The sequence below is a fragment of the Cynocephalus volans genome, chromosome 1 (genome assembly GCF_027409185.1).
Source record: "Cynocephalus volans isolate mCynVol1 chromosome 1, mCynVol1.pri, whole genome shotgun sequence".
NCBI lineage: Eukaryota > Metazoa > Chordata > Mammalia > Dermoptera > Cynocephalidae > Cynocephalus > Cynocephalus volans.
The window spans coordinates 273,092,062-273,236,240 of record NC_084460.1 but is presented as its reverse complement, the minus strand read 5'-3'; the positions used below and the strand labels follow the sequence as shown (position 1 = coordinate 273,236,240).

The window sequence follows — 144,179 nt, the reverse complement described above, 5'->3', positions numbered from 1 at the left end:
CTTGAATTGCAATTCCATGTCTCACTATACTTATTTCCTCTCTTTAGTTTTCATTTGGATGCTTTTTTAAAAAGAGAAATTTTTTCATTTCCATAGCCATGTTAGCTACTTTTCTCAAGAGAACTGTGGTTTTTAAAAGGGTTGCCATGGTTACACATGGGTCAGTAGCCAGTTTTTGTTAAACTTGCTCTACACTAAATAATCATAGCACTGAAATTTACAAAATGGATGGATCCTTACATCTCAGGATTTTCAGGCAATAAATGTTTCTCTACAAAACAGATGCAACTGCTTGCTGTTTTGTTAACTTTAGCAGAAGTTTCCTATTTGACAATGCCTGTCCTAAATCCTACTTCTTTCAGAACTTCCTTCCCAACTACCAGAAACCTAACATATCTCTCCCTGGTCCCTTCTTTGGAATATTTTCTGCTTATTAGTTTTCAAGTGTGAGCCACTGAACTATCTTTACAAGAAGCACCTGGAATGGTTGTTAAGCATGCCAATTCCTAGGCTTTGCCCCAGGACTAATTGATCAGAATCTGTGCTGTGGAATATGGTAATCTAAATATTTAACAAACACCCAGGATAATTAATTTGTACAGTAAGTTAAAAAAAAAAACGTTTAAGAATCAATTTTACAATTATTTTATGAATAAATCTTCAAAAGCACAGGTAATAAAAGCAAAAACAAACAAATGGGATTATAGCAAACTAAAAACCTTCTTCACAGCAAAGGAAACAATCAACAGAATGAAGAGACAACCTGCAGAATGGGAAAAGATACTTGCAAACTATGTGTCTGACAAGAGATTAATATGCAGAATATACAGAGAACTCAACTAAATAGTAAAAAGAAGCAAATAACCTGGTTAAAAAATGGGCAAAGGCACTGGATAGACATTTCTCAAAAGAAAACATACAAATGGCCAACAGGCATATGAAAAAAATGCTCAATATCTATCACTAATCATCAGAGAAATGCAAATCAAAACCACATTGAGATATCATCTCACCCCAGTTAGACTGGCTATTATCAAAAAGACAAAGAATAACAAATGCTAGTAAGGATTCAGAGAAAGAGAAACCCTTCTGCACTGCTGGTGGGACTGTAAAATAGTACAGCCATTATGGAGAACAGCATGGAGGTTTCTCAAACAACTACAGATAGAACTGCCATATAATCCATCAATCCCATTTCTGGGTATAGATGCAAAGGAATAGCCAAGATATGGAACCAACCTAAATGCCCATTTAAAGATGACTGGATTAGGAAAATGTGGCATATATACACAATGAAATACTACTCAGCCATAAAAAAAGAATGACATTCTGCCATTCATGGCAGCATGGATGAGCTTGGAATAAATTATGTTAAGTGAAATAAGCCAGGCACAGAAAGAGAAATACCACATGTTCTCACTCATAGGTGGGGGATAATAATAATAATTATTATTATTTGAACTTTTAGAAGTAGAGAATAGAACTGTGGTTACCAGAGGCAGGAAAGGGGAAGTGAGAGGAAGGTAGTGAGAGGTTGGTTAATGAACACAAAATTACAGCTAGCTAGGAAAAGTAAGTTCTATTGGTGTACAGTAGTGCTAGGCATCTATAATCAACAATCATTTATGTTGTCAAATGGCTAAAAGAGAGGAGCTTAAATGTTCTCATCACAAAGAAACAATAAGCTTTTCTATGATGAATTTGCTAACTACCCTGATTTGATCATTACACATTGTATACATGTATTGAAATATATCTCTGTACCCCATAAATATTAAGTTTTTTAAAAAAAGAAATTTATAACTTTAAGTGCTTATTTTAGAAAAGGAAAAAGTTCTAAAATCAATGATCTAAGTTTCTACTTTATGAAGCTACAAAAAGAGGAGCAAAGTAAGACCAACCAAAAGGTCAGCAGGCATTTTTGCAGAAATTGGAAGCTGATTTTAAAACTTATATGGAAATAAAAAGGATCTAGAATAGCCAAAACAATTTTGAAAAAGAACAAAGTTGGAAGACTAATATTGCCTGATTTAAAAGATTTATTATAAAGCTCATAATAAAACTTATTGGCATAAAGGTAGCTTTACAGATTCACAGAACTGAATAAAAAGGTCCAGAAATAGATCCCCACCAACACGGTTGACTGATTTTAAACAACGATCTCCAGGTAATTTCAATGGGGAAAGGATAGTACTTTTCAATAAATGGTGCTGTAACAACTGGATGTCTGTATGGGAAAAAAATAAACCCTGAACATTTCATCACACCATTCACAAAAATGAACTCAAAAGGAATCATTATTCTAAACATAACGCTAACACTCCTAGAAGAAAAAAAATCCTTGTGACCTTAGGGTAGTAAAAAATTTCTCAGGCCATAAAAACAATGAATCATAAAAAAAAACTGACAAATTGCACTTCATCAAAATTTTGAACTTCTACTCTTCAAAACAGACATCATTTAGAAAATAAAAAGGCAAGTACAGACAGAAAATATCCACAATACCACAAAACTTAGAGCTGAAATGAGTTTCATACAGAATATATTAAGAACTGTTCATTGCAGCTCTGTTTATAATAGCCAAGACATGGAACCAACGATTGGATAAGGAAACTGTGGTACTGTGGTATATATATACCATGGAATACTACTCTGCCATAAAAGAGAATGAAATTCTCCCATTTGCAACAACATGGATGAGCCTGGAGAAACTTATGCTCAGTGAAATAAGCAAAGCACAGAGAGATAAATACCACATGTACTCTCTCATAAGTGGGAGCTAAGAGAGAACGAAGGAAGGAAAGAAAGACCACAGTGGTGTGTTGGACTTGTAGAGGGAGAGAGCACACCTAGGGATACAAAGTGGAGTGGGGAAAGGGGGAGGGAGAGGGAAATTGGGGATAATTGGGTGGGGGACACAGGGTACAAACACAATTTGTGGTAATGGGCATGCTGCAGTTTGAATCTGGCCTTCACATCTTGGGCACGAGGGGTGACAATCAGCTTTGTATCTCATGAATTTTCATAACCAATAAATTTTTTTTTAAAAAGAACTCTTACAATTCAACATTTAAAGATAACCTAATAAAAATGGGAAAAAATATAATAGATATTTCATAAAAGAAGATATATGAATGACCAATATGTACAAGAAAAAGGATTCACCATCACTAGTTATCACGGAAATTCTAATTAAAACCATATTGATATACCACTGCATATTTATTAGAATGGCTAAAATTAAAATCAAGTATTAATTGAATAGATAACTGTTGTCAAATATAGGGAGCAAATGAAATTTCATGTATTGCTGGTGTGAGTTTGTAAAATAAAGTAATTAACACAGTTAAGTAGTTTTTTATAAAGTTAAACATACACTTAACATACTTCCTAGCATTTCCACTTTTAGGTATTTACCCAAGAGAAATAAAAACACATGTTTACAGGGCCCCGTGGCTCATTCAGGAGAGTGCGGCACTGGTAGCACCGAGGCCACAGGTTGGGATCCTATATAGGGATGGCCAGTGTGCTCACTGGCTCACTGGCTGCGCCTGGTGCAGACCACACTGTGCCGAGGGTTGCGATCCCCTTACCGGTCAAAAAAAAAAAAAAGCACCTTTACTTATAATGGCCCCAAACTGGAAACAACTCATGTCCATCAACAGATGAATTAATTTTTAAAAATTATTGTACATCCACACAATGGAAAACCACACAGCAGTACATGGGGCAAACTACAGATATCTCAGCAACTTGCATGAATATCAAAAACAAAATACTGAACAAAATCAGCCATATGATCACATTTATACGAAATTCACTGATTGCCTAGTTCCAAGGGGGAGAGAGTGTTGACTGGGAAGGACCACAAATAAATTTTGGGCGGTGATAAAAATGTTCATGATTGTGGCTGTGGTACACAGGTGTATGCTTTAATCAAAATTGACAGTACTGTATATTTAAAGTAGATACATTTTACTATGCTAGCACAATAAAGTATTTCTTAAGAAAGTGGAGTCACTAGGAAAGTTAGCATAAACAATGTGAATTTTCAAGTTTTGTCTGTAATAGCATTTGCTTTTATTTATAGTAATAGGGAGAAAAACCATTGTAAACAAAATGTTAGAATCACAATGGAATCATTTGGGGAGAGTAACAAGTTTATCACAAAAATAAATTGCATTGGCTCAGCAGTAACTTAGGAGGGGGTTTCATATCACCAAATTGTTTCCCCTGCTGTTAGCATATCTCCCCACCCCAACCAACTCACATGTGACTGTAGAGGCAAAGTCCATATGTCTCAAGTGGTACTGGTAGGTCATGCTATGACATGGCACACATAGTTTGGTTGTTCTTTTTATCTTAACACACATTTTGGATATTTACACAAGTTCAGTACACATCAAACTTTAGCTAACGTTTCAAAACTTACATGGCTGAATTCATATGCCATATTTCGTGCTTAATTGCCTTTTGGAGTAACATCCTATTTGTTTCAGTTTTGTATTGTGATATGACTGCTCCTGATGTGTCCCTCATTTTCTCATCTACTCTGTTAGAATAAAGAATAAAGGAGGTGGTATTTAAATAAAAGATCTATTTAATAAATCTAAATACATATATCTATATACACATAAAATTCATAGTTAGGTCTATATTCATATTTCTACATGAAAATATTTTCTTAGAAACCTAAGGAATAATAAATGAGGAAAAGTAAGGTGAAGTTAATTAAATCAATTAAATTAATTTATATTCATTTTCCCATTTGGACAATGGTTAAGGTTGCTGTGAAATACTTGTTCCAACGTTCTGAATGACTGAATAAAATGAACTTTGTTTTATCTAAGCTTTCAAATTTTTCGATATTAGGAACGATCTCATGATTTTGCATCATTTTAACTTCAAACATTATTTTCATAATTACAAAATTATGTTCATTGAATAGTCCAGTGCCAATCTTGCTTCAGTGCTTTGAATAAAATAACTGTTGATAAATATTTGCCAATGGAGGAACAAAAATCATCTTCTTTATTTGTACCATTGACTTTCTGGTATTCTCTCTTCTATTAATATACGAAGCATCTTCTAACAGATTGGTAAAAATTTAAGGCTACTTCTCCTGGGTCTCCTAATTTAGATGACAGATTTATGTGCATGTGCAAATTTCTCCAGTTATTTTTCATCATCTGTCTGCCAGTCTGGCTTTAAGTTTCTTAAGAAGATTTATAGAAAACCTTGAACATATAATCTTCATTAACATCATTAGAATAGTCTTCAGATTCTATACAGAGTCTCTGAATTTATTACTACAAACTTAAGGCAACCTTGAAAAGATAAACATACAAAAAGTTATACTGACAAGCATTCACGTGCTAAGACCACCAGCAACTATGACAATGAATGATGTATCAAAGTTGGTGACATTTGTGCTATTTGATAGCAAATAAAGGTTTGCATTAGAAAACTGCTAACAACACAGAAAGTGGGGAGCTCAATCATAAAGAAAAAGGTTTAGGTCACATGAAAGATGTAATGGGATATGCATTAGGGATGCTAGCCCTTGATTGAACTGGTGATGGAACGTGAGATGATGGACTTCAAGCTCAGAGCACTGAGAAGTCACCACAGAACTGGAGACGTTCGTGAGATTCTAGGAGCTGTCGGTAAAAATTCTCAGAGTAAGAGATGTTCCAGAATAGGGAATCTGAGTTATTCATCCCTTTATTTGCTGTGTCTATCACAGAGTCTGGCACGTAAAACATGTACATGTGAGTTGAATGAATAATGTGTGAACGAAGTAAGAATCCATCTGGGTTAAAACAGGAGGTAGGATTTGTTCATAGCATAGGTACAACAAGCTTATTTTCCCAGGTACATCTTCACTTTCTCTTTCTTGCTTATTATCTCCAAATAATATTGATTTTCATTATGTTTTTAGAATACCCAAAGCCCCTTCATTCTGAAGAATTTTGCCCTTATTGTGCCATCAGCCTCAAACATATTTCCATAGCTGGCTTTTTTCCCATATTTGCATCTTGACTCAGAAGCCACATCCTCAGGAAGAGGCTTTCCCTGAATTATGGTATCTTAAGCATCACTCCCAGCACAATCCTCTATCATTAATATTACCCTATTAATTGTCATCCTATCAATTTTCTTCATCGCAGCTAACTCAATCTGAAGTTATCTCATCTATGCAAGACTTCATTTCTTTACCGTCTGCACTGTCTTTTCCCAAAGAATGCCACCATCCTGAGAATAAAGTCCCGTCTATCTCGTTCACTGCTTTAATCTCAGCTCCTTGAACACAGCCTGGCACCTATTACATGTTTGTTGAATGAGTAAAATAAACATCTAAAAAAAAGGGTGATTTATTTTTATATCAAGAACCTTTTGGTTGAAAATGACAGAAAAATTTCAACTGGCAAAAAAAGAGATTATTGGTTTCATCATTAAAAAGTTTATACATGAGGTAGAGGGATTCATACCTCAAACAATGTCACTAGGATGCACATGTCAGCTTTGCCTCTTTGGGGTTGTTTCCATTGTCAAGCTCTGTAGGTTGACAGCTTCAGGCACACATCGTAACCATCAGTCCAGTAGGGGAGAAAGTCTCCTTCCCAGAAGCCCGACCTATTTCTCCTCGGCTGTGCTTTCATCACCAATCCAATAACTGGCCAGAGGGAAGGGATAAGCTGTTTGACTAAAGCCTAACAGGTCCCACCTGGGACTTACGAGAGGCACCAATCCCATCCAAAAGTAAATTTGGAGTATTACCACCAGGAGAAGGGGCAGACACTGGGCACCAACACAAGATGTCCTCTACAGTGTCTTTCTTTTAATCCCTTTATTGCCACCAATTATAGCATGATTCAAACCTATTTTTTATTTGAATGTTGTACAGCTTTACACAGTTCTGCTGTTTCTGACCAGAATAAGGAAAACATAAAGGAATGCAGAGGCTCCTCTCCATATTTTGTTCGCAACATTAATAGTTCTTTATAGAACAAGGAAAACATTCACCTCCAAGAAGATTATTGGTGTGAATATTTCTACAGGTCTTAACAGCTGGTTGCTACTGAATGCCTCCAAAGGGAGAGCACCACCATCCTCCAGGCTCATTTCATCCTTTAAAAGCCTTAAATTATTAAACTGTGACTCTTCTCTTTGAACTGAAACCTGATAGATAATACTTAAGAAAGTCTCAGTGGTATGGCCAGCAGAGCCCTGCAGAAATGGTTGCTAGGCAGGCAGGAGAGTCCACTGCTCGCCAGTGATGAGAAGTCTCTCCTCAGAGTTAGTGCCCTCTATCTCTCCTTCAGCTCTTGTCCTTAGCTACCTTAACTTAAAGAGCTCTAATAGCCAACTTTTCATAAGTGATGGAGAGTTTTGCTTGATCGATTAGGGAAATCTTTCTCTTTCTTTGCCTTACTTTCCTCATCTGTAAAATGGGGATGATAGTATTAACTCATAAAGTTGTTGTCATAAAAACTAAGTGTGTGTGTATGCATGCATATGTGTGTATATACTCAAATAATATATATATATATAATTAGAATATCTCCTGTATGTGCTAAATAATATTACAAACTGTCACATGTATTTTGTGAAAAAATAAGAATTGTTTTGCAGGGGGTTGTTTTAAAAGTAAGAAATATTCCCAGATAGATCACAAATGGTGAGTACTAGTAATTCAAAGAGTTGCTTTAGTAGAATTATTTCTCCTAAAATGAATAAGTACGTTGACTTTCTGAATCACAGTTTTTTACTGAGTCTATTATCCGATAATAACAGATACCAGAACCTCAACTGGAAAATTTGTCTGATGAGAGATAATCAGGATGAGGCTGGGAATTTAGTCCTCGATGGTATCATACCAATTTTGACTAAATTCTAAAAAAAACAAATGTGGAGGTGAGCAGAGCCTAGTAAAGTCACAATCTTTGCTAGTGTTGCAGCTGTCCCCTCATCTTCACTTTTTTCTGGTCAACTGGCTACAAGCATGAAAGTAGCTTGGCCACAATTACACGTACCATGTGTATGGACCTCATATTATACTTATGATAATGTAGTAACTAAGCAAGTAAAACTCCATGTATGCTTATTGTCAAATAAGCCAAAAGGAAAATTCAATAATTTTAGTCCTACTCTCAGCTCTACTCACTGTTGTGACTTTTGAACAGTTATTCTCATGGCTATAACTTTATAACACAAAGTTATAGGGAGGTAGGGAAATATTACATCTAAAGAAAATAAAAGTTTTTGGAGCAATCATAGTTGTAGAACACACAGGCCAAATATTCCTTCCTACTAAATTGTGAGAGCTCCTCTCCATATTTTGTTCGCAACATTAATAGTTCTTTTTAGAACAAGGAAAAAATTCACCTCCAAGAAGATTAATTATAACAAAGAATACCACATAATCTCTGCTGTTGATCATTAAGAGTCAAGTGCTTTTGCCACTTCTGATTTCTGAAGAAATTCTCTATATAGGTAAAGCCATGCTTCCAATGGAGCTTGAACCAAAATCCTGGCAGCACCCACCTCTCTCCATGCTCCAGAATATCCAGTTGCCTATTAGATCAAACCATCAAAAGTTTCTGCAGGTATCTCAAACTAAACATGCCCAAAGCCAAAATTACCAGCTCCTCAGTCCTTCTGCCTTCCTTCTACCTCTTAAATGCCTTCTCTTCTCTGCTTCGACTGCCCTCGTCATATTTTAGGCTCTCACCGCATCTCACCTGTATCATTACAGTGGCCTCCTCACAACTGTCCTTGCTTCTATTTGAACTTTTCTAGCTCATTCTAATTTAGCTTGAGAGTTATTTCAAAAGTACATACAAACTTCCAGTTTCCAGTTTCACATGTAAGGAACTTGGAAGTCACCACTCCATCTTAACAAGTAAAAGTCCTAACAGACTGAAAAATCAACAATTTTTCTTAGATTTGTAAAAGAAGTGGGGTCAGAGGACAAACCATTACCCTCAAAATTGAAGAGACAGACAGGCAGATACAGAGAATCAACATACCAGAGCAGAAATGTCCATGAAAACCAATGCCAGGGTCGAAAAACTTGAACTGTAATTGATGAGCTTTTAGAGACTCAGTCTGGATAAATGTGGGAGTTACAAACTCCAGGGGAACACAGTCATATGGTGGACCTCAGGCTTTTGTGAGTTTTATCTCCAAGAGCTCAACCAGGTTCTCACAGTAAATACCTGAGAAAAATCTTCTCATGCTTCTCACATGGGGGATGTGCGGTAGGATGGGGGACTATTTTGAGATACTATAGAGCACTGGATCTTCTAACAAGGCCTGCTCTCAGGAGAAGCTAGTCAACCAGAGCCTAATTCCTGGGGTTTTATCAGAGCCTAACTGACCTGGGGGAAAGGAAATACTCAACTCCAGCCAGCTCTATCCTTTTACATGAGAAAAGTGAAATAGCCAACGCTCCAGCTCACCCTGGCCATTCTGTTTCACATAAAAGGGAAGAAAAAAAACTGAGAAACACTTGTGAAGTTCACAGTCTAGAGGCATGGGCTCACTAACGGACTGAAACCTAACCATAGGACTACAGAACACTTCCCCTTCCCCACACCTTACCACCACATCACTAAAGGCCTATTTACTGTAGTTCCTTTTGCCCAATACATCATGTCTGGCTATCAAAAAAAAAAAAAATGATAAGTTATACCAAAAGGCAAAAAACAGTTTGAAGAGACAGAGTAAGCCTCAGAACTGAATATGGGTAGTATGTTGGAATTATCAAACAAGGAATGTAAAACAAAAATCATTAATATGCTAAGGGCTTTTTACATCACTTATAGCACAATACTTGGAACTGGGTAATTTGTAAAGAAAATGAAATTTATTGTTTACAGTTTCTGAGGCTGGGAAGTCCATTTGGTGGTGGCGACAGTGACTCAGGGGTCTCACATTACACAATGATGGAAGCAGAGAGAGCAGAGTGAGAGAAAGACAGACTCTCCTCTTCTTTTAAAGCCCTCAGAACCACAACCTAGACCACCATCTTTAATCCATTCACTACTGCACAGCCCTACAATCCAATCACTTCTTCAAGCCTCCACCTTTCAATTACCGTAATAGAATTTCCCACCCTCTTAACAGTCACAGTGGGGGCTAAGTTTCTAATACATGAAACCTGGGGGACACAAAGCTTCAATGAGTTTTGGTGGGACATAATTCAATCCACTACAGTGCTCTAATGGCTAAAGTAGACAGCATGCAACAAAAGATGGGCAATATAAGCAGAGAGATGAAAATGCTAAGAAAGAACCAAATGAAATGCTAGAGATCAAAAACACTGAAATAGAAATGAAGAATGCTTTTTATAGGCTTATTTTTACACTGGATATAGCTGAGGAAGTAACTTCTGAGCTTAAGATATATCAGTAGAAAACTCCAGAACTGAAAAGAAAAGAGAACAAAGACTGAAACAAACAAATGAACAAAAAACAGAACACAATATCTAAGAACAGTGGGACAATTACGAACGGTGTAACATATACATGATGGAAATATCCGAAGGAGAAGACCAAAAGAAAGGAAAAGAAATATCTGAAATAATAATGAATGAGAATTTTCCTCAAATTAATGTCAGACACCAAACCATAGATCCAGGAAGCTCAGAAAACATCAAGCAGGATAAATGCAAGAAAAAAAAAACCCTTATACCCAGGCATATCACTTTCAAACATAGAAAATCAAAGATATAAAGAAAATATCCTAAAATAAGCCAGAGGGGAAAACACCTTACCTATAGAGAAGGAAAGGAAAGAATTAGTTCTAATGTTTCCTCAGAAACAAAGCAAGCAAAAAGAATGAAATGAAATATTTAGTGCTGAGAGGGAAAAAACCACCAACAAAGAATCCTGCACCCTGCAAAACTATCCTTCAAAAGTGAAGAAGAAATAAAAACGTTCTTCTCAGACAAACAAAAATTGAGGAAATGTTGCCAGTATCTTGCAAGATATGCAAATAGTAGTTCCTTAGAGAAAAGAAAAATAAATGGGTCAGAAACTTGGATCTACATAAAGAAAGAAGGAGTATTTAAGACAGAATAAGTTAAGGTAAAATAAAAACTTTTATTTTTCTTATTCTTAACTGATATAACAGATAAAAGTTTGTTCAAAATAATAATAGCAACAATGTATGTATGCTTATGTGTATATCTTATGTATGTATATGCACAGCTGTATATATGTGAAACAAATGACAGAAAATGATAGTTGGAATGAGAAGGGAGGATTTAGTATTATTTTGTTTTTATGAGGTACTCACACTGCCCATAAAGTGATATGCTGTTATTTGAAAGTGAGTTTGGATTAGTTGTAAAAGTATTTTGAAAACACGAGGGCAACCACTAAAAAAAGTAAAAAAAAAAAAAAAAAAAAAGAAAGAAAGAAAGAAAGAAAATATATAACTGATATGCTAAGAATGGGAGAAAATTAAATCATATAAAATGCTCAATAAAAACCACATAGGCCGAGATGGGGAGAGGAAGAGGGGAATGAGGCGGAAAAAAGCACAATAGACAAAAAGAGTCAAAGATAAAACAAGAACCAAGAACAGGGGCAGCAGTAACAAATAGGGTAGGTATTAATCCAACTATATCAATAATCAGTTTGAATGTCAATGTATATTTACGCAAATTAAAAGACACAGATTGTCAGACTGGATCAAAAACAAGACCCAGCTATATGTTATCTACAAGAAACCTACCTTAAATTTAAAGACATATATAGATTAAAGGTGAATGGATAGAGAATGATAAACCATGCTAATGCTAATCTAAAGAAAGTGCAAGTAGCTATATTAATTTCAGACAAAGCAAACTTCAAAGAAAGGAAGTTTATTAGGGATAAAGAAAAGCATTATGTAATAGTAAAGGTCAGATCTCGAAAACAAGGCATTAACATGTATGCACCTAACAACAGAGCATCAAAATATGTGAGGCAAAAACTAACAGAACTACAAGGAGAAACAGATGAATCCACTATTATAGTTGAATACTCCTCAGTCAGAAATGGACAGATCCAGCAGGCAAAAAATCAGTAAGGAAATGGTTGAACTGAACACCACCAACAATCAACTGTATATAATTGACATCTATAGATTACTTCATCCAACAGCAGAACACAATTCTTTTCAACCTTACATGGAACATTCAACAAGAGAGACCACATTCTAGGTCATAAAACACACCTTAACAAATTTAAAAGAATACATACCATGTCTGCTGTCAGATCACAGTGAAATTAAACTAGAAATCAACAGCAGAGAGATAAACAGAAAATCCCAAAATACATGGAGATTAAACAACACACTTCTAAATAATACATTTCTTCAAAGAAGAAATTGCAAGAGAAATCTTAAAGTATTTTGAACTAAATTAAAATGAAAACGCAACTTACTAAAATTTGTGGGATGATGCAAAAGCAGTGCTGAGAGGAAAATTTATAGCACTGAATGTATATATTAGAAAAGAAGAAAGATCTAAAATCAATCATCTAAGCTTCCACCTGAGGAAACTACAAAAGAAGGGTAAACTAAATCCAATGAAACCAGAAGAAAAAAATAATAAAAATGATGACAGAAATCAATCAAATTGAAAATAAGAAATCAATAGAGAGAATCAGTGAAACCAAAAACTGGTCTTTGAAAAGGTCAATAAGGTCTATAAACCAGGCTAACTAAGGGGGAAAAAGAGAGAAGACATAAATTATTAATATCAGAAATGAAACAGGAAACACTACTACAGATCACATGGACATTAAAGGGATAATAAAGAAACAACTCCATACCCACAAATTTGATAATCTGGATGAAACAGACCAATTACTTGAAAGACACAATCTGCCAAAACTCACACAATAAGAAATAGACAATTTGAATAGTCCTATATCTCTTAAAGAAATTGAATCAATGGGACTTCCCGTTTTAAAAAAAAAAGAAATTGAATCAATAATTAATAACCTTCAAAGAGCAAATGCATTGGGCCCAGATAGATTCACTTATGAATTCTACCAAACATTTAAGAAAGAAACCATGCCAATTCTCTACAGTCTCTTTCAGAAGATAGAAGCAGAAAGAATACTTCCAAACTTATTCTATGAGGCCAGCATCACCCTAACACCAAAACCAGATTAAGACATTACAAGAAAAGAAAACTATAGACCAATATCTCTCATGAACATAAATGTAAAACCCTCAACAAAATAGTAGAAAATTGAATACAACAATGTATAAAAAGAATTATATGCCACAAAAAGAATTATATGCCACAACCACAATCTAGATTTATCCAGATATGCAAGGCTGACTCAGCCTTCAAAAATCAATTAACATAATCCATCACATCAACAGGCTAAAGAAGAAAAATCACATGATCATATCAACCGATGCAGAAAAAGTACTTGACAAAATCCAACACCAACCTTAAAAAAAAAAAAAACTCTCAGTATAGAGAATAATTTCCTCAATTTGATAAAGAATAAAAAACCTACAGCTAACATCATACTTAATGGTGAGAAACTTGAAATTTTCCCCAAATCAATCAGGAAAAAGGCAAGTATGTCCCCTCTCACCACTGCTTTTCAACATTGTACCTGAAGTTCTGGGTAATGTAATGATAGGAAAAGGAAATAAAAGGCATACTGATTGGAAAGCAGAAATAAAATTATCCTTGTCCACAGATAACATGATTGTCTGTGTAGAAAATCTTGCATAATTAACAAAAAAACTCCCAGAACTAATAAGTGGTTACAGGACACAAGGTTCATATATGAAACTCAGTCACATTCCTATATATACTCATATCAGCAATGAATGAATGGAATTTCAAATCAAAAACACAACAACATTTACATTAGCACCCCCCCAAAAAATAAAACACCTAGGTATAAATCTGATAAAATATGTACAAAATCTATATGAGGAAAACTAAAAAATTCTGATAAAATAAATCAAAGAACTACATAAATGAAGAGATGTTCCATTGTCATGGATAGAAAGACTCAATGCTGTCAAGATGTCAGTTCTTCCTAACTTGATATATAGATTCAATGCAATCCCAATTAAAATTCCAGAAAGTTATTTTGTACATATCACCAAACTCATTCTAAAGTTTATAAAGAGAGGCAAAAGGCCCAGAATGGCTAACACAATATTGAAGAACAAAGTTGGAGGACCAACACTACCCAACTTCAAACTTACTATAAATTTACAGTAATCAAGACAGTGTGATATTAGTGAAACAATATACAAATCTATGGAACTGAATAGATGGCCCAGAAATAGATTGACATAAGTAGAGTCAACTGAATCTTTAACTAAGAATCAAAGACAATACAATGGAGAAAAGATATGGAGCTTTATGTTGCATCTCAACAAATGCTTTATGGTGCATTTCAACAAATGGTGCTGAAACAACTGGACATCTACATTTTTAAAAAAAAAGAAAAGAATTTAGACAGAGACCTTACACCCTTCACAAAAATTAACTCAAAATGGATCACAGACCTAAACATAAAATGTAAAACTATAAAACTCTTAGAAGATAACATAGGAGAAAACCTAGATGATCTTGGCTGTGGTGATGACTTCTTACATATGACAACAAAGGCAAAATCCATGAAAGAAAGAATTGATAAACTAGACTTTTATTAAAACTGAACAATTCTCTCTGAAAGATACTGTCACGAAAATTAAAAGACAAGCCACAGACTGAGAGAAAAATATTTGCAAAACACACACCTGTTAAAGAACTGTTATCCAAAAATACAAATCTACAAAGAACTCTTAAAACTCAGCAATGAAAAAATAAACAACCTGATTAAAACATGAGCCAAACACCTTAATTGACCTCACTAAAGGAGGTATACAAATGGTAAATAAGCATGTGAAAAGATGCTCTCTGTATCAGGTCATCAGGAAAACACAAATTTAAATGACAATGAGATACCACTACACAACTATATGTCCAACATCCAGGACATTGAAAACAATAAATGCTGGTAAGTAAATTCAAAAAAATTGGAATTATCCCATGTATCTTCTCAGACCACAATGGATTAAAACTAGAAATTAATAACAAACAAAACTCTGGAAACTATACAAACACATGGAAATTAAACAGCATTCTACTTAATGACATATGGGTCCAAGAAGAAATCAAGCAGGAAATCAAAAAGTTTATTGAAACCAATGAAAACAATGATACATCATACCAAAACCTGTGGGATACTGCAAAAGCAGTATTGAGGGGAAAATTTATTGCATTAAATGCTCACTTCAGAAGAATGGAAAGATGGCAAGTGAACAACCTAACACTTCACCTTAAAGAACTAGAAAAACAAGAACAATCCAATCCTAAAGTTAGCAGACAGAAAGAAATCATTAAGATCAGAGCAGAACTGAATGAAATTGAAAACCAAAAAACAATTCAAAAGATCAACGAATCAAAAAGTTGGTTTTTTGAAAAGATAAATAAAATTGACAAACCATTAGCATGGCTAACAAAAAAAAGAAGAGAGAAGACTCAAATAACAAAAATTAGAAATGAAAAAGGCGATATTACAACTGATTCATCTGAAATACAAGGAATCATTCGAGACTACTACAAACAACTATACGCCAACAAATTTGAAAATCTGGAGGAAATGGATAAATTTCTGGACACACACAAGCTCCCAAAACTGAACCGTGAAGACGTAGAAAATTTGAACAGACCAATAACAATAAAGGAGATTGAAGCTGTTATCAGAAGGCTCCCAACAAAGAAAAGCCCAGGACCAGATGGATTCACAGCAGAATTTTACCAAACATTCAAAGAGGAATTGACACCGATTCTTTACAAACTATTCCAAAAGATTGAAACGGACGCAAATCTCCCAAACTCATTCTATGAAGCAAACATCATCCTGATACCAAAACCAGGTAAAGATATAACCAAAAAAGAAAACTACAGGCCGATATCCTTGATGAATATAGATGCAAAAATCCTCACTAAAATACTAGCAAACAGAATACAGCAACACATACGAAAAATTATTCATCACGATCAAGTGGGATTCATCCCAGGAATGCAAGGTTGGTTCAACATACGCAAATCAATAAATGTGATACACCATATTAATAAACTCAAACACAAGGACCATATGATCATCTCTATAGATGCTGAAAAAGCATTTGATAAAGTTCAGCACTCATTCATGACAAAGACCCTCTATAAGTTAGGTATAGAGGGAAAGTATCTCAACATAATTAAAGCCATATATGACAAACCCACTGCCAATATCATCCTGAATGGGGAAAAGCTGAAAGCTTTTCCTTTAAGAACAGGCACTAGACAAGGATGCCCACTCTCACCACTCCTATTCAACATAGTGTTGGAAGTACTAGCCAGAGCAATCAGAGAAGAGAAGGAAATAAAGGGCATCCAGATTGGAAAAGATGAAGTCAAACTGTCCCTGTTTGCAGATGACATGATCCTATATATCGAACAGCCTAAAACCTCTACAAAAAAACTGTTGGAATTGATAAATGATTTCAGCACAGTAGCAGGATACAAAATCAACACACAAAAATCAGTAGCATTTCTTTTCTCCAATAGTGAACATGCAGAAGGAGAAATCAAGAAAGCCTGCCCATTTACAATAGCCACCAAAAAAATAAAATACTTAGGAATTGAGTTAACCAAGGAGGTGAAAAATCTCTGTAATGAGAACTACAAACCACTGCTGAGAGAAATTAGAGAGGATACAAGAAGATGGAAAGATATCCCATGCTCTTGGATTGGAAGAATCAACATAGTGAAAATGTCCGTACTACCCAAAGTGATATACAAATTCAATGCAATCCCCATCAAAATTCCAAAGACATTTTTCTCAGAAATGGAAAAAACTATTCAGACATTTATATGGAACAATAAAAGACCACGAATAGCCAAAGCAATGCTCAGCAAAAAAAATAAAGCTGGAGGCATAACACTACCTGACTTTAAGCTATACTACAAAGCTATAATAACCAAAACAGTATGGTACTGGCATAAAAACAGACACACTGACCAATGGAATAGAATAGAGAATCCAGAAATCAACCCACACACTTACTGCCATCTGATCTTTGACAAAGGCACCAAGCCTATTCACTGGGGAAGGGACTGCCTCTTCAGCAAGTGGTGCTGGGATAACTGGATATCGATATGCAGGAGAATGAAACTAGATCCATACCTCTCACCGTATACTAAAATCAACTCAAAATGGATTAAGGATTTAAATATACACCCTGAGACAATAAAACTTCTTAAAGAAAACATAGGAGAAACACTTCAGGAAATAGGACTGGGCACAGACTTCATGAATACGACCCCAAAAGCACGGGCAACCAAAGGAAAAATAAATAAATGGGATTATATCAAACTAAAAAGCTTCTGCACAGCAAAAGAAACAATTAAAAGAGTTAAAAGACAACCAACAGAGTGGGAGAAAATATTTGCAAAATATACATCTGACAAAGGATTAATATCCAGAATATATAAGGAACTCAAACAACTTTACAAGAAGAAAACAAGCAACCCAATTAAAAAATGGGCAAAAGAGCTAAGTAGGCATTTCTCTAAGGAAGATATACAAATGGCCAACAGACATATGAAAAAATGCTCAACATCACTCAGCATCCGGGAAATGCAAATCAAAACCACATTGAGATACCATCTAACCCCAGTTAGGATGGCTAAAATCCAAAAGACTATGAACGATAAATGCTGGCGAGGCTGCGGAGAAAAAGGAACTCTCATACATTGTTGGTGGGACTGCAAAATGGTGCAGCCTCTATGGAAAATGGTATGGAGGTTCCTTAAACAATTGCAAATAGATCTACCATACGACCCAGCCATCCCACTGTTGGGAATATACCCAGAGGAATGGAAATCATCAAGTCGAAGGTATACCTGTTCCCCAATGTTCATCGCAGCACTCTTTACAATAGCCAAGAGTTGGAACCAGCCCAAATGCCCATCATCAGATGAGTGGATACGGAAAATGTGGTACATCTACACAATGGAATACTACTCAGCTATAAAAACGAATGAAATACTGCCATTTGCAACAACATGGATGGACCTTGAGAGAATTATATTAAGTGAAACAAGTCAGGCACAGAAAGAGAAATACCACATGTTCTCACTTATTGGAGGGAGCTAAAAATTAATATATAAATTCACACACACACATACACACACACACACACAAACCGGGGGGGGGGGGGAGAAGATATAACAACCACAATTATTTGAAGTTGATACAACAAGCAAACAGAAAGGACATTGTTGGGGGGGAGGGGGGGAGGGAGAAGGGAGGGAGGTTTTGGTGATGGGGAGCAATAATCAGCTACAATGTATATCAACAAAATAAAATTTAAAAAAAACAAATAAATAAAATAAAATAAAATAAAATAAAATAAAAATGCTGGTAAGGATGTGGAGCAGCAAGAATTCTCACTCATTGTTGGTGGAAATACAAAATAATACAAACACTTTGGAATACAGTTTGACAGTTTCTTTCAAAGCTAGACACATTCTTAGCATATGATACTGCAATCACACTCCTTGGTATTTACCCAAAGGAGCTGAAAACTTATGTCCACACAAAACCCTGCACACAGATGTGTATAGAAGTTTTATTCATAATTGCCAAAACTTGGAAGCAACCGAGATGTCCTTCTGTGGGTGAGTGGAAAAATAAACTGGTAGATCCCAACAATGAAATATTGTTCTCCACTAAAAAGAAATGAGCTATACAAAATTGTGGTTAGAAGGAAGAAGTTCAAGAGAGCTATTGTACAGCAAATGTACCACTCTGGTGCTAGGTGCTAATAACGGGGGAGGCTATGCAGGTGTGTGTGAAGGGTGGACAAGTATATGGGATATCTCTATACCTTCCTTTCAATTTTGCTGTGAACCTAAAAATGCTCTAAAAAAAAAATAGACTTCAAATTAAAAAAAATTCTACATATCTGCTCCTTAAACCTATCAGGTATTTCTCACCTCCTTAAGATTATAGTGGGGGGAAAAAGCCCTTTGCAATCTCTTCTGCGCCTGCCTCTCTAGCCTCATCTCATGTCTCCTCTCTCGCCTCATCTCATGTCTCCTCTCTCACAGCTCTCAGTTCGACATGAAACCCTTGCAGGTCTCCAAATGCACTACATTCTCCCACACTTTTGTGGCTTTCCACCTGCGGTTTCAACTGCCTGGAACACCTTCCTCCTTTCTCTGCCTGTTCACTTCTCCTTTTTCAGAGATTCTGCTTTACCTCCCCCTGGAAGTCTTTTCTTTTCTCCATGTCTAAATCAACTGCCTCTCCTTCATGCCCCCACTACTACCTTCCCTCATAATGGTTTTTAAACTCAACTGTGAGCCTTTCAAGAGCAGGAATAGAGTGTTATTTCTGTATCTCAGACTTATGGTTTTTAGAGTTCAGCAGATGTTGGTTAAAAGAAAAAGTTGAAGTCACTTTTGCTCAGTCGGCAATTTCAAAGTCTGTAAGCACAAAATGCCATAAAGAAGAAATTTTACACATTACTTATCTCCAAATCTAATCAATACATGTACATATGTATTAAAATAATGATGAAGAATCAACATAGTGAAAATGTCCATACTACCCAAAGTGATATACAAATTCAATGCAATCCCCATCAAAATTCCAAAGACATTTTTCTCAGAAATGGAAAAAACTATCCAGTCATTTATATGGAACAATAAAAGACCACGCATAGCCAAAGCAATGCTCAGCAAAAAAAATAAAGCTGGAGGCATAACACTACCTGACTTTAAGCTATACTACAAAGCTATAATAACCAAAACAGTATGGTACTGGCATAAAAACAGACAAACCGATCAATGGAATAGAATAGAGAATCCAGAAATCAACCCACACACTTACTGCCATCTGATCTTTGACAAAGGCACCAAGCCTATTCACTGGGGAAGGGACTGCCTCTTCAGCAAGTGGTGCTGGGATAACTGGATATCGATATGCAGGAGAATGAAACTAGATCCATACCTCTCACCGTATACTAAAATCAACTCAAAATGGATTAAGGATTTAAATATACACCCTGAGACAATAAAACTTCTTAAAGAAAACATAGGAGAAACACTTCAGGAAATAGGACTGGGCACAGACTTCATGAATACGACCCCAAAAGCACGGGCAACCAAAGGAAAAATAAACAAATGGGATTATATCAAACTAAAAAGCTTCTGCACAGCAAAAGAAACAATTAAAAGAGTTAAAAGACAACCAACAGAGTGGGAGAAAATATTTGCAAAATATACATCTGACAAAGGATTAATATCCAGAATATATAAGGAACTCAAACAACTTTACAAGAAGAAAACAAGCAACCCAATTAAAAAATGGGCAAAAGAGCTAAGTAGGCATTTCTCTAAGGAAGATATCCAAATGGCCAACAGACATATGAAAAAATGCTCAACATCACTCAGCATCCGGGAAATGCAAATCAAAACCACACTGAGATACCACCTAACCCCAGTAAGGATGGCTAAAATCCAAAAGACTCTGAACGATAAATGCTGGGGAGGTTGCGGAGAAAAAGGAACTCTCATACATTGTTGGTGGGACTGCAAAATGGTGCAGCCTCTATGGAAAATGGCATGGAGTTTCCTCAAACAACTGCAGATAGATCTACCATACGACCCAGCTATCCCACTGTTGGGAATATACCCAGAGGAATGGAAATCATCAAGTCGAAGGTATACCTGTTTCCCAATGTTTATCGCAGCACTCTTTACAATAGCCAAGAGTTGGAACCAGCCCAAATGTCCATCATCAGATGAGTGGATACGGAAACTGTGGTACATGTACACAATGGAATACTACTCAGCTATAAAAACGAATGAAATACTGCCATTTGCAACAACATGGATGGACCTCGAGAGAATTATATTAAGTGAAACAAGTCAGGCACAGAAAGAGAAATACCGCATGTTCTCACTTATTGGTGGGAGCTAAAAATTAATATATAAATTCACACACACACACACACACACACACACACACACACACAAAACCGGGGGGGGGGGGGAAGAAGATATAACAACCACTATTACTTGAAGTTGATACGACAAGCAAACAGAAAGGACATTGTTGGGGGGGAGGGGGGGAGGGAGAAGGGAGGGAGGTTTTGGTGATGGGGAGCAATAATCAGCCACAATGTATATCGACAAAATAAAATTTAAAAAAAAAAAAGAAAAAAAAGAAAATAATGATGAAAGGAGAACAATGGAATGGTTGTATTTTATTTGTAAGGAGAATTATGTAATATAGAAATCATGTTTTAAAAATTGATAACTTCACAAGAGGGAAATTATCAAATAGGAAATCTGCAGAAGAGTCCATGTTACATGCTTGATGATGTTACAGCAAATACAATAAAACTGCAGGAGCTGAGCTCCAGTTCTGCCATTTTTCCAACTACTCCAATGTAACATAAATGCAACTAGAATAAAAATAGCATTCAAAAGATCTGGAGGTTGGGAGGGTGGTGATGAAGCTTTACCAAAAAGAATAGTAACAAAGTGATGACACCAAAAGCTAATGTCTCAACCACACTTTCAGCATTTACTATTTTTCCAAGAGTTTCAAAACATTTAGGTTAAATAAAGCATTATGAAATTTATCTAAGAGCTAATATTGTGCAGTTAAATTATAACAAGAAAATTTACATTGTAATTACTGAATTTGAAAGAGATAGAGGTTTACAATGGGAGTAGGTAAAAATAAATATTTAACCTTTTTAGATAAGAACAATCAGTAATTATTCATTATTCTCAAAAGTGGGATAGTATATATATTTACAAACTAAAGGATCCTGGTGAATGATTTTTGTTATATGTCAGCCCAATCATTTCAAATAATTGACACGGAAAAATTCAAGTGGAGTTAGACTGTAATATCCATAATGATCTTCTAGATGTATTCCTAAATTGTTAAATGAGATTTTTTAATTAAACTTTTTTATATTGGAATTGTGTTAGATTTACAGAAAAATTGCAAAAATAGTACAGAGTACCTGACATCTAGTTTCCCATATTGTTAACCTCTTACATTACCATTGTACATTGGTCAAAACTCAGAAGCTAACATTGGCACATTACTATCTGAATTTACCGCTTTTAACATTAATCTCCTCTTTCTGTCCCATGATCCCATCCAGAGAAACACACTGCATTTGGCTGTCATATCTCTCCAGTATTTTCTGATCTGTGACAATTTCTCAGTTTAGCCTCTTTTTTTTTTTTTTTTTTTTTTCATGACCTTGACAGTCTTGAGGAGTACTGGTCAAGTGGCCTGTAAAATGTCCCTCAATCTAGGTTTATCTGTTGTTTTTCCATGATTAAACCAAGGTAAAATGAGATTTTTTTTTTAAGGGAAATAGCACTTGTTTAAATAGTACTATGTTAAGGAGTCATTTTCCATGTTTGCAAAAAACCTTGTGAATACCTTCTTGGTTTATTCTACCCAGACTCAAACCCCAAAAGAAGATCCAGAATAATTAAATCAAACATTGTAGTTTTTCACACAAATACAAATTTTTTAAAATTCTTATGGTTTAGTGACGCATTCTTTGTAAGTTACTCTAGCTTTCACAATGTTAGATGCCCTGGTAACCAACAGGAATGGAACTGGAGGGGAATGTCTCCAGTGTCCCTCAAATTAAGCTGAATGAGGGGTGCCTGCCTTTGCCTGCTCAGGTTGACCTTCTTCTGAGGTGCTAATCTCTGTTGTCATGCTCTGGGGAGGTCAAGGTGGGCAGACATTGGAAACATCTTTGGTCAACAAGAATCTGCTATATGTCCTAGAAATGTGAAAAAAGGTAATGCAAACTCACAGCTTCATTTACTAAATTTGTTTTCCTATTTAGCTACTCAAATCATTAATCAAATGAGCCACATAAGGTCCCAAAATAAAATGTGATTTTGGAAGAAATTAGATGTCTATGGAGCAGCTGAATTTAAATGTTAACAGCATTAAATTAACAGTCAGTGAGGGATAAGAATGTTTATCCATTTTACCTGACTTCTGCACCACTTATAGATACTTCCAATGCTCTGGAAAGTTTTTATAATAGAGAATAAGTGGCAACCTTCATAAAAGCTATCTTTAAATGCCATAGAGATGAGTGATCTAAAGATAAAGTTGTTCAAAGTCATTTGTACAACACAGACAAATTTTCCATGGTCTCACGAGGCAACTTAAGAACAAGATTTAGACCTTTACACCTAGTTATATATTCTGAGCGGGACTAAAAGGAGAAGTTAGATTCAAAAATTATTTTTTATTCTGATAATCATGAAATGCTGGGAGATAAAAATTATATTACATAATTATGTTATTGTTTTTTAGATTCCCATAATTATTGATAATTCTACCATCAAAATAGTTGAAACTAATTCTTATTTATTCCCTTATTGACTTGGCTTATTATTAGGCTCTTAATAAAGACAGTAAAAAAGACCAAACTGCTGAAAGAATGATCAGTGATCAGATGTGTTGAAGCCAAACAGAACTGGGTTCAAATTCTGCCTCAGCCACCTTGATAATCTAACCTAATTGTTTCTACATTTTTTAAATGGGATAACACAACCATGGTGTGTTACAATGATTATAGAATAAAATATACTAAAAATACGGCGTTCAGTTCCTAAAACAAAGCAGGTATACATAAATTGTTTACCTGTGTTACTCCTAAACAACCGTAGGGAGGCCCTCTTTTCCTGGAACTTCTCCAGATGTGCAGGTAAAGTTTTACTGAATGATTGATCCTCCTGTGTCTTAGGGAGAGGGCCTGAGACTGGAGGAATAAGCAGAGCATATCCAAAGAGAGACAAAGATTTAATCAACACATAAAACAAGATATTCGAAACTCTTTAGAAAAGATGAGAATGTCTTCCACAGATTTTGAACAAACTCAGCCGTATAAATATTTACTCCTCCAAGATAAAACAATTGCTGGCACATGTAAGTTACAGTTAAAGGGCAAACTAGGCAACTTTCTTCATGTAAATGCAGAACATAAAATACCATAAAAACTGGCAAAATAATTGATCTTCCTGAAGCAACCAGGCAAATAACAATAATAAAGCCTAATTCTAATCAACCATTAGAATTATTTTCATGCAGAGAATCTATATGAATCTCTGTAATAGTTTTCTATGGCTGCCATAACAAATTACTACAAACTCAGTGGCTTAAAAAACACAAATTTTTATTTTACAGTTCTGTAGGTTAAAAGTCCAATAAAGGTCTCAATGGGCTAAGAGCAATGTGTCAGCAGGGCTGTATTCCTTACAGGAGATTCAAGGGAGAATGTGTTTCTTTGCCTGTTCCTATTTCTATAGGCTGCTGGCATTTCTTAGCTTACGGTTCCCTTCCTCTGTCTTCAAAGCCGGCAACAAGAGATGCCATCACTCTGACTTCCTCTTCTGCCTTTCTTTTCCACTTCTAAGGACCTTTCCAATTAAGCTGGACCTACCCAGATAATCCAGGATTATTTCACTATTTAATTTTATTATTTTTTAATTTTTTCATTGATTACACATATTTGTGGGGTACAAACTTGATTGTCAGTACTTGTGCACAATATGTGATGGTCAAATCAGGATAGTTAGCTTATTCATCATTACAATACGTAATAATTCTTTGTACCCATTACCCAATTTCTCATTAACCCCACCTTCCCTCTCCCTCTCCCACTTTCCACGTCTAGTAAGCACAGTTCTGTTCTCTCCTTCTGAAAGTTCAACGTATTATTGCGGATGTTGTTTTTCTTTCTCTCTCTCTCTCTCTCTATTTATTTATTATTTTTTTGTTTGTTTGTTTGTTTGTTTGTTTAGCTCTGCTTATGAGTGAGGTCACGTGGTATTTCTCTTTCTGTGCCTGGCTTCTTTCCCTAACATGATTTTCTCTAGCTCATCCATGTTGCTGCAAATGACTGAATTTCATTCTTTTTTACAGCTGAGTACTATTTTGTTGTGTATATATAGCACATTTTCCTTATCCAGTCATCCATCAATGGATATTTAAGTTGGTTCCAAAACCTGGCTATTATGAATATGGCTGCAATAAACATGGGAGTGCAGGTATACCTTCAACATGATGATTTCTATTCCTTTGGGTATACACCCAGAAGTGGAATTGCTGAATCGTATGGTAGTTCTACCTGTAGTTGTCTGAGGAACCTCCATACTGCTCTCTGTAATGGCTGTACTAATTTACTGTCCCACCATCAGTATAGAAGTGTTCACCTTTCTCTGCATTCTTGCCAGCATTTGTTATTCTTTGTCTTTTTGATAATATAGCCAGTCTAACTGGAGTGAGATGGTATCTCAAAGTGGTTTTGATTTGCACTTCTGTGATGATTAGTGATGTTGAGGATTTTTTCATATACCTATTGGCCATTTGTACGTCTTCCTTTAAGAGATGTCTACTCAGCTTCTCTGCCCACTTTTTAAGTGAATTCTTTAGGGTTTTTTTTTTTTTTTTTTTTTTAACCATTGTTTGAGTTCCTCATATATTCTGGATATTAATCCCTTGTCAGATGCACAGTTTGCAAATATTTTCTCCCATTCTGTAGGTTGTCTTTTCACTCTGCTAATTTTTTCCTTTGCTGTGTAGAAGCTTTTCAGTTTGATGAAGTCACATTTGTTTATTTTGTTCTTTTGTTGCCTGTGCTTTTGAGGTCTTATTCAGAAAGTCTTTGTCTGGTCCTACATCCTGAAGTGTTTCTCCTATGTTTTAACCCAGGAGTTTAATAGTTTCAGATATATATTTAAGTCTTTAATCCATTTTGAGTTGATTTTGGTATATGGCAAGAAGTATGGGGCTAGTTTCATTCTTCTATATATGGATATCCGGTTTTCCCAGCACCATTTATTGAAAAGGCTGTCTTTCTCCTCATGTTTGGTATTGGTGCCTTTATCAAGATCAGTTGGCTGTAGGTACTTGGGTTGATTTCTGGGTTCTCTATTCTGTTCCATTGGTCCACATGTCTATTTTTATAACAGTACAATGCTATTTTGGTTACTTTAGCTTTGTAGTATAATTTGAAGTCAGGAAGTGTAATGCCTCTGGCTTTATTTTTGCTCAGGATTGCTTTGGTTATTTGGGGTCTTTCGTTGTTTCATATGAATGTTAAGACTGCTTTTTCTATTTCTGTGAAGAACATCATTGGTATTTTGATGGGGATCACATTGAATCTGTAGATGGCATATTAGTCCGTTTTCTGTTGCTTATAACAAAATATGCAGAACTGGGTGATTTATAAAGAAAACAAAATGTATTGCTTACAGTTGCTGAGGTTGGGAAGTCCAAAGTCTATCTGGTGGAAGTCCAAAGTGACCCAGGGGTCTCACACTGCAAGATGGTGGAAGCAGACAGAGCCGAGAAAGAGACTCTCCTCTCTGTTCTTTTTAAGCCCTCAGAACAATGCTGCTGACCACTATTTTTAATCCATTCACTATGGCATGGGGCAGGGTCCTACAATCCAATTACTTCTTCAAGGCTCCACCTTTCGATTACCATAATAGGATTTCCCACCCTCTTAACAGCCACAGTGGGGACAAAGTTTCTAATACATAAAACTTTGGGGACACAATTCAAGCTTCAGTGAGTTTTGGGAGGACATAATTCAATCCACTAAAGATGGCTTTAGGTAGTATGAATATTTTCACTACAGTGAATCTTCCAATCCATGAACATGAAGTGTCCTTCCACCCTTTGGTGTCCACTTTAATTCCTTTCAGCAGTGATTTGCAGTTCTCATTATAGAGACCTTTCATCACCTTGGTTATATTTATTGCTAGGTATTTTATTTTTTTGTAGTTATTATAAATGGGCTTGATTTCCTTTTCTGCTAGGTTATTGTTAGAGTATAAAAACACTACTGATTTTCATATATTGATTTTGTATCCTACTAATTACTAAATTTGTTTACCAGGTTTTGATACAGCCTTTAGAGGTCTCCATATATGGGATCATGTCATCTGTAAACAGGTATAATTTGACTTCATTTTTTCCTATTTAGATGCTCTTTCTTTCTTTTGTCTGATTGCTCTGGCAATTACTTTCAATACTGTGTTCAAGAGGAGTGGTGAGAGTGGGCATCCTTGTTTTGTTCCTGTGTTTAAAGGAAAAGCTTTCAGCTTTACCCCATTGAAGATATATTAGTGGTGGATTTGTCGCATATGACTTTTGTTGTGTTGAGATATTTTCCTTCTGTACTTAATTTGCTGAGAGTCATTATCATGAAGGGGTGTTGAATTTTGTCAGATGCTTATTCTCCATCTATTGAGATGATCATATGGTTTTTGACCTTCATTTTGTTGATGTGGTGTGTCACATTTATTGACTTGCATGTGTTGAACGATCCCTGTGTTTCTGGGAAGAATCCCACTTGATCATGATGTATATCTTTTTGATGTGCTGCAGTAATCTGTTTTCTAATGTTTTGTTGAAGATTTTTGTGTCTATGTTCATATAGCATATAGGCCTGCAGTTTTGTTTTTTGTTGTATCTTTGTCTGGTTTTGGTACCAGCGTGATTTCCTGTTTAATTTCCTCTTGGACCCTTAGGCCACTCAGGAGCATGTTGTTTCATTTCCAGGTATTTGTATAGTTTTTGAGGTCCCCAACTACTATTGTATTGGGGTTTATCTCTCTCCTTAGGTTACAGTAGTGTTTGCTTTATATACTTGGGTCCTCCAATGTTGGATGCATCTATATTTATGACTGTTATATCTTCTTGGTTGATGGATCCCTTTATCATTACATAATGTCCTTCTTTGTCTCTTTAATAACTTTTGGTTTAAAGTCTATTTTATCCAATATAAGAATACCTACTCCTGCTCATTTCTGGTTTCCATTTGTGTGGTATATCTTTTTCCATTCTTTCACTATTAGTCTGTTTGAGTCTTCACAGTTGAGGTGGGCAGCATATAGCTGGGTCTGGTTTTTCAATTTTTTGGCTTTTGAGTGATGAGTTCAGTGCATTTACATCTAGGGTTGAAAGGTGTTGTCTAACTCCTGGCTTTTAATTGCTTTTGTATAGCTGTTTTAAATATCTTTTGTTCCTTTCTTTCCCTTTTATTGTGTGTCTTTGGTGTTCACTGGTTTTTCAAGGTGGTATGATATACTTTTTCTGTCATTTGCATATCTGCTCTACCAGTGGGATTTGTTTTTTCTTGTGTATTCATGGTGATGATTATCATTTTTTGGATTCTTGATGCAGGACTCCCTTGAGAATTTCTTGTAGGGCTGGTGAATTCCTGCAGTTTGTGTTTGTCTGGGAAATACACTAATTATCACTTCATTTTTGAAGGATAGTCTTGCTGTGTATAGTATCCTTGTCTGGCAGAGGGGTTTTTTTAGTGCTTTGAATATATCATCCCATTCTCTCTGGCCTGTAGGGTTTCTGCTGAGAAGTCTGCAGTTAGTCTGATGGTACGGAAAACACCCTTATAGGTGACTTGACACTTTTCTCTTGCTGTTTTTAGGATTTTCTTTGTCTTTGACTTTTGACAGTTTGACTACAATGTGTCTCAGGGAGGACCTTTTTGGGTTGAATCTGTTTGGGGATCTTTGAGCCTCTTGTATCTGGAAGTCCATATCTCCACCAATACTTGGGAAGTTTTCCACTATTTTTTCATTGCATAGGTTTTCAATGCCTTTTCCTTTCTCTTCTCTTTCTGGATGTTTGTGTGCTTAAGGTTGTCTCCTAGCTCATTGCTCTTGAAGATTTTCTTCATTTTTTAAATTTTTTTCTTTTTTTTTTTTAGTCTGCTTCAGTTATTTTGAAAAGACTCTTTGAGATCAGAAATTCTTTTTCTGCTTGCTCAAGTCTGCTGCTTAAGCTCTTAATTGTAGTTTTTATCTTCTTGAATGAATGAGTCCTTTAGTTCCAGGAGTTCTGCTACATCCTTTTTATGACATTTATCTCTTTGTTAATTTCCTCCTTCATGTCCTGGATTGTTGTTCACCTTTTGTGTTGTCTGAGTCTTCTCGTATCATACTGAGTTTCTTAAAGATTGTTGTTCACAATTCTTTTTCAGACATTTCAAGGGTTTCCTGTTGTTTGGGGCCTGGTATTTGAGAATAGTTGTATTCCTTTGGTGGTGTCATATGTTCTCTTTTTTTCATATTTCTAGTATCCCTACGTTGATGTCTGGTCATCTGGCGGAGCAGTTGCTTCTTATTACTCTGGGGGTGGCTTTTGAACAGAGACTCCCTCTTATAGATTTGGTTTTTTATTGCCTTTTGGGTGGGTGTTTTGGTCCTAGGTGGACTCTATAGTCTCAGTAGTTCTAGGTAGATTCAGTTTTTCTGGGTAGACTCGGTAGTTCTGTGTATGGCTATGGCTGAAGAAAGCTGAGGCCACATAGCAGGGAGCCCCTGAAGGTGGCTGGGGCTGTGGTGTTGGGCTCTGGTGGCTGGTGGGGCTGCACTGTGTGGAGCTCTGGTGGCTATAGACGTATAATGTAGGCTCCAGCAGCTGCGACCAGAGCCATGTGGTTCCTGGGTCCAGGGCCATTTAGCAGCAGGGGCCAGGATCACATGGCATGGAGCTATGGTGGCTGGGGCCATGTGGCATGGGGCTCCAGTGGCTATCTCCATGTGGTACACAGCTCTGGAGGCTGGGAGTGGGTGGTGTGGGGATCTGGCAGCTGCGTACTCTGGTGGTTGCTGCAGGAAGTGGGACAAACTCATGTCGGGGGAGACTGGCCTCATATCTGGGACCAGACGATGGTACAATTGACCATGGAAGTGGTGAGGGCATACTAGGGCATGAGCAAGAGTAGCGTTACCACTGGGAATTGCTCACAGCTGAGTAGATTCTTCTCACTACAAGGAAGAATTCCTCCTGTGCTTATCCTGGCTGCCCATTCCTTGCTCTGGACCCCTTTTGTGGGAGGATCACGTGCTTGACACCTCTAGTCTCCCAGCTTATATTTCTCCCAGGATTTTTGTACTGTTCTTCAATGTTCTGACCTTCCCATTTGTTTCCATTTCCCAGCTTTTGGGGGTCCTGTGTCCTCCCTATGGATCTCCCAGTTCCTGCAGGTCACAGGGCTACAGAGGCCACAGAGGAGCCACCTGGACCTCCCAGAGAAGTGGACATGGAGCTGTAGTGACTGGACTAACCTTGGTGGATGCCAGAGACAAACATCCCATGAGATTAATTTCTCTATTTTAAAATCAACTGATTAGCAATCCTTAATTCCATTTGCAACCTTAATTCGCCTTTGCCATGTAACCTAGTATAATCACAGGTTTGGGGGATTCGGATGTGGACATCTTTGGGGGACCATTATTCTTCCTACCACAATATCCGAGGAAGATCATTTCAGAATTATGTAATACTAATTCCTAAGTATAAACAATATACTGCAACTCACACACCTTATTCATTTTCTTCTAAAAGTTCAAAAACAGGGTTGTCGTTCTTTTTTTTTTTTTGACACCTTTAGAACTTGCAAAGCAAAAGTGTTTTCATGTTATTTAACAAGTAAACCACAGTAAAAAGTTATGTGACCAAAATTATTCCTGTTTACAGTAGACAGTGAAAACTGGTTATCTTTGATGTCAGGCTTTCTTTTGGCCACAGGAGAAATATGGTATCAAAATTTAATATCCGTGTCATTAGTCATATAAGGCTATCTTCATACACTCCTGTAATCTCTCATACCATTCAAACCTCTTGCATATAGAACTTGCTGTATTTCCAAAGGGAAAAGCAGGTGTTGCATTAGCAATATGTACCTCTCTGTGATAACTTAGAAAGTGAAGCTTTGAATAGTGTGGTTGAGATCTGAAGTGTGAATACAGAAATTGTCATGGGCTTTCCTCCTAATAGACTCATTTCAACAGAGTAATTGTTGATATTGCAAGCTTCAATTAAATACCATTACACCTAAAGATATCTGGTTGCTTGATTTCATTAGGAAAAACTTTAAACTATGTAGGATATCACTTCTCAAGAATATTTTAGAAAACCATTGCTTAGTTCTATGTAAGTGCATCATCTAGATTAAGCAACACAAACAAGCCCAAAGCCCAGGCAGGTAACAGCAATAAATGAACAGGACCAGGTGGGCACTGGGCAAACTTGAATATTTGCCCTGTCTGAAGAGGCCAGCCACCATTCAGTTCCAGCTGATTGTTGTCTTATGAGATCCACTAGTGTTTTCATAATTCAGAAAGTATGATTTTATGTAAATCACTCAAATTTCAAATGTTGGCAACTAAACAATATGTTTCCAAATACCTTGGCAGAGCAAATAAAACATAGCTATGGACCAAATTTAGTTCATGAACCGATAGTTTGCATCTTTGGATCTAGATTCGCAAATCCTCAGTAACTGCCCAATATTTTACTTGATAAAATCAGTAGACTGGTATAACTTATTGTCCTAGCTATCTAATTAAGTGAAAACATTATCAAAAAGTAGAAGAAAAAGTGTGTGTACATAGATGATATTAAGAGCCTTAGCAAATGATTTATTCATTCCTACAGGGAATAGATTATGCCTTGTGCTTTTTTGTGGCCAAGCACATAGCATAGTATCTGTCCCATAATATGCTCCACATAAATGTTAGTTGAATTAATGAACAAATAAACCTTAAGAAAAATCGTGGTAACTCTGAGGGTGTCATTCATATTTGTTAATGTAAAGAAGTGGTCTAGCCTTAGAATTTGGGATTGGCTTAGAAAGTAACAGCTCAATATTTTCTATGTTATCAAAATAGATCTATTCTAACAATTTCTTATTGTACTGAAATGACCAATGAGACCTTTTATATCATAATGGGGCAAAATGAGATTTAACTTAAAACAATAACAAAAATCTAAACCAAGTATTTGTATGGATTTTTTATATTACAAAGTGCTTTCAACGTGTGATTTCTCTTAATATCAGAATATCTCTCAAAGGTAGACAGATATTGTCTTCATTTTAAGAAGGAGAAATTAACTATAAAGGAAGTTAATTGATTTTATAAAGCCTCGCAGAAAGTTAGCAAAAGAACTGAATTTTAATCTCTGACTCAACCCATGATGGTTCTCTCCTAACAGGGAAGCAGCCTAGGGATATGACAATATAGAATTGAATCACATGAACTAAATATGCACAATGGCATCTTTGTAAACAGGGAGGGAAGGAAATGGCCTGTGCTATGGCACAGAAAAGGAAAGAAAGAAAAAGCATGGAAGAGAAATATAATATTTTTCAAGAGGGTATGTAGATATCAGAGTACCTTATTCATCATGACACTATTTGATATCAGTAAAATCATTTAGCAAATTGTGATAGATCAGCTTGATCTGTGTCATTTTATTCAGAAACATATTGCTCTGTGATATTCTTTATTTCCTATATGTATGTCATCTGCACTACAGTGGAAACTTCAGAAGGGTCAGAGGCTAAAACGTATCACAATACAAGTTCCTAAAACACTCTCTATCCAGAAGAAACTCATTAAATTTTTGACTGGTTAATGGGATACATATATATTCGTGACAATATAGCATAATGGTTAAGAACATGTTAATAGATCTGTGTCTAAAACCACGCTCAGTCGCTGACTAGCTGTGCAACTTTGGGCAAATTAACCCACCTCTGTGAGTCATCTCTGCAAAGGCAGACAGTGATGCAACTTACTCCATAAGTTTGCATGGAGGATTAAGCAAGTTAATGCTTGTAAAAATCTAGCAGGATGCCTGATAACATGACATGCATTCAATAAATATTTTCACAACTGCAACATTCTGAAATTTCAAGTTCAGCAAAGTGCAGAAGCTAAATGCTGAATTTTGTAGATATGGAGAAGGGAAGTTTAGTTGGTTCTCAAAAATAAAGTGAGATACTGAAAAGAAATTTTAAAAAGTCATGCAAAACAAAGGAGGGTGAAGAAGACACATACAAAAAAATTTTAAATAAAATAAAGTCACCCAAAATGTATTTTTTAAACAAACTTTTAATTATTCCACATGCCATATGCAATACAGAAATAGAACAAAGAAGAAAAAGATATAGATGCAGTATGATTTACTATCAACATAAATTATTACAAACAAAATCAGTTTGCAAACATAAGCTCACTAAGAAAACGTGTCAACATGTCATGGTTTACAAAGAAGGAGGCATGAGACCTGAGGTTTGGCTGGTCACAAGGGGAACATTCAAAAAAGGGAATATGTGAAATATTCCTTTTTAGAGTAATTTTCCTTGTTCCTAGAAAGAAACCAGCTTAATTGTCATAAATTCATTATTCTATCAATGTCCAGCCCACCAATGTTCCAGTGCATACTTGTTTTTAAATTTTTTATCTTTCACCATACATTTTTCAGACCCTAACTGCTCCTATGCACAGTCAAAATAAACGCATTGATAGAAGTACATTAAAATGAGAAAGAGAAAAATAGAGCACGAATATCCTAAAAGGAAAATGACACATACTAAATGATCTCTGCCATATTCAGGGTGATATTTATGAGAGAAAGTTAGAGCCAAGTATTTGAAATTACTTCTACCCAAAAGTAGCAGGGAAAAAAATGAACAATCACAGAGCAAGTACCATACATCAATTTAGAAGATAATTTGATGCCAATATAAGATAATAAACTACTCCATTTACACTTCCCCTTCTGTGTCGTCAGAGCTGTAGGAGCTAATTCACTGAGCCTGAAAACTTTTAAGTAACACTTGAGCCCTGATCATTTCAGCCTCCGTGTTCAAGCCGAGGAATGCCAGCCAAACTTCTCTCACACAACCAGACCAGTCAGCCCGCCAAACCCACAAATGGTGACTCAGAGAACATCCTCAGTGTCTCCGTCGTGCCCTTCAGTGTCTGGGTTAAATGCCAATGGCCTGGAAGAGTCCTCCATCGGAATGTCATCTCTCTGCCTCCCGTTACCCTCCTTGGTCTCCTCGTGGGTTGACTGTGGCAGACAGTCCTGCTCCGAGTTACTCCGGACGTAGCCGGGTAAAGTCACGTGGCTGTCGTGCTGTCTTCGGGCAGTCTTGGCCGCTGTGCCCGAGAGGAGCACGGTGCGCGTGCTGGCGGCCACCTGCGACTGGCTGCTGGTGCTGTGCGTCACGGTGGTGAGCACCGAACCGTACCTGCGACTGCCACAGGGCGGCGTCCTTTTCCAGTCCACGGATAGGTCACAGCGACTCCACATCTTCTTCACCTCAGCCTGAACCTAAGCCCCGAGAAACACGCCCTGTATCAGAAATCATGAGACCCTGCGACCTTGCTACAAGGTTGTTTGCCTTGATTTCCATGATAGTGATATTCACTTATTGAGGTCCCTCTGGGTGCCAGGGACTTTACATATATTCTCCCTCTTAACCTCAAAAAACCCCGGAGATAGGTGTTATTTTTGGAAATGAATAAACTGAGGCTTAGAGAGAGGTAAAGAGACGTGTCCAAGGTTAGTATTTACATAGAAGTTGAAATGCAACCAATAGAAATATCTGACTTATGGGAGAGAGAAAAAGGGGGATTCTGGGTTGGGATAGAGATAAATAGTGCCAGTGAGCACTGCTGAACTCTCAGCACATGGCAACTCCGGCCAAACCCCTGCACTGAGAGATCTAACCAAACTCTAGCAAGGATTCTAGCAGCATAAGGCTATGTCCCTAGGATGGTCCCAGTTCCCCCCAAAGTGCTTGCCTGAGAAAGCTCAACGCTGACAGGAAAATTTACTATTTGTTCTAGCCTGCACACTTGCTGATAGTTCCCTGACCTCCCTTTCTTAAAGCATTTAAAAAGTGCTCACAATTATTCATATGTAGCTCTTGCAACTCAGAAACATCTCTCTTAAGGACCTTAGAGACATTCCTTCAAAATGCAATCATCAAGAAGGGTAGGAACTCTGTGTCTCAGTCTCTGTGGGAGGAGAGAACCCTAACCTGGATAACTACCAGCTAGCAGGCACTGCTGGCCAAATCACATTTACACTAACCAATCCTTTCTACTTTTTACACTTTTCTGACTCTGCTGAGCCCCTGCATTCCCCACTCCTTCATTCTCCCTCTAAAACGCCCAAATCACCTCTGCCCAAATCTGAATAGAGCTTGGTTCTTTCTCTTACTGTCAGTAGTTAGTCAATAAAATCTGTTTTCAAAACTTTAATGTCCTGTGTCTTTGACACCATCTGAGGCTGAGGAAGGGCGTGGAAGGTGCTCAACTTGAAATGTAACTGCCCCACTATCAATTTGCATAGGAGTGCTGAAGGAGGAAAAACAAGGGCAAACGGATCATAGATAGAAAAGTAGGCACTACCATATGATTAAGCAATCCCACTGCTGGGTATACAGGACATGCAAACACATTAACAGAGTGGGGTTCTTGTTTCCATTCCTGCTACTGAAGATGCAATTCTACTGCTATGGCCACTTTCCAGAAGGGAGCTGATTTGGAAGTTCCATGAGAAGCCATGGAAACCTGGTAAACTGATGTCACCTGAAAAAACGAGCTCCTATCCATTCATCCTGGCAAAAAAACAGCACCTGATCTACTTACTCCACCTGCAAAATCAAGTAAAAGCAATACAGAAGAACATTAGGAAATTAATGAGTTACCACTTAATTTAAGCTCTTTCTGCAGGGACTGGACTAGTGTGGCACAATGTCCAAACCCTAAACATGGTCAGAAGCATCACTGGGTCTACAGCAACAAATCAACACGTATCCTTGTGCTTCTGGGACTTGCAACAAGTTTAAAATTTGAGAGAAAAAAGGAGGCAACTCATCCAACAGCAGGACATGTTAAAAGTTACAAAGTGAAATGTGTGATCCAATGTGGTTACTTCTCTCCAGCCAACTCCTAAATGAACTGAAATTGTCCCATCATCATCTCATAGTTAGAAGAGGAAGACCTTAGCTTATTTACATAAATTATTGATTTCTCAAAATAATTTATGATTAAAATACCTCCCTTCTTCCCATTCTGTCCTGCAAGTTCTGGGAATTCTAAGAGATTCGGGTCACACTGCGATGACCATTTACAAGCTTATTCAGAGCTAGACCTGTAGGGTGTCCAAGATTCCTACCTCTCCATTGCAGTAGCAGTAGATGATAGACACAAAGAAACCCTGGAGAACAAAGAAGAACGTTAGCCCTTTGACGGTTCCTGAAACTCACAGCACTAAAGTGTCTTTTGTCAAAATGTATAAGTTGAAAAACTGGTTTTTTATGATTCTTTCAGAAAATTGTATAAATTATTCTCTCCCAATGTTTCCAAATCTGTAAATTTACATTAAATTTGTTTGAGATCTTTCCTTGGTGTCAGTTGAACCAAACAAGTAAATGAATAAAATACCCCAAGATACATAAATTACTGATTTCTATTATATTAGTTTCACTTATGTTGCCACTCAAGGGTTTTATGATATCCATCCCCTGCTTGGTAAAAGACATTTAATACATTATGAATGCTGGAAGCTGAAGACAGAGCGTATGATATGGTAAGAACTCAAAAAAACCATTCATTCAAAAACATTTATTGAGTTTATACAGGGTGCTAGGAGCTGCTCAGCATGACAGAAATAAACAGTGTAAACAAGGTAGACAAGGTTTTACAAGAGAAGACACATGGATAAAATAGAAACAAACAGCCACGTGAGAAGAATGTAAGATGATAAGGTTATGCAGGTAAAATGAGTGAGGTCAAAGATCACAGTGGAGAGTATATATTAGATGGGAAATCAACAAAGACCTCTGTGAGGAGTTGACATTTAAGCTGTTTTGAGTGACAAGAACAAGAAGCTGCTGTGTGACTGTTAGGGGGGAAGCATTATAGGCAAAGGGAAGAGCACTGAACCCTTGAAGCAGTAAAAAGCTTGAAGAACAGAAAGTACGGAAGCAACAGTGTGGCTCCAACTTAGTGCACTACGTGGAGCGCAATGAGAGAGGGTGAGTCACCAGGCTCCATGCCACGCCAGGCTGTGCGTGCCAGAAAACCACATTTGAACTTTATTGAGTGCAATGAAAGCCTTTGGATATTTTTGGCAAGTAAGTGACATGATCAAATTTACATTTCCAAGATTCTTCAGACTATTGTACGAGTATACAGACTAGATTTAGGAGGTGGCAGCAGATGAGTAAGCAGGGTGAAGAGTAATCCATATTTTCAAATATTTTCAAATGTGATAAAACTGTGGCAGCAACCTCTTGCTCTTGTTTATCTCCCTTTCCCTTTTTTTCTTCCTCTTCCCTGCCCTCACCTTTTGCTTTTATTTATTTTCTATACACACAAGCAGATGTCCCTGCTCTGCAGGTGCTACATATGTGACAGCAATATGCTTTCTTATCTCGCCACCCAGGCTTGCTCGTGTGACAGACAGTTCCAGAACTGCTCCTGCTGTGACAGGACAGAAAGCACAGGCACCATAGAATATCACCCTTTCATTCCCCGTTCCCCCTACCCCCACCCTAGGGGCATCAAAGCTAGAGAGAGGGCAGAGAAAGAGGTAGCAAGGGAGAAAAAAGGCAAATTACAAGAACCAAATGAATAGGTGGCACTCTCTACCTGCAAGGAGTTGAAGAAGAGCTCACAGTGCATGCGGATCTCCCAAGCGAGCCCAGTGAAGGAGTGGGGCAGGCACACAAACACGATGTAATGCACTCCAAAGACCAGGACCAGCACCAGTGTCGACTTGGCAAGTTTCCTGAAAGAGAATGCCAAGCCTTTGTATTAGTCAACCAGAGTGCAGTAGAGACAGCTTGCTGGAAAAAGAAAGTTTAGCAGAGCTTCCAGGGCTGACTCCTCTCTCTCTTTGGATCCCACCACTTCTGTTCATTCCTCCCCCTCTCTCCTCTTCCTATCACTTTTATACAAAGTCACGTAGTTTATTCTCACTCCCTGTAATTATTATCCTATTTCTACTATTCTTGCTTAAGGGATACTATTTTGATAAAATTGTGAAATGTCTCTTTTTCCTGTCCTAACTCTTCTATATTTTTTTTATATGTATAATTATTTTATTTCATTTTATTTTATTTTATTATTTTTTTTAATTTTATTTTGTTGATATACATTGTGGCTGATTATTGCTCCCCATCACCAAAACCTCCCTCCCTTCTCCCTCCTCCCCTCCCCCCCAACAATGTCCTTTCTGTTTGCTTCTCGTATCAACTTCAAGTAATTGTGGTTGTTATATCTTCTTCCCCCCCCCCCCGCCGCTTTGTGTGTGTGTGTGTGTGTGTGTGTGTGTGTGTGTGTGTGTGTGTGTGTGAATTTATATATTAATTTTTAGCTCCCACCAATAAGTGAGAACATGTGGTATTTCTCTATCTGTGCCTGACTTGTTTCACTTAATATAATTCTCTCAAGGTCCATCCATGTTGTTGCAAATGGCAGTATTTCATTCGTTTTTATAGCTGAGTAGTATTCCATTGTGTAGATGTACCACATTTTCCGTATCCACTCATCTGATGATGGACATTTGGGCTTGTTACAACTCTTGGCTATTGTAAAGAGCGCTGCGATGAACATTGGGGAACAGGTATACCTTCGACTTGATGATTTCCATTCCTCTGGGTATATTCCCAGCAGTGGGATAGCTGAGTCATATGGTAGATCTATCTGCAATTGTTTGAGGAACCTCCATACCATTTTCCATAGAGGCTGCACCATTTTGCAGTCCCACCAACAATGGATGAGAGTTCCTTTTTCTCTGCAACCTCCCCAGCATTTATCGTTCATAGTCTTTTGGATTTTAGCCATCCTAACTGGGGTTATATGGTATCTCAGTGTGGTTTTGATTTGCATTTCCCGGATGCTGAGTGATGTTGAGCATTTTTTCATATGTCTGTTGGCCATTTGTATATCTTCCTTAGAGAAATGCCTACTTAGCTCTTTTGCCCATTTTTTAATTGGGTTGCTTGTTTTCTTCTTGTAAAGTTGTTTGAGTTCCTTATATATTCTGGATATTAATCCTTTGTCAGATGTATATTTTGCAAATATTTTCTCCCACTCTGTTGGTTGTCTTTTAACTCTGTTAATTGTTTCTTTTGCTGTGCAGAAGCTTTTTAGTTTGATATAATCCCATTTGTTTATTTTTCCTTTGGTTGCCCGTGCTTTTGGGGTCGTATTCATGAAGTCTGTGTCCAGTCCTATTTCCTGAAGTGTTTCTCCTATGTTTTCTTTAAGAAGTTTTATTGTTTCAGGGTGTATATTTAAATCCTTAATCCATTTTGAGTTGACTTTAGTATACGGTGAGAGGTATGGATCTAGTTTCATTCTCCTGCATATGGATATCCAGTTATCCTAGCACCATTTGCTGAAGAGGCAGTCCCTTCCCCAGTGAATAGGCTTGGTGCCTTTGTCAAAGATCAGATGGCAGTAAGTGTGTGGGTTGATTTCTGGATTCTCTATTCTATTCCATTGATCGGTTTGTCTGTTTTTATGCCAGTACCATACTGTTTTGGTTATTATAGCTTTGTAGTATAGCTTAAAGTCAGGTAGTGTTATGCCTCCAGCTTTATTTTTTTTGCTGAGCATTGCTTTGGCTATTCGTGGTCTTTTATTGTTCCATATAAATGTCTGAATAGTTTTTTCCATTTCTGAGAAAAATGTCTTTGGAATTTTGATGGGGATTGCATTGAATTTGTATATCACTTTGGGTAGTATGGACATTTTCACTATGTTGATTCTTCCAATCCAAGAGCATGGAATATCTTTCCATCTTCTTGTATCCTCTCTAATTTCTCTCAGCAGTGGTTTGTAGTTCTCATGATAGAGATTTTTCACCTCCTTGGTTAACTCAATTCCTAAGTATTTTATTTTTTTGGTGGCTATTGTAAATGGGCAAGCTTTCTTGATTTCTCATTCTGCATGTTCACTATTGGAGAAAAGAAATGCTACTGATTTTTGTGTGTTGATTTTGTATCCTGCTACTGTGCTGAAATCATTTATCAATTCCAAGAGTTTTTTTGTAGAGGTTTTAGGCTGTTCGATATATAGGATCATGTCATCTGCAAACAGGGACAGTTTGACTTCATCTTTTCCAATCTGGATGCCCTTTATTTCCTTCTCTTCTCTGATAGCTCTGGCTAGTACTTAAAACACTATGTTGAATAGGAGTGGTGAGAGTGGGCATCCTTGTCTAGTTCCTGTTCTTAAAGGAAAAGCTTTCAGCTTTTCCCCATTCAGGATGATATTGGCAGTGGGTTTGGCATATATGGCTTTAATTATGTTGAGATACTTTCCCTCTATACCTAACTTATAGAGGGTCTTTGTCATGAATGAGTGCTGAACTTTATCAAATGCTTTTTCAGCATCTATAGAGATGATCATATGGTCCTTGTGTTTGAGTTTATTAATATGGTGTATCACATTTATTGATTTGCGTATGTTGAACCAACGTTGCATCCCTGGGATAAATCCCACTTGATCGTGATGAATAATTTTTCGTATGTGTTGCAGTATTCTGTTTGCTAGTATTTTAGTAAGGATATATGCATCTATATTCATCAAGGATATCGGCCTGTAGTTTTATTTTTTGGTTATACCTTTACCTGGTTTTGGTATCAGGATGATGTTTGCTTCATAGAATGAGTTTGGGAGATTTGCGTCCATTTCAATCTTTTGGAATAGTTTGTAAAGAATCGGTGTCAATTCCTCTTTGAATGTTTGGTAAAATTCTGCTGTGAATCCATCTGGTCCTGGGCTTTTCTTTGTTGGGAGCCTTCTGATAACAGCTTCAATCTCCTTTATTGTTATTGGTCTGTTCAAATTTTCTACGTCTTCCTGGTTCAGTTTTGGTAGCTTGTGTGTGTCCAGAAATTTATCCATTTCCTCCAGATTTTCAAATTTCTTGGCGTATAGTTGTTTATAGTAGTCTCGAATGATTCCTTGTATTTCAGATGAATCAGTTGTAATATCGCCTTTTTCATTTCTAATTTTTGTTATTTCAGTCTTCTCTCTTCTTTTTTTTGTTAGCCATGCTAATGGTTTGTCAATTTTATTTATCTTTTCAAAAAACCAACTTTTTGATTCGTTGATCTTTTGAATTGTTTTTTGGTTTTCAATTTCATTCAGTTCTGCTCTGATCTTAATGATTTCCTTCCGTCTGCTAACTTTAGGTTTGGATTGTTCTTGTTTTTCTAGTTCTTTAAGGGGAAGAGTTAGGTTGTTCACTTGCCATCTTTCTATTCTTCTGAAGTGAGCGTTTAATGCAATAAATTTCCCCCTCAATACTGCTTTTGCAGTATCCCACAGGTTTTGGTATGATGTATCATTGTTTTCATTAGTTTCAATAAATTTTTTGATTTCCTGCTTGATTTCTTCTTGGACCCATATGTCATTAAGTAGAATGCTGTTTAATTTCCATGTGTTTGTATATTTTCCAGAGTTTCGTTTGTTATTAATTTCTAGTTTTAATCCATTGTGGTCTGAGAAGATACATGGGATAATTCCAATTTTTTTGAATTTATTGAGACTTGATTTGTGACCTAATATGTGATCTATCCTGGAGAATGATCCATGTGCTGATGAGAAGAATGAATATTCTGAGGTTGTTGGGTGGAATGTTCTGTAGATATCTGCCAATTCCAATTGGTCTAGAGTCTTGTTTAGATCTTGTGTTTCTCTACTGATTCTTTGCCTAGATGATCTGTCTAATATTGACAGTGGGGTGTTCAGGTCCCCTGCTATTATGATATTAGTGTCTATTTCCTTCTTTAGGTCTAATAGCGTTTGTTTTATAAATCTGGCTGCTCCAACATTGGGTGCGTACATATTTATGATTGTTATGTCTTCTTGATGGATCAGTCCTTTTATCATTAAGTAGTGTCCCTCATTGTCTCTTTTTATGGTTTTTAGTTTAAAGTCTATTTTGTCAGATATAAGAATAGCTACTCCAGCTCGTTTTTCTTTTCTGTTTGCATGGTAAATCTTTTTCCATCCTTTCACTCTTAGTCTATGTGAATCTTTATGGGTGAGTTGGGTCTCTTGTAGGCAGCATATAGTTGGGTCCTCCTTTTTAATCCAGTTAGCCAGTCTGTGTCTTTCGATTGGGGAATTTAAGCCTTTTACATTAAGGGTTGTTATTGAAAGGTGTTGATTTATTCCTCGCATTTTATTCGTTGTTTGGTTGTCTAAGGTGTCTTTTGTTCCTTGATTTCTGATTTACTGTTTGGTTTCTGTGTTTGTTGGTTCCTTAGGTTGTAGATAGTGTTTTTGTTTGCTTGTTTTCTCTTCATGAATGCTATTTTTATTATACTAGTGGGTATTGATTTTTCTTGGGTTTTTATGGCAGTGGTAGTTATTTTTCAGGAACCAAACCCAGTACTCCCTTGAGGATTTCTTGTAAGGGTGGTCGTGTGGTAGTGAACTCCCGCAGTTTTTGTTTGTCTGAGAAATATACTATTTGCCCTTCATTTCGGAAGGATAGCCTTGCAGGGTAGAGTATTCTTGGCTGGCAATCTTTGTCTTTTAGTATTTTGAAAATATCATCCCATTCCTTTCTAGCTTTTAGGGTTTGTGATGAAAAGTCTGATGTTAGCCTGATTGGGGCTCCCTTATAGGTGATTTGACGCTTCTCTCTTGCAGCTTTTAAGATTCTCTCTTTGTCTCTGAGTTTTGCCAATTTGACTATGACATGTCTTGGAGAAGGCCTTTTTGGGTTGAATACATTTGGAGATCGTTGAGCTTCCTGGATCTGAAGATCTGTGACTTTTCCTATACCTGGGAAGTTTTCTGCCACTATTTTGTTGAATATGTTTTCAATGGAATCTCCATTTTCCTCCCCTTCTGGAATACCCATGACTCGGATATTTGAGCGCTTAAGGTTGTCTGATATCTCTCAGATTTTCTTCCATGTCCTTGATTCTTTTTTCTTTCTTTTTGTCTGCTTGTGTTATTTCAAACAGCCCATCTTCAAGTTCAGAGGTTCTCTCTTCAACTTTGACAAGCCTGCTGGTTAAACTCTCCGTTGTGTTTTTTATTTCGCTGAATAACTTCTTCAGTTCAGCAAGTTCTGCTACATTTTTTTTCAGGACATTGAGTTCTTTGTACATTTCCTCTTTCAGATCCTGTATACTTTTCCTCATTTCATCATGATGTCTAGCTGAGTTTTCTTGTATCTCATTCAGTTTCTTTAGAATTATCACTCGAAATTCCTTGTCAGTCATTTCAAGGGCTTCTTGTTCTATAGGATCTAGAGTAAGAGATTTATTAACTTTTGGTGGTGTACTTTCTTGATTTTTTGTATTTCTGGTATCTTTTTTTTTATGTTTATGCATTGTGGCAGGGGGTTCCACAGTCCACCGGTTTGAGACTAATGACTAACTAGGATGTTGCTGTGGTTGCCAATTTCATATGGCTACCTCCGTGGCTGCTCAGTTGGCCTCTAGTGCCTTGTGTGTGTGGTTGCCTTGGGTCTTGGGCTTCTCTGGGGAGCCACCTTTCTGGTCAGCTTGAATTCTGCTGGGCTGGTGGATCACGTACCACAGGGTGTGTGATCACTGTTGAGCTTTCACTTCCTGTGCAGGACTTCTCCCTGTTCCTGTGCTCTGGCCCAGGGTGTTGGATCGTGCAGTGGTGACCCCACAGGTGTGGTTTCTGTCGAGTCTCCGCCTCCCTGGCCGCACGTCTCCCCACTCTGTGCACACTGTGCTGGGCTGGGACGTGTCTTCTGCAACCCTCATCTATCAGCTGGGCCTTCAAGACCCTGCTCGGCACCGCCTCGCCCAGGAAGTCTACCAGCTTTCTGCTAGTCACAGACGACTGGTCGCTCTGGGTGCCTTTGTAGCACTGTGTAGATCTTTCTCGGGACTTGTTCACCTTTGTATCCCCCCGGTATAAACCAAGTCTAGCGCCTGCCTGCAGCCAGCTCTCCAGCAGGTTCAAGCAGACCTGGGAACTCTCCTACCACACTATTCCCAATCAGAAATTGGTTAGGCTTTTTTCCGAACTGGTGGCCGCAGAGATGGTATCTGCCTCCCAGTAACAGGAATTTTACCGGGGGCCGGAGTCCAGGGTGTGGTGGAGTGACAGTCGGCCCGCCCGTACTTCCTTGCCCTCCCGACACTGGCCGGGGACGCCCCCCGCCACCAGCCCCACCAGAGAACCACGGAGGGAGTGGGAGGGGAGGCCGGGCCAAGCAAGTGGGAAGGCTCAGTGACGGCTGAGCCGGGCGGAGCTGCCAGCACCTGGGAAAATGGAGGCAGCCCCGGGGCGGTGAGTGGCCTGGTGATGCAGGCGGGAGCCAGGTGGGCGTCAGCCCCCCAAACAGGGCTGGTCCAGGGGTCACTCACAGGGTTGTGCCAGGTCGGGTGCTCACTCTCTGCCTCTGGTTTGCCGCCTTCCCCGTTCTCGGCTGCTGCTGCCTCGGGCTGTTCAGTCGCGGCGCAGCTCGGGCGCTCCCAGGAATCTTCTTTAATGCCGGCCTGAAACCTCGAATCCTGAGTAGGGCAGCTGGCCGCCTTCAGCGCAGCCCCGGCCTCCGGGATCCTGTCTGCATCCACAGCAGCCCTGGCACCGTGTTCCCTGTTTCAAGACTCGCTTTTGCAGCTAAGAAACAGTTCTTTTCCTGCTCCACACTTCAAAGCTGTTGCCTGTAAATCCTAACTCTTCTTTAGTTTCTACATTGGAGACTTAAGCATTACCTCTATCCTTGCTTTACTTTCATAGGCAGCATTTTGGCTTTTTTTGATCATTTTAAAGTCAACGATTCCCTTGTTTCTTCTTACACTTGGATCTCTATCATTGATTATGCTTATTCTTCGATACATTTATATTTTCTCGTGCTACATGTGCTTAGTTCCTCCTGCCTTCTCTAGATATTCTATGCCACATATTCTATCTCAAATTGTTTATAGTTCTATTTTTGTCTAGTTTTTTGTTTATTTTTGCAAACTAAGTGTTGACATTATTTCTCTTAATAATGGGAATTATTAGGGTTAGAGTTAGGCTTAGGTTTACAGACACTTCGTGTGTATTCGGAGGAATCCCAGGTTTTCCAATATGATGGGTTTACTCTAAATGGCCCCTAATGATCCCCACCTCTTGCTGTTTACACCCATGCTAATTCTTTCCTCCTGAGTGTAGGCAGGACCTGGGACTTGCTTCTAACCAATAGGTTATGGCAAAGATATTGGGATGCTACTTCTGTGATTACATTGCATAAGACTGCAACTTTCATCTTACTAGCAGACTCTCTCCCTTGCTGCTTTGATGAAGCAAGCTGCCCTGCTATGAGCTGCTCCACTGAGTGGTTCATGTGGCAAAGAAAGGTAGCATCTGGACAACAGCCAGCAAGTAACAATACTGCCAACTGTCACATGAGCTTACAAGTGGATTCTTCCCCAGTCCCACCTCAACATAAGACCACAGACCCAAATGACATCTCAAGACTCTGAAAGCAAAAGGCTCTGAAGCAAAAGACTCTTGCCCAGATTCCAGATCTATAGAAACTGTGAAATAGCAAGTGTATTGTTTTAAGCCACTAAGTGTGTAATAATTCACTTTGTAGCGATAGCTAGCACATCCAACCACACCATTTTCTGGTTGTTGGGTTGGGGTCTTTTTGTTGTTTTGGGACGGGTTTTTTTGGTTTGGGGTGGTTTTTTTGTTTTGTTTTGTTTTGTTTTGGCACTTTTTTATACAAGAAATTGCCAAACATAGCTTCTTCTTTCTTACTTATTTCTCAAATATCCCTCTTTCTGTATGATTCATTTATACCCCAGTATCTCAAACCATTGTAACCTTCTTCCTTTTTCATTAGTCTTTCTTCCAGCTGCTTTATTTATTTGTTTGTTTGTTTATTGTTCTTTCTGGAAGCAAACTATACAGGTGAATCGTGATTACACTGGACTAACACTAAAGAGATCTGGATTCAGTGTCCAGACTTGACATTAGCTACCTATGTGGTCATGATTCAATTTTTTTATCTCTAAAATGAGGAATAGGGCCCAGAAGTGCATAAGAGCTCTAATATTCTAAGGCTTTACCAGGGATCATCTTCCACATACATACACTTTCCTACTATCATAACTCACTTTTCCGCTCCTACAGGAGCTGGAGTGTTCCACAAAATCATACTGAGATGCCTAAGTTAGCTGACTGCAGCTGCACATTTGCTCTGCCTCGTTCTCCTTTGCCTGTCTCATCTCTCACTTGTGCCTAGACCATCTGCTCCTCTGGGCTCAGGGCCATCCACTCTGCTCGCATTCATAGTTTCTCTGGGAGCCTACGGGCTTTCTCCTATGCTACTCCCAGTCCTCATGCCTCATACTTTGCGTTACCTACAGTCCACTAGGTTTAAAAATTCTACATCGTCTGTTTCATTCAAGACAGCATTCCTGATAAGCAGTGGGTTTCTCTGACCTAACTAATTCTTTCAACTTTAAGAGCTCCTTGGGATGTGCTTGTTCTAAATTTTGACCAGCAAGTACCCTCTTTCTACCACTGCCTATACAGGCAGAACACTTTCAGTATTTTCAAGGCATTTTAATTCAGTCTACTCAGATAAAAGGGGGCAGCACTAAATTTTCTTGAAGAACTTTGAAAGTCTTATCTAACATCACTCTGAAAAGAAAATAACACTTCCTCTAAGATGAAAGGGTAAATGCCCCCTGGGGACTGTTCTTTTTTATTTTCATTTTTTGTATATTTTTTTATTGGTTATGAATATTCATGGGGTACAAAACTGACCGTCACCACTTGTGCCCAAGATGTGATGGCCAGATCAATACTGGCAGCATGCCCATTACCACAAATTGTGATTATACTCCATGTCCCCCACCCAATTAATCACCAACCTCCCTCCCCCATCTCCTCTCCCCCAACTCACTTTGCAACCCTAGGTAAGCTCTGGAGACTGTTCTTAAAATCAAACTAACTTCGATTGTTCTTATTGTGTGTGGCTAGGAGCCAAAAACTAGGTTAAAACAAAAAATAAAGCAAAGCAACACATGTGAAATGATCACAAATGTAAACATTTAGGGAAAGTTTGGTTCAACGCAGAGTAAGGAAATGATGCCTTCAGCAGCAAAAATTGAGTGGGTATCCTGCTCACTCAGCCCTCTGGACTTGCTCCCTCTTTCTCTATGACTAAGTTATCTTATACTCAGTAGAGATGAAAGCTAATTTGTAAAAAAACAGTAATAGCTGTATTCATTTTCTATTGCTACATTACAAATTACAACACATCTATTGGCTTAAGACAATAGCCGTTTATTATCTCTCAGCTTCTATAGACCAGGAGTCCAAGCACTGCATAGTTGGGTCCTCTGTTCAGGGTCATGAAAGGCTGAGATCAAGGGGTCCGCTAGGGCTGCATTCTCATCTGGACCTCAGGGTTCTTTTCTAAGCTTATGCAGATTGCTAGAAAACCTCAGTTCCTTGCAGCAGCCAGGGGTCATGCAGTTCCTACAGGCTGCCCTGTAGCCATAGGCCCTTACAACATGTCAGATCACTTCTTCAAAACCAGCAGGAGAATCTCTCTGCAGGCTGCCAGGATGGAGTCTGACAAAACATATCATAATCACAGGAGTGACTATCCCACCACCTTTACCATATAGTGTGACCTAATCAGGGAGGGGCTATCCCATCATAAGTCTTACCCACACTCAAGGTGAGGGGTGGGAGGGCAGAGATTACTCAGGGCTTGTGCATCAGGGGGTGGGAATCTTGAGGGCCATCTTAGAAATCTGTCTGCAACAGTAATGCAAATAATTCCACCCATCAAAATGCAAATTGTGTCCAGGGTAACACCACTAATTATAGCCCCGTAGATATTTACATGTTTTGCTAGTTTGCACCCATTTGTAAGTTCATTTCAGCATTCATTATCTGACTTACATTCTGCTTTGAATCAGTTGTAGTACCTGATTTCCTTCATTAATTAATGAGTTATATAAAATATGTGAAATGTGTTTATATTTGTATGAATTATGATTATATCTTCTTTTAAAATGTATCCTTCAATGGCAGTGAACAAGTTAAAGTAATGGCATGTGCCAGACAAACGTAAACATGGGTCATCTGTCTGTCTATTCATTTACTAAGATAGACCTATCCGCTCAGATCAAATCATCCAGCAGTCCTGGGCACATATTCCTTCCAGCGTCCGTCTGGCCAACCATGCACGCTGTTTGTATATCTTTATAGCCTGGCTCTCTGAAGAGGCAGAGCTGTCTAATGAGGTGATGCAGGGATGTACCAACTGATAGTGGCCTTCTGGCTTGCTGGAAACATGGTGATAGCTCTGTGTCCAAGAATAAAGCCATGACGGGAATACAAAGGAGACCAATGATTTCAGGACCCAGTGTCCTGTTTAGAAAATAGATGACCAATCCTTATAGTATCTCTCCCTAGGGGATTTCTCCCCGGGTGAACAACTCTGGAAAATCTCTAATTTGTTTTTGAGTCAATTTAATTTTAAAAATGTACTATTGCTCTTCAGCCTTTATTGATCTCTCCCAGCCTTGAATTAATTTTTCCCTCTTTTCTATACACATAGCATTTTGTACAGGCATCTCTACCGGTATTTTCCTCACTTCATTTAACTAAATCAATCTCAATCTCTTTCCCTCTCTCTTTCTCACTGTCTTTTTCTCTCTCTCTCTCCTCCCCGCCTTCACTAGATTGTGAGTTCAAGGTAGCCTCTCAGCACATGAAGCTGTTGGCTATTAAGCACCACACTCCTGTTACATCCTGCGCTGGCTGCCTCATTCTACTCTGACAACAACCATAAGAGAGAACTATTATTATCCCATTACCAGGTGAGGGGAGAGGCTCAGAAAAGGAAAGCACTCACCCAAAGTTACACAGCAAGTGGAGGATCAGCCTCAATATCTGTCCTCTTTACTATCATACTGCATAATAAATATTGGTCAAATTTATTCTAAAAATAATAAATATTAAATATGATTTTTGAATAATATTGAATGGTAAGTCAAATCAGACAAAGCATTCAAGTATCATTTTTTATTGAATCTTGCATTTTTTGTGTCTCTTATTTTTTCATCCTGGCAGCCTTTTCTTTCTTTGCAAAGATGGAGTTGTAATTTTTATGTATTATCTCTATTGTTAAATCTGATAGAATATTTAATTTTCTTCACATCAATCTTGTTTTGAAACAACTGATTGTAAACTATAGTTATACACTATGTCACCATTGGGGGAAACTGGGTAAAGCGTATATGGGATCTCTCTGTATTATTTTTACAACTGTACGTAAATCTACAATTATCTCAAAATAAAGAGTTATTTTAAAAACTGATTGTATTGGGGCTGGCTGGTTAGTTCAGTTGGTGAGAGCACAGCCATGTAACACCAACGTCAGGGGTTTCGATCCCCATACTGGCCAGCTGCCAAAAACCAAACAAAAAACTAACTGTATTAATTCATTTCAATTTTAAATCACTGTATCAACTAAGGTATTTCATGTGTTTTTCAGAAGTTTTTCTTATTTGTGTGTGAGCACATGCTGATCTGGGGAGACAATCTCAGCTCTGATTTTCAGCCTTTCAGAGTAGTATACATAAAAATGTGCTTAATAACTGTTTCAGACACTACTATTTGGAAATATTTTTTTCATTGTTTTATTTCAGCAAGAATATTTGAATATCTGTTAGACAAAGGTAATAACAAAATGAAATATAGGTTTAAAAGCACAGAAGTGAGTGGATGTAAATTTAAATACTCATTAACTTTCATAGTAGGATTATCACTGAGACAGGGACACAGATTTCATTTTCCTAAGTCTATTTAAAATGTGAGATGCTATTTAAACTTGATAATATAAGACTTCAGAAACTGAATATTGAACTGAATTCCCAAATTGTTGCCAAGTAGGTTCCCACATTTTTTCTCTCAAGAAAATTAAAAAGACAGAGTCATTCTCCGTACAATTTTATCTGTGGCTTACTTTTGACATTATTAAAAAATACTAAACATGTTTCAGCTGTGAAAAAAAAAATGTATTTGGCTGAAAAATACTTTTCTGGACTCTTATTAGTCTAGGCTGTTCTAATTAACCAGTTCAAACTCAAAAATCTTCTGGGCACCAGATTATTTAAAAGTTATTCCAAATTCTGAATAGTGAATGATTTCAATCCCTGATAAATTATTCTCTTCAATTATTCTGAGAAATAATCCCCATCAAATGAACTCAAAATATTGGCTATGCTATTTTTTAAAAGAAACCACCCTCCAGAATTTCTCATACTTTGGGGGCAACTTTTTACTAAAAGTGCAAGTTCATATTATTCAAAACAGAAGCTTTGGTTTGGAACTAGAGAAATAAGTAGCTTTCAAACACCACTGCACTTTTTCACTTTATGAATAATAATAAAAGGCTATTTTCATTTTCTATTGTTCTATCATCCTTTGGCCTTTGTCTTCACCAATGGAATGTGACATGAGACAAACTATGTTAGCATAGCATATGTCCTTCACTGGAAAATCTTATGCACAATTTATATTTTAATACTACCACTTGCAGCACATTGAAATAACTGGAGTTGGCAGCTGCTGGTTTGTCCGTACCATGCATCCTATCAAGAATTTATGCCATACCTGTAGTCTTTCTTGCCTAAATGGTGGAGAGGAATGAATGAACACTCAACTGGCCCTTTTCTTCATGAAAGACTAAGTGATGGAACTTCTTCAATCAGTATATTTGCATGTTCTTAAAAATTTATATTTGGTAGGTGTTAACTTGATGAAAAGATTGAAAACAATACAGCAAACTCAATTTCTTAATTTTTCTCAGTTATAACATATTTTTAAAATGCAGATAAACTTATCTGCCAAAATCAACAAGAGATTTTCTAGGAATTCATATGTTTTGTGGGAAAATCCCAATCTCCTAAGAACAGATTTTTAAAAATACTTAGAATATAAGCACACTGAGAATGTTTTGGGTTATTTAAATCTTCTTAAAATATATACACTTTTCCAATAAATTACATAATTGAACCAAACAAAAACACACATTCATAAATTTAATCTTTTATTGACATTTCGGATCAATCAATATCTGTTCTTTACCTTAAATAGTAACTAAAATATTTCCTCTGATAGAGGCCTGTCCTGGAATTACCTGTATTGCTTTCTTGTGTCATGCCCAACAGCATTGGTCTCCCAAATCTTGGTAGCCAGAACTCTAACTGTATTCAGAAACAGAATAAAATTCAGCTGGAAGAGAAGATAACATTACAAGGAATTATTAAATTAGTCTTCAAGATGCTTATAAAAATTTACAAAAATTGAACTTTTTATTCGAAGACCAAAAGTTACCCATTCCATTAAAGTGAACAAGAATATCTGAGATAAGATGGAAGGCTAGTGATTCTTGATTTGCCCTCATGAAAACACAAAGAAAAATAAAAATTTCAATAGCACTGGAAACCAGAAATGCCAGATGATAATCTGCCAGTATCCGCAGGGAATTTCCCAACCAAAGTTCGGATGAAGCCCTGTGGCAGACTGGAGGACAAAGAATAATCATTATTATATAAATGTAACTGACTGTCCTTTTTGAAATGAATTCCCAGCTTCTGTCTCTATTTTTAGATAGAGGAATAATAGAATTGTTTTGGGGATTCTGTCTCTGCTGCAATTACGAAAAGTATTGAGAGAAGTACACTATGGTTTCAAAAAAAAAAGGCAAGCAAGATGCTGTATAAAAACAGGCCCTCCAAGTAGGCAATTAAATTGATGTCGAGAGATTACAGGTTGGGCACCACCAGAAATAATCAAGTTCTGGCTTTAGAAAAGGGGGAGGAGGCTGTTGGTGGGATAATCCCTTTTATGTCCAAGGGCCTCAAGGATCGGTGAAGAAATCCAAAAGAAGCAGAAGCAGAGGTCTTCAAGTCCGGGGTCATAGGATGTGGAAGCCTGAACTTCTGGTGCCTTTGCTCACGAGATGGCTGCTGCCCAGAAAGTGCTAGTACTTAGGAATAATGGAAATGTGGATTACCAAGAGTGGACACTACGTCAATGGCAGAGCAGGGCCCAGAAGAGAGAACCCATCACGTTCTGCATTCCTAGGAATAACTTGTCTTGCACGGTCCGCAATCATTTGCAGAATTTGGAGAATTTTGGTTATTGGATGATTCATGTGCCTCAGTCCTCCATTCAGCTGATGGTCTGCATCGGCCCTGAACCCCCCACCACCCTCTTTGCCATCCTGCCATTGCCTACCTTGTAGGCACCTGCTCAACTATTTCACGGCTTTCTATAAGAACTGAGGGCTGGGTCTGGAGCCCCATACCCTGCGGAAGGACAAAGGCATGCTGTGAGCTGGTGGAAGAAGAAGGATATTTTCATGCTAATAATAGCTGCCATTTACTGAACACTCGAATTTAAAACCTCTCCTGACAATGGGACAGATATTTTTATTGTGTCTATTTATTATGGATGATGAAATTCCAACTCAAAGAGATTAACTGATTTGACCTGGACTACCCAGCTATCAGATGGAATTTGAACCAGGTCTGGGTGAGTCCATATTGTGACTTCCTAACCATTATCTCATATCTTCTCTTCAGGAGGATAAGAAGATGCAAAACACGAGAAATGAGGATTTCCATCTTTACCCGCTACAGCACCCAGCTCACAGACACAAAATCTTTTTCAGCAGAAGGTGAGAAGCTGCTTGTCCATCACACGGCTGCTGATTTCTGAATTGCCAAACTGATTTCATGCCCTGCTAGTTCCTCTCTCCCTATGACTACATTCCCAAGCAATATGTTGTAGCTGGGGTGAAAATATTGGGAAGTGGAGCTGTGTAACTACTGTGTCGAGGACTAGCAGAAGAAACTGAAGCTGGAAGAACTGTGGGAGCAAGGCCAGCTGGGATTGTCATTTGTCATTCCTTATTCCTGGAAAAGGAAGAATTTTAGATGGCTTCAGATGGGCCAGTCTTAAACTCCACCATATTAAAATGACCAGGACCAGTCACTCTGTCCTCCAGTCAGCAGACCACACCGCTGCAACCCACCAGAAATTTGAGGAAATTTGTAGATGAAACACACACTGACAAATCCATCAATTTAGTAACTGGAGAAGATACACATAAGTGCAACTAACCGGTTTACAGAAAGAATTAAGAATTAAGAAAAACTAAGATTGTGTAGAACTTGCTGCCTTAAAAGATAGGTAAACAAAATGCACATGCACATACACATATTGATATATGCAACAAGAGCTGGAAGAAATTCTAATAATTATTCTGAATAATTTAGGAAAACATACAATATAAGTTAATTAGAAAGTTACTGTTTACTATTCTCAGTGTTTTACATGAATTGGCTCTTAGTCTTCACAACAGCTCTTTGAGACAGGCATATTATTGTTCTCATTTTGCAGATGAGGAATCTGAGGCACAAGTTACACAAATTACACATGGCCACACAGCTAGCAAGTAGCAGAGCCCTAATGCAACCCATGCAGCCTAGATCCACAGTGTAACCACCACATTGTACTGCCCATAAAATGGAGTTGATTTAATAGCAGATTGAGATGAAGACAGAAATTTTTTAAAGAGCAGGATGGACTGACAAGAGAGTCTAAAATATAACTAAGTTCTAAAATCAATATTAGAAACAGCAAGCAGTAGATCTGACAGAGCAGGAAAAGGATTCAGCAATTTAGGAGACACTTGAAGGGAGGGAAAAAGAACACAGACGTGTGTGACAAGGGATAAGATGCTTATATAGAGGGCACAGAACCAAGAGTCAACATGCGGATTATTTCTCTTTCTGAAGAAAAGGTAATAACAAATAGAACAAATCAATAAATACAAAAGAGAAAAAAAAATCCTACACTAAAAAAAGACCTGAGTCTGCAGATGAAAAGGGACTGGGCCAAAAAAAAATGAAAGAGAGCAAGACCAAGAGGAAGCTTCTGGTGAGATGTTTTTATTATTATCATTACTTTAAAGGGTGAAGAAATAATTCTAAGAGAAAGTCATCTAAAGGGTCGTGCATGTCTCATGTAACCTTCTTGGAGAGAAAATTTTGCTTTAAGGTCTACTTCAAGTAAACTACAGATAAAACAAAGAAGTAAAAAACAGAATGTAGAATAAAATGATCTTTTGTAAGCATTAAAGCCAATAACGCAAGAATAAATTTTGTGTAAATGTGATCTTAAAATACTGCCAATATATAAATTAGATTTTTTCTCAATTAAAAGTTTAAATACATTTAAAGATTTATTCGAAGTGAACCACAGATTAATTAAAACAAGAACTCAGAGTTTCATCCATGCAGTCTCTGGCTCCTTAGGCTACCCCATCCCTGAGACTTTGTTCCTAGAGTCCCCTTTGCCTGGCTCCTTCTACCCACTCTTTTACCCTCAGTAGGTTGGCTCATTCTCAGGGCTCAGGTTGAATGTTACTTTTTCTCAGAATTCATTTTTGACCCCCCAGCCTCACCAGAGTACTTGTCATGTTGAACCGTTTCCCTCCCCCACTCTGAGTAAGCTGTGTGAGGAGAAATGGGTGTCCATCTCCTCACCCTCTCATCTCCATTGCCTCATGCAGTGCCTGCCATGTTCTTGGCACTTAATCAAGACCTGTTAAATGCATGAACAAATGAGTGAGTGGGAGATGCATGCTCTAAACACTGAGTATATTGGGGTAAATCAGCATATCTCTCTTACATGTAGAATTTTCACTTTAGGTATCTCTCATAAAAAACATAATCAGAGAAAGAAGTCAAAATTTGGATACAGGAAAAAATAAAATAGAAATAGAAATAAATTTAACCAAGGAGGTGAAAGATCTCTATAAGGAAAACTATAAAACACTGATTAAGATTTTAAAAAAAAGGAAAGATATCTCATGTTCCTAAGTTGTAAAAATCAATACTGTTAAAATGACCATGCTATCCTAAGTTATCTACAGATTCAATGCAATCCCCATTAGACCACCAGTGACATTCTTCACAGAAACAGAAAAAATAATTCTAAAATTTGGAGGAAACCACAAAAGACTCCGAATAGCCAAAGCAATTCTGAGCAAAATGAACTTAGCTTCAAAATATACTACAAAGCTATAGTAATCAAAAACAGCAAGTTACTGGCACAAAAGCAGACACGTAGACCAATGGAATAGAATAGAGAGCCCAGAAATAAATCCACATACCTACAGCCAACTGATTTTCAACAAAACACCAAGAACATACATTGGGGAAAGAACAGTCTCTTCAATTAATGGTGCTGGGAAAACAGGACATCCATATGCAGAATGAAACTAGACTCCTATCTCTCAACATATACAAAAATCAACTCAAAATGAATTAAAGACTTAAATTTAAGAACCAAAACTATGAACTACCAGAAAAAAACACAGGGGAAATGCTTTAGAACATCAAACTGGGCAAAGATTTTATGAATGAAACCTCAAAAGCACAGGGAACGAAAGCAAAAATAGACAAATAGGATTATATCAAACTAAAAAGCTTCTGCACAGCAAAGGAAACAATCAACAAGGAGACAACCTGCAGAATGAGAAAAAGATTTGCAAACTATGCATCCTACAAGGGATTAATATCCAGAATATACAAGGAACTCAAACAATAGCAAAAAATCAAATAATCCATTAAAACAAGAGCAAATGAACTGAATAGACATTTCTCAAAAGAAGACATACGAATGGCCAACAGGCATATGAAAACATGCCCAACATCATTAATCATCATGCAAATGCAAATCAGAACTATCATGAGATATCATCTCACCCCAGTTAGAATACCTATTATTAAAAAGATTTTTTTTTAAATGTTGATGAGGATGTGGAAAAAAGGGAACGCTTACATATTGCTGGTGGGAATATAAATTAGTCCAGCCTTTATGAAAAATAGTCAGGAGGTTTCTCAAAAAACTACAAGTAGAACTACCATATGATCCAGCAATTCCAGTACCAGGTTTATATATCCAAAGGAAGGAAAATCAACAGGTCAAACAGATATCTGCACTCTTACGTTTAATCCAGTATTATTCACAATAGCCAAGATATGGAAACAACATAAGTGTCCATCAACGGATGATTGGGTAAATAAAATGTGGTGTGTGTGTGTGTGTGTGTGTGTGTGTGTGTGTGTGTGTGTGTGTGTGTGTGTGTGTGTGTGTGTGTGTGTGTGTGTGTGTGTATATACTCAATGGAATACTATTCAGCCATAAAAATAAACAAATAATGAAATCCTGCCATTTGAGGCAGCATGGGTGAGCCAGGAAAAATATGTTAAGTGAAATAAGCTAGGCACAGAGAGAGAAATACCACATGTTCTCACTCATATGTGGAATCTAAAAAAGTTGATCTCGTAGAAGTGGAGTGTAGAATAGTGTTTACTAAAGGCTGGAAAAGATAGAAGGGAGAGGGGGAAAAGAGCAAGTGACCAATGGATAGAAAATTGCAGCTAGATAGAATAATTTCAAGTGTTCTATATCACTATAGGAAGACTATGTTTACGATTTATTGTATAATTTCAAATAGCAGTAGAGAAGATTTAGAATGCTCCCAACACAAAGAAATGACAAATGTTCGAGGTGACAGATATGCTAATCACTCTCATTTGATATTGCACGTCGTATACATGTACCCAAATGTCACACTGTACCCCATAAATATGTACAATTATTATGTGACAATTAAGAAAAAATAGATTGAACAAAAATTTTAGGTATAGGAAGGTCGACAGTTACAGAAGATCCATAAAACCATCTCTTTACCCTTGCAATTTTCATCTATGCCTTTTGATACATGCTGGGGAGGAGTGCTTTCTCCTCATTCCTGATTTTTCCTTCCAGAAGTGGGACTCAACTGACGTGCACTTCATTTTCTCTCCCCTTCCCTTTATTCTCTCCACCCCGGAAGAGATGGATTGAAGTATTTGATGAGTCAATGAGGGATGAGACACTAAGTTTGCTTGAGGCAGCTCATCCTTCTTTATCTTGGGAGATGGCAGTGAGCAGACTTTCCCTGCAGCATCTCCAGGGACAGAGGCCTGCCCCTCAGCATCCTGTGCCCAGGTGGGCAGATCTTGACTCATTATGGGGTTCTTCAACGGGCCCACTGCCTAACAGACCCTAAGGTCACATCCTCCAGCTCAGCCTCTGGCAGCAATACGGGTTTTGTTTTGTTTCTCCCTCTCCCCCTTTGCTTATATCTCAACTTGTTTAGAATCAGGGCAGCAAAGAGAGATGCTATGCATTAGTTCCCCTCAGAGACACTCTGACTACATCCCATCTTCTCCCCAATATACTGGCTTATTTTTCAATATCATGAACATAAGAAAATTTTTTCCTTTGTTTATATTCATATTGGTACTAAATATTAAAAATTTAAATAAACTCCCTAATCTATACCAAATACTATAATTTGATTATCTGTATAATAGGTATAAAGACAAAATATGTAGCTCACTTCTTTTTTTTTTAAGCTTCTAATTTTTTTTTTATTGGTTATGAATATTCATGGGATACAAAGCTGATTGTCACCCCTCATGCCCAAGATGTGATGGCCAGATTCATACTGGCAGCATTCCCATTACTACAAATGGCGATTATACCCCGTGTCCCCCGCCCAATTATCCCCAGCCTCCCTCCCTCTCCCCCTTTCCCCACTCCACTTTGTATCCCTAGGTGTGCTCTCTCCCTCTGCAAGCCCAACACACCACTGTGGTCCTTCTTTCCTTCCTTCTTTCTCTCTTAGCTCCCACATATGAGTGAGCACATGTGGGATTTACCCCTCTGTGCTTTGCTTATTTCACTCAATATAAATTTCTCCAGGCTCATCCATGTTGTTGCAAATGGGAGAATTTCATTCTTTATTGTGGCAGAGTAGTATTCTACAGTGTATACATACCACATTTTTCCTCATCCAATCATCCATCAATGGACATTTAGGTTGGTTCCATATATCAACTATTGTAAACAGTAACTCAGTTCTTATCACTTGAATTTCAATTTATTACTTAGGGACAGCATTTATGGTAAATGTTAGAGCTTTAATTTCATTGGAACTTCTATTTCTGACTGGTTTAGAAAGGGAAAGGAGTCCTGGAGGGCAGCTTTTTCTGGGAAAAAATCAATTTGGTATTTGCAATTCGATCAAAGACTAGAGATTAAATTTTATCCATTTTTCTTAAAATTCTTTCCTTACCAGTCATCCCTCTCTCATCCCCATCCCCTGTTTTTAGTGACTGAACCTCCTTTAATAACAAGTGGGGGGAAATGAATAATTGACCCAACAGGAACAGAGAAGCTTGTACCTTGCTGTTTCCTTCTTTTCATTTTTTTAAAAGTAGGTATGATATTTTTAAAACTTCTTACTTAAAATTTTTCCTAAAGGCTTTTGTTAGAATATCATCTTTTTCCTTCTGCCAAAATTCCCTCTGATGTTTTTTGACAGGTATGTGAAACAAAACATTTATAAGGAAAAAAACTGAAAATATGGAACTCTCCATTTAATGCACTGTAAGTAGTGTGCAGCCTCCTCAAGAGTCACTACTTGGTTAGTCATTCAAATTAGATCATTATTCATACAATGAGCAAGCCAATGACAAACACCACAAATTATCTGTTGAACACAGAAATTAGTTCTTAGCTAGGATATGCAATTGTGCTGTGAGGCACAATAAAGGAAACATCTAAAAACAAGTAAATGTTTACCAATAATAAGTGACCCCCAAAAGAAATAATCATTACTGCCCCTTATTTTCCTATTACCATCAACATCTGCAATGCAAACCATAAGTTCTCACAGTTATATCAGTTCTCTGTAGGGTTATTTAAAGGTCAATATCTCTGCAAAAGTGTCAGATTAGCATCAGACAACATAACCTCAAAATGCTTCCCAGCTTGAACATTCTTCGATTCTATGGCTTATTTATGAGGAGTTGTCAGAAAATGAACTACTGCCTGCAGAAAAAAAAGGATAGTCTAATGTCTCAATGAGTAACTGGCCCTGATTTCCAATTTCAGTTTTGTTTTTTGGGTTTTTTTAATGCAGCTGGGAGTTGCTTTAAAGACTGAGTTTTGGATTTTTCTGTTTCATTACTCCCATCCTACAAACATTGCTTAGACGTATGTACTGTAAGAAAAGTGGCCCTGGAAGAAATTTCCATCCTTCATGTATAAAAGATATATCATTAAATTAGTTACACATTTACAATTTTATTGATGACAATATTTACCTTTTCTCAGCTCCTTTAAAAAAATGGTTCTCCTTATTGCACATTCACATTTTAATTTAGCTAAGATGAAGCAACATATTGGACAGGAAAATACTTTGAGGTTTTATGGCACTTCCAAAAGAATAGACTTAAATGAATGGAAAATGTGGGATTGACTCCCATCAAAAGAGCACAAGCCACGGATTGCTGTCAGACTGCCCAAGGTCGCCAGCTGCTGCAGCACTGATCTCCCTTTGTGATCTCCCTAGCAGTTTACACTTGTTTATGGTTGTTCCCATTTTAATTCCTGTCTTTCTTTCAAAGGCTACATCAAGAGCACCATCTCTTATATAGAAATCTGAACATAATTGATGTCAGATTCAATCACATAGGACTATGCACTTAAAGGAAAGTAATTAGTATCGCTCTTAAGCAGATACCCACACCTCCAGACAACTTCATCTAATCTATCCACCATAACGTCTCCAGAGTTTTCTTTTCAAAACCCAAATCTGAGAGAGGGGGTCTGATGGTGGACTAGAGGTGCCCAGCGTGCAGTTCTCCTGCAGAAGAGATCTAGAGCAGAGTGGACAGCAGAAATCAGCGCAGGAGAAATTCTCCCTTGAGAAAAGAAGAATCTACTCAGCTGGAGCACTTCCCAGTGGTAACCCCTGATTACTCCTGCCCCAACCCACCCTCACCACCAGGGAGGTCACCAGTGCCACTGTCTGGCCCCAGGGCAGGGATCCATCTCCCCCCATGGGATTTCCTTTTTCTCCTTGCAGTAGCCACCTATTTGGTGTTTCCTTTACTAAGCCTTCCAGACACAGTCTGGTGCTTTCTCCTCCTTTTTCCTTAAGACTCAGAAGAGCGTGTATTACTACTACATAAACCACCATTTCTGTTATTTCCACCTTTTACCACACGACTACTAGTAGTAGTATTAACTACTATTGCTACCACTTCTACAAGCTATACTATTTACTGAGTCCTCTTCATAGGTTGCACTAGCACTTTAATTATCTTATTTAGTCTTCATAATAACCCTACGAAGTGAATATTAGAATATCCAATTTCCTTTTTAGAAAACTACAGCCTGGAGGGGCTAATTTGTAGTAAGGTCAGCAACTGGCAAGAGTCAGCATCAGGATTCATACATTTGTTCACACAACTACCAAGCAAATTAGACATCCTGCACCTCTTTCACTAATCTGCTGTGTGACCTTGGTTACGAGCAATAAAACTCAGAAAGCCTTCCAGCTCTGAAATCCTATGATTCCAAATCAGATACTTCTCAGTGTGCTGAGCAAAAAGCCAGTCATACCTATAATTGAAACAACATATTAAATGATTATACGGTATTTAAATGTGGAAAATGCCTTAAAATTTTGGCATGCTTAATAAATAATCTTAAGATCCACTATGAGTAACCTTATCAGACATATATGTGTATTTTCCATTCATTCAATATTTTGTACGCATTGATAAGTATCAGGAACTCTAGGAAAACAGAAGAACAGCAGATACTCCCTGCCCCCAAAGGGTACACAGGGAGAGAGCCAATTCATAAAATGCAATATGGTACACTTTTAAAGTGCCTGATCACATGAAACATGACTAGCCTCCCACAACCATGTGCACACTCACTGGTTACACTGGTGAGCACTTTTGCACTAATTTCAGATTTGTCTAATTCAGCGTTCTCCACATAAGTCACTTAAGGTGCCACCACCATGATCTTGCCATATTGATATATTCATCTACTATCTTTCTTCGAACAATCCACTTTCATTAAATTACTAAAATTTTAGTAATTAGTTATTGTTCCCCTTGGAAATACATATCTATGGGTTGTATCTGCTTGACTATGTAAAAGAGTAAGATTTCTTTCTGTCTTTGCAATCTCTTAGCAAATTGCCTGTAAGGCACATCACATTCTGGTTTAATAATTCCATACCAAGACTGTTTTCTTTCTCTACTACTGCCTTTGTGGAGAGGATTTCTGGCTTAGGAGATTATGCCTTTAATTATATTTCCCCAACAGTAGAAAGCTAGAAAGAGCCTTGCTTCCACTATTATAACAAATAATGCTGAATAATCTGCAAATTAAAAAAAAAAAAAAACTTTCTAAATTTTCCTTTAAATTTGTCAAGGCAAAGTTACAGGATGACTGATTAACCCAAAATCTAAATTAAGACTAGCAAATCCAAGGAGAGATGAAATATGAGCACTTGCTTCCACAGCGCACATGCCACAGCTGGTGGTAAGAAGAATTCAGTTACAATGTTTAACTGAACTATCCAAGAAGGAAACTATAAAAACAATTCAATGTACAATAATAACAAAAAGAATAAAATACTCAGGAATAAATTTAACCAAAGATGTTAAAGACTTGTACACTAAACATAAAACATTGATGAAGGGAATTGAAGAAAACAAAGATAAATGGAAAAATGTCCTGTGTTTATGGATAGGAAGAATTAATATTGTTAAAAAGTCCATACTACCTAAAGCAATCTACAAATTCAATACAACCCCTTTCAAAATCCCAATGGCATTCTTCACAGAAATTGAAAAAGCAATCCTCAAATTCATAGGAAACCAAAAAAGACTCCAAATAGCCTAAGCAATCTTGAGCAAGAAGAACAAAGCTGGAGGCATCGCACAGCCTGATTTCAAAATATATTACAAAGCTACAGTAACTGAAACAGTATGATACTAGCATAAAAACAGACATATAGACCAATGGAACACAATAGAGAGCCAGAAATAAATCCATGCATTTGCAGTCAACCGATCTTTGACAAAGGAGCCAAGAGCACACAGTGAGGAAAGAGCAGTCTCCTCAATAAATAGTGTTGGGAAAACTGGATATCTACATAAAGAAGAATGAAATTGGACCTTATCTCACACCATATACAAAAAACAACTAAAAATGAATTAAAGACTTAAAAGAAAGACTTCAAACTGTGAAAACAACTGGAAGAAAACATAGCAGAAAAGCTTTATGACAGTGGTTTGGGCAATGAAATTTTTGGATATAGCACCAAAATCACAGGCAACAAAAGCAAAAATGAAAAAATGGGTTTCTAACAAAGGCAGCCTAGTTAAGAGTCTTAACTACTCTTAACTACTGTGACACATTTGGCCTCACTCCCAAGAGGCCAGACCTCCTTAGTCCTTCACACTATGTCCACATGCATCTGAAACTGGATGTACAGACAAGTCACGGTGTTGCAGAGCTGTCCCCTCTCCTTACATCTTCACACAGACCCAGCAAGAAGGGAGGTAGGGTGCCGGTCAGGTTAAATGCTACCTTACTGTCTGCCTGGTTTTCCAGCAAGTCATGGAAAAACCATGGGATACAGTTAGGAAGCAGGCTTCTTTTTTAATAAAATATTTATCGAACTCAGGAAGATGACATCACATAGGAATGAAGAAAGTGAAAGTGAAAATAAGAACATTATGTTATACATTTCTCACCTTGTGTTTTATTGTGTATGAATAGAAGGTTTACCTAGAACATTACAAAAGTAACAGCTTAATAACTTTTCCAAAATCTGAATATTTATTTCTTTACTGCTAATTAAAGCCTTCTAATATCAAAAAAAATAGATAATGCTAACATGTTTAATAACAGGGTAAAAGTAACCTCTAATCCTAACAAGATTATACCATTTTTGGTAGACACATTTATAGCCTATTTAAAAACAGCCAAGAATGGCACCCTAGGTTTCATGGATACAGATAGAAAGGACATCCTGCTGTCACCTCAGGAGCCCTCATGGTGTCAGCCTGAGGGACCGTGAAGTCTGGGAAGCCAGATCGTCCCTGGGAAGCCTCTCAGGTCTGAGCAGCCACTTAGAGATACACAAGGCATAGGTGTTAGCATTATTGCTGTCCAGAAACTGACATTATTACTTTATGGGAACATTTTTTAATATAGTGTATTGGATGGGGAGGGGTTGCCTGATTTGTGAGCAAGTCATTAACACATAAAATAAAACGATAATAGCGAATGCTCATAGTGCTGTGTGCCAGCCACTATTCCTAATGCAGTCCAGTTATTAACCCATGTAATCTAGCCTACCATCCCCATCGTACAGATGGGGAAAGTGGACCCTGACTTTACATAAATTGCCCAAGGCCAGCCTGCACAATAAAATTTCACCCTGTGCACTCTATCAAAAGGCAGACCTGGGATTCTAACAGAGGCAGCCTGGCCCAGAGTCTATGCTCTTAACTGCTGGGATGTGTGTCTGTACAGTGGTCAGAGAAGGCCTGTCTGAGGAGGTTACCTTTCAGCTGGGACCTGAAGGAAGACAGGACATTAGGTAGGTGACATGCAGGAGGAACAGTATGGCAGGCATACAGAAGAGCACCAGCAAAGGCCCTGAGATGGGAAACCACATGGCATGTTCACAGAACTAAAAGAAAGCCATGATGTGAAGCTAACAGTGTGGCAGGAGACTGCACAATCTAGAAAATGGAGAGAAAGATGGGCCCAGGTCAAAGAAATGAGGAAAGTGTATTCCAAGTGTAGAGGGAAAGTTCTAGAATTTCAACCCCCATTCTTGGTCTCCTTTGCCTCCTAACGCTCTCAGACCCATGTCCTGTCCACTCGTGGTCCCTGTGACTTAAACTCCCACCCAGCAGGCACCCATTATTATCCGGTTGCCCCACCTCCAGTCTCGGCCAAGCCCTGGATCTTTCTGAACAAGGAACAATCTCTATCACTCTCCAGCGTGAAAACCTGTCTCCACTTGTGCGATGAGGTTTCGATTCTTTAGAAAGCATGTGAGCACTTCAGGGTATGGCCCCTGCCCCTTTGCAGTCTCAGCTCCTGACACTGTCTCACATACAACTTCGGTTCAGACACTCCAAGATGCTGTCATACCCCCCCAACCTATGATAAGAATAAATAACGAATTTCCCCTTTAATCATGGCTCTCTTTGCTCAGGATTTTGTGTTTATTAATCCCCATCTACTCCCAAAGTTGATATTAGATGCCTTATTTTTTTTTTTTCTCAAAGCCAGTCTTGTATATAAAGCTCTGGTCTTTGAGATTCTACATAAAATAATCACTCTTCTTGGAATCGAAGTTTTAAAACGTATTAACTTGTGTTTACTGTGTATTTTCGAACTCCTGGATTTCCAGGATTTCAGTGAGAGCTTTAAATTGATCATCTGAACTGCTGCCACTGGCAATCCTACCATCTGGTGTTACACATCTCCGATGCAATTATCCACATGGGGCCTTCCACATTCTTTCTGCCAGAAGAGCCAAATCTGTCCTGGGAGCTCTTTATTCTTGAGGTGTATCTCCTTATTTCTCAAGGTATTTCCCTTATTTTATTGCAAACTCTACTTTGCAGTTTTTCTTTGTAATTCTGTTTTTTCTTTACTTAGTTTTTCACTTGCCTTTTTAGCTTTTCTCTTTCATAATTCAAACTTCTCTAAATTATTGATTAAAAAAATAAGTGGGATATTGATTTCAAATCCAATTCTTGACATTTTATGAAAACTTTCAGATACATTAGTAGATTTGAGTAAATTAAAAGCTTCAAGGGAATTGTGATAACCCTGAATTGTAATAATGAAACAAAAAGGTAACTCTCAATGAACAGAAAGGTGCTCTTGAATCTCTTCTGTGATTTTTGAGGTTCAGTGAACTTTGTAATATTGGAAAAGCATTTAAGAATTCTTGCTCTGAAGCCCATGAATTCATCATAATTTTAGTTCAAGATGAAAATGACCTTCCCCCTAAGTTTTCTTAGAAATTTATTGAGTGTACCACCATTTCTAGTTCTCCTTCACCACATGGTGAATCTTTTAGAAGCTCTTCAGTCACCTGACTTTGCTGTTTTACACTGTAACTTAGAAACTTCAGCAAATAAACTTCTCACCCATGTTGATACTGTGACTTAGATCTGTAAACAAATAACAAAGCTTTGGATAAAAATCAATTTTTTCAATGAAAAATGCCCTATAATTTACTTTTCTCCACTGTCCTTTGCTTCAATTCCTAATAATTTTGCAAGGATCCTTTGGGTTTTAATAGATTCCACATTTAGCTTTGGGACAGTAGTCCTGCTTTTAAGATGCTTGTAATCTTGTATTACATACATGAACACCAGGAAAACAAAAAGTGGTATAATTTCTTCATCAAACCTCAGAGAAGCTGATGCACTAAAGTCTTCAAGGAAAACTAGCAGTAAACATTTTGGTGAGTTTTGTTAGACACAAGGAAGTGTGCAGTTTTGCTTTCCTTTGCAACACAGATGCAATACACATTTGAAATATTACAGTCAGACAAGGTCCAGTACAGTATGCATTGCCAACTCTAGTCTTTTTCTCTATTACCTATTAGGCTTCCGCAGAAATCCAAGGAGTTATCCTTGGAAGAAGTATGCCAAATAAAAGCTTTAGGTAATGCTCTATAATGGATCATACTACCATTTTTTCAGTAATTTCTCTGTTCTCCTGCTATTCCATTTTTCCCCTCCCCACCACCCCGACCTACTACCAAGTGATCAAAATGTTAGAGTGGAGATATAAAATAATGGATGAAAAGAGAAAGAGATTAAGGGCCTTCCAATTGCCTAAACATAAATGTTCATAGATATTTTGAAATCTCACAATTGTCCCCAAGCACCAGCTGATTAAAGTGCTTTCTGCAGGGGTCTCACTGTCAGCCACAAACAAGAGCCTCCCAACAGCTATTGCTGTACATATGAGAGATTCCCAAATCTATTGCAGAATAAAGTGACAAACTTTCTCTGGGTTTTAGAAGGAGTTTAATTTTTCATCTCTTTTTTAACTATATAGAAGCTTTTAAACTTACCCCAATAGCTGCTAAGATCGGGGCTTGATAAATCCACTTGATGTCTCCAGCACTAAGTTCCCAGCACCTGAAACATGAAAAAGAACTTTCATGAATAAATTGGCAAAGCTAATAGGTAGTGAAAATTAAGTAGCATTTTAAGTTTTACCAAAAACTCCAGTCTCAAGCTTCTGATTAAGAAACAAATAGATGAAAATATCTTACCGTAAAACACCCAAACAAGTGGAAAAAACATGTAATGGGTCCTGGTTCCATACCATTAGCTACCCCTTGCAGATAAGTAGTGTTATAAATATTGCTGAATCACTTTCATAGTGACAAGAATAAAAACCACATTTCCAGCACCACAAGAAAATTATAGTCTTCTAAATGCGGCGCAATTGATACTTTACTTTTATTATTATTGAAATGAGCCATAATAATTAAAACTTGATGAAGTCCTCTCTCAGAAATGACAGTAACTCTATTTTATAACTCCTTAAATTGTAGAACACTGACAATAATGCAAATCATTCTTCTCTATAGAAGTGCAGTAGAAAACTGAATGCAAATAATTCTTGTCCATAGAAATGAAAATTAGCTGTGCACAGTGAAATGCAGTTGACTTACATCCTGTAAATATTGACAAGTTTTTGCATTTATTTGTAAATTTTCAGTATTCATTTTACTGAATATAAACATATGGGTCTTTGATCTCTCCCTTGAGCCAATTATAACATCTTACTAATTCCCTCATTAATGAGTTTTTAAAAATCTTTGACAGCTGTTCACTTTATATTGGTATAAGATCCATGATTTTATCTTTAAATTTCAAAAAGTTTGTTTTTAACAGTATTTAACAAAAATTCTATATAATTTACCTATTTATTATATTTATTTTCTGCTTCCCTCACACCCAACTAGAATTTAAGTTCTACATGGGCAGGGATCACTGTTGTTTTGTGTTCTGATATTTTACAAGTGCCTAGAACAGAGCCTAAGTAGTCAATAAATATTTGTTGGATTGAATTGACATGAATTGAATCCAAAGTAAGTTTGACTCAACCTTACCCAATCTGGTTTATACTGGTAAATGTCTTACACCAAAATAAAGAACACAGAATTGATAAAAAGAAAACCAGTTCTACTTGAAACTTTAATGTAGCACTTCAAACAGTTTTTTTTTAATTAAAGATACATAAATAAAAAGCCTTCAGTTTCTTTCTCCTTAGACAAAATTCATCATTGATTGTAGCAACAGTAAATGATATAAATAAATTTGGAGGATAAAATGACACTTCCAGATGATAAACTTATCAAGGAGTTACTTTTATTAATGAGCAAGTTATGGATAATGAAATGCTATTTCAACTATTCCTTAAAGGCAAAACATTTTCAGTACATATCTAATAACTATATCTTCTTTTTAAAGTTTAATTTTTATGTATAAGCAATATATTCTTGTGTCAAAAATCAAACTATATAAAAAGACAGACATTGAGATGTCTCAGTCTCCCCATGTTCCTGTTTACCTCTGCCCCATTCCTCTTCCTTACAGATAACATCTTCTATTACCTTTATGTATATGCTTCCAATGTTTCTTTATGCATATATAAATAAATACAGATGTCATATTCTTATTTTCCCCTCTTTTACAAAGAAATGTATACACTGTTATATAATTTGCCTTTTCAAAGTATTTTTTTCAATTGTTTTCCATATCAGCTCCGAGAGAGTTCAGTAGCACAGCATTTCATTAGGAGAATGTACCACAATTAAAACAACCGGACCCCACACCAGAGTGTAATTCTGGTTCAATCAAACTGAAATCTGCATAGTCAATGAACTTGAAATCTAAATAACATGGAAGACTAAGACACAGAAATTTTATATTTGCATATTATTGAACATTTCCTAGCATTATTTACACGCATCTATTTTTCACCTTATTCAACCAGAAAAGAGTTATGTTACTGAGACATGCAGAATGTGTTCCACACTACCCTAAAAAAGCTTTCTACTAAAGGGAAGGTGGCATATATTTTGTGAATATAAATTTAACATTGATTCACTACCTACAAGGCTCTTGGATTCCATTAATTTTTTTTTCAGTTTTTGACATTTGCTAAAATCTTCACAATCTTCTTTTTTTGCCTCAAGGACATTTCTGCATGGTGTCTCCTAACACACTGGGATTCAAAAATACAATTCTAGCTCTACATAATACTTGTACTCGGATGTGGGTCAAAATCAGCTACCTCTAAGAACATGAAAAACATGACTTTGATGGTTTTCAGTGTCAAAGTTTCAAATTTGCCCCTTGATTTAAGAAAAGAAACTGAGACTTCAGACTTTTTAAAGAAAATGCTATTAATCCTTGTTTTTAATTAATTCTCCAATGCCCCCAGCTCACTCTGTGTTCATTAATATGGCCTGGAAACTACCCTCTGTTCAGATTTTTTAAAATAAATTTTAACACTCTAGGAAATGTAGTTCTGAATGGTGAAGCATGAGGCACAAAGATCTGACGAGCAAGTAGAACTTCCTACTGACAGGGCTGGAAACGGATGCACTGTTCTGCCAGAAGGATCCAGATAATTGTATTGACTGAATACTGCATTCTCACCACAACTCACAACCAGTAAGAGAGGAGGCACAGGCACGAGGGGCCTGGCCCCAACAGCATATGTAGGTGTCCTAGGAATGTCAGAAAGAATCTTTTCTTGGTCCTTTCCATTGCAGGCCCCACATTTCTTGCTGGATGGTGAAACAAAAATATAACAAAGGAGTTATGAATTTCCTTCCCCATTCATTGGCATCTCTTATCTCCCTTGAATGAGTCAGGGAGAAGGTAGTAGGTATCTTGTAAGGTGTTTTGCTTTTGTAAGTAAAAGGACAGAGAAACAAAATTGCTCATTTCTAAATTTCATTTGTCTAACCCAAACTTCTAAATTATCTTAGCCTACCTTACTCGAAAAACACTGTCAATAGAATTTAGAACTGCAAGAAACTTTCTTTGTATATTCAATAGAGTTTAGGCTATTTTAAAAAACAGCATCTGATCTTCTTATCATTGAATGAAGAAGATATAGAGAAAATCAGAGTTCTAGCTTTAAAAGGCCAGATCAGAAAAAGTTGAGTCAAATGTAAGAGACGTGTGTTCATGTAGACCCTGTCCATCCTACGGAGGTGCTCAAAGTCTGATTGCTCCACCAGAGCTTCGTGACATGGCACTCTAATAGGGTCAGATTACATCCAAGAAAACCCACAAAAACTTTCTGTCTACAGAAAAGCCAAATTTCATGAGAAATTGAATAGGGCAATCTTGAAATCATGTCAGATAAATAGTAACAAGTTTAATTTTATATGCAAAATCAAATGTAAAATGAACCCCCACCCACCTATCCAAGATTAGGGCACTATAGAATTCAAGACTTTATTATGAGTAAGGTAGGAAGAAAGCAAAATATTTTGCACAGAGGAGTCACATAATCTAACATATTTCATATTTAATTTTTTACATTAATTCAACTGTTTGGGAGCAATATTTAGCACGAGTTATATTTTTCAACATATGTGTTCAATGGATTCTCTGCCTCAAAAATAATAAACTTTTATTTCTTATTTTTTCAGTGAAAATATTTATGATTTTTAAGGTTTTAAGGTTTAGTTTATGATCTTTAAGAAAGAAAACAAGATGACTAAGAAAACTATCTAATTCAATATAAAATACGTTGTAAACATATTTGTTTTCTTTTTGTGCTGAAGGCCTGGAATATCTGTTACATGGATGAATGAGTCAGAATTCTGCACAAGGCTGGCTGTAAGCTTTGAGAATGTCTCATGTCTCTGGGTCTCATTTTATTTATCTATAAAATGAGAGGATTGGACCATAAAATGCCTTAGGTCCTTCCATCTCTAAAATTCTGAATCTAGGTTATACAGTTATGTATCTCAGAATATGACTATTGTGGCATTAATGAGTACCTCTTTACTGACTCAGCCTCCCTCACCTGGAAATCATATAGCTGATGCTGCAAGTTTTCTCTGAGATTTCCAATATCACTATGTGAACACAGCAATAATGATAACAATGTAAATAACATTGTCCCTCAGTTGTTAACAAATTCAAATAGCATAAAGGGATAAGAGCAAGTAAAAATGCAAAGCCAGTGAGTTTTAGAACTGAGGGAAACTGATTTTGAATGAGACCTTTGTAGCAGGTGGTAGGAAAGCTGCACCCAAAGACAATGACTCCACAGAGTTCAGGCTGAGAAAGAGTGAATTCTTTACAGAGTTCAGGTGCTCACATACTCTGGCATTTTTTCAGTGCATAGCAGACAAAATAATTTCTTAAGGAAATACCTTAAGAAATTATTTTGGTATTGGCTCAAATTTTAAAAAGGCTCCCAGGAGCTAACAAAAAGAGAATTTCTACCATGAAATGTACACACTCTGTGGATATTAAATTAAATTCTGTTAACATAAAAGAATGCTCAGCATTGCTACATAGCTGTCTCTCCTTAAATCGCCTTTTCATTTGTCGTAAGTGTATTAGTCTGTTCGGGCTACCATAACGAAATACCACAGATTGGGTGGCTTAAACAACACACATTTATTTTCCCACAGTCTGTAGGCTAGAAGTCTGGGATCAGGTGCCAGCACAGTCCATTTCTGGTGAGGCCTCTCTTCCTGGTTGCAGGCAGCCTCCATCTCGCCGTGTGCTCACATGACCTCTTCTTTGTGTGCGTGGAACAAGAGAGACAGTAAACTCTCCGGTGTCTCTTCTTATAAGGACACTAATCCTATCATAGCAGGGCCCCATTCTTATGACCTCACTTAACCTTAATGACTTCCTAATAGGCCCTATCTCCAAATACAGTTACATTGGGGGGTAGGGCTTTAACATATGAATTTTGGGGAGGGAAATACAGTTCAGCCCAGTAATAATAAGCTTGACCGTGAGAGCAAAGAGCAGGTGCCTGAATGCTTTTCCACTTTCTCCTTTTCTTTCTTTGACTCATCATTACTAAAAATAGAAATAGTATGAAAAAATGAATGCTTCAGGGTGCATTCATCATATAGCCCCTAAAGAGAAACACAGACAACAAGGGGGCTCTGCCCAAAGTCCACATGAGCTAACTACAAGCATTTGCCAGGCAGCCTGCACTGCAGGCAGCCATGGAGGTGTGTGGAACAGACAGAAGTAAAGAGTGACTTACAACGTCATACATTTATAAGGAACAACAGAAGGACTGTCAAGATTTTTTTCTATTTGTATATAATAATCATACCTTAAAAAGTACTTATTCCCTACCCATACTGAAAGTAATAATAGTTAATGTTTGTCCAGAAGTTGGAGATTACAAAGTCCTTTCATAATGGCTCTCATCTGATTCTCAAGTCAGACACAGACTCACAACCTTAATCATGTCCAAGAATATTATTCTCATTTTACAGATAAGAAGACTGAGGCTGAGGGAAACTGCCATAACTCACAAATGAAAGAAAAACCACATCTCCTAACAACTTACAACGTCAAACTTTATCCTTGCTCAATAGATACTTAGTAAATGGAGAAAAATAGCCAAATGGATCCATAAGAATTGATCAACAAGCATTGGAGAGTTCTCTATTGCAAAACAGAGAATTTCACTCATGCCCATTTAGAATTCATAGTTTACTGGAAAAATGAGACAGTTAGACATGCACATCAAGAGAAATAAGATGATATACAAGAAAGGGATAACTATATAAAATTCATACTAACCGATACCGGAATTTGATAAGGAAGATTTTATATGATGGAACAGTAGATTGCAAACATACTGAAGAGGCACAGCACTTGAAGTTATGGTTTCCCTTTCTGATCACCATGAAATAAAGATATATTTAATTTTATCATGTAAATGAGAAAAACATGTGCTAGTTGACAACACTGTATGTATACATACAATATAAATACACAAGCATGATCTTATATCTCAACAAAAAAAAATATGTGAATTGTTGAAAAGCCCATGGAAGGTGATAAGCTATTTCTGATTTAGGGAACAGAAAAAAGTACAAGTGGTAGAAGGACAAAGGATTGATATAACGAAAATAAAAGAAAACTGTCCAGTGTTCAATGGTCATTGTCCAATGTGTACTTCTCCTTACCAAATTTGTTAAATCAACTGAAAAGTGAGCACCTGTCAGTGATATTGTAAAAGGATTCCCTCTACTCTTCTCCACAGATCATAAAAATGCCACTTATCTCAATAGAAACATCTCGTCTGCCCATAAGCATTTATTGAGTGCCTCTGGAGCCCCACTGCCTCAGATCAAATGCCTTCTCTACCACTTATGGCTGTGCAACCTTGGCACAACTTCTCTGGTCTCCATCTCACAGAGCTGACATGAGGTTTAATTAATTTAATATTTAAAAAATTAGAAAGTACCTGAAATGTGGTCAGCATTCAAAAATGCTAGCTACTGTTTTTATTATTACTTTCCTCCAATTTTCCCCCATGTCCTGGTAATAATCTTTGTAAAATGCAAATTCGCTGTCATTATCACTGAACAAAGACCAAAAACGCTAAGGTGGCCATTGAGGGTCTGAACGTCTCACCCTCATCTCTTCTCCAGCCTAATTTTTAAGCCCTAACTTTGGCAGAATCAGGACTCCATCAGCTTGACAGTATAAAAATTAAAATATCGTAAGCTAGGATTAATGGAAGAATGAGTCCTGCTTTCTAATGGAATAACAACAAAAATGTTACTTTAAGTACCTGGAAGTACAAATTAATGAAACGATTAAAGAAATAATACTTGCTAGTGAGTATTTAGCACTACCAGTCTATTCCAAACTCTGCATTAAGTGTTTGACATACACTATCCCACTTGATCTTACAACAACCCTGCGAAGAGTAGTAGTTTTGCATTTGATAGACAAGAAAACTGAGGCTCAGAGAGGTCAGGTAACAGAACCAAGAAGTGGCAAAACAGGCCTGTGAGATGCCTGCAGCTGAGCTCCTCCTCCTCGCGCTCCCCTTCAGTGCCTCCATCTGCTAGGCACTGCGCTGTTTTGTATGTATCAACCTCATTTTTACACTGTTATCTCTGTTCTGTAAATGAGAAACTGATACACAAAGAAGTCACATGTCTTTCCCATGGTCCCAAAATTAGCAGCATCTAAATCAAGATTTGAACTCAGGTCTGTCAAAAGCTAAAGAAAAGGTTTGTTACCATCACCCCAGTATTTTTTTCCCTGTGATTTTATTTTATTTTATTTTTTTTGTTTTGTTTGTTTGTTCATTTGATTGTTTCAGTTTTTATTTTTAAATAATCTTAAGGATGGTACAGACTTTGTAGCCATAATAGTTTAAGACTAAAGCCATGTATGAAAATGTTACAACTCATTTAAAATTCCTTTTTTATAGTAAATCCAAAATAGTTTTCACTCATCAAAAGTCGCTTTCTTTCTCCAATTAAGTAGTTTCATTAAATTAAGTAAACATACTTGAATTTTGACTATTTAGTTGCCAACTACTCATATTCATTCTCCGTACTAATATACTATATATAATATTGTGTGTACAAGCATTTACTGACTAAAAAGCATATGATCAAAGAGAGATCTAGACTACTCTTAAATATATATCTAAAATCTCGAAGATTTTTTTTTAAACAGAAGTCAAGTTTATACTCATAATCTATTAAGACTATAGATCTATAAATGGAATATTGAGCAATTTAAAAGTTTCCTCTCCTCAATTTCACTGCTGTTTGTATTATGTTTTAAGTAGATTTATTTAAGACATTTATTCTACTGACAAAATTGGAGAAATAGTGATTTGGTGGTAAGGCCTACATATACAAAACTAAATTTTAAAAAGTGGAGAACTTAGGCAATTAGTTTCCCCTGTGATTCTAAATGCTACATTAAACTAACCACATGCTGCCTGGAAGATCTTAATGATTCACAGTTAGAATGTGCATTTGCTTTATTATTTAAAAATATTTAATTTTGATATACAATATAAGAAAACAAACGGGACAGATGAAACCCTAGCTTGCATGAAATATAGAGAAGTGATTAGTAAGTAGAGTACATGTGTGTTAAACATAGGGACTAACTATCTATGAGGCAACTGGGTACTAAACTTTCACGATGTACTAAATATACAAGAAACACAAAATATCCCTGATACATAGGAAGTGCTCAATATTCTTGAAGTCTTAATTCAGCCACTGATTAGTGAAACCCATTCCCACATGTCTTTTGTCCAAAGAATGCAAATAAAGCCCACAGCTACTCAACAGGCTAATCGGGAAGCTACAGCTGTGGCTATCGTACTTGCCCCTGTGTCTCTCTGAGAGAGCAAGTGTGTCATTGGTCCTGGGTACCTATTGTACCTTTTGGGTCTCCTTGCTTTAATTTCATGTCCAGTTCTCATAACTGCACCATTGGGGGGAGCTGATGTGGTAGAGAGAGAAAGACAGGAAGTGTGGACATTGCCTACCGCAGGACTCAGGTAGAGTGGTTGTTTCAGCTGCTTGCACTATATCCTAAGTGTGTTCCCTTATCTATCTCTTTCCCCTTGCTTCTCACAGTATAAGTTGATTTTATAAACCATGGAGCTCAAGCATCTTAATCTGGTCTGTGAGTCTTTCTTTCTATGACCTCTGGGATAGACAGCTTGCTGGTAATGTATCAGAGGCACCACTACACATGACATCTGTAAAGGCAGTGACATCAAGAACAGCAGCAGGTGTGAATTCCAAGCAGGAAGTCTGAGTCTTGAGAAAATCTGAGGCTCTCTGTCTACCTCTTCTTTTTTACTCACCTTGCATCAGCTAGAGTAGCTCGTGCCACAGCCCAGGCTGCAACAAATGCTGCTGGAAACCCTGTAATCAGAAAGGGATTCAGACACCATATTTCTTTTGAGATTAGGGCTTTTCTTATACTCACCACATGGAAAAATATACTATTTGAGGGAGAAAAACAGACATGAAAAATGCTGATATGTGAACAAGAAAAATCCACTTCACTTTCATCTTGTCAATTTCAGAAAAAGAGTGAAAACATTGATGTTATCATTCCTGAAATTCTGAAGACAAAGGTTGGTCCAATTTTCAGCAGAGGGATGTAGGGTCAGGCCATATTTGGAGGGGACTGAAGTTCCCAGGGCCAAGAGTAGGCAGTGGTTGGTGTATTTGACTTTGATTCTTGCCACCCTGACAGCTACATGCTTTCAAAGCATGAAACAATAGGGACTCATGAGAAGATGAGGGATGCTGTTCTTTTAAAAAACTAGAACTTTTTCATTCTAAAAGTGGAATATAGAGAGAGGCTACATGCAATAAGTTATAAAATCAAGAATTTTTTCCAGTTCAGCCTCTTCCTTTTTGGGGGCTCATATTGGTTCAAGACAGAAGCATTTGGCTGTGTTAATAGCTTAACAAAGGGTAACCACTATGTTAGTTTGATGATTTCAGCATGTGATATTTGTCCTTCATAAATGATAAACCCCTTCTGGGCTTGCAACATCAAATCCATTATATTCACTTTCCACAAGTCCTTCCTCCGCCCCCCCAGTAAAGGTTGACTGTTTAGTTCATGTTATAGTTGATTAGATTCTGACATCACACACAAAAAATTCATAAACCATAACTTTAATGGAACACTGCAATAGGGGACTGAAAGATTTAATAGACGACTTTTTGTTATGTGGCCTTGATGAAAGAGGTTTAAATAAAAGATATACAGAGACCATAATGAAAACACTACAGATGCTAGGAAGCAATTTACAAAGGGAGAAAAAAAAACATTTTAATCTAGCTTACAACATTTTTATTGAGCATGATATTAAATTCTCTACCTTTTAAAAACCACATTTGTAATTTTTCAGGTATTCTTTCCTAGCAATAAAGTGAACAAAAAAATAGGCTCAGATGAAGACAAGTTTCAGAAAAAGATAAAAATAAGTTGAAACCATAAAAGAGAATTTCTTCAGTGTCCTCATAACCATCTAACTAGCTGAATTTAACCTCAGCCTGCCTATATGACTTTTGAATTTATGGTTCTATGTTCCAATTTTATTTATCATTTCTATATAACAAATCTTCTCAAATTCTGTGTTCTAGGAAAATTTTCTCAAAATAGACCTACTTAGTTCTGGTTATTTCTTAGGCTCAGCTTGTATATTCTGTCTATCTATCCATCCATCCATCCATCCATCCATCCATCCAACCATTCATCCATTAAGCATTTATAAAGTGCCTGTTTATATGTCAGGGACTAGTGTAGTCTCAGAAAATAAAACAGTTAAGAAATAAACAATATCCCTGTTTTCCTGAAACTCTGGTGAGGGAGGCAAAATTAATAAAAATAACTTCCATTATCAATTAGTGCTATGAAGAAAAAACAAGAATGATACTGTGTACTGGGGAAGCTGCTTCCGATAGGGTGGTTAGAAAAGGCCTGAAATAGATCCCTTTGCTGTTCTGCTATCTTGGCTGTATGCAAAAAGTGTTTGTCTTTGATCAAAACTTTCACATTTTCTCATTTTCAGATCTGTATCTCTGCTTTTACAACTCCTGATCGGAAATTTCCTAAATGATGTTCTATATAATACTAATTAATCATGCTTGAGTTGGCAATATGTTTTAGATAATAATTATATCAAATATCTTATATCAGGCACCATGTCTTAATGAAATTGTTTTTCTCATAGTCTTAAAAGTCGCTTAGTCACAAGACTAGCATCGAGACAACCATGGAAGAATAAAGAACCACTTTGAGGTCTTTAAGAATTTCCTATCACCAATCTTAGTCTCGCATTACTATATAACTTAGAGCACAAAAATACAGGAAAAAAAATATTTGAAATTTAAATGCTATTTTAAATCTAAATGTTAACTTAAGTAAACTTAATGTGAATTTAAGTGTTCTTCAATATATGCATTTACTGAAAGTTGAGTTATTTTTATAAAACATGCTAGTATAATATGATTTGTGAAGAACAGGTTTTATCAATTAAAAATTTTGAGTATAATACATATGATCAGTACGGGCAAACAGACAAATAAAATAACATAACAGGTCATACTACATGCTTCCCATGTGTGGGACTAAACTATATTCACTGCCAAATGGGTGATCAAAAAATGTCTGATGGATTGAGATCATTTTATACAGAGATAACAGAACCACAGAACATAGAACATGAAAATATTCTATGTGAAAACTTGGCAACAAAGATGTAACTACATGATATTTACCAGGATAGGTACTTTTATATGATAATAACTACATGCTGGCATCTAATCTCATAGTTAGAAATTAAGGATGGTTGCTAATACTGAGGTAAATTACCACATTCAATGAGAATAAAGAAGACTGACATTTTTAAATACAGAAGTAAAATATAGGGGAAAAATGTAGATAAAGTAAAACTGAGAATAAAGTGCCTTATTTATGGGAAAATTGAGGCTAGGAGAGAGAGAATTAAGAATGTGATTGGTTGAAAGAAAAAAAGCAGTCATCAACAGTATTTTCCTTACTCCTTCATAAATCTTGTTTTGTGATAAAAATGTGTAAAAACCATCATTTAAAATATGTGTCTTCAATTTAGTAAAGGTCACATCTGCTCCTCTTCAGATTGTAATTTCCTTCCTTTCCAATTTATTGTTAAAAATCATCAAAATCAATGTAAATAATGTAACTCCACACATCACTACAATGTGAGTAATAGAGTTCTGAGTATTCATCGAGCTAAAGAAATCCAAGCAAGCTCTGTTCTCTAACGAAGCCAATAAATCACACCATTGGGAGAAAGTATGAAATTGGATTATCTATCGATTACTCTAGAAAAGGATCCTGCAAACCAGCTATAATGTTTTTGACCATTTGGAGAATGAATTTAGAAAAATGAGTCAGATATAAAAATAATATTTTTAAATCAACTCAGTGTTGAGATAAGAGAAAAACAATCTATTAATCAAACAGATTTGTATATATATATATATACTTCATTAAATAGTAGCTATGTTTTAGGAGCAGAGAGATAATCTTAAAAGAATATTACTATTCTTTTCATTATATATGCCCTAGAGTCAAGAATTTGTAGAGAATGGAGTTGCAAGGAGAGAGTCAGAAGATAGACTTGCTATAGAACCATAACTCTATAAAGACTGGTTATTACTGTTTTGGATTTTAGCTAATTAAGTGAGCATAATGTTGCATGTAATATGCTTTCACAATGAGCTTCCATGAAAATCCTACTTGCTTTCATGTATGTTCTTAAATTATTCTACAAAAAGAAGATTTCAAGCAATGATGCTATCTGTGGTAGTTGATACTCCCATGCCAGAATTTTGGGGGATAAATTAATAAAAGTTGTCCAGGAAGGTAAGAAACCCATACTTGCAGAGAAGCTCATGGAACCTTGACTATTTTTTATTCTCTTTTTCATGGAAAGATTTGAAAACTAGTTTCCTGGGTTTCAGTGGGACAAACTCCTGACTTTAAAGAGGAACAGACTGAGTGATATAGCTCAGTTAAAGAGTTGATGAGAAGGCCAGAACCAGTTAGCTATCAAGTCAATGAATAAGAAAAAAGAATTTATTATGAGTTTGACCAATGATGTAGAAATTTAAAAAAATAAAATATAACTCAGACAAACATCTACATTCATTATTGAATTTTCTATCCACACCTTCACCAATTTATAGTAATTATGTGGGTGCACAGATACAATTATGATTTGAAAGCAACTGTCAAGGAAATTTCCAAAGTGCCCTTAAAAAGTAAATGTGTCTTTTTTATTTTTAGTCACTCGCTGCTAGTCAAAGATAAGGGAGAGTCCTAAAACAAAGGAGCTGCCTTCAGAAATAAAACTTTATTTGTGATGATTATTATTTCATAATAAATGAAGTGTAACAGTAAATTGACCCTTTGTCTTCTTAAAGGTTATTAATTAGCTAGCAGGAAATTCAATATTCTTTATTTACATTTCAATGTTAAAAAAATATTAAGGCAAAACAGGCAAAGGAATATTCTTATAGGGAAAAAAAAAACCCTCCAAATTTAGTCTTAAACTTTTACACTTAGTAAATTTTTTTTCCTATGCTAACCACCTCATAATATTAATATTAAAATAGTAATTGAGATCTGCAATTGTTAATATCCAGATTCTTCTCAATTTTAACCACATATGAGTTTTAATTTCTCTTAAATTTTAACAAGCAAACAGCATCCTTTTCTGCATGTCATGTTGAGTTAGTACCTAATCTAGTAATCCCTCCAGCACTAAGTCATTTTTGGAATGTGAGCTTAATATCTTTTTTCTTTTTAATTACTATGCCAAAAGAAATTTGAGTGATTTCCTTTTTAAAAGACATGGTAAGCCCACATAATTAGTTTGTCATTTGTATTTGTTAAATGTAGTCAAGATGGTTCTTGGCTTATAAGCTCTTTTCTTGCATTCTCATATTATGACCTAGAAATACAAATCAAAGACACATCATTATAGCTTAGAAATTCAAAAATCAAAAATTTTAGGATGAAATTATTGATAATATTGACATAAGACATGAACACAGCAGTTCTAAACGTGTATAGCTAACAACATGTTCTTTCATATTTCTTGCAAAGAATCCTATAAAGAATCTAGCCTAAGATCACTAACTATATATTAAACTTGAAAAGTTTGTTACTGCTGGAAAGACTATAGACGACCTTAATACATTTTCACTACGAACAGAATAATGAGAGAGAAAGAAGGGGAGATAGAGATAAAATGAGAAAGGATTATTTCAGGAAAATAGCTGATGGAATGCTAATGATGAGCATGACAGGAAATCCTCAAATCCATAATCCAGATTGAAAATAAAGATGCAACTTGAAGGACATTACGTTAAGTGAAAGTAAGCCAGGCACAGAAAGACACATACCACATGATCTCACTCATAAGTGGAGTATATACAGAAAAAAAAAAAAAGTTAGCATTATAGAGGCAGAGAGTAGAACAGTGGTTACCAGAGACTGGAGAAAGAGAAGGGGAAGGAAAAACATGGGGAGGTTGGAGAACGGCTCTAAAATTCAATTAGTTAGAAGGAATAAGTTCTGGAGTTCAAAGTAGGGTGACTATGGTTAACAGTTAAGTTTTCTGGATTACATAATAGCTAGAGGAGAGGCTTTTGAATGTTTTCACCACAAAGAAATGATAAATGCATGAAGTAATGGATACATTAACTACCCTGACCTGATCATTATACAACATATGTATGTATCAAAACATCAGATTGTACTCCTTAAGCATGTACAATTACAATATGTCAATTAAAATTTAAAAAAAAAAAAGAAAGGAGATATAAATGCCTTACCCCAGCCTATCAAGATGAAGCCCCACAGGTATTTGGTGTCCGAAAAGAAAGCCACAAAGATTAAACTATGCAAGTAGAGACCTTCCACCAGGATCCAATAGTAGTTGGTAGCCAAGAAGTAAATAAACATCACAACAGCAATCTTGCATCCAATCTGTTACAAATAAACCAGAATTAGATCACGTTAGAACTCTTCATTGTACTAGATGCCAACATTAAACCACCAGGAACAATTCTTCAGTTTCTTCTTTATAGTCTAATATTTCTTCTGTACCTATGAAGGACAATCATGTCGAAAGAGACCAGAACAAAGTTGTTTTAACATAGCATTTTTAAGACTACAGATTTGATTTGATTTTTAAAATAAGATTATTTTTCTTTTAGAAGTTACAAAAAATCACTTTTCCTTCATTTTTTCTTTGTCAAAATAATACATGGTCATCAGAGAAAATCAAAAAAGTACAGAAAAGCATAAAGAAGAAAATATTTCTACCATGAATTTATTTTATTCTGGTCTTTCTTATGCAGCTATTGCTGCAAAACAAACTGCCCCCAAAGTTAATGACTTAAAACAGTCAATATTTAATATGTCCTATGAATCTGTGGATTGGGTGGGTGGTCTGCCAATCTGGGCTAGGCCCACTCACAGAGGTCTACCCTCACTGGCACACCATCACTTCCACTTCTTTCTGTTGGGTAAAGTAAGTCACAAAGCCAGTCAGAATCAGAATTAGCAGGCACTGCAAAGTTACCAGGAAAGGCCTAGATACGTGGAAGGCATCAAGACCATCTACTGTAACTAATTTCCGGATACATTGCTTCAGTGATCTAATTAACTGAATTATTGGATAATTCTATTTACTAACACCGGAACACTTAAGAGCAGAATCAAGCACAATGGAACTTTTTATTGGAACAAGTCTTTGAGTCCACAATAAAGGAATGACATATTCTGGCCTTTTAAATCCCAAGCTTCTGCTTTTGCTGATGGTTTTTTTACTTTTGAAAATGGTGAGCCATAACAGTTGCTATGATCCATATATCAAATGCCATTCCAATAGTGTGCTTTTTGCAGTTTCCATGTCAGAATGTTCTTGAGGAAAGAGCCCAAGCACTTACTCTAATCCAAAATGATGAGCGATTAGACAGGAGAGGACAGAATTGAGGAAGTAAACATCAGTAAACAAATCGGCCATCTAATTTAGTTAGTTCAGAGATAAGCCAAAACAAGTTAAAACATATCTAGTGGACTGTAAAATTTTATTTATTCGTGATGTTATATGAATCACTAGTGAGAGATAATGGCAAAAACTCTTACGTATTGTGATTTGTCCACAGAAGGTGCCTCAATGGAATTTTGTGTGTCATCCTGTGTTACCAGGGTCTGCAGCTCCTTTACTCCTATGTGAGCATGGACCACTCTGTCCTTGACAAAGATGCTTGTAGCTCTCAGCATGAAAGACACAAATAAGTGCATATGGATATAGTTCCTAGTGCAATGCAATCGTCTATGGAGAGAAATATTCAGTGTTTAGATTTGAATAAAATTAGAAATAGGGAAAGAAAATACCTAAATAAGCCCAAACTCCTCCCAAAAAAGGGGAAATATGATAAACATGAACAAAGACAGAACCTATTATTATGTTTCCAATAGAAACAACTAGGATCTAAAATGAAAATGTAACTTTTTGAGAATTAATTTTAAATGTATCCTGATCTGCTATCATGTTTGTCTAGATTTTGCAGTGTTAAACATTATACTATATTACACTGCAGTATTATATGATACTATATATAAAAGTAATAGAATAAATGATTAATGGAGAACCACCTTGAGAAGGCATAAACATTATTAAAACTGTCCATATTTTCAATACATTATAAGATCACGATATTTTGATTGCATGACACAAATTTACTTCCTAGGTATGTTTGAGAGTAAACAAGTTTACTTTAACATAAACTTTGGCATTACAAAAGGATCTTAGACACAAGTTAAGCCAGAAACATATTTAGGAGTAGAGATAGTACCACTAACTTCCAGTATAGCAAGTTAACTTTCAAAAAGTTTTTTTTTTTTTTTTTTAAAGTTTGATGGAAAAAGCACTAGGAAAAAGTTTACACAATCTGGCCAAAAGGCCCACCTCTACCATTGCTTAACTGTAAGAAAGCCAGAATTTAGATGTAAAACTTCCCTGTAAAATGAATACACCAATATTACAGTCATGTACCACATAATAACATTTCAGTCAATAACAAACTACATATACAGTAGTGGTGCCTAAAGATTATAATCAAGGTGAAAAATTTCTACCACCTATTGATGTCATAGCCATCATAACATCATAGCACAATTACTTTTTTAAGTAAATTTAGTGTAGCCTGAGTGTACAAGGTTTATAAAGTCTATACTAGTGGATAATAATGTCCTAAGCCTTCACATTCACTCACCATTTATTCACTGACTCACCCTGAGCAACTTCTAGTCCTGAAAGCTCCATTCACGGTAAGTGCCCTACACAGGCATACTATTTTTTATTTTTTATACCATAGTTTTACTGTGCTTTTTCTATGTTTAGATACACCAATACCTACCATTGTGTTGCAATTGCTTACAGTATTCGCTACAGTAACAAGCTGTACAGGTTTGTAGCCCATACAGCCTAGGTGTGTAGCAGATTATACAATCTAGGTTTGGGTACGTTTGTACGTACACTCCATTATGTCTGCACAACAACAAAATCACCTAATGATCCCAGCTGTTAAACAACGCATAACTATACCTCTCTTTCAGAAAGGACAAAGCACCCAAATTTAAGGGAGTAAGACTTTTTTTAATCCAGTAAATATTTTTATATTTCATTATACAGGGGTGAAAACTCAAATGAGAATGAGCTAAATGTAGAGAGTTTGGAAATGATTACATTGCTATTATGCTATGGACACGTATTTACGTTCATTTGGTCCTCATTCATTGATTTTTCACTGGGGGTGTCTTCACAGGTGAACAGTATTTGGCCAGATAGGCTCTCAGGTGTACATGGCGGTTATTTACTGTGAATAGTGCTATCCTAGAATATAAGTAGGTTTTGATTTTTAAGAGACTCACCATTATTTACTATTCTAATAAAGGAATATTTTGTTCTGTCAAACAGAAGAGTTTCTGAAATTTTAGTATAACCTTTTGCCGTATCGTATAGCAACTGTACAGAAAGTAATTGTGTAGAAATTGTAAAGAATCCACCATTAAATGCTTGTGAGGAATTACTACATAAGCTGAAGAATTATTACTTAGTCATTTGTATGCCGCTTTTTAGATAGCTTTCTTTTTCTATAAAGACTTGTCTATTATTCTGAACAACCAGAGCTAAGTTTGGTGTAATGGAATGAACTCTGGATCAGGAATCAGGATCAAGGTTCTATTCCCAGCTCAACATCCTATCACCTTGTGACCTTGGACACAGAGCTTCAGTTTCCTGGTCTTTAAAATGGAATAATTTCTGCCAGGCCAACTTCTCAAGGCTGTTTTAAGGAAGCCCCCAATAATCCCACAAATCTGATCACGTTACCTTTCTACTTAAAAAATTTCATTAGCTCCCTGTTACTCTTATAGGACAAAATTCAAAGCCCTTGACAAGGGCCTGCAAAACCTAGTGCCACAAAATATAATTTCTTCCTGGCCATTCCTATATGTCCACTCCTCCCTATGCATCAAATGCTCCACATGCATGGGACTGTTCTATGTTTCCTGAGTATATACTGCTCCTTCATACCTCTGAGTCTTTGCACGTTCTGTTCCCATCATCTGGCATCTGCTGAATTCCTTCTCATTGTTCAATACTAGTTCACATGTCAGTTGTTCTGGGAAGTCTCTCTTATCTAGTTGGTTTTGGACTAAATTCTTCATGCTCCCAAAGCCCTTTATAGAGATCTGTATTACAGTACTAACATTTCTTTTTGATAATCACTTAATGGGTCAATCTCTCTCAGTGGTATATATGCTACTTTTCTGTCCTGCAACATATCTTAACACGGACTCCATCAATACCAGAAAGCGTCTGTCACATGGTAGAGTAAAATTTTGTTGAATAAATGGACTACTGAATCTGTAAAGAGATTCTGAGTTCTCAAATACTCCATGCTTTTTCTTGATCTAAACATGAGTTTGGAATGCTCTTCCCCAGTCTCCTCTTCTGGTTAACTCTTATTGACACTCAGGTATCATTTTAGATTTCACTTCTTTCATCTCCCTCCTCTGCCCTCCCAAGTTACTACGCACCACTTGAATCATAGCATCTCTCACACCGTATGCTGTTTTCTCAGCTGCGAGCATCATGAGTATGTACATTCTACCCATGTCGTTCTCTGTTATATCTCTATATTGGTGCCCAAAATTTTGTGTTGATTTAGATTGACTTAAATTGAGTTGTACACAAGTTTAAGTGGATAAAAAAATAAAGCAGAACAAAAGCAATAAATACAGCTTCTCAATGGGCTGCTATCATGTAATTTGGGGATTGCTTAAGATGAATTTTTGTCCAATGGCATCAAAATCATTTGGAGAAGGTGAAATAAGTCATTACATCACATGTGAAAATTTTTGTAATTCATTCAGCTCTATTCTGTATCAGTTTGCAAACAAACATGCTGCAGTGCAGATCTACTGGCTTAAAGGTTTCATATTACTTTGATGCTTTAAGTTTTAAACAAACAAAAACCCTGAATTTGTCATGAAAAATGAATTGTCAAATAATATAATATCATTAGGTTGAATTCAAACATAATTGGGAGCACAGATTGTGAAACCTCTATGTCTTCTATGGAATGGAACCGGAACATGTCCCTGCCTAGAGAAAGTGACTGGGAATCACTCACCTAAAGTAACCAATGACCAGAATAGCCACAGCCAAGGAACCAAAGGAGATGGAGTAGCCAACGGTGTACATGACATAGAGGCGTTCAAAGAATTCTTGCTGCAGGGGAAGAGACAGTCACATATATCATACAACTATTTTATCAAGAAACTGGTAAAAACAATATGTCATTTTTGGAATATTATTTCTAGTTCTCTTCAACTTTTTCTGAGCTGTAATTTACATACAATAAATGTACAGATCTTAAATGAGCAGTTTAATGGTTTTTGACAAACCAAGTTCATTTGTGTCCTTTACTAGTCAAAAAGCACCCACCAGCCACCTCCAGGTCACCACTGTTTCAACTTCTGTCACCACGGATTAGCTTTCTCTGCTCATGCACTTCATATACTTTTCTTGACTGTTCTCAGACTTCTTAGAATTATTTACTATATGCTTTTTTTGTCAATATACTGTTTTTCATATTCATCAATATTGTTATATGTATCAATGGTTCATTGCTTTTTAATTTTTTTATTTTAAAACAATTATAGATTCACAAAAAGTGTAAAATATTGTAAAAATGGTCCCATGTACACTTTACCCAGTAAATCTTACATGGCTTTTAAGATTTTTCTCTTCATCTTGATTTTTAGCATGTTAACTCTGATGGTCTAAGTATGGTTTTCTTTTTGTTTATCCTGCCTAGAGATGGATGAATCTCTTGGGCCTGTGGATTGACTTGTTTCATCTATTTTAAAACTTCTTGACCATTGTCTCCTCAAATATTTATTTCGCTTCACCTCTCTTTTTACACCTAATTTCACATATGTTAGACAATTACAAATTGTATCACAGATCTAAAATGACTCAAATTTTATCATTCAGTTTTTTCTTCATTAAAATGCATCAGCTGGACAATTTCTACTGATTGTTCATCAAGTTAACTGACCCATTATCAGGCTCTCTCCAGGTTACTGTTGAGCACATCAAGTGAATTTTTCATTTTTGTATTGTAGTCTTCAGCTCTAGGACTTCCTTTTGATTCTTTACTCATTTATTTTTTTTTAATTATTTTATTCATTGAAACATAGTTGATTTTACATATCCATGGGGTACAGCATTGAATATCAATACCTGTGCAATATGTGACACTCAAACCAGGATATTTAGTATTTCAACATTACACTATGTAATCACTTTTTGTGACCTTTTACCAATTTCTTTCTAACCCCCATGCCCCCTTTCTCACCTCTGGTGCCCTCAGTTCTAGTATCTCCTTTTGAAAATTCAATGAATTATTGTGATTGTTGTATCTTGCTTTCTTCCTTTCCTTCTTTGTTTATTTTTTTAGCTCCCACTTATGAGTGAAGACATGCAGTACGTCTCTTGCTGTACTTGCCTTATTTCACTTAACATAATTTTCTCTAAATTCATCCATGTTGCTGCAAATGGCAGAATTTCATTCTTTTTATGTCAGAATAGTATTACATTGTGTATATATACCACATTTTCCTCATCCAGTTGTCCATCTATGGACATTTAGGTTGGTTCCACCTCTTGGCTATTGTAAATAGAGCTGCAATAAACATGGGTGTGCAGGTATCCCTTCAACATGATGATTTCCACTCCTCTGGGTACATACCCAGCAGTGGAATTGCTGGATCATTGTTTGAGGAACTTCCATACCATTTACCCTAATGGCTGCTCTAATTTACAGCCCCACCAACAGTGTAGGATGGTTCCTCTTCCTCCACATCCTTGCTAGCATTTGTTATTTTCTGCCTTTTTGATAATAACCAGTCTAACTGAAGATGATATCTCAGTGTGGTTTTGATTTGCATTTCCTTAATGCTTAGTGATGTTGAACAATTTTTCATGAGTCTGTTGGCCATTTGCATATCTTCCTTCTAGAAATGCCTTTTCAGCTCCTTTTCCCACTTTTTAATTGGGTTTTTTGTTTTTGTTTTGTTTTTTTTTTTTTTACTATTAAGTTGCTTGAGTTCCTTATATTCTGGAGATTGATCCCTTATTGGTTGTATAGTTTGCAAATATTTTCTACCATTCTACAGGTTGTCTTTCCGCTCTGTTAATTGTTTCTTTTGCTGTGCAGAAGCTTTTGAGTCTGATATAACCTCATTTGTTTATTTTTTATTTTGTTGCCTGTGCTTTTGGGGTCTTATTCATAAAGTCTTTGCCCAGTCCTACTTCCTGAAGTGTTTCTCTAAAGTTTTCTTTTAGGAATTTTATAGTTTCAGGTTTTATATTTAAGTCTTTAATCCATCTTTAGTTGATTTTGGTATATGGTGGGAGGTATAGGTATAGTTTCATTTTCTGCATATCCCAGCACCATTTATTGAAGAGGCAGTCGTTTCCCCAATATATAGTATTGGTGCCTTTGTCAAGATCAGTTGGCTGTAAGTATGTAGAGTGATTTCTGGGTTTTCTATTCTGTTCCTTTGGTCTGAGTGTCTGTTTTTATGCCAGTACCATGCTGTTTCATTTACTAAGTCTTTGTAGTACAATTTGAAGTCAGGTAGTGTAATGACTGTGGCTTTATTTTTTTTGCTCAGGATTGCTTTGGGTATTTGGGGTCTTTTGTTGTTCCATAGAAATGTCAGGATTGTTTTTACTATTTCTGTGAAGAATGTCATTGGTATTTTGATGGGGATTGTATTGAATCTGTAGATACTTTGGGTGGTATGGACATTTTCACCAGGTTATTTCTTCCAATCCAAGAGCATGGAATGTCTTTCCATCTTTTTTATGTACTCCTTCATTTCTTTCAGTAGTGATTTGTAGTTCTCGTTGTAGAGATTATTCATCTCCTTGATTAAATTTATTCCTAGGTTTTGTTTTGTTTTGTTTTGTTTTTGGTGACTATTGTAAATGGGCTTGTTTTCATGATTTCTTTTGCTGCTAGTTCATTATCGAAGTATAAGAAAGCCACTGGGTTTTGTGTGTTGATTTTGCATCCTCCACCTTTACTGAAACCATTTATCAGCTTAAGAGTTTTTTTGTAGAGTCTATAACTTTTCCTATATATAGGATCATGTCATCTGCAAACAGTTAGACTTCATCTTTTCCAACTCAGATGCCCTTTACTTCTTTCTCTTGCCTGATTACTCTGGCTAATACTTCCAGTATTCGGTAGGAGTACTGAGAATAGGCATCCTTGTCTTGATCTTGTTCAATATCATTCGTTCAGGATGATATAGACAGTGTGGGTTTGTCATGTATAGCTATTATTGTGTTGAGATACTTTCCTTTAATACCCAATTTGTTGAGAGTCTTTATCATGAAGGGATGTTAAACTTTGTCAAATGCTTTTTCTGCGTCTATTGAGATGATCATATGGTTTTTGTCCTTGATTTCGTTAATGTGGTGTATCACATTTATTGACTTGCATATGTTGAACTATCCTTCATCCCTGGGATGAATCCCACTTGATCATGGTGTATAACTTTTTTGATGTGCTGCTGTATTCTGTTTGCTAATATTTTGTTAAGGATTTTTGCATCTATGTTTATCAAGGATACTGACCTGTAGTTTTCTTTTTTTGTTGTATCTTTGCCTGGTTTTGGTATCAGGGTGATGCTGGCCTCATAGAATGTGTTTGGAAGAATAGCCTCTGTTTCAATATTTTGTAGTAGTTTGAAGAGAACTGGTGTTAATTCCTCTTTAAAGGTTTGATAGCATTCAGCAGGGAAGCCCTCCAGTCCTGAACTTTTCTTTGGTGGGAGACTGCTGATTACTGCTTCAATCTCATTGCTTGTTATTGGTCTCTTCAGGTTTTGTATTTCCTTTTGGTTCAGTCTAGGTAGTTTATATGTGTCCAGAAATTTATCCATGTCCTCCAGGTTTTCAAATTTGTTGATGTATAGTTGTTTATAATAGTCTCTAATGATTATTTGTATTTCTGTGGCTTTGATTGTAATGTCTCCTTTTTCATTTTTGATTTTTGTTATTTGGGTCTTCTCTTTTTTTTAGTTAGACTAGCTAATGGCTTGTCTGTTTTGTTTATCTTCTCAAAAAAACAACTTTTTGCTTCATTAATCTTTTGTATCATTTTGTGGGTTTCTATTTCATTTAGCTCTGCTCTGATCTTAATTAACTTTTCATCTACTAATTTGGGGATTGAATTGTTCTTGTTTTTCTAGTTCTTTGAGATGTAGTGTTTGGTTGTTTATTTGAAATCTTCCTATTCTTCTGATGTAAGCATTTATTGCAATAAACTCCCCTCTTAGTACTACTTTTTCAGTGCCCCACAGGTTTTGGTTTGATGCATCTTTATTTTCATTAGTTTCAAGAAATTTTTTGACTTCCTGTTTAATTTCTTCTTGGACTATAGGCCATTCAGGGGCATGTTGTTTCATTTCCATGTATTTGTATACCTTCCAGAGTTTTGCTTGTTATTGATTTCTAGTCTTAATCCATTGTGGTCTGAAAAGATACTTGGAATGATTTCAATTTTTTAAAATTGTTGAGACTTGATTTCTGACCTAACATGTGGTCCATCTGGAGAATGTTCCATGTGCTGATAAGAAGAATGTTTATTCTGCAGTTGTTAGATGAAATGTTCTGTAGATATCTGCCATGTCCAGTTGGTCTCAAGTGTCGTTTAAATCCTGTGTTTCTATGTTGGTTTGTTTCCTAGATGATCTGTCCAACACTGAGAGAGGAGTGTTCTCTCTCTCTCTCTTTAGATTTAACACTGCTTGTTTTATATATCTGGGTGCTTCAGTATTGGGTGCACATATATTTATGATTGTTATGTATTCTTGACTGATGGATCCCTTTATCATTATATAATGGCCTTCTTTGTCTCTTTTTATGGTTTTTGGCTTAACATATGTTTTATTCAATATAAGAATAGCTACTCCTGCTAATTTTTGGTTTCCATTTGCATGGTATATCTTTTTCTGTCCCTTCACTATTAGACTGTGTGTGTCTTTAATAAGGTGAGTCTCTTGAAGACAGCCTACAGTCGGGTCTAGCTTTGTAATCCAATCAGTCAGTCTATGCCTTGTGAGTGGGGAATTTAATCCATTTCTATTTAGGGCTCTTATTAAAAGGTATCATCTTCCTCTTGGCACTTTATTGATTTTCATCTGGATGCTTTAAATATCTTTTGTTCCTTTTGTCCCCTTTTAATGTTTGTCTTTGTTACTCATTGTTTTTTTTGAGGTGGTATGTTATATTTTCCTTCGCTTTTTCTTTTGCATTTTTGTTGTACCAGTGCTTTTGTTATTTCTTATGTATTCACGGTAGTGATTATCATTTTTCAGATTCCAGATGCAGGACTTCCTTGAGGATTTCCTGTAGTGCTGGTAATGTGGTGGTGAACTCCTGCAGTTTTTGTTTGTCTGGGGAATACACTATTTCTCCCTCATTTCTGAAGGATAGTCTTGTTAGGCATAGTATTCTTGGCTGGCAGTTTTTTTTCTTCTAGTATTTTGAATATATCATCCCATTCTCTTCTGATCTACAGAGTTTCTGTTGAGAAGTCTGCTGTTAGTCTAATGGCAATTCCCTTATAAGTGACTTGATGCTTTTCTCTTGCTGTTTTTAAGATTCTCTCTCTGTGTTTGAGTTTTGCCAGTTTGACTATGATGTATCTCAGAGTTTACCTTTCTGAATAAATCTGTGTAGGGATCTTTGAGCCTCTTGGGTCCAAAGGTCTGTGTCTCTCCCTATATTTGAGAAGATTTCCAGGATTATTTGTTGAATAGGTTTTGAATGCCTTTCCCTTTTTCTTTCTTCCTTCCTTCCCAGAACACCCATGATTAGGATGTTTGTGCACTTAAGGTTGTCTGCTAGCTCTCAAAGATTTTCTTTTCTTTTTTTTTTTTTTTTTTGTCCACCTGGATTATGTTAAAAAGACCACCTTCAAGATCAGAAGTTCTTCTGCTTGCTCTAACCTGCTGCTGAAGCTCTCAGCTGTGTTTTTTATATCACTGAATGAATCCTTTAGTTCCAGGAGTTCTGCTACATTCTTTTCTAAGGTATTAACCTCTTTGTAAATTTCCTCCTTCACATCCTGGATATGTTTTCTCATTTTGTTGTGTCATTTGAGTCTTCTTGTATCTTACTGAGTTTCCTTAAGATTGTTGCTCAGAATTCCTTCTCAGTGATTTGAAGTGTTTCCTGCTCTATGGGGTCTAGTACTTGATAATTATTGTATTCTTTTGGTTGTGTCATATTTTCTTGTTTTTTCATATTTCTAGCATGTTTACATTGATGTCTGGTTATCTGGTAGAACAGTTGCTTCTTCTCTTACTCTGGTTTGGGCTTTGAGAGGAGAGACTTCCTCCTGTAGATGTGTTTTATATTGACCATTGAGTAGGGCGTTTTAATATTGGCTCCAGGTAGACACACTAGCATAGTTTCTGTGTGGGTACTTCAGCCATATTCAGTTTTGGAATTATGTGTGAGTGCCTCCATAACCTAGGCACTGGGGGACTTAGTGACTCCTTCTGAGGTTAGTGACACTGTGTTGGTTCGTCAAGAATACAAGCAAGCTCTCGAGCTCTTGGGAGAAACATCTGGGTGCCCTGTCACTCTTTGGCTGGGATGGATAACCCTGGGCATGCTTGTTGGCACCCCAGCTAGTGTCCTGTGACCCTGATGTATGAACTTCGGTATACTGGAACTCCTCAGTTTGAATGGGTGAACCCAGGTAGGGTTTCCCTTTCCTCTTCCCTAGAGACAGAGGCTCCTCCTGGATCCTTACTCCCCCCAGTTGGGTGATTGAGAATTTTTTTCCTTACTCTATTTGGGTTTCCTGGGTTCCTGCATTCTTGGGGAGTTCCATGTGTGTCTCTTCCAGGATAAAGGCAGTCACATGGGCTGTGCACATACCTCCCACCTGGAGGTATGCTACCACATGTGGCAGCATAATTATCCCTGTGAGTTGGGTCACTGTGTCACAGGTCTGTGCTTGCTCACCTCTTTCTCCAGACTCCTTGGTGACTCTCATTGTGTCAATGCAGTCAAGTGGTCAATGGACCACCTGCACAATGGTGGTGACCACTGTGGCAGTGGTGTCTGCTACTGTGATGGCAAGCCACCCTTGCAGAGGCAGTGGCTATGGCAGTGGGTGTGGTGGAACATTTGTGCAGCAGTGGTGTCTGTGGCAGCATGTACTCCTGCCATTTGTCAGCAGGGGCTGCCCTTGGCTCCTGAGGTCTCCGTATGCTCCTGCTGTCTGTCAGGTGGGGGCTGCCCTCAGCTCCTGAGGTCCCACATGGTCCTGGCCATCTGTGAGGTGGGTGCTGCCTGTGGCTATGGAGGTCCCCAGGTGCTCCTGCCATCTCTGATTCCTTCTCTAAAGTTTTTATTTCTCTGCTAATTTTCCCATGTTTATGCATTTTTTCACTAAATCATCTAACATGTATAATATTTATTACGTCCTCATCTATAAATTTCAAATTCTGGACCATCTGCTTTTCTGCTTATATATACTCTTATATATACCTATAGATATTTTATATATACTATTGATTTCGGGTGCCTGCCTTGTAATTTTTCATTATATGACAGGCATTGTATGTAAAAAAAAAAAAAATAGTAGGGACTGAATATTAACTGTGTGAAAAGGGCAGGCCTCTTCCTCTCTCAGGCTGCTTGGGTAGGGAGGCTGAATTATACCGTTATTAAACTGGGGCTCTTTTCTGTTGAAGTTTTGTCTTATTTTGTTTTTTAGATTCTTTTTATCCTGGTTTTGGATTTTGAGAACAGAAACAAGACTTGTCCTTAGCAAACCTTGGGATCTGAGCACCAGCAGCAAGGATGTGGGTTTTAGTTCATCTGGCAGCTTTCCAAGCCACAAAATAACTTTTTAGGCTTTTTCAACCATCCATCTGCTTTGTGAGTTACTGGGGACTTCACTTTGCTCTCCACTCTACCCCAGGCTTTCAGCATCTCAGGAGAGCATCCTCCACCTGCTGCTCAGTCACTGCCTTGCTCTAGATAAAGGCCTTGGTGCTTAGGAGAGATCTTTCTCAGCTCCCTGTGTCAGGCTGCTGCCTTGCACTCCATGAGACCTGGGCATCTGTAAAGGATGTGTCTTCCCCTGGCCAGAGTACTAGAACAGTCACTCACCTACTGAGCCCCATGTTCCTCTAGGGATGTCTCTTGGCTCCTGAGTTCTGCCTCTCATTTCTGAGGGCCCTATGTGCACCTCGAGGGATTTCTCTCACTCTCCTACATTGCTCCTGACTTTGGCATACTACCTCCATGCACTTGGTGAAGACGCCATGGGACTTCACTGTGACTTGGGTTTGCTCTTTGCAATTCTAAGCCTTTATGCAAGCCCTTGTCTGTTAACAGTTAGTTTAAAAACTTGTGCATCTTTTTTTATTCCCTTCTGTGGTCCAGTTGCTTCCCTTCTGCTGCAGAGCCAGAGATGAACGCAGCCATGGGTCTCTTCTCTCATAGGAAGAGCTTGCACATTTCTGCAATTTAGTTCATTGACACTTCTTGGCATCCTCAGCTCAATGATGAACTTTTACAAATTATTGATTTTACATCTTACCCACTTTATTGTTGTAACTACCTACATTCTGACTGGAAGCAGATGACTTGGCCTTTTCTTCCTTTTTAAAACCTATGATTTGCTACATACTGTTTTCTGTTAGTAAAATATTAAAATTTTTATAGAAAATATTTGGATAAAAAAAGAAAATATTTGGATAAGTGTAAAACAGAGAGGAGAAAAGAATCTCCCAAATTCTCACCAACCAAAAAGAAACATTGCCGGCACTTTGTGTATTTCTTTTCATTCTATTTCCATGCATCATTTCTTATTGTTTTAAGCATCTGCATTCTTAAATCATATACAAGTTTACCACCTGATTTTTTTCAGTTAACTGTATTAAAAAAAGAGTTTCCCAAGGCTGAAAACTCTTTATAAAAATATATATATTTGGGCTTTTTAAACCAGTTCTTCATTGGAGATTTAAATTCTTCAGAATATTCACTATAATCATTAAATGTTCAATCAACATTTTTTCCATTCAGTTCCTCCACTCCAAATTCTTATGTTTGATCTAGAATTAAAAATATAAAATCAGAGGATATGACCCCTTTGAGGTTTCTAAGTATATATTGCTAAATAGCTTTTCAAAAGTGCTTATAGGGCCAGCCCTGTGGCTCACTCGGGAGAGTGCGGCGCTGGTAGCACCAAGGCCACGGGTTCGGATCCTATATAGGGATGGCTGGTGCGCTCGCTGGCTGAGCGTGGTGCAGACAGCACCATGCCAAGGGTTGCGATCCCCTTACTGGCTAAAAAAAAAAAAAAAAAAAAAAAAAAAGATGCATATAGCTTTCAGACATAAAATATATAATATGGTAATTTCTACAGTATGCTACTGTTTTAAATATATACTCTAAAGAATTTAATAACCTTGTGGCCTACCATTAGAGTTCTTTCCCTTCTTTTTATTAAAAATAATTACCTCATTTTGCCAAGACAATGACAAGGCAATTATTTAGAGAAAAAAATAAGTGCTCAACAATATCCTAGCTTTGTTTCCCCAATAAAGATGTAGCATTTATTCTGAATATGCACTTTTTAAGTTTTTTACTTTTCCTTCCTTATATAAAAATTTCATTATAACCATCAATAATTTATATCATAAATAAATAACATCATTTTGCTCTATAAATGTCAAAACTTTAGGAGATATCTAATTTTCTTGAGAGGGGATATTTAGTTTTCTTGAGTTTTCTCAAATTACTGCTTAAGGGTTGTAAGCAATAGAAAACACTCCTTGTATTTTTAATGGAGGAGATAAAATTAAATTATTTATGCTAACAAAATTCTTCAAATTTTTAGTTAAATTTAAATCATTTTTATATGAAATAGAACGTATCTTGGGTATATTAACCATTCTTAGTTATTTTGAGTCTTAGAATATAGAGTAATCACAAAGTTTATAAGATTAGAGTTCAGGATAAATAAAACTATGATTTAATTTAATGACCATTTAAAAGCTGTAAAAGACTTGCTTTTGTCAACACTTAATGCACAAATAAAGAACACCGCACAGTACATTAAATATCAATGAATGTTTATTTTTGTCAATGAGATTGAAATTATTGTGAAGCATTTCATATTAACTCAACGTTGGCATTAGTGCCTTTGTAGAGTACATAACAATCTTCTCACACTGGCTAATCTTATTCAAAAAGCTTTTCAAAGATACAATACAAAACTGAAGGTCTTTCAGAAAATTACCAAAGAGCTCATTAAGATGGTAGTGCTTTGTGTCAGAAAAGAAGAAAGCTAAAAAGGAAGCTCTGGCTATTAATGCAAAATCGAACAATGAAACCTTCAACTCACCACTTTTTCCCCTGCTGTTTTCCCTCCCCATCCGTCCCCTAAAAAAATCACCAGGCATAAAGAAAAATATCTAATGTTGGGAGAGTTTATGTACGATGACCTGTTCTCAGTACCCTCATAAAAATCATTTATATATCAATTTATCATATTCAATCCTAGCACCACATATGTATATCATCAAGCATTTTTACGAATGAGGTCTAAGTGATATGAATTTAGGCATGACTTTTAAACTGCCATATATAATTTAAAAGTAACTCTCTAGAAGTTTTCAAAGACTACATATGATTGCTATACTGGAAACAGCGCTGATGTGAAATTAGGACATCAGGGCTCTGCTTTAGACCTTGCCATCAGCAAACTGTGTCACTTTGACCAACACATTCTCTGCGTCTCGGTTGACTCACATCTGTGAATTCAAGGTATTGTGCTGAAATATTTGTATGATACCCTTTGCTCCCCTTTAACTCTACAACTCTAATCTTTCATATTCTAATGAAATCACCTACTGGCAAATCTTATAAGATTGAAAACACGCCTCTAAAATGCAAAGGTCCTTCAGAAATACAGAGTGAAATGAGAAGTAGCCATTCATCAATAACTAAGAAGATATCCTGAGTCGTGTTGCTGATCACCTATTGAGATTTTTACACATAATATAACGTAGCATAATGTAACATAATGTAACATAACACACACAAAGGGACACGTATTTATATATATAGATGCTTGTATCTCAGCCAGGTAACTCTAACCTAAGGAAGATACCAGAATGTATCAGCTGCATATAAAAAGATTCCAAAATGGCTTTTATCTTTTATGATTTTTGTGTCATAGAATTAAAGGGGTTTTATATATAATTGATATATTGGTTGACGATCAAGAATTGCATGATATTCAGCTTCCTGTTAAGAGTTAACAAATACAAAAATTCCATTACCTTTCCTAGGCTGATATCTGGCTGCAGAAAGCGAAGGCAGTCTGAATAATTGGCCCATGTTTTGTTTAAGCTGTGCATAAAATCCCACGTTCCATTGGGGTTACAGTGTCGGAAGGCAACTCCTGTAAAGACATGAACGACGCTGAGATTACTCAGTTCCCTTAGGATCTATTACAGTGTTTTTGTTTCAAATTAATCATTTCAGAAAAATTAAATACCTTTATGATTGAAGTCATAAATATAAGGAGGGCATGGGACAGCTGATATTTTCCCCACTGTTCCTCTGGGCCAACAAATGAGTCCATCCCATTCTGGGAAACAATTTCCTTCTAATGAGAAAAAAAAATTAAAAAGCAAATAAACAAAGAATAATGTAGTTGGAGCCAGAGAACAAATGCATTCAAAATACAAAATTTCAGGTCACTGCCTGTGGCAAAATGTAAACCAAATTGGTAGTTTTGGAAACTAGAATGGGGTAGATACGATACAAATGTCCCAAAACTCATCTGCCCAGTTCAGCAAAGATCGATTAATAAAAGCATTTGATTTGCATAAATTAAAAACTTTCAACTTATTCCAATATATTAGATATAGTAGTTATAGCAATTAACCTATAAAAAACATTGCAAGTCATTGTGAACAACTTCTATAGCAAAGTTCTAAATCATAGTCGTAGCAACATTTTGACCCTAGATTTTTACAAATTGCTGTTAAAGAACATGACACACAAAACAGATTGCACTTCACAGATAAGCTTCAAGATTCAGGTTTATCTTTTTACCAGTGATTTTAGTAATTTCTTTGAGTCTAACACTCATCGCAAACAAAATTCTCATAAGCTCCACTCTTCTCCAGATGAACCCAGAATCCCCTCACTCTCACAGCTCCCACTGCCACCACGATAGTCCAAGTCGCCTCATCTTCAGCCTCAGTTACTGCAGTACTCTCCAACTCTTCGTCTTCATTCCAGTCTTGCTCCTTGCAGAACAGTTCTTTGGGTGGTGTTGGACCATCCCAGTTCGTCCTACCCCTTTTACTTGTAGTCCTCAAGAATAACTGTAGTGTGTGCTGGGAATGCAACAACCTGAGATGGAGGAGTAGGGGAAGGGGACTGGCTAGAACAGCCCAGGCTCTGTTCCAATCCCTTCCAGAAACAGGATGTCCTTCAAACACTTTACCCCAGCCCACCATGTGTCCCCTGAGGAACAACTTTAAAGGCCCATGTCATCACATTGGGCCCACCAAAATAATCCAGAATAATCTCCCCATTTTAAGGTCCATAACCTTAATTCCATCTGCAAAGTCTCCTTTGCCATGTAACGAAGCATACACAGGCATAACACCGGGTAATATACCATGGATGTCTTTGGCGAACCATTATTCTGCTACCACAAGTACCATCCATTATAACTCTCTTGATTTTTCAGTTTCCAAGTACACAAATTGTAGCTGAGGATTTTTGTTCTACCTAATGTCCATGGTGTCAAGTTCTTTGTTCAGTTTTGAATAGTCAGCATAACAGAACCTCACACAAATACTGATTTCTACAGAAAATAATTCAGCATAAACCTGAAATTAACTTCTTAATGTCCAGCATATCACACAGAAACAAATACTTGAATTGCTTTGTGGATTGCAGTAGCAACATGAAAAGAAAATGTCTTTCCTCACCCACACTGTTCCTGCAGAAGAGAACATTTTCTTAGAAACAGCCTCACATTGCCCATATAATGAAAGCCTGGGCTTTACATATCACAAGCTACCTAGGAACTCATCACAGTGGCTCCTGCTTCTGAGGCATGGATCCATTTGCCCTCTCTTTCCAACATCATCTGCTTCTTTGTTTGTTCTCGTTCTTGTTTTTATAGACAGTGATGAATCAATCTCTCCCATCAGCTTTGCTGTGGATATTCTTCTGTACCTTGATAGCATTCCATATGACTTTCTACTCATTTTCTTTGTCATTAACAAGTCATATGTCTTTATATATCTGGACTGTCCAATCAACATGTACCTGATATCTATTGTACAATCTACAGAAATTAAACCTAGCACTATTCTTGTTTTCCTATAACTAGTTGTCTCCCTAAAATGTATGCTACAGGGCTGATGGGTTAGCTTACTTGGTTAGAGCACAGTGCTGACAACACCAAGGTCAAGTATTTGCATCCCCATACTGCCCAGCTGCCAAAAAAATTTTTAAATAACAAATAAAATGTATGCTGCAATGTCATGTGGTAAGTCACATGATGGAAAAGTGTCTTCATATAAGTGTAAAATCCAATGGCCAGTTTATTCGACAATTATGTAGTTTTAAAACTGCTATGGAAAAGATTTTTTTCCTCATGCTCTAAAAAGACAGAGTTCTTGTTCCCTACAAGATACTACCCCACACACATACAAACACAGACAAACCCCCCAAAATTCAGAAAACCAACATTTCTGCAAAATAATGTTTCTGTAGATCATTTTCATTTCTCTGGAGGCTCTTTGACAAAGAGAATAATAAATATTCACAAAAGGTTGAAAAGACTGGGGAAGACATGACCTCACACAGAAAATAGAGATCTTAATTAGCATCTTTTTTTTTAATCATCATTTCCCATCTTATGTGAGTAAATACCTGCATTATTTGGTAAGAAACTAATTAATTGCCTAATGATTCACTCTCCCTTTATAAATTAACACTATTCATTATAACCCTGTAATCCTCTGTGTGTACTAGGACAAACTAATTATTAGTGAAACTTGTCAAACCATGATATTTACACAGATCAATCTAAAATTTGGAGAATTTAACTGTTTCTCTTTTTGTTTCTTCAGTTACTCATAACAAAATGTGACCATACATGGTAGCTGAACCAGGATCAATAATATTCTGATTTTCGCTTTTAAATAGTTGAATTATTTTATAACTAGGTATTAGCATTTACATTTCTTCTTTCTTTCATAAACATTATGAAAATGTTTGTGTTCTCCTTATTATAAAAATTTTTCAGAAATAAAACAGAGAATATTATATACGCATAACCTAGAATTGACAGTTGCCAAAATTTAAACATTTATTTCATATAATTTATATTTCACTATGGTATTTTAAAGTAAATTACAGACAGCATAACAGCTCACTCCTAAGTATTTTCATATGCATTTCTCAATTTTAGGAAAATTTTAAAATGAAAATTTCTTAAATTAGCTAGCGAATTAAAAAATCCTAGTTTTTTACAATTTTAAAGTAAAAAAACCTTTCAGCTAATTTACATATAGAAATTTTTATTGAAAAGATTGATCATATTTAATTCTATCCTATTTCCATGGAAAAGCATCTCAAAGAAAGTATCATTTCTCTTCAAACATTTATTCATCTGCATGCTTCACACGATTCACCTCTTCACAAATTTTAGATGTTACATAAGTTTACATCCAGTTAGTCTTTTATGTGTGATTCCTATGATGTGTGACTGATTCATTTTCTTACCTTTGCCCGTCCTATTCTGTCTTCTTGGAATGTCTTTTTATTTCCTCCTCTACACATCTAATTCCTACTTTTTAAATTTTAAGATGAGATAATCATTCTTCCAGGAAGCTTTCCCTGATTTCTCCCCAATTAATTGTTTTGCAGTGGTTGCACAATTGTTAATACCTCTATTGTTAAAATTACATACCATCCTGAAAGAGATCTACCTTCTTTACTAAATCATCAACACTGGGGCAAGGACAGAATCTTATTCACGTTTTTCAGTGCTTGCAACAGAAGCAACACACCATGGGCACATCATAATATTTGTCAAACTGTTAAAGGGACACTAAAAATGATAATGTTGGACTAGGTAATCTTCAAGATAACTTCCTGCTCAAATTTTTATGAAACTTTATAGAAAATAGTTTATTCAGCCTTCGTAGATAAAAAATCCTTACAAATTCCTTCATGGAATGCTACCTTTTGTTGGTAGATGTGCATGTCTGAGATATTGGGTCAGTGTTCTTCAGAGGCAGCATTATTGATTCTCTTTCCATATACTATTAGGCCTGCCATTCAAATGGAATGAAATAAGAAAAATAGTCTCAATCAATCCAAAAGAAGGGTTGGAGCAGGGGGAATGGAAAGGACACATAGGAAGAGCTGGTGAAATAGCCCAAATAAGATTGTAGAATTAAATTTGAATACTGTTTATTAGTAATCACAATTAATGTAATTAGGCTTAACTCTTTAGTTAATTGACAAACATTAACAGAATGGATAACAAGAAAAAGTCCATGTCTGTCCTGTTTACAAGAGATATTCCTAAAATATAAGTATACAGAACAGTTTAACAACACGATGGGTAAATAAGGAGATTTGTCATTTAATGAATACAGAATGTCAATTTTGCACAATGAAAAGTACCCAGAGACTGGTTGCACAACAATGTGAATACACTCAACACTCCTGAATAGTACACTTAAAAATGGACTGGTAGGTTTAATGTTATGTATGTTTTATCACAATTAAAATATTTTGCAAAAGACTGAAAAAGATGTGGAAGGCAAATACCAATCAAGACAGAAAGAAACTAGTGTTGCTTATTAATTATTGCTAAATTTAAAATAATAATTTAACACATATTTTAATATCTAAAGCAAAAGTATCCTAGAGATAAAGAGGGCTGCTTCATATTGGTAAAAGGTTTAATTTACCAGGGAATATAACACCTCTAAACTTGTGTATACCTAAAAATATACTTTCAAAATATATGAAGTAAAAAAATCCAATGAATTTTCCAACGAAAACGTGGAAAATTTACCGTCATAGTAGGATATTTTAAGGTATATATCTCAGGAAAGAATAGGTTAAGCACATTAAAAAAATCATTATGGATACATAACATATGAAACACACTAATAAGCTTAATCTAGTGGACACTATAAAACACTGTACTCAGAAACTGGAGAACATACACTCCTTTGAAGATCAAATGGAACATTTATCAAAATTGACTATAATATAAGCCATTAAATCACAATGCACTTTTAAAAACAGAATCATGTGGACCACATTCTCCAATCATAACCAATCGAAAAATCAATCACAATTTTCTTTTAGTATTTGGAGACTGGTATAAAACTGATATAAGAGTTCCGGTCAAGATGGTGGGGTAGACAGTTCCTAGAGTTGCTCTCTCACAAAAATCAACCAATTTGCAATTATTAAAAAGCAACAACAGGAGGCCCAAGAGCCATGCCAGAACAGGCAGGAGCCCCAGCCCAGGCCAGTGCCCACCGCCCAGAGAGGCCCAAGAGTTGCCAGGCCCACATGCCCTGTGTCAGCCACACTGGAACAGGCAGGTGCTGTGAGACCACCAGCCCAATGCTGGCCACCCAGAAAGACCTGAGAGCCACCAGGTCCACACTCCCCGAGTGAGACATGCTGGAACAGGCAGATACCACAGGACCCCCAGCCTATGCTAGTCCCTACTGCCCAGAATTGGTAGTCCCTTCAGGATCCAGGCCAGACATCAGGGTGGAATGAGTAGACTATGATATCCCCTGCCACAATGACTAAACACCAAAGGAAAGATACCAGAAGTATGAAAAATCAAGGAAGTACATCACCACCAAAGGAAAATAATAACTCTCAAGCTCTAGATCCTATAGAACAGGAAGTCCTTGAAATGACTGACAAGGAATTTTGAGCAACAATTCTAAGGAAACAAAATGAGATACAAGAAAACTCAGTTAGACAACACAATGAAATGAGAAAAAATATACAGGACCTGAAAGAAGAAATGTACAAAGAAATCAATGCCCTAATAAAGAATGTAGTGGAGCTTGTGGAGCTGAAGGATACATTCAATGAAATAAAAAACACAATAGAGAGTCTAACCAGCAGGCTAGAACAAGCAGAAGAGAGAATTTCTGACCTTGAAGATAGGCTGTTTGAATTAATGCAGGTCGACCAGAAAAAAGAATTTAAAAAATTGAAGAAAATCTAAGAGAGGTAACAGACAATCTTACATGCTCTAATATCCAAATCATGAGTATTCGAGAAGTGGAGAAAAAAAGAAATGGCACTGAAAACATATTCAATGAAATAATAGCAGAAAGCTTCCCAGGTATAGGGAAAATCACAGATCTTCAAATTCAGGAGGCCCAAAGATCCCCAAACATATTCAACCCAAAAAGGTCTTCTCCAAGACATGTTATAGTCAAATTGGCAAAACTCAAAGACAAAGAGAGAATCTTAAAAGCTGCAAGAGGGAAGCAGCAAGTCACCTATAAGGGAGCCCCAATCAGACTAACATCAGACTTTTCATCAGAAACCCTAAAAGCCAGAAAAGAATGGGACGATATATTCAAAATTCTAAAGGACAAAAATTTCCAGCCAAGAATACTTTACCCAGCAAGGCTATCCTTCTGAAATGAAGGACAAATAGTATATTTCTCAGACAAACAGAAACTGCAGGAATTCACTACCACACAACCAGCCTTACAAGAAATTCTCAAGGAAGTAGTGGGCTTGATACCTGATAAACAACCACCACTGCCATGAATACTCAAGAAAGAATACATCCCACCAGTAAAATAAAAATGCTAATAATAAAGAGAAAAAATAGTTTATCTACCACACCAAGAAATCAACAAACACAGAAGACTAACAGAAAATCAGAAAGAAAGGAACAAAAGATATTTAAGACATCTAAACAAAAATCAATAAAATGCTAGGCATAAATCAAGACCTTTCAATAATAACTCTAAATGTAAAAGGATAAGTTCCCCACTCAAAAGGCACATACTGACTGTGCCTTAAAAAGGTGGACCCACAATATGCTGCCTTCAAGAGAATCACCACACCTGCAAAGACACACATAGACTAAGAGTGAAAGGAAGAAAAAGATATACCATGCAAACAGAAATGAAAAACAAGCTGGAGTAGCTATTCTTACATGAGAGAAAATGGACTTTAAGCCAAAAACCATAAAAAGAAATAAAGAAGGCCACTATATAATGATAAAAGTATCTATCCATCAAGAAGACATAACAGTCATAAATATATATGCACCCAACATAGGAGGAGCCAGATTTATAAGCAAACACTATTAGATTGAAAGAATGAGATAGACATAACAGCATAATAGCAGAGGACCTGAACACCCCACTCTCAACATTGGACAGATCATCTAGGCAAAAACTCAATAGAGAAACAGAAGATCTAAACAACACTTTAGACCAATTAGACTTGGCAGATATCTACAGAACATTCCATTCAACAACCTCAGAATATTCATTCTTCTCATCAGCACATAGAACATTCTCCAGGAAAGACCACATGTTACAGCACAAAGCAAGTCTCAACAAATTCCAAAAAATTGGAATTATCCTATGTATTTTTTCAGATCACAATGGGTTAAAATTAGAAATCAATAACAAGCGAAACTGTGGAAACTATACAAACATGTAGAAATTAAAAAACATTCTACTTAATGACATATGGGTCCAAGAAGAATTTAACCAGGAAGTCAAAAAATTTCCTGAAACTAATGAAAATTATGACACATCATATCAAAACCTGTGGGATACAAAAGCAATACTAAGGGGGAAATTTATCACAATAAATGCTTACTTCAGAAGAATGGAGAGATGGCTAATAAACAACCTAAACTTCACCTCAAAGAACTAGATAAACAAGAACAATCCAAACCTAAAGTTAGTAGATGGAAAGAAATAATTAAGATCAGAGCAGAACTAAATGAAATAGAAACCCAGAAAGTGATACAAAAGATCAATGTATCAAAAAGTTGGTTTTTTGAAAAGATAAATAAAATTGACAAACCTTTAGCAAGGCTAACTAAGAAAAGAAGAGAAAAGACCCAAATAACAAAAAATTAGAAATGAAAAGGTGACATTACAAATGATACCTCAGAGATACAGGGAAACATTAGAGACTACTATTAAGAATTATATGCCAACAGATTTGAAAATCTGGAGAAAATGGATAAATTTCTGGACACATACAAACTACCAAAACTGAGCCAAGAATATATAGAAAATCTGAACAGACCAATAACAATAAGAGATTGAAGCTGTATCAGAAGGCTCCCAAAAAAAAAAGAAAACCCAGGACCAGACAGGTTCACTGCAGAATTCTACCAAACTTTAAAGAGTAATTGATACCAATTCTCTACAAACAATTCCAAAAGATTGAAACAGAAGCAATTCTCCCAAACTAATTCTATGAGGCAAATATCACCCTGATACCAAAACCAGACAAAGATACATCAAGAACAGAAAACTACAGGCCAATATCCTTGATGAATAAAGAATGCAAAAATCCTCAATAAAATACTAGCTAACAGAATACAACAATATATACACAAAATTACAAAACATGGTCAAGTGGGATTCATCCCAGGTATGCAAGGTTGGTTCAACATATGCAAATCAACAAATGTGATACACCACATCAATAAAAGCAAAGACAAAAACCATATGATCATCTCTATAGATGCTGAAAAAGCGTTTGACAAAATTCAACATTCACTCATGATAAAGACTCTCTACAAGTAAGGTATAGATGAAAGGTATCTCAACACAATTAAAGCCATATATGATAAGCCCACTGACAATATCATCCTGAACAGGAACTAAATAAGGATGCCCACTCTCACCACTCCTATTCAACATAGTGTTGGAAGTATAAGCCAGAGCAATCAGAGAAGAGAAGGAAATAAAGTGCATCCAGATTGGAAAAGATGAAGTCAAACTATCCCTGTTTGTGGTAGATATGATCCTATGTATTGAACAGCCTAAAGCCTCTACGAAAAAACTGTTAGAGTTGATAAATGATTTCAGCAAACTTGCAGGATACAAAATCAGAACACAAAAATCAGTAGCATTTCTATACTCCAACAGTGAACATGCAGAAAAAGAAATCAAGAAAGCTAGCCCATTTACAATAGCCACCAAAAAAATAAAAGACTTAGGAATAAAGTTAACCAAGGATATGAAAAATCTCTACAAAGAGAACTACAAACCACTGTTGAGAGAAATTAAAGAGGACACATGAAGATGGAAAGATATCCCATGCTCTTGGATTGGAAGAATTAACATTGTGAAAATGTCCCTATTACCCAAAGTGATCTACAGATTCAGTTCAACCCCCATTAAAATTCCAATGACATTTTTCTCTGAGATGGAAAAAGCTTTCCAGACATTTATATGGAATAACAAAAGACCACGCATAACCAAAGCAATCCTAAGTAAAAAAAATAAATAAAGCTGGAGGCATAACACTACCTGACTTTAACTATACTAAAAAGCTATAATAACCAAAACAGCATGGTATTGGAATAAAAACAGACACACAGATCAATGAAATAGAATAGAGAACCCAGGAATCAACCTGTACACTTACAACCATCTGATCTTTGACAAAGGCAGCAATCTACACACTGGGGAAGAGACTGCCTCTTCAGCAAATGGAAAACTGGATATTTATATGTAGGAGAATGAAACTAGACCCACTTCTCACTGTATACTAAAACTAACTCAAAAAGGATTATATTACATATACATCCTGAAACAATAAAACTCCTTAAAGAAAACATAGAGGAAACACTCCAGGAAGTAGGCATGGGTACAAACTTCATGAATATGACCCCAAAATCACAGGCAACCAAAGGAAAAATAAACAAATGGAATAATATGAAACTAAAAAGCTACTGCACAGCAAAAGAAACAATCAACAGAGTGAAAAGACAACCACTAGAGTGGGTGAAAATATTTGCAAAATATACATCTGATAAAAGATTAATATCCAGAATATACAAGGAACTCAAACAACTTTACAAGAAAAAAACAAGCAACCCAATTAAAAAATGGGCAAAAGAGCTAAGTAGGCATTTCTCTAAGGAAGGTATACAAATGGCCAACAGACATATGAAAAAATGCTCAACATCACTCAGCATCCAGGAAATGCAAATCAAAACCACACTGAGATACCATCTCACCCCAGTTAGGATGGCTAAAATCCAAAAGACTCTGAACGATAAATGCTGGCGAGGTTGCGGAGAAAAAGGAGCTCTCATATATTGTTGGTGGGACTGCAAAATGGTGTAGACTCTATGGAAAATGGTATGGAGGTTCCTCAAACAATTGCAGATAGATCTACCATATGACCCAGCTATTCCACTTCTGGGAATATACCCAGAGGAATGGAAATCATCATGCCGAAGGGATACCTGTACTCCCATGTTTACTGAAGCACTATTTACAATAGCCAAGAGTTGGAACCAGCCCCAAAGTCCATCATCAGATGAGTGGATAAGGAAACGGTGGTATATCTACACAATGGAATACTACCTCACTATAAAAAAGAGTGAAATTCTACCATTCACAACAACTTGGATGTTCTTAGAGAAAATTGTATTAAGTGAAACAAGTCAGGCACAGAAAGAGAAATACCACATGTTCTCGCTTATTTGTGTGAGCTAAAAATAAACAAATAAATATTCAAACAAATAAAGGGTTGGGGGGGGAAGAAGACACCACAATCACAACAATTCCTTGAACTTGTTAAGACAAGTGAACAGATATGATGTAACGGAGGGGAGGGGAGATAGGGAGGGGAGGGGGGAAAGAGGAACAGGTAAAGGGACATGAAAATCAACTATAATGTATATTGAGAAGTTAAAATAAAAAATAAAAAGACAAAAGATAACTGGTGTTGGCAAGGATGTGAAGAAAAGGGAAACTTGCATACTGTTGGAGGGAATGTAAATTAGTACAGTCATTATGGAAAACAGTATGGAAGTTCCTCAAAAAACTAAAAATAGAACAACTATATGATAAAGCAGTCCCACATCTGGGTATATATCCAAAGGGTATGAAATAAGTATGTTGAAGAGAATGTCTGCACACCCATGTTCACTGAAGCATTATTCACAATAGCCAAGGTATGCAAACAACCTGAATGTCCATCAGTGGATGAATGGATAAAGAAAATATGGTGTATATACACAATGGAATACTACTCCACCTTAAAAACAAAGAAAGACTGTCATTTGCAACAACATGGATAAAGGAGGACATTATGTTAAGTGAAATAAGCTTAGCACAGAAAGACACATACTGCGTGATCTCAGATACATGTGGAATCAATCTAAAGAGCTGAACTCACAGAAGCTGGGAGGAGAATGATAGTTACCAGAGGCTGGGTGGGGGGTGGTTGGAGAGATTGGGGAGATTTTGGTCAAAGAGCATAAATTTTCAGTTAGGAGGAGTAAGTTCAGGAGATCTATTGTACATTATGGTGACTATAGTTAATAACCATATGTTGCATACTTGAAAATTTCTATGTGCGTAGATTTTAAGTATTCTTACTACAAAAAAATGTATGTGAGGTAATGCATATGTTAATTAATTGTGTTTAGCCATTCCACAATGTATACATATATCAAAACATCATACCATACACCAAAAATACATAAAATTTTAATTTGTCCATTAAAAATAAGTAACTAAAAGCAAACAAACAAAAAAGCCACTATCAAACTGCACATTTTATTATTGGAGCATAATTTTAAGGACACTGTCTGCTACATTCAGGTGGAGGAAATTTAGGGATCTCAGTAAACAGCTTCCCACTTGAATTTGGAACTGAGAGATTACATAAAGAGTCAGGCAGATGGAGATAAAATTATCATTTCATTAACAAAAAAGTATTTTGGAGAACATGACTTAGGTATGTATAAATGGCTTGCTTCTCTGAATTGAGCTTACTACCTGAAACTGCAGGCAATATCCACAGGGACAAAGCCTACCCCTTCAACCTTACTGCACGGTCAAGGGCAAGCCAGTATGTATGCTCTCAGCAGACAGACAGATTTCAAAGAGAGGCCTGAGGAAGAGGCTGGTGTGCACATGCGCAGTTGCTATTCCCAAACTTACTAATTAGGCACGTCACTCCTTCCATAGGGAGAAAAGAGCAAGTGGGGTAAAGAGGTGAAAAGGACATTCTTCTACTACACATGCCTCCACGTGGAAACACAGAATGACTGACAGGAGGATCTCCTTAACGCCGAATAAGAGGGTAATCTGCAATCTTTGTGGATGGGGTTGGAGCACAAGAGGAACACAATTTCTTAGCGTCTTTACCTCCCTCCTGGAGCTGAGCTGTGATGTTGAGTTCACATTGTACTTTGGCTTTCAGCACAAGGACAATCTGCTCCTCTATAGTAATCGTGCCATCGGAATCCAGCTGTAGAAATGAACAAAATACAAACATTCCCATCATCTTAAAAAAAAAAACACTATTATACAAGCTTTCATTATTTCACCTTCTAATATAATTGAAAATGAGTTTTGATATCAAGCTATCTGGAATAGTCCTTTATGTGAATCAAAATTCAAAATCTGTCAATGCATAAGGTTTTAGAATAATTGTACTTTCACCTGATTAGCCTAAAGAAAAAAAAAAGCTCATACAAGAAAATAGAAAATATAAGGAAAATTTTAATATAATTAGGCAATTATATTAGAGACAGTGTAATTAGAAAAAATAATGAACACGGAAAATTTCCCGGAATGAATACTCAATATTTTATTAATTCTCTCACAATGTGTCAGTTGTGGCACATAGGACTAGAGAACTAAATTTATCCTTACCAAAAAACAACCAGTAAAACCCGGGCAAATCACTCAACATCTTTGGGCTTTGGTTTGCTCATCTATGAAATAAATGTGTTACTCCAAAGGGTCTCTTGTTACCTTTTTTGTCTTAATACTGAGACTCCACAACAGTAAGATATGCACCAACATACCCATTCAATCATTACTTGTTTAATACTTTTACATGAAAAATAATATGCTCGATATTACAGTAAAGGCTTTCATTTTCAAAGATTTTTTTATGAAGTACATTTTCTTCAAATAAGAAACCTCATGAGGAAACCCCACCTCTTTACATAAAATGGCAGAACTGCCCTGGCTGAAGTAGAGGGGAGGCGATCGTGGAATCACGCTTCACACTAATTTGGATTTACCTTTATATCTGAAACTGTTCTGAAAAATCACAGAGCTTCTCAAAGCATTGTCAGAATGCTTTGATCAGAAAACCACTATTAAGAAAATGGTATGGAGGTTCCTCAAACAATTGCAGGTAGATCTACCATACGACCCAGCTATCCCACTGCTGGGAATATACCCAGAGGAATGGAAATCATCAAGTCGAAGGTATACCTGTTCCCCAATGTTCATCGCAGCACTCTTTACAATAGCCAAGAGTTGGAACCAGCCCAAATGTCCATCATCAGATGAGTGGATACGGAAAATGTGGTACATCTACACAATGGAATACTACTCAGCTATAAAAACGAATGAAATACTGCCATTTGCAACAACATGGATGGACATTGAGAGAATTATATTAAGTGAAACAAGTCAGGCACAGAAAGAGAAATACCACATGTTCTCACTTATTGGTGGGAGCTAAAAATTAATATATAAATTCACACACACACACACACACACACACCGGGGGAGGGTGTGGGGGAAGAAGATATAACAACCACAATTACTTGAAGTTGATACGACAAGCAAACAGAAAGGACATTGTTGGGGGGGAGGGGGGAGGGAGAAGGGAGGGAGGTTTTGGTGATGGGGAGCAATAATCAGCCACAATGTATATCGACAAAATAAAAATAAAAAAGAAAAAATAAAAAAAAGAAAACCACTATTAATAGGAATACAAAGATGTATAACAGCATTTAATAAGACCTCAATACACATGTTTCTGTCTACTGGATCCCTTTCAACAGACAGCTTGATATCCATTCCCGCCCTGAAGCATGCTTTTAGCATATAACAAGAGAATGATAAATGCTTGTTGGATAAAGATCATCTAGATCTAATACCACCAGTAATGGAAAGGAAACTGTATTATTAGAAAACTTTAATTTCAATAAAATACATTTAAACGTGATAAAATATTCACAGGTCTTTGTTCAAAGTATGGTGCTACTGATGCCTGTGTAAAATTCAGATTCTTAGGATACACACCAGACCCAGCAAATCAGAACTTATTTCTGAAAGTGGAGACTAGTAATCCTCATGGTTCACAGAAACCTCCAGTGATTCTTGAGTTTCATGGATTTAAGAACCAATATATTTGAAGCTATGAGATGATAGTTTAGACATTCTGTGAGTCAAGGTTCAATCAGAGCAGCAGAACTACTAAGATACTTAGATTATAGAGACAGAAAGAGAGATAGAGACAGAGGTGGAAGTAGAAGTCGAGGTAGAAAGAGATAAGGATGGGCTAGAATAAAGTATTTGTTGCAGGGATTTGGCCTTATGTAATTGTGGGAGCTGGTTAAACAGTCTTCGGAAGGTACTTTCTTGTGTCTGATTCTGGAGCTGGAAATCCACAGGACAGGCAGTTGAAAAGATGAATTGAAAGGAAGAGTAATAACAAGCTGGAACCATGGGCATGAGCTAAAACAAAAAGCACATGGACACACTGAAACTCATGTTAATCCTTGGTGCCTTCAACCTTGGTGATGTGGGTGTTCAACAGGAGAAGGAGGCACCCTTCACCATAGACTTAAACACGTACTTGGCCCAGGACTCAGGGAAGCTAAAGGAGGACCCAGGGAAAAGTGGAGAAGATTGCCAGCATGGCTGCTGCCCGGTGACAATGAGATGAGCCTGCAGACAAGCAACAATGTGTGTGAGATACAGAAGAGCCTGCCTTGACCTTCTGAGTGTAAACCAAAAAAAGGCTGTTGCTTCACCTCTGTCCTCCAACACTCATTTAAAAAGTTTCCCTTGTGGCTGACCCTAACCTGAAACATTGAGAGAAGGGGATTCTGGGAAAAAGAGTTTAACCCAGCAAAGCTGATACATTACAAAGCCACCAAAATCCACCTCTGTCAACTTGCACCCATACACATCTCCTTAAACCATAATTAATTGCAAAAAAAAAAAAAATTGAATAACAAACCCGTGGTTCCATCTAACATGATACAATTCATTTAGTATCAAGAGTGATTCCAGAGGGACAAAATCTTAAGGAGGGGAAAAATCTGTATTTGTCATCTATAGCTGTGTAACAAATTACCCCCGAGACTTTGAGGCTTAAAACACCAAATACTAATTTTCTCCCAGCTTGGGAGATGCTTAGCTGTGTGCTTCTGGCTCAGGCCCTCTGATGAGGCTACAGTCAAGACTTCAGTCACAGATGCTGTCACTTGAAGACTTTGTCTGGGACTAAAGTATCCATTTCCAAGATATCCCATTTGTGTGGCAATTGGCAAGGGGCATCTGTTCTTCAGTGGTTGGTGGGAGCCCCAGCTCCTCACCTCATTCTTCTCTCTATATGGGTGCTTGAGTATCTATAACATGGTAGCTGGCTTCCCACAGAGTGAGTGATTCCAGGGAGAAAAGCAAGGAAGAAGTCACAATGTCTTTGACCTAGTCTCAGATGTCACTCACGGTCAATTCTATCATACCAACTCTCACTCAAAGGGAAAGGAATAATCTCCACCTCTTAAAGAGAGGAATCAAAAACTTTGTAAGTGCATTTTTAAACAACCACAATTTTCTGTAGGTTGTCATCTCTTTTCTGAAAAAAGAATACTGACTATTGTGTTTTCTGTTGACTTACTAATAATAATAGGGTCTGGAGCTTTGCATTTCTGTTTACTGTTAGGGACTTAAAGATTCTTAAATCAAATGAGATGATAAAACCAATCAATTGACCTAAGTGACAAACTCCCCAAAATACGATCCTTTACAAATCCCAAATCTTTAATCTCAGGCTGCAAACACATTTATTCTCTAGAACCATTCTTTAAGGAAAGTGGGAAAACAAGCCTTTTCATACTGTACAATAACACATTATGGACTGAACATTAGAAACAGAAAGATGTTTACATCATTGGCCATAGGAAGTATACTTAGAGATTGATCGTTATGATTTTAAATGGAACATAAAATGATAGACTCATAAGTTAAACTGAAATGGAGTATACAAAAAGCCAATTTTAGCATCAAAAAATTATCACATATCTGAAAATCATGAGTATATTATTTTCTAATATATTTATAGCACAAAGAAGCTCAGAGAATACCCAGGTACATAGTTTTGGAGATTTCTAGATTATATTCATAGCTCAATGCCTACATTTATTTTAATAATATTTGAGAAAGAAGAAAATAAGCAAAAGCTAATTTGGGAGGTTGGAATACATACCAGAATTTTAGCTATCTGGATACTACAACACAGACTCTGAGTTATAAGTAGCTACACTAAAAGAGAACTTAAAATCTCATATGCAAAAAGACAGAATGAAATGGAAACAGATGAGTCACCTGAGTGGGCATGACAGGAAAAATTGATTCCTTCCCATTTACTCTCTAGACACAGTCAGCACCATTCAGGTTTGTTTATTTGTTTGTTTCCTGGCTGTTTTTTTTTTTTTTTTTTTTCATTTAAATAGTTACTTTCTTTTACTTCAAACCTAGAAAACACTTGGTAAACTGTGACCAAGTTTCAGTTTTAGAACCATAAATTTGATTCAGAGAAATTTGACTTCAAATATTAAACAACCATTTCAAATCACCCCTTGTACCATTTTTACTTGAACATATTCATTTTTGTTTCCTTTTGTGCAGATGCAATCTTTTTTATTGGGACAACATTTTCAGGAAGATAAGCATCTTGTAAAGTATAGCATCTAGAGAAAGTTTGTTCGAAAAAATATGGCCATTTTAGCCAGGAGTGGGTTTGATTAGGATGTGCTAATCCATAATCTGTTAAACTGTTAAATCTGTTCAGTCATTTCCAGTGAAAGCAAAAAAATGTTTGATGTCTTTTATATTGCTTTCTCTTCTTTCTTTATTACAACAGTTCTTTACTATAGAATGACATTAAAATGATAGTGTACTTAAACAGAAGAGCAGTTTTCACATTCAGCATCTATTACTCCGAAAGGAACAATTGCATTCAAAACAAAATGTTCCATTCAGAAAAATAGACGTCAGTAATTTTTCCTGGGCAAGTGATCATTTATGATTTGAAATATAATGCTGAATTCCAATCTGTCACACATTTGATGGCTAATGGAAGCCCTGATTTGATAATGTGTATTTTATTGAAAATCTATAAAGTTGTCATTTTAGATACCAATTGTTAATGTCAAAATAAGCAAATCCTCACACTTACAATATTCACATTTATTCCACTTTCGAGTCAACATGAATCCTTCAATTAGATATATTTAAAAAGAAGCATTCTGGAACTTCCACTTCTGGTGTGATAGAGTAGACATACTTTCCCCTATTTCTTCCAGAAAAAACATAAGAAGACTCTGAAAGGTGGAGAGAAGATAGCAGACGAGTTAGAGACCTCATATCCTGAAAAATAACACAGTGGTAAGTTCCCTGGTTCTTCTTTCTGCCTCCTATATCCCCAACTTGGAGTCACAGTAACTGGAAACAAACACGAACAGGCACAGACGAAAAAACAAGCCTCAAGAAAAGCCTGCACTCTATGGCCAGGGAAGAAAAAGGGTAGCTTGGCAAGACAGAAAACTTCTACACATTAACAGTTTGACCCAAGTCAAAGACTACAGAAAAAACTGGTCCTGTGTACCCCAACCCACACAGCAAAGACCAAGTGGAAAACCTAGACTTCCACCCCAACAAGTCTGTGAGGAAGTATCCCTACAACCTCCCAGAGTGGTTTGACAGCAAAGTAGAGAACTCAAACATTCACTCACATGGCCTTTACAAGGCCCCCAGCTGCTCCACCCCACCCCACACCAACACCACTGCCTGTATGTCAATAGAGACTATGGGGGGAGCCTGGCCTTCCATTCCCACCTGGTAGTAACAAGGTGCCCCTCCACTTCTCCACTGGAGTGGCATCAGAGAACTAGGGAAGAGTCAGCCTAGCCGTAACAAGGCTACCCCCATTGTGGTGTCAATGGAGACCACATGGGGAGCAGAACTCAAAACCCACCCATCAGTAACAAGGAGAAACCCATCTTGGGTGTCAATGGTAGGGACCTAAACTTCTACCTCTACTGAGCAGTAACAAGGAAACATCCCATTTTCCTATCTATATTAATTCCAGATAAAGTAGACTTCAGAGCAAACAAAATTACCAGAGCCAAAATATATAGATATGGATATGGATAAAAGGGTCACCCCACTAAAAAGACATAGGATCCTAAATGTGCATGCATAAAACAACAGAGCTGCAAAATATGTAAAGCAAAAATGACAGAACTGAAAGAAGAGAGAGACAAATCCATAATTACAGTTGGAAATTTCAACAGCCCTCTCTCAACAATAGATGGAACATCTATACAGAAAATCAGCAAGGATGTAGAAGAATGCAACAATGTCAACAGCCAACAGGATCTAATAGACATTTACAGAACACGTCACCCCCACAATGTAGAATATGCTTTCTTTCCAAGTGCATAGAGAACATATACCAAGGTAGACCATATCCTGAGCCATAAAACAAATCTCAACAATCTTAAAAGAACTGCAAACATACAGTATGTTCTCAGGCCACAATGTAATCAAACTGGAAATCAATAACAGAAAGATAACAGGAAAATCTCCAAGCACTTGGAAACTAAGGACACTTCTAAATAATCCATAGGTCAAAAAAAAGAAGTCTCAAGAGAAATAAAAAAGTACATTGAACTGAATGAAAATAAATATAAACATATCAAAATTTGTGGGACTCAGCTAAACAAGTGCTAAGAAAAATTTATAGCACTAAATACATCCATTAGAAAAGAAGAGTCTCATGTCAATGATATGATCTCCCACCTCAAGAACCAAAGCAAATGGAAGGAAGGACGTAATAAGATAAGATGAGAAATCAATGAAGTTGAAACAGAAAAGCAATATAGAATAACAGCAAAACAAAGAGCTGGTTCTTTTAAATGACCAATAAAACTGACAAACTTCTTGTAAACTGACAAAAAAAAGAGATAAGACACAAATTAAATTATAGAAATGGAAAACAGATTAATGGTTGCCAGGGGTTGAGAAGGAGCGGGGAGGAGAAAGGAAGAAGATATGGCTATGAAAGAGCAATGAAAGGGATTCTTTGGGGAAGGAAATGCTCAATATCTTAACCGTATCAATGTCAACATCCTGGTTGTGATGTCTTGTTATAGTTTTATAAGACATTACCATTGGGGGAAACTGGTTAAATGATACACGGATTCTCTATCATTTCTTACAACTGTATATGAATTTGCAATTATCACAAAAAGTTGATTTAAAAAAAAAAAACAACAGCATTCTGTCCTAACCTAAAGAACAAAATATATGAAAATGTTACCTCATTCTAGTAAATGAAAATTTGCCTGAAGGTGATTGTAAAAAACAAGGTACCTAAAAATGTTTTAATATGATTATTTTATAATTTTGCAAAAATATCTCCTTCATAAAGTTTTTTAATGCATAGGATGCCCTTTCTTATTCTAATATTCATATATCAAATTTGACATTGAGGACCAAAATTAAGGCTATTGAGGCAGAAATAATTTTATGAAGGTTTATCGAGAGCCAAATGTGAGGATGCTTCACATGTTGTTCCACATTCATTGGTGGGTAAAATGCAGAAGTTACACACATTGGTTACAGATTATAGCACATATGCAAAAAATGTCCACATGTGGGATGAGCATCTATGTGTAAGATTGATGCTTCAGCTAATCTTTTTTTCTTTTTTTTTTAATTAATTTATTTATTTTTAATTTTATTTTGTCAATATACATTGTGGCTGATTATTGTTGCCCATCACCAACACCTCCTTCCCTCCTCCCTCCCCCACTCCCCGCCACCAATGTCCCCTCTGTTTGCTTGTCATATCAACTTCAAGTAATTGTGGTTGTTATATCTTCTTCCCCCCACAACCCGGTTTTGTGTGTGTGTGTGTGTGTGTGTGTGTGTGTGTGTGTGTGTGTGTGTGTGTGTGTGTGTGTGTGTGTGTGTGAATTTATATATTAATTTTTATCTCCCACCAATAAGTGAGAACATGTGGTATTTCTCTTTCTGTGCCTGACTTGTTTCACTTAATATAATTCTCTCAAGGTGGAATACTACTCAGCTATAAAAACGAATGAAATACTGCCATTTGCAACAACATGGATGCTTCAGCTAATCTTAAAGATAACTTGGTGGCTTACTCAGAGTTAGCAGGTTATACATTAATCGTTATATCAACAATTTTAAGAACTTGCATGAATTCTTTAAGAAGAGTATGTCTCATCCAAGTCATGAAACTCTCCTTCAAGGCAACTGATACTTTTTAGAGAATTGCTTGTGTAAGGCTGACTGGTTAGCTCAGTTGATTAGAGTGTGGTGTTATAACATCAAGGTCAAGGGTTTGTATCAGATCTCCATCCGGGCCAGCTGCCAAAAAATAAACAAATAAATAAATAAGAACTGCTTGTGCAATTGAGTCAGCTACAACTCATCAACTTTAATTTGGAAAGGATTAAAAGAATATGTTTTTTTTAAATGAATTCCCTTCTAGGCTAGCATAATGGTTAATTTTGTGTCAACTTGAGTGGACCAGATTAAACATTATTTCTGGTGTGTCCTGAGGGTGTTTCCAGATGAAATTAGCATTTGAATCAGTGGACTCAGTAGAGTGCCCTCCCCAACGTAGATAGGCACCATCCACTCTTTCCAGGGCCTGAACAGAATAAAAGGCAGAGGAAGAAGGAATTTACGCCCCCCCATCTTGTTTTTCCTGCCTTACTACTTGAGCTGGGACATCTCAGTTCATCTTCTCCAGCCCTCAGATTGGATTTATATCATCAGCTCCCCTGGTTCTTAGGCCTTCAGACTTGGACTGAATTATACCGTCAGTTTTCTTGGGTCTCCAGTTTGCAGATGGTGGATCCTGGTACTTCTCAATCTCCATAACTGTGTCAGCCACTTCCTCGTAATAAATCTCCTTTTATATATATCCAATTGGTTCTGTTTCTCTGAAGAACTCTAACTAAATAGCTAGACATTCTATTTTCCACAGCCCAAGGAAAAGGCAAGCTGGCCTATAATAAAGGACTTTGCTTGGAATTCAGGGTTTCTGATGTACTCTAATATTCATGGGCCAAATAATAAATCAGTTTCATTAACTTTCTATGCCATGTTTTCACACAGGCCTCAAAAGAGTTCATATAAACTTATGAGTGTTTTGTTTTACTGTCTTAAATGTCAATGTCACTCTCAAGTGTGCCATTCCCTTAAGGGTAGCCAGTGTTTACACTGTGAAGGGAGTTTGAAAATGAAACATGTTTTTAATTATTTAGAATATATTGTCCTTAATATTGAACTAAAATAGAGAAGAGGAATCTTTTATAACAAACTGACATCTTTAGGGAAAATATTATTGAATCATCCACCTTTAATTAAGTCAGCAATCATGAAGTGTCATCGTTTGTCCTTCTTTTTTAATTCAGCATAAAACAGGCAAAACTGATCAAACATAGAACATAAATATACCCACAAACACACACACACAAACATGCCCATGCACACACATCCACATAATACAAAATGTCTGGGCTTGTCAAATTTTTGAATCATTTCACAAAATGACCTCTAACTCAGAACTAAATCTGAAGACAGTTTGTTTTCACATTTGGCTATAAATTATAAAAATTCCCATGACTCTATTCATGCAAAATGCCAATTGAAAATGGTTTAAGAAAAAATGTCTCTATTTGTGGTGAGGCTCATAAACAGTTAAATGACAACATTAGGAATGTGATCACATTGAGCTGTCATATTCTAAACCTATTACTCATCCTTTTCTCTTTCATTTTAACTACAGGTGAATTTATTATAGACATTTGTAGAGCTCCAATTACTACTTAGAAACAAAGCATGATTAAGTTTTTAAGAGTCATATAATGATTACAGAGATAGAGAACAGATTAGCATTGCCAGGTGTTGGTGGGGGGAAGGGAGGAACTGGTCGTGGCTGTAAAAGAATAGTGCGAGGGATTCCTGTCCTGGAACTGTTCTGTATCCTGACTGTGGTAGTGGTCACATACAACCATACATGATAAAACTGCATAGAACTAAATACACACAAACACACAAATGCGTATATATAGAGCTAATAGAATCTGGATAAGGAGGCAGATTGTATCAATGTCAATTTCCTGGTTGTAATATTGTTCTATAGTTGTGAAAGATGTTACCACTGAGAGAAACTGGGCGAAAGGTATTCAGTATCTATTATTTCTGACGTTGCAACCTAAATGACTATCCACAGATGATTGGATAAGGAAAATGTGGTATATATGCACAATAGAATACTACTCAGCCATAAAAAAGAATGAAATTTTGCCATTTGCGACAACATGGATGAGTCTGGAGAAAATTATGTTAAGTGAAATAAGCAAGACACAGAAAGAGAAATACCTCATGTCCTCACTCATAAGTGGGTGCTAAGAGAGAAGAAAAGAAAGAAAAGGCAACAATAATACATTGAACTTTCAGGAGACAAGGAATCTGTAGTTCCTAGAGATTGGGCAGCGGGAGGGTGAGGGGGGTTGGGGAGAGATTGAATAAGGTTAAAATTAATTAATTAATTAATTGATTGATTAGTTATAAATAAATAAATAAATAAAATCTAATTTAAAAGAACATTTGGTGTTTTTAATGGTTATAGTCATTAAACCAATTAATTAAAAACTTCATTGCATGAATTTTTAAAAACCTCTTTATTTTGAGAGAATCATAGATTCACATGCAATGCAGTGTAATTTGAAGTCAGATAGTGTTATGCCTTTGGCTTTATTTTTTTTGCTCAGGATTATTCTGGCCATTGGGGGTCTTTTGTTTTTCAATATGAATTTTAAGACTGTTTTTCTGTGAAAAATGTCATTGATATTTTGATGTTTTGGTTACAATAGCTTTATAGTATAATATTTTGTTCTAGTGGATAAAAATTTTGGAATAAAGTTTGAAAACTGAGGGTATACTAACTCAAAATTACCTATTCATTTTTTGTTTAAAAATTATTTGTAATAGAAAAATACTAAAATAACATAAATGTACGATAGAAGAACATTCAAATTAATGACAATGCATCTATATAAAAAAATGCTAGGTCACCATATCATATTTTCTGTCATATATTAAAGGGAGAAAAATAGGATACAAAATTATATATTGCAATTTAGTAATATTTTTAATCTGTATAGGTAAAGACAGGAAAGAAATTAGACAAAACATGAATAAATTTTACCTGAACTGTAAGAAAATATGCACTGTCTTCATTAGCTAACAAAAGACACAAAAGATGATCAGAAAGAAAAAAAAAAACAGTAAAATGGTTATTGCTTTTAGAGGACTTGGGGGAATACCAGGAGGAATGTAACTATGTAGCATATATTATATCTACACATGGACAAGATTCAATACGAAAATGTTATTAACCACTACTGTCACTATCTATATCAAGAACATGGACTGTGGAATGAATGTTACTTTTAGTTGTGAAATTACTCAGGGTGGCTAATTAGATAATAAGGGTAAATAAAAGGTTTCTAGTAAAAGAACACCAAAGAAATGTGAAAATAATGCATGTTCAATTTAATCAATATTTTACATTCCCCATGTCAACAGTTTTCAAAAATATTATAAAAATAATCTTGAACACAGGAATATTTCCGTGTAGATCTTGCACTATTGAAATCATACCAGAATTCAAATTCCATTTTGAAGTAACTCACTTTACGGTTCCTGAGTACAGCTTCTTCTGGATACCCTCAGTCCTTAAAGCCTGATTTTTCTTTCTACATGTCAGTGACACTTGATTGTTTCCAGATGCTGCCAACTGATTTTGTTGGTTCTTAGAAATTCTGTAATAATTACTTTTCTGTAACTGTGTCTGAAATTGTTATACTAACCTCACATAGCAGCACATGTTGAGATATGACATTCCAGGAAGAAAAGGGGACAACTGTTTCAAGATCCAAAACAGTGGCTCTCTGCTCATTAATATAATTTAATGACTTTAAATTACCAGTCTTTTACATTTTTTACAAACATTCGGGGGTGTGCATATGTATGTGCGTGTGTGTTTTGGGGTCACTTGTTAAACAAACAAGAGTGAAACAACTATGTATATGTTTATAGTTTCTGTGATCAAATGAGCTATGGAGAAAGGGCCATAAGGACACATCATTATCTGAGTGGACTGGGGAGTGGGGACTGTGGTGAGAGGGGAGGAGAAGGAGGGTATAAAAAAGGAAAATAGTTGTAGGAAGATGGAAAACATGCACCGTATAATGTAGAGTGAAAATGTAATATACAAAATTTCATTTAAGACTATTTAAAGTATGTATTAATTGAATATGCACATAGAGACTAAATCGGAATGTGGGCACTTTTCGTCTTGGACTCCTATTATGTTTATATACATACTGCAAAAAAGTTCTTTTTAAAACCAACACTGTACTGATAACCTTAAAAAATCTGAATCCCTAGTATTTTAGAGCTCAAAATCTTATCGTCTTTACACATGAAGAAATGAGACCCACAGTTTAGCCACTTGTCTCTGGCCACCCAGGTAATTTATAGTAAAACATGGACCACCAGCCAGGTCTCCTGTCTCCCAGTACAACATTCTCACACAGCACTACCGCTGTCATTCAAGCTTATTCATTAGAAGCACTGCTCTAGGATGGAGTTCATTTCATACGGCAATGAAAGCAGACAAAACTATCAAAACAGCATTGACCTGTTACTGGACACGACAAAACATCACGAAGATCATTTCCTTCAAGCAGTTTGGCAACTAGAGTCTGAGATTACAGAAAATCAGGCTGCCAGCCAAATTACAGATCTGCACATTAACAGCGACAGTGGCCCATGTTCTATCCATCTCCAACTAGTATCACCGCCCCGGACAACACATCTGTCATGCAGCACAGCTGTGCGATCTTGGGAAAGAGTAGAGACTGGAAAAAGTAGTGTGGTCCCTATACATCAGCCATGAGGAGGCCAACTTCGAGCAAAAGTAATGAAGTAAAATCACCATTCATAAGGTCCACCACCTATAAAGTGCATTTTCACATAGTAGAAACTCTGTGCACTCATTAGCTAAAGCAATTATCCATGTATATTGAGATCATAAAGGAAAATTCCTGTGAGAACATGTAAATTAAACAACTTTCCACAGCCTTTCAAAAAAGGAGTGAATACTAGAACTAAACCTTGGTTTCCCTAATTTCTCGTAGAAAGATGTGGCTGCCCATCAGACAACAGCTAGCTTTATGGGTGAAAAACAGGAGGCCAAGAAGAAAATGTTCTCAGTTGAGTGAAGAACACGGAGAAAAAAAAAGTAAGAAGAAGCAAGATGTATTGAGCGATTTAATCAACAGATCTGGGAACAATAAAGGGTTTCTGAAAGAGTAAGAGGCTTGTGTGGTGTTACCGGAGGCCACAAAAAACCTACCCTGGTGAGGGCAAAGAAAACACAGTTATCTTTGACAAGACTGTCAGAGATCAATGTAATTTGACAGACAAACTTTTGGCCAGATGAAGGGGAGAAGACACAAGAGGTAGCAGCTCAAAATAAGATGTTTGTTAAGTTGATTTCCCTCCTAAAGGAACCATCATCACTCAAAGGTTGTATTAAACATTAATTCAAATTTGGAAACATTTCTAAAAATGCTGAACATGATGTTTCTGAAAACGTGGGCATGTGTTTCATCGTATTTGTATTTCCAGTGATTACCATAGTGTCTGGCACACGAAAGACCCTCAAAATACTGGCTGAGTTGAATTGTCGTGAGTTGTTGATTGTTTGGTTTTTGGTTAGGTAAAGCATTCTTTGTTTTCCTGAATCTATATAATCAAAAAGCAAACCTTATTTTGTTTCAAACTTTTGCCAACAATATATTTAACTGGGTAACACGGAGAAATTTCTTGGCACATATATCTGTATTCACAGGAAGGGCAGGCTTCCAGAGGATGAGAGGATGCAAACTCCATGAGGGTGGGGGGTTTGGGTTTTGCACCTTTGTCACAGTGTGTCTTTACTCTACCATTTGCCCTTTTTTGGTAAATAATTGGTAAGAAATGGAAGGATATTGGGGAAGCAATCAAAATGCTCATTCACCTTCCTCATAAGGCTGTTGTGAGGATCAAAGAAAATAATGCATATAGAGTACTGAAGTCCTTTTTATGTAACAAACATTGTATAAATGTGGCCTATTATTATTTCTATTATCATCGTCTATACTTGTATCACTGTCTAAATATATTTGATAAAGATAAACACAGAGGAGCAAAAAGAAAAAAACGCTGAACATGAGAAAACTTTTGCGAAGAACAGGTAGGCTTTTCCATCTCTAGTTGAAGATATACGACCTACACTGAACAAATATGAAAGTAAAAGGCAGACAAGACACATTAGGAAAAGGAAAATTAACAGCTCCTGCAGGAAGTGGGATGGAAGTCAAGAGCAGAGGCAAAGAGCTCATCTTTGCATTGTTGGCAATCGGTCTCTTCCTCTAAGTGGCAGCTCTTTGGAGGATAGGCCATGACTTAGTCAGCCTAAGAGCCTGCACGATAAATATAATACTTAGTAGTTCAATGCAATGTTATTAACTTGAAAATGAAAAGAGCTAGGGAAGAAGATTTTAATTAAGGGTTCCTCTTTATGTTCACAGAAAAGCCTTTAGCCAGTCATCTCCTTATTCCACAGATTGCGCTGGTTTAGCAGTGAGGAGTGTTGAGCATATCTACGATCATTTGTTGAAACTTACCATAAGCGAGACACTATCGATAGACACAATGTCAGAAGATAGATATCAAAGAAATCCAAGCCATGGATCTGGCCCATGAGTAGGTCAGAAAGTACATTATAGTTCTAGAGTGGTAAAAAATTCAATATACTCACAAACAAATTGCCACTACTAATATAGTACCAATCTGGTAGAAAATAGAAGTATGCTGCGTTTTTAGGATTGATTTTTAAAAACATTTTTCAGGCTGCAGGAAAGCCCCACAAGTCTACTCAAAGTTTCTTCCAGCTTTTAGAGATCTCTAAACTCAATCAATATGAAAATTGTGCTTACGTTTTTCTTACATGACTACCAAAAGCTTCTGGATATTGTATTAGGGATTTTATTCATCTAAGAAATAAGATGTTAGAATATATGTTGAGAGACTTTCCACCTTGGCACTCACTATATGCATGAGTGCCTTCCTGAAAGCACTTTCTCTAGTAGTGTAGGCAGAAGGACATGCAAGCTCAGACATATCTTATGCCCACAAAAGTGGTTTAAATGCATTGTTAAACAATCTTTGCTCTCAGAAAGAAATCTATTTTTAAAAATAACAAAAATGTTGTCTCACTGAAAATAAAGCTAGCCTGATTATACAAATAAGGAAAGTGACAAGCAGTATAAATTATTCTCATGTAGGAAATTTCACGCAGTTTGCAATTTGATGCAAATGGTTTTATAAAAGAGAGGCAGAAGTTTACCTTCAGGAACTTTAGTGACACATGTAAGTCCATCCCAATCTTGTCACCTAAATATTTGGCCAGAGAGTATTAAACATTTTTTGTTTGTTTGCTAAATATTTTAATTTGTTATCAATCTGTATCTTATTACTAATAAGAGTATTTTACTTATTTGCTAATTCAAGTAGCAATACACAATAGCCTTTCTACTTATTATCATGCAAATACCAATATTTAATGACCAAAATCTGGATACTATACATCGTGGAAAAATAATTTAGAATCAGTTCTTGCCCTCAAGTAACCCAGAATCTGTGGCAAAAGAGCAATATAACTACTATGACCTATTTTTTAAAAGATAATATATTATTTATGACTTTAAAATAAAAATCATACATGTTGTAATTCAAAACTTGAATATTAGCCTTACATTTTTTTTTTTTTTCTTTTTCGTGAACGGCACTCAGCCAGTGAGTGCACCGGCCATTCCTATATAGGATCCGAACCCGCAGCAGGAGTGTCACTGCGCTCCCAGCGCCGCACTCTCCCAACTGCGCCACGGCTCGGCCCTAGCCTTACATTTAATAACTTAACAAAATTAGGAATGGTGTTACATTTGTTAAACACTAGAGCAAATATCTCATGTTTAATGATAAATCTCTAAAGGCAGTCCCATTGCAGCAAGAAGGGAGAAAAGATGCCCACAATTAATACTACCATTTAATGTTATATTGGAAAAAAATTTTCTTAAATAATGAAGATAAAATAAAAATAAATAATGTTATATTGGGAGTTCTAGCTAGTACAATATAAGACAAACAATAAAAAGAAATAACAGGTACAGATATTAGAGAAAACTGTTACCATTCAGTAGTAAACTTGGCAGGTATAAATCAATAAATAAAAATAATAGAAATTCTCTATAGTAGCAATAACTAATTAGAAAATGTAATAGAAATTATGATAACAATGGTGATGACAATGAGGACGATGACAACAATGGCTAACACAATGAGCAAACTCTGTCATAGGCAGTACACTATGTTAATTGCTTCTCGCGAGATTTTCATATAATCCACACACCAGAGCAATGAATTTGGTATTAGTTCACCTACATTTTTCAAATGAAGAAACTAATTTTTTGAGATATTAAGTACAGCTAGAGAGTAGGACACAGACTCGAAATTCAGTTCTGATATCAAACTCTCTAATTTTAACCATTTTGTAAAGTTCCCTCCCACCCCAGAAAGCTATGATTTACTTTCTTTGAGAATGTGTGAAATTCCATCAACCAGTGGAATAACTGCTAAAGCCAGCAGTTAGCCTGCTTATTTGTCATTACCAACATCAGACTCTCTCAGAGAGTTTCTTTAGGAGCAGCATTCATCCCTCTTTGCATCTCTGTGACCAGATGCAGGTTCTATTGCATCAGGTATACCCAGGGCAGCCGCCTCTGCCCTTCAGAATAGAGTAGCCTTTTTCAAGTTAAATCAGGAGCAAATGATTAGAGACTTGAGTTCCACATGGGATCAAAGAAGATAAAATTTTCTTGGAATGAAAGAAATACAAATTAGCTTATTCAAACATTTATGTAGAATCTACCACCCAAAGCCACTATGCAGATTGTCACAAGGAGTTCCAAATGGTTTATTACATAATCTCTTTCCCCTGTGAATTTACAATCTAGCAGTAATCTCATAGGAAAACAATCTGCATGCCTCTACTTAAACTAGTTGGCCAGCTCTTTTAATTCCAGTATAATCCCATTGGGAATATTACACATGTGATTTCAGGGATTCTCTACACAGTGATGTTAAAGACCTTTTCTTTAAGACCTTTGCTTCAGAGCTTTTCTTAAGATCCATAATCCAATATCCAACTATATAGTAAATATCTCATGCTCACCTACCTTATCTAAAAACATAACTCATTAAACCTGCCCCAATCCACTCTTCCTGTAATTGAATATATCTTCTAAATATCTCTTGAATCCATCTACTTCCTTGCATCTCAACTTCTACAAGGACACACCAGTGATTACCAGGGCTTCTGCAGGTACCTTCTGATTAGTTGCTCTGTCTTCAGAATCTTTTCAGACAGGAAATAGGACTGGACACAGACTTCATGAATACAACCCCAAAAGCACGGGCAACCAAAGGAAAAATAAACAAATGGGATTATATCAAACTAAAGAGCTTTTGCACAGCAAAAGAAACAATTAACAGGTTAAAAGACAACCAACAGAGTGGGAGAAAATATTTGCAAAATATACATCTGACAAAGGATTAATATCCAGAATATACAAGGAACTCAAACAACTTTACAAGAAAAAAACAAGCAACCCAATTAAAAAATGGGCAAAAGAGCTAAGCAGGCATTTCTCTAAGGAAGATATCCAAATGGCCAACAGACATATGAAAAAATGCTCAACATCACTCAGTTTCCAGGAAATGCAAATCAAAACCACACTGAGATACCATCTCACCCCAGTTAGGATGGCTAAAATCCAAAAAACTCTGAACGATAAATGCTGGCGAGGTTGCGGAGAAAAAGGAACTCTCATATATTGTTGGTGGGACTGAAAAATGGTGCAGCCTCTATGGAAAATGGTATGGAGGTTCCTCAAACAATTGCAGATAGATCTACCATATGACCCAGCTATCCCACTGCTGGGAATATACCCAGAGGAATGGAAATCATCAAGTCGAAGGTATACCTGTTCCCCAATGTTCATCGCAGCACTCTTTACAATAGCCAAGAGTTGGAACCAGCCCAAATGTCCATCATCGGATGAGTGGATATGGAAAATGTGGTATATCTACACAATGGAATAGTACTCAGCTATAAAAACGAATGAAATACTGCCATTTGCAACAACATGGATGGACCTTGAGAGAATTATATTAAGTGAAACAAGTCAGGCACAGAAAGAGAAATACCACATGTTCTCACTTATTGGTGGGAGCTAAAAATAAATAAATAAATTCACACACACACACACACACAAAAAGAAAAACTGGGGTGGGGGGGAAGAAGATATAACAACTACAATTCCTTGAAGTTGATATGGCAAGCAAACAGAAAGGACATTGTTGGGTGGGAGAGGGGAGAGGGAGGAGGGAGGGAGGTTTCAGTGATGGGCCACAATAATCAACCACATTGTATATTGACAAAATAAAACAAATTTTTTTTTTTTGTCTTTTTTCGTGATGGGCACTCAGCCAATGAGTGCACCAGCCATTCCTGTATAGGATCCGAACCCGCGGTGGGAGCGTCACCGCACTCCCAGCGCCGCACTCTCCCGAATGCGCCACGGGCTCAGCCCAAAATAAAAATTTTTTAAAAAGAATCTTTTCAGAGGGGGATAGATGTTAATCAAGTACTCATATTAATAAATGTAATATGAGGGCTGGCTGGTTAACTCACTTGGTTAGAGCATGATGCTGATAATGCCAAGGTCAAGGGTTCAGATCTTTGTACCAGCCTGCTGCCAATAAATAAATAAATGAACAAACAAATAAATGTAATATTTATTTAAATAGCTATCAGTACTGTGAATTAAATGTACAATTGCTATCAGGAAGATGATGGATCCTAAAGGAGAAGCCATAAGGAATAAAAGAGATTTGCCGGCACAAGGAATAGCCTCAAAATTCTCTCTCTCTCTCTCTTCTCTCTCTCTCTCTCTCTCTCTCTCTCTCTCTCTCTCTCTCTCTCTCACACACACACACACACACACACACACACACACACACACACACGCACACACACACACACTACATTTAAAAGACTTCAGTGGCTCCAATAATGTTTAGGAAACATCTCAATCTAATAATCATTCCATGAAAAAGGATGTGATTAATCCACTAATAGAAGAAGAGGAAAGACCTGACATTTTTATCATCAGACACCTGAAGACTTTTGTTTGTATTTTCCAAAATTCAAGGCTCTCACATTCTGAGTAAATCCCATTATTGCTCACATTTTACAGTGGAGGAAATGGAGACTCAAAAAGATGAATAGCTATTTAAAAAATTGAAGATTAATCCAGAGAAGAGATGAAACTAGCAAGGACAGGTCTAGAAGATGACAAGACCAACTGAAGTTCAAGACAGGAAAATAAATGGAATGCATGAATGTTGGCTGGAAATGTTCTATTTTCATTCACAAAGAACGGAGGAAGTTCTGGGAAAATAAAATCTACTCTCTGTGCATTGCCAGGAAAAAGCAACATCTGGCTCCCTTCCATCTCGCTCCTTCTGGGAGCTCACAAGACAACCCACAGTGAATGCAGCCACCAAGCAGCCCACCCTGCAAGGACACAAGGACAAATGGAAACAGTCCTGGCTGTCAACAGGAAAGAAGGAGAGCAAACCAGCTATCGGACCCTTTATCTACGATAGTGCTTGTGGCAATAACACAATATAGATAGAATCAACAGTCAAGTTTCAGTTTGATTGTGCTAAGGGCAGTCCCCTAGTTTACTACCTTGGAAAAGGCTGCCTATGTCCTAAGACTAACCTCATTCCTAAATCTACCAGTAATGGCTTGTTGGTAGTTCCATCTTGTGGAATATACTAAAAAACATATGTACTTCACAGGGCCTGGTTTTCCAAAGCCTTGCAGTTTCAAATATTGACCTTGCGAATAACTGGAAACTTCCCTCAGGTATAAGTCTCTGTTGCAAGATAAGGATTGTGGCACAGCAGGTTGCTGGCTCAAAGACAGACTAGTTACTGATTGTTTTGTAAAGACACTGAGAGATTGCTGTAGGAAGGAATGTTTGCTAAGATCAAGCTTTTGTTAATTGCCTTACTGGAATGTCATCTGGCTTGTTTCATTGAAAGTTACCAGCCTATACTGTTAAACTATAACCCCACCTATGTCTCTTCCTGTAACTTCCTGGTCTGGAAAATAAATGTAGGAAGAGAACCCCAATTCGGCATTAATTTCCCAAGGAAAGGATGGCTCTTGCTTGAGCATCCCAAAGGGAGATTAGCCACTTTGGGGCCTCTCACTGCTCAGTAGAGATGGGCTTTGAGTAATCCTTTGTGTCTCTGTCACCCAGAAGAAGTGGGGTGACAAATCTTTGGGGGGCGAAGCAATGCAAGCAACAAAATGGTGCCCCATGTGAGGACGTTCTCCATGGATCAGAGACTGCCCTGCCAAGCATTAGAGAGGAATAGGACGTCCGTTCATCCCAGCAAGGGAGTCCCTAATAAGGGAAACCCATCTCGGTAAGAGAATCACAGTTGGCTTTCGATTAGCAACTGCACGCCTGCGGCAGGTCAAAGTTAGGCTTTTTCAACCCCAGAGACATTTTTTTGTTTTCTTTACTTTTAAAATATGGATTATTCGTTAACAAAAGGGGAGACTGAACATATATTACAACTCCAGTGTCTCCTTAAAGCAGCAGGCTGTAAGTAACGGAATGGCAGCTTGTTAAACTGTTAGTGCATATTAAACAACCATGTCCTTGATACCTCAAGGAAGGGAGCCTTCACATAAAAATTTGGAAACAAATTGTTCACTGGTTATTTATGCAATGGGTCTCGTTAAGGCTTCCCACCTAACAACTAGGAATCTATGTCAAGTCACTCTGAGACCTATCCAAGACCTTAACAAAAAACTAAGACAGGTATATGTCACCAAAAAAGGATAAAAAAATCTTTGCCAGTGACTGAGAAAATTTTAAATTGGACAATCTAAATTTTAAAAAGTTAATGTTTCTTTACAGTGTTGGTATTGTTTGAGCATGTTTTTCTTGCTTATCTGCACAATGCTTCTCTCCTCTCTTAAAAGCAGTGGTTCTTTTCTTAACTGCACTGCATGTGCTACTCTTTTTCTCTGAAGACTCTGGAGATTTTTAAGAAGAAAAGCAGCCATGGCTCCAACCAGACCCCTTTTGGGTCTACTGCTCTTCTCCTAAAAACCTCAAGAGTCAAATGGTTTCATCTCTGATTGGTGGCTCAGCTCTTGAGCTCAGTAACTCACTTTAGAAACAAAAACTAGACTAAGATCTACCTGTTTGACTAGATGGTCTCAAACTGGTTATCTTAAACAAACTTCTAAATTTTCTTCTAGTCTCATCTACGTATTTCTTCACAAAATCCTATTGGTAGAATTCTATGCTATCTTCTTAAAGGAAGAAAATCTTCTCTGCATCTTCTTGAAAAGGTTTGCATACTTTGCTTTACAATGTAAACTTGTTATCTTGCGTTCTTTAAGGACAGGTGAGGCCTCACCAATAAGTCTTTTGGAAAAACACAATCTAAACCTGACGGTCCTTTTTACTAGTGAGCTTTCTATTACATTTTAAACAAAACCTATAAGATCCTTGTTTGTTCTTGTTGTTTATGTCTGCATATATGCGTGTGTAAGCTGTATGTTATGTCAATATGTTCATGTCTGTTTGTGTAATTGTTTTATGTGCAAGGTACCAAATTGCCTTATAATTAATGCACACTCATTAAATAAATAAGTATACTTTTCAAGTTCACGTGACTTAAATCTTCTAAAGTTTTGGTAAATATATTTTCAAAATTTGATTCAAACCTTTTACCTAAATCTGTCTCTAGGTCATTTTGTCTCCTCGTTATCTCAGCTCTGCCTCCTGGCCATGCTGGGAGAAGCAGTATCTTTTAGACATAGATAGTGAATACTACCCTCTACCTCTCTGGATTCCACATGGCTCCAAACGCCAAGTGGAAACCTGGGACCTAAAATGGCTAGTAAAAAGAAACCTATGCCAAATATCACATAAGCCTTAGTTAGCATTATCTGATGAGGATATAAATCTAATACACCAAGTTTTTGGCTGAGGAAACCATAAATATGTATTTGGTAAATATAGCTAAAACTAAAACTGGGCTTTCTGTAATTTGCTCTGATAAATGGACACCTATTTACTAACCTGAATGTATAAAAATGTTCTTATCAGCACACATCACTGACTGGGTTTACTAATCAAACAAGATTACTAAAGGTCTTTTTACTAAACTGCTGTTAATGCAAAGTTGTAAAAGGTTTTCTTTGTCCCTTAGATAACTGGTTTAAGAAATTTATTTCATGATAAGTTCTTGTGCTCTCTGCCTTTGAAACCCTTTGTCACTTTGGTTTTTTCTTTTGTAGTAATTTGTGATCTTATTCAACTAAATGTTTCAAGCCTTTTGTTATTTAACACAGCTTTCCAACACTAAATTCTGAAATGTTAAAGTAACTTTGAAAAATTCCAAGGGCCCTGGAGTTTCTCAAAGGATATATAAAAGATGTATCAGAACTAATTGGCTTATTTAATAAATTAGACTATACGGGAAAGCATTGTCCGTACTGAAGGTGTTACAGATATGTGTTCCAAAATCTTGTAAGTCTCATAATATATCTGTGTCTTGACATAAATGCTACACGTCATAATCTTGGTTTAATTATAATTTTAAAATGTTATGTCTTCAAATACTTCTTGAAAAAAATGATAGGTACAGTTTCCAACGAACTTTGAGTTCATAGCTTTAAACTGAAGTTCCAAAATTTTAATAAAAACATTGATGGATTTATGAAATTGTTCACAAAGGTCAAAACAACGAAAGTTAATTGGTAAATTAATTTAAAAGAATTATGGGTTTTTATAATTTCCTTATTTTAACACACTACTGATTCTCCTAATGTTTTTCCAAATCTAAGAAAACTCTCCCTCTCTCTTCAGCTCTCTATAACTAACAACGGTTTGGTAAAATGTCATTTAAAACAGAGATAAAAGCATTTGTTTTCTCCCTATTTGATCCCCTAAAATTTAATAACTTTAAGTATTCTTATGATTATTATGGCAATGTGGCTATTTTTATAATTTCAATGAAAATTAACTCTTGCTCTCTGTATAACAGGATACAATTTAAAACTTTGGATATAAGATAGCATGTCTCATTTCCAAGTTGCTGATCTCTTTTTATGCTTGGCCTAAACTGCTTCATCCTGCTGTTCATCTTTCCCCGACGTGGGACAGACAAATCTTCACCTGGGAAACAGTCTTCCCAGCAACGTGGGACAGATCTCTGAAAGAAAGTGAGCCGAGATGCTTCTTTCAATCACCACCTGGGAAAGAGCCTTCCCAACACCAAGAGATTTATGTAACGAAAAGTAAGACCTTTTCAATCTAGATATTGATCATCAATGCTTTTATGAGGAATGCCTTGATCATCAAGGGGGAAATAACGTCTTCTCTACAAAAGCAGTTCTCTAAATTTTCCTGGCCTTAAAGAGGGTGTTTGTAACTCGGATGAGACATTCTATTCTTAAGCAAAAGACCTGTAATTGATCAAAACTTTTACAAAAGACTAGATGTTCTTAAAACAGTAATGTCCTGGACAGCTTTAACATTAACAAACTCTCTGAACTCAGAATCAACTATGACATGGGGCAGAATCCCTTTCCCGAAGTTTCAACAATTGGTAATTACACCCAAGTCACAGCACCTGGAGTGATGCTGCTGCAGCCGCCCTGAGATGATGACATCATCAGTCCTCACCTGAAGTAAATTAAAAGGACTTGCCATGCTAATTGATACTAACTTTGCTTTAACAAAATGCTTTTTGTCTTAACTATGCCAACCTGATCTTAAGTTTTGCTTTTCTTTTAAATAAATAAAACGGGGGAGTTGTGGAATATACTAAAAAGCATATGTTCTTCACAGGGCCTGGTTTTCCAGAGCCTTGCAGTTTCACATATTGACCTTGCGAATAACTGGAAATTTCCCTCAGGTATAAGTCTCTGTTGCAAGATAAGGATTGTGGCACAGCAGGTTGCTGGCTCAAAGACAGACTAGTTACTGATTGTTATGTAAAGACACTGAGAGATTGCTGTAGGAAGGAATGTTTGCTAAGATCAAGCCTTTGTTAATTGCCTTACTGGAATGTCATCTGGCTTGTTTCACTGAAAGTTACCAGCCTATACTGTTAAACTATAACCCCACCTATGTCTCTTCCTGTAACTTCCTGGTCTGGAAAATAAATGCAGGAAGAGAACCCCAATTCGGCGTTAATTTCCCAAGGAAGGGATGGCTCTCACTTGAGCATCCCAAAGGGAGATTAGCCACTTTGGGGCCTCTCACTGCTCAGTAGAGATGGGCTTTGAGTAGTCCTTTGTGTTTCTGTCACCCAGGGGAAGTGGGGTGACAAATCCTTGGGAGGCGAAGCAACACAAAGCAACACCATCTATTATCACCACTATTTCCAAATAGCACAAGAGATTGAGATACAAATTATAGGCTTGCTTGATTTGCTGATTTAATGATTTTTATCACCTTTTATTTTTATATCCCTACTTCTCTACCTCCCATATACAAGCATTTATGTGAGATACACACACATACATCTTTTATCTGAATATGTTTACACAATACATATTACTGTTTTGTATGCATGTATTCTAATGCACACAAATGGCATTACATCATATATCTTATTGTTTCTGTGTCATATCTTATCCTGTTTTTATGATCTCATCCATGCTGGTTTGTGTACATTTAATCAGTTGCTTTTTATTGCTGCATAACACCCCATATGAACACTCAGATTCCTCCAATTCTCCAACACCACAGAATTACTGCAATGAACATTATAGACCTGTATGAGAAATATCCTGGGATATATACCTAGGGGGTGAATATTGCTGGGACAGAGCATATGTGTATACACAATTTAGCTAAGCAGTGTCCACCTGATCTCCACAATAAGGGCACCAGTAGGAGGGGTGGGTTCCAAGGTACAAATCACAGCTACCCTACTTGCTAGCTGTGTGATTTAGGTATCTACATCTCTTTGCCTCTTTTCCTCATTTATAAAAGTGTGAATAATTATAGTGTCTGTCTCATAAAGTTACTATGAGAATTAAATAAGAGAACAGATTAAAGTGTTTCGCACAATATTTGACACTTTACAAGTAAATAAATATCACAACTGATTGTCATTTTTCCCACCCAGTAAGAGATTTCTGATTTTCCAGTAGACTCTGAATCTTCATACTGGAAGGTCGGTAGAGCTTCCCTCCTCACCACACAGAAAAGGAGTAAGAGCAGAGAGATCCAGTTTCATGCCCAAGGACACTGGGTGTTCCCAGAGGAGGAATCTGAATGCAGCTTCCCAGGGTCCCTAGGTTCCGGGGTCATGGTGGTGCAGGGACTCCACTCTGACAGAAGTGAGTGACAACCAGAACGTGAAATCTGCCCCCTGGTATCTACTCACACCTGGTACTGGATGGCATTTATATACTTCCAGTCAGCGTCATGCGCTTCCAGAAATTCTTTCCAGTCACGGTGATGGATTTACATTCATTTCCCAGCACACACACTGTCTGAGAGCCACACCGATCTGTGGCCACAGAGCCTAGAGAAGGTAACTGAAATAATTCTGTAGGGGAGGCAGCCATGGAGGGGCACCGCTGAGACAGTCCTTCGGGAAAGAACTAACCATTCATCTGTAAGGAATGCAGCTGGCCAACAGCCTCCAGGGGCAGTGCTTTCAAACAGCTGTCTCAGCTTCTCAGCCAAGTCAATGATCTTTTAAACAACCTCCAGCCAACTGAGCATGGCAGGAGAAGTAGGACCTGGCCATTTTTCTTCACAGCATGGGACTCCTCTGATAGGCAGCCTTTGCCCCAGAGCTGTCCACTGAGTTGGCCAAAACTTTGTCACATTTGCCTGCTGGTCTGATGCTCTCCCTATCCAGTCCTGCCTCCTGCCTTTTTATCTTTCACAGGCATTACCCGCTCCCCCAATAAGCCTCTTGCACCCCTAACTCCACCTCAAATTCTATTACCAGGAGGACCCACTGACAAAGTAAACAAAATACTAAACATAGTTGTCCCCACTACCATGTGATAATCCGACTTTAGGAAATGCATTGCTGGGCTCTATCATGACATGATGTATAAAATGCATAGGTTTCAAACTGTGCATTGCAGCAGAGGCAGCCTCTTTACCAACCAAAAACAACAGAGATTTTAAAACAATTGATGAGCACTAGTCTATGTCATCTATTTTGTGATGCAGTCCAATGTTTATTGAATACTAAACATTTATTCTACACAAGGTCATTCTGCTTTGATAAGTTCCCTTTGGTCTTGTATCAACATATTATAATTTTTAAATATATGTATTAGCTAGCTATTATTAACTGAGTACTCTAAAAAATAAATACAGCCAGGCTCATTTTTCATACTGTCTCGCATACTTGAGCTTATTAGCTCTGACTTATTAGCTAATCAGCAACTGGCACTTGGAGTAATATCCAGAATGTTTTTAATCTCTATTGTATCTCCAAGTTAACCAATGGAATTTCAGAGTAGAGAATGACCATAACCTAAAGCCAAGATTTACAGAATTTTAGTCAAATATGACTCTTTTGAAGATAAAGAAACTGAAAGTCAGAAAATGTGTCGATATTTCAATGTAAATCGCTTTAATTTAAACTTCAGATATTGTTTAAAATGCCAAAAAAAATTGATGTATGTAATATGTTAGTACAAATTGTGATTTTATTCAATTCTTAATCTATAAACATAAATGGAAATCAGTTGAAAGCAATGATTCTCAACCAAGAGGGATTTTTGCCTCCCAAAGGACATTTGGCAACATCTAGTGACATTTTTGGTCATCACAGTTGCGGGGGTGCTACTGGCATCTGTAGAGAGAGGACACGGATGCTATTAAATATCTTACAATATATGAGACAACTCCCCAGAACAAAGAATTATATGGCTCAAAATGTCATTAGCGCTAACGTTGAGAAACCCTAGTTTAAAGTTATTAAAGAAAAAGTATTCAGTGTCCTGTCTGTTTTATTGAAAGCAAAAGGAAAAGGAAATATTTTATCCATAATCCCATAGTGATTTTTTTCTTTATTTAACTAAATAATATCTCCCTGTTTTCTTAGAAAAACTCATCTAGAACACTGAATAAAATAAATGGTTAGAGTTCATTTATCCCTTATACAAGGAGGTGGTGGTGTTTAGCATATTATCCAAATATCCTATGAGACAGAAAGTAGGAAGTACATTAGAGATTATCGGGGTCCTATAATTGTCATGGAAATTTATCACCAAATGCTTTGGGATTTTTTTCCCATGCATTCACATTCCTTCTGTTAAGCTGGTGAATTTTTTCCAGTTTGAGTATTCCTTACTTTTAAACGTTTATTGCTAATCTTATTAGTCAATGTATGACACACAATTGCTTGACTTTTTAACAGAATAATTCTACATGAACCATCCTGGTCATGTTTCGGTATTTAGCAAGGGCACCTATTTCCTAAAAATCCCTTTTAAGTTTTAACTTATTTAGTTATGACTATGACAAATAGGTTTTTTTAAACTGCACTTTTAGAATAATTGAAATTTAAACTGGTCATCTGAAAGCCAAGAACATAGTATTGGTATTTAAACCAATCCCTCAATTTTCTCACGGTGAAAGAATTTTTTAAAAAGGGGCGGGGGGGCATCATTTGACGGTCAAGGTGCGCCCCCTACCGAACCAGAGAGAAATAACCACGATTCAGTTTAAATTCTCAGGGCTGTTAAATCGCACAATATCCACCCCAGCACCTGCGACTTTCCAACTCATCTGAAAAGCTGACTGCAAACCCTACATTTTATTTGACTCAAAAAAAAAAAAAAAAACATGCGGATGAATTGTACCTTGCACATTACTAAAGAAGCCCCATTGTGAAGGATGGCTCAGGAAAATCTCTAAACGGTATTAGCAGCATGAAAACGACAAGCCCCACTTATCGTTAACATGAACATCTGAGGTGTGCTCGTACTGAACACGATGTTTTTATTCTATCCAGTCTCTCGCTTTTACGATACATGCTTCTGCGGCAGAGAGAGCCCGTCATGCTTTCAGCCAGTGATCACAATCGATTCTCCAAGTTTAACTTCTGAAAAGCGATACCAGCAGACAAAAATGACTTGGATGAATCAAACGGGGACTACGGCTGTAAGAGTCAGGGAAGTTCCTCAGGCTCCCAGCCCGGCGCTCCCAGCCCATCTGCGCGGCTCCCGGTGCCCGCCGCACCTGCCGGGCGTGTGCGGATGCGCCGCTGGGAGCGCCCGCGGCTCCGGGAAGCAGGTGCCGGGGACTCGGGCTCTTACCTGGGCTCCGACAAGGAGACAGCTGCCGAGCACCAGCCACCCCCAGACGTGAGCAGAAGTCCCCAGTCCGGCCATGCCCGGAGCAGCCGGAGCGAGAAGCAGGGACCGTCTTCTCGGAGCCCGGGAGAAGCGTCCAGACGCTCCAACTTGGCTGGCGCGGGGCAAACTTGTGGCCGGGACCGAGGCGCAGCGGGGGCCGCCCGGGTGCCCGGGGTCGGGCGCGCGTCTCGGAGCCCGCGTCCCGCCGCACCGCCGCTCGGGCTGGGTCTGGTCCTCCCGGGAGAGCCGCGCGCGTCCCGGGCTTGACTCGCAGCCACGCGCCCCAGCGGCGAGGAGGGGGCGGCGGGAAGGGGGCGGCCCCCGCGCCCCGCGCTGCTGCAGGAGCGGCTGCAGGCGCCCGAGCTCCTCCCAGTCACTTGGTCCAGCAAGCCAGGGGCTAAGGGCGGCCGATCCACAGGCACTGATGCCCCCACCCCCAGTCGCGCCACTTCGCCGCGGGGCCCTACGCCGCCTCTAGCGGCTCTCTGGGTCCTTGGGAAGTGGTCCAAAAATTCCCTCCTGTCCAGTGGCGCGCAGACCATCAGCCACGGGGACACTGGACGGCGTGGTTAAAGACCAACGAGGACAGGCGGGTCCTGCATCTGCAGCTGTGTGCTCAAGTCTCTACAGCCCTCTAAAGTTACTCTCTGATGCGTTGTCTCCTGACCGCTATAGTAACACCGTGGGAGGGGGGGGGGTGAGTGTGAGAGTGTGAGGGTGTGTGTGTGTGTGTGTGTGTGTGTGAGGGTGTTGTGTGGGTGTGTGTGAGTGGGTGGGGGGCTGTGTGTGTGTGTGTGTGTGTGTGTGAGGGTGTGGGGGGTGGGCTGTGTGGGGGGGGTGTGAGGGTATGTGGGGGGGGGGCTGTGTGTGAGGGTGTGGGGGGGTGGGCTGTGTGTGTGTGTGAGTGTGGGGGGGCGTGGGTGTGAGGGGGTGAGTGTGTGTGTGTGTTACATAATATATACTCGTATATAGATAAAGAAAGAGATATGGATCGATAGAGGTATATTTCTGGGTCAAATTTTCTTTATATGGTATTGTGAGTTTTTGATCCAGGCATTAAAGACAAGTAATAATATTCTTTAACACTTTGTGTATGGGTGTGTAAGTATCTTCTTTTGGGACAAAGCCTGTTCCTATGTTTTTCTTAGAGGCTTAATTATCAAGATGCCGGAAACCTTGCTTTACAGACACTGAGTCTCCCGGGATCTGATACTGTTAGAAAGGAATGATTCCCTAAGATGAAGCACAGTAATTCATTCATCTCCTCCTGACAATGATCTGTGATATCTTACAAACTGACTTTCATTTATGTTCCAAAAACAGGGTTTCCTTTTAAAACGTATAGATTATTGATTGCTGGCCAGCTCTAAAACACTAGAAAAGGGTGACATATTTCTATTTCTACATTTCTGGAAATGTTCACTCCTATATCTATTTTAATAGCATTGTTTATTTTGTGTATATTTGTAGTGTATATATGTATTGTAAACAATCTCATGTACTTTTTTGAAGTAGCAGAACATAAATTATACAATAGACATAGGGACACACCTGCAAAATTAGAAGGTAAAGTTCACTTTCCACAGATTCCATCAAAGATTTAAGGCTTTTGTTTTTTTATTTTTGTTTCGGGTTGTTTTACTTTTTTGAAATTTCTTTTCAAAATAGAAATCTCTTTTTCACTGTCATCCAAAGTATTTCAGTTTAGGCCGGCCCGTGGCTCACTCGGGAGAGTGCAGTGCTGATAACACCAAGGCCACGGGTTCGGATCCTGTATAGGGATGGCCGGTTTGCTCACTGGCTGAGAGTGGTGCTGACAACACCAAGCCAAGGGTTAAGATCCTCTTACCGGTCATCTTTAAAAAAATAAAAATAAATAAAATAAATAAAAATAAAGTATTCAGTTTGATTAAATGACTTACAATTGTTACCTGTTACATTGCCCTATTCAAGCAAGAAAACAGGGTATCGGTAATAATACTGATAGATAACATTTGTTAAATGATTGTTACATTCTAGTTACTCTTCTAAGTACTTTACATAAATTAACTAATCTTTCCATTAACCCTGTGAGATATTATTGTTATCCACATTGCTATATGAGGAATAGACACTAATTCATTTGCCCAAGGTCCAGATAGTCTGTCATTGTGGCACTGCTGATCATTTGTTCTCCTATGCATGCAATATTACAAATTTTTTCTCATGTTGCTTAGACCTCACAAAAACAGAGGGGCTTTTTCACCCAGATTTTCTTTCCATTTCTTTGTTTTGCCTCCCAAAAACTGAGAATAATTTCCTGTGCATTACATCAGGAATTCTAAGCCAGGAGCAGTGTTGTGCTCCAATCTGGGGACATTTGGCAATGTCTGAAGACATTTTTTGGTTATGTCACATTTCTGGTGTGTCACATTACATACAATTGGTATGTAGTGGGTAGAGGCTGGGGATGCTGCTAAATATCCTACAAATCACAGGACAGGTTCTCGAATCACAAAAATATCTGGCCCAAAATTTTAATAGTGCCAAGATTGAGAAACCCTGCATCACAGCAAAAAGTTACCCAAGACTATTAGCTGTTCATTAACTAGACATTCAGTAAAATAAGATAGTCCTATATCCTGGAACTTACAATCAATTTTTGTATAACTTATGCTATTCAAGTTGTCCATTTATACAAACAGGTATAAATCCACAGGCTCTAGACTGAAAATTTTCAAAGCCTAGAAGATATTAAACTGTGGTAAATTAAAAATGTTAGGTAATGATAGGGGTTGAATTGTGCCCCTCAATTTTCATGTATTAGAAACTTAATCCCCACTGTGATAGTGTTAAGAAGGTGGGAAATCCTATTATGGTGATTGAAAGTTGGGGCCTTGAAGAGGTGATTAGATTATGAGGACCATGCCCTAGTGAATGGATTAATCTATTGATGGTTTAATGGTGGTCATGGCCTGGTTCCAAGGCTTTACAAGGAGAGCAACTGAGAAGCTTAGCTCTCTCTTGCTCAGCCAGTTCTTGCCATGTGATACTCTGTGCTACTATAGAGTCAACACCAGGAAAAGGTCCTCACCAGATGTGTTCTCTAAACTCTGGACTTCCCAGCCTCCAAAACTGTAAGCAATGAAATATTGTTTCTTTACAAATTACCCAGTTTCAGGTATTCTGTTATAAGCAACAGAAACAGACTAATACAGGTAAAGTAAAAAAAATTACACAAATTGCTGCGATATCATCTGGATATTTGTGTGATGATTATCTTTGGACAGGTATTTTTATATAAATCATTGAATATTGCCTTAAAATAAATTTATTAATTGAAATTTTTGTTTAAAAGATATGCTCAAATTTAAGTCTTATTGTGACTATTTATAAATTGAACCCATTATAGTCTCAGTAAAGTGTTGCCCTACACTCTTGTTTTCACTGGTATTATTTTTCAGAATCTCTACAATTTAGCAAAGATGACATCTCATTATTGTTTTAATTCTAATTTCCAGTTTATTAGGAAGTTTAAGGCCGATTGTATTACTTTTTTAAGAATCTCCTGTTCTTGACTCTTGAGGGAAGAATTAAAGTGGCACACATTCTGTTTGAATTCTGTCTCTGTTACTTCCTAGCTGTGTAACCCTGGGAAAATTACATTGTGGCCTATTTTTGTCTCTTAGCTCCTCAATTGTAAAGAGGGGAAAATAAAAGAACCTCTCTGTCTTAGCTCCAGGTGCTATAACAAAATACCATAGACTGTGTGGCTTACAAACAACATTTATTTCTCACAGTGCTGGAGGCTGGAAAGTCCAAGATCAAGGCGTTGGCAGATTCAGTGTCTGGTGAGGGCCTGCTTCTCATTGGTAGACACTGTTTTATCACTGTAACCTCACATGGCAAAAGGGGTGAGGGGACCTCTCTGGAATCTCTTTTATAAGGGCACTAATCCTATTCATGAGGGCTCTACCTTCATGACTGAATCATTCCCAAAGTCCCCATCTCCTAATACTATCACCTTGGGGGTTAGAATTTCAACATATGAACTTTGGGGGAACATAAACATTCAGTCTATTGCTCTCCCTCAAAAGTTTGTTGGAAAAGTTAAATGAGTTAGTGAACATAAAGCACTTAGAACAATACCTGGTCCAGGGGAAATGCTCAATATTACGATTAGTACTGTTTGACAAGAATGATGATGATGATGATGATGATGATGATGATTTTGGTCTTGTGCCCATAATCTGTGAACAGAAAAAGGAGTTCGAACATCTCCTATTTATGTAGAAAAGCACTGGCTATATTTAGAATATTAAATCTTTTTCTGATATAAATTTATATCATTTATATAAATGACATAAATTGTTTTATGATATTTTCAGCCTAATTTGTAATGTCTTGATCAATGCAGAAGTTTCTGAAAAATTTTTACGTATATAAATCTATCGATCTTTTTTCTATAATTCCTTCCTTAGCTTTTATGCCAAGAAATTGCATATTAAAAATTAGAATATCTTTTTGTCAGATTTTTTTCTAGTTCTCTACTGTTTCATAATTTTATATTTAACATTTTAAAGTATCTATTTTTATGGTAATTTAATAAGTATCTAACCAGTTAGCACAGCATCATTTATTAAAGAACCCATGTTTTTAAAGGAGAAGATATTTTGAAGAGAAGTGGAGGATGAAAGTTTGCTAATGCATCTAAAATCATGACTTCAGCTCCATATAAGGCTGCTCTGCTAGAAGAGATTTAGAAATTAAAGCAGAGTTTGCAAGTGATATAATAGAGCATCTCTCCATTTTACCCAGGATGGAATCCCAGTCATCAATCCCAAATGTCAAAGACCCCTCCCAAATAGTTGGCAATGTTTCCTCTGAGTACCTGTTATATTTGGAAAGCTATAAGGAATTAGGCCTCTGAAGCTCTAAGGGCTTTCTGGCTAGAACTCAGGATTTAAGCAGATAACAGCACGGAAAACCCTGGCCATTTAAACCAAGTATTGGTCAGGGTACATCAGAAGGGAAAGAGTGCTCCACAAGGTGAAGGCTTCTGTCTCAACTCCGAACTGATGTGCAATGACTCATGTGCACGTGGCTTTCTCTGTGTTTAATCTGGGAAGGTTGTTGTTAATAACAACTCAACTTACAATGTTTATGTGAGAATTGGTAATGACAGTGTCAAACTTTTATCAGCTGTACAGAATGACACAAATGACAGTAAGCTTGGTATTTGCAGAATACTTTCATATACACTATCACATTCAATTTATAATTATTAATATGCAAAGCCTATTATAAAATACTCAGTAATTAATTTGTAGCTTAAGGGAAGATAATGAAAAGGAAGTGACAGCAAATCTTAAAATTTTCCCTACTGAGGATTAAGGAAAATAATTAATAAACTCAGGGCCCACATCATTCAAGATAAAGCCTAAAGAAAATTAAGAAGTTGCACAGTTATGTGTTGGCACCATCCTACTTCCTCTCTCTTAAATCGGCATTTGCCCTAACTCTTGTTAAATAACCAATGTTTTGCATTTGTCTCTCGAATTAGATGATAACTTTCTCCCCAATAGCTAACTAACAGTTCCAACTCAAGCTTGCCCTTCCAAGACAGGGTTCTCCTGCCCTCTGTTCTCTCTTTACACTATCTGTAGAGGTTTTAAAACATGTCCCCACAATTCTTTGACACACACCTCCCATTGAGAGGTGGAGGTCTACGTCTCTTCCCCATGATTCTGGGCTCTGTGACTGCATGACCTGTAGAATACAGAGGACATGAACCCTGGCCTTAAGAGAGTGGGAGCTTCCACTTCCAGGCTCTACGACTCACTTTTACTCTGGGAATTTAGCCATCATGCTGTGAGCAAGTCTAAGAAGCCCATAGAGAAGCACAATGGTGACAACTGAGGATCTCAGGTCTCAACCCTAACTAATATTCCAGGCAACCACCAGAGCCGACTCACCAGCCATGTGAGGGAGCCATGTTGGAAATGAATCCTCTAGCCCAAGTTGAGCTGCCTCAGCTGATGCCAAGTGAAGCAGAGATGAGCCCTACCCAAATTACAGATTTTTGAGATAAATAAATGGTTGTACGTTAAGTCATTGAGTTTGGGAGTAGCTTGTTACACAGCAATGGTAACTAAACACCATCTCACCATCAAACTCCTATTCTTGTGGTGCAAAGATCTCATCTAGCTGCTAACATAGAATATGAGAACAATGTGGTTTCATTCATTGTTAGATCATTTACAACCAGGATTTAATCCTATCTAAATGATGACTGAAGGTAACTACTTCTGCTCTCATAACTCCATCTTGTCTTTCCAAAATCATATGGTTTTCTCAGAGTTGATACATTCTTCTGTCAAGAATTTCTGGGAGCTGTGATTCTTCTCTAGAAATGCCGTAGGATCATAGGAATATTAGTATTTGAAAGGTCTTTTAACTTCTTTCCAATAGTTAAATCATCCCTACATATCTATAGCCATATTTTCTCAATAAAAACAATGCTAGTGGTAAAAATCTTACTACTGCAGTAGGTAATGAGATTTACATGGAAATCACTTGACCGAACTAGCCAATGTCATGGATTAAATGGCTACAATTGGCTGACAATAACAATAACTCATTTTACAGTATGCTACATTTTACAAATTCTTCTCATAACTTTATTTCTTGCAAAATATTTGCATTATCAAAATATCCTGATACCCCAAACAACGCTAAGACGTAAACTAAGGTACCTATTTTAGAGGTAGTATCTATTTAGATGAGGAAACTACAACTGAGAAATAAGCTAAGTGACTTGCAGACAGACACACAGCAGCAAGTGGAGACTTCAGCTGAGGTATTCAGTTTCCACATCTATCACTTTTCCTACTAGCCTATTCTGCCCTCGTGTAATGTGCTATAGCATTTGTATAGAACTTCACAG

The 144,179-nt window shown here is 37.0% G+C and overlaps 1 protein-coding gene across 2 annotated transcripts; it reads right to left on the bottom strand.

Annotated features, from left to right (window-relative positions):
* Nucleotides 1-33,908: 33,908 nt before the first annotated feature.
* PTH2R (parathyroid hormone 2 receptor) lies at nt 33,909-137,290 on the bottom strand. 2 transcript variants are annotated; one of them, XM_063077591.1, is made up of 13 exons: nt 137,216-137,290; nt 108,703-108,805; nt 96,789-96,899; nt 96,571-96,692; nt 85,308-85,405; nt 81,751-81,940; nt 80,433-80,586; nt 74,891-74,951; nt 66,084-66,150; nt 51,162-51,256; nt 37,637-37,775; nt 36,159-36,200; nt 33,909-34,304 (listed from the first exon to the last, which is right to left on the bottom strand). In XM_063077591.1, exons 1-13 carry the CDS (start codon nt 137,288-137,290, stop codon nt 33,909-33,911), a joined length of 1,653 nt encoding a protein of 550 aa, XP_062933661.1. The 2 variants fall into 2 exon arrangements, with proteins under 2 accessions (XP_062933661.1, XP_062933662.1); XM_063077592.1 differs by lacking the exons at nt 36,159-36,200; nt 37,637-37,775; nt 51,162-51,256; ... (1 more) ...; nt 108,703-108,805; nt 137,216-137,290 and having other exon boundaries at nt 96,571-96,648.
* Between the last annotated feature and the right edge of the window lie 6,889 nt (nt 137,291-144,179).

What these genes read in the sequence shown, in the direction of transcription:
- PTH2R (XM_063077591.1), bottom strand. Translation starts at nt 137,290, where the DNA reads ATGGCCGGACTGGGGACTTCTGCTCACGTCTGGGGGTGGCTGGTGCTC. An exon ending in CGATCTTAGCAGCTATTGGG is followed by an intron (nt 51,257 to 66,083) that starts GTAAGTTTAAAA and finishes CTTCTCTTCCAG; the next exon opens with CTGAATTTTATTCTGTTTCT. An exon ending in GACACAAGAAAGCAATACAG is followed by an intron (nt 37,776 to 51,161) that starts GTAATTCCAGGA and finishes ATTCTCTTTCAG; the next exon opens with GAAACTTGCCAAGTCGACAC.